Source organism: Setaria italica, chromosome VII, assembly GCF_000263155.2.
Source record: "Setaria italica strain Yugu1 chromosome VII, Setaria_italica_v2.0, whole genome shotgun sequence".
Classification (NCBI taxonomy): Eukaryota; Viridiplantae; Streptophyta; class Magnoliopsida; order Poales; family Poaceae; genus Setaria; species Setaria italica.
The window spans coordinates 35849614-35960895 of NC_028456.1; the positions used below are offsets into that span (position 1 = coordinate 35849614).

General features: G+C 44.3%; 17 protein-coding genes and 1 pseudogene across 28 annotated transcripts; 10 read left to right on the forward strand and 8 right to left on the reverse strand.

The window, feature by feature from the left end:
* Positions 1 to 12162: 12162 nt before the first annotated feature.
* On the forward strand, positions 12163 to 18096 carry LOC101779674 (probable LRR receptor-like serine/threonine-protein kinase At1g67720). The gene is made up of 15 exons (XM_004977594.4): positions 12163 to 12663; positions 12868 to 13405; positions 13508 to 14013; positions 14136 to 14268; positions 14358 to 14429; positions 14504 to 14572; positions 14648 to 14719; positions 14967 to 15035; positions 15225 to 15376; positions 15454 to 15695; positions 16048 to 16174; positions 16811 to 16876; positions 16979 to 17162; positions 17265 to 17400; positions 17503 to 18096. Exons 1-15 carry the CDS (start codon positions 12582 to 12584, stop codon positions 17827 to 17829), a joined length of 2775 nt encoding a protein of 924 aa, XP_004977651.1. The 5' UTR covers positions 12163 to 12581; the 3' UTR covers positions 17830 to 18096.
* A 207-nt stretch (positions 18097 to 18303) lies between these two features.
* LOC101780076 (protein TONNEAU 1a) lies at positions 18304 to 21968 on the reverse strand. Its single transcript, XM_004977595.3, has 8 exons — positions 21728 to 21968; positions 20973 to 21105; positions 20357 to 20445; positions 20147 to 20269; positions 19121 to 19251; positions 18997 to 19022; positions 18748 to 18904; positions 18304 to 18639 (listed from the first exon to the last, which is right to left on the reverse strand). Exons 1-8 carry the CDS (start codon positions 21812 to 21814, stop codon positions 18615 to 18617), a joined length of 771 nt encoding a protein of 256 aa, XP_004977652.1. The 5' UTR covers positions 21815 to 21968; the 3' UTR covers positions 18304 to 18614.
* Positions 21969 to 22739: 771 nt separating this feature from the next.
* Positions 22740 to 25648, reverse strand: LOC101781160 (enoyl-[acyl-carrier-protein] reductase, mitochondrial). Its single transcript, XM_004977598.3, has 8 exons — positions 24975 to 25648; positions 24736 to 24879; positions 24531 to 24633; positions 24275 to 24374; positions 23813 to 23889; positions 23665 to 23743; positions 23224 to 23342; positions 22740 to 23096 (listed from the first exon to the last, which is right to left on the reverse strand). Exons 1-8 carry the CDS (start codon positions 25357 to 25359, stop codon positions 23003 to 23005), a joined length of 1101 nt encoding a protein of 366 aa, XP_004977655.1. The 5' UTR covers positions 25360 to 25648; the 3' UTR covers positions 22740 to 23002.
* A 167-nt stretch (positions 25649 to 25815) lies between these two features.
* Positions 25816 to 34146, reverse strand: LOC101780476 (phototropin-1A). 2 transcript variants are annotated; one of them, XR_002678405.1, is made up of 22 exons: positions 33677 to 34146; positions 31637 to 32093; positions 31329 to 31511; positions 31108 to 31199; positions 30694 to 30967; positions 30377 to 30587; positions 30198 to 30268; positions 29897 to 30003; positions 29745 to 29794; positions 29563 to 29646; positions 28672 to 28731; positions 28501 to 28590; positions 28207 to 28283; positions 28028 to 28112; positions 27854 to 27934; positions 27612 to 27715; positions 27439 to 27488; positions 26988 to 27094; positions 26731 to 26856; positions 26580 to 26631; positions 26037 to 26442; positions 25816 to 25943 (listed from the first exon to the last, which is right to left on the reverse strand). XR_002678405.1 is itself a non-coding variant. In XM_004977597.3 (21 exons), exons 1-21 carry the CDS (start codon positions 33687 to 33689, stop codon positions 26093 to 26095), a joined length of 2724 nt encoding a protein of 907 aa, XP_004977654.1. In that variant the 5' UTR covers positions 33690 to 34146; the 3' UTR covers positions 25816 to 26092. The 2 variants fall into 2 exon arrangements, 1 of the variants encoding a protein (XP_004977654.1); XM_004977597.3 differs by having other exon boundaries at positions 25816 to 26442.
* Positions 34147 to 34646: 500 nt separating this feature from the next.
* Positions 34647 to 35811, reverse strand: LOC101781554 (WUSCHEL-related homeobox 3A). The gene is made up of 2 exons (XM_022828764.1): positions 35327 to 35811; positions 34647 to 35241 (listed from the first exon to the last, which is right to left on the reverse strand). Exons 1-2 carry the CDS (start codon positions 35696 to 35698, stop codon positions 34951 to 34953), a joined length of 663 nt encoding a protein of 220 aa, XP_022684499.1. The 5' UTR covers positions 35699 to 35811; the 3' UTR covers positions 34647 to 34950.
* Positions 35812 to 43157: 7346 nt separating this feature from the next.
* On the reverse strand, positions 43158 to 43848 carry LOC101756574 (two-component response regulator-like APRR3). The gene is made up of 3 exons (XM_004978335.2): positions 43687 to 43848; positions 43564 to 43620; positions 43158 to 43478 (listed from the first exon to the last, which is right to left on the reverse strand). Exons 1-3 carry the CDS (start codon positions 43846 to 43848, stop codon positions 43194 to 43196), a joined length of 504 nt encoding a protein of 167 aa, XP_004978392.1. The 3' UTR covers positions 43158 to 43193.
* A 5554-nt stretch (positions 43849 to 49402) lies between these two features.
* Positions 49403 to 52706, reverse strand: LOC101781962. The gene is made up of 4 exons (XM_004977600.2): positions 52054 to 52706; positions 51812 to 51969; positions 50263 to 51515; positions 49403 to 49864 (listed from the first exon to the last, which is right to left on the reverse strand). Exons 1-4 carry the CDS (start codon positions 52687 to 52689, stop codon positions 49749 to 49751), a joined length of 2163 nt encoding a protein of 720 aa, XP_004977657.1. The 5' UTR covers positions 52690 to 52706; the 3' UTR covers positions 49403 to 49748.
* A 1457-nt stretch (positions 52707 to 54163) lies between these two features.
* On the reverse strand, positions 54164 to 57582 carry LOC101783587 (glucuronokinase 1). Its single transcript, XM_004977605.4, has 6 exons — positions 57290 to 57582; positions 55567 to 55716; positions 55131 to 55319; positions 54908 to 55024; positions 54626 to 54786; positions 54164 to 54552 (listed from the first exon to the last, which is right to left on the reverse strand). The coding sequence occupies exons 1-6, from the start codon at positions 57560 to 57562 to the stop codon at positions 54306 to 54308; spliced, it is 1137 nt and encodes a 378-aa protein (XP_004977662.1). The 5' UTR covers positions 57563 to 57582; the 3' UTR covers positions 54164 to 54305.
* On the forward strand, positions 55750 to 60754 carry LOC101782364 (caffeoylshikimate esterase). 5 transcript variants are annotated; one of them, XM_022828262.1, is made up of 8 exons: positions 55750 to 57050; positions 58502 to 58595; positions 58715 to 58747; positions 59008 to 59154; positions 59434 to 59564; positions 59690 to 59827; positions 59928 to 60026; positions 60397 to 60754. In XM_022828262.1, exons 2-8 carry the CDS (start codon positions 58526 to 58528, stop codon positions 60613 to 60615), a joined length of 837 nt encoding a protein of 278 aa, XP_022683997.1. In that variant the 5' UTR covers positions 55750 to 57050; positions 58502 to 58525; the 3' UTR covers positions 60616 to 60754. The 5 variants fall into 5 exon arrangements, with proteins under 5 accessions (XP_022683997.1, XP_004977659.1, XP_004977661.1 ...); XM_004977602.4 differs by having other exon boundaries at positions 55751 to 57055; XM_004977601.3 differs by lacking the exon at positions 55750 to 57050 and adding an exon at positions 57532 to 57658.
* Positions 60755 to 60871: 117 nt separating this feature from the next.
* On the forward strand, positions 60872 to 62564 carry LOC101783985 (caffeoylshikimate esterase). Its single transcript, XM_004977607.4, has 3 exons — positions 60872 to 61037; positions 61144 to 61358; positions 61434 to 62564. The coding sequence occupies exons 2-3, from the start codon at positions 61290 to 61292 to the stop codon at positions 62394 to 62396; spliced, it is 1032 nt and encodes a 343-aa protein (XP_004977664.1). The 5' UTR covers positions 60872 to 61037; positions 61144 to 61289; the 3' UTR covers positions 62397 to 62564.
* A 5486-nt stretch (positions 62565 to 68050) lies between these two features.
* On the forward strand, positions 68051 to 70513 carry LOC101756990. Its single transcript, XM_014805512.2, has 2 exons — positions 68051 to 70207; positions 70256 to 70513. The coding sequence occupies exons 1-2, from the start codon at positions 68051 to 68053 to the stop codon at positions 70511 to 70513; spliced, it is 2415 nt and encodes an 804-aa protein (XP_014660998.1).
* A 487-nt stretch (positions 70514 to 71000) lies between these two features.
* Positions 71001 to 77893, forward strand: LOC101785049 (nuclear pore complex protein NUP98A). Of its 7 annotated transcripts, none has more exons than XM_004977612.3 (13): positions 71001 to 71102; positions 71813 to 71873; positions 72100 to 72256; positions 72820 to 73173; positions 73472 to 73972; positions 74201 to 74416; positions 74979 to 75496; positions 75607 to 75676; positions 75786 to 75846; positions 76221 to 76359; positions 76504 to 76617; positions 76712 to 76889; positions 76996 to 77893. In XM_004977612.3, exons 3-13 carry the CDS (start codon positions 72238 to 72240, stop codon positions 77586 to 77588), a joined length of 2763 nt encoding a protein of 920 aa, XP_004977669.1. In that variant the 5' UTR covers positions 71001 to 71102; positions 71813 to 71873; positions 72100 to 72237; the 3' UTR covers positions 77589 to 77893. The 7 variants fall into 7 exon arrangements, with proteins under 7 accessions (XP_004977669.1, XP_012703175.1, XP_004977670.1 ...); XM_012847721.2 differs by having other exon boundaries at positions 75619 to 75676; XM_004977613.3 differs by having other exon boundaries at positions 72142 to 72256.
* A 149-nt stretch (positions 77894 to 78042) lies between these two features.
* Positions 78043 to 79135, forward strand: LOC106804433 (annotated as a pseudogene).
* Positions 79136 to 79304: 169 nt separating this feature from the next.
* On the forward strand, positions 79305 to 80450 carry LOC101784655. Its single transcript, XM_004977608.3, has 2 exons — positions 79305 to 79535; positions 79635 to 80450. Exons 1-2 carry the CDS (start codon positions 79436 to 79438, stop codon positions 80321 to 80323), a joined length of 789 nt encoding a protein of 262 aa, XP_004977665.1. The 5' UTR covers positions 79305 to 79435; the 3' UTR covers positions 80324 to 80450.
* Positions 80451 to 80454: 4 nt separating this feature from the next.
* Positions 80455 to 82191, reverse strand: LOC101757792 (cathepsin B-like protease 2). Its single transcript, XM_022828586.1, has 6 exons — positions 82114 to 82191; positions 81933 to 82034; positions 81271 to 81516; positions 80837 to 80950; positions 80710 to 80745; positions 80455 to 80635 (listed from the first exon to the last, which is right to left on the reverse strand). Exons 1-6 carry the CDS (start codon positions 82189 to 82191, stop codon positions 80507 to 80509), a joined length of 705 nt encoding a protein of 234 aa, XP_022684321.1. The 3' UTR covers positions 80455 to 80506.
* An 8180-nt stretch (positions 82192 to 90371) lies between these two features.
* On the forward strand, positions 90372 to 91960 carry LOC101758206. The gene is made up of 2 exons (XM_012847653.1): positions 90372 to 91001; positions 91883 to 91960. Exons 1-2 carry the CDS (start codon positions 90372 to 90374, stop codon positions 91958 to 91960), a joined length of 708 nt encoding a protein of 235 aa, XP_012703107.1.
* Positions 91961 to 96005: 4045 nt separating this feature from the next.
* Positions 96006 to 97822, forward strand: LOC111257981. Its single transcript, XM_022828587.1, has 8 exons — positions 96006 to 96325; positions 96429 to 96513; positions 96595 to 96931; positions 97016 to 97070; positions 97169 to 97256; positions 97350 to 97433; positions 97521 to 97586; positions 97655 to 97822. Exons 1-8 carry the CDS (start codon positions 96006 to 96008, stop codon positions 97820 to 97822), a joined length of 1203 nt encoding a protein of 400 aa, XP_022684322.1.
* Positions 97823 to 103570: 5748 nt separating this feature from the next.
* On the forward strand, positions 103571 to 105688 carry LOC101758610 (pentatricopeptide repeat-containing protein At1g52620). The gene has a single exon (XM_004978340.1). The coding sequence runs from the start codon at positions 103571 to 103573 to the stop codon at positions 105686 to 105688; it is 2118 nt and encodes a 705-aa protein (XP_004978397.1).
* The last annotated feature ends 5594 nt before the right edge of the window (positions 105689 to 111282 follow it).

A 111282-nucleotide genomic window follows, 5' to 3' on the forward strand; every position in this document is an offset into this window, starting at 1 on the left:
ATAACCAATTATTATAACCTAGTCTTTCCCGAATATAATGAAAAAAAACTTGCATGTGTCTACTTACACAATAACACCAGTAAGAGATGCTGGATCTCTAACCAGTACTAGACTCTCCAATTTACCGCCAATTGGAAGGGTTAGGCTGACATAACCAATTATTATAACCTAGTCTTTCCCGAATACTTCATCAGTAGAGAACTCCAGACATTTAACTTCAGGCACTGACTCAACCGAAAATAACAAAAGGTCATGTTTTTCATTATGACTTCGCGCAAGTATCTTTGCAACTGGGTAATTTTTATCGTCTCTGTCATACAACCTAATCACCTCTCCACGTTTAATTTTTCCAAAATTATGGTCACAGGTCAGAAATAAACTCCTCCTGTTACCATTGTACACACGAAAAGCAGTGTCAACTGCAGCAACTTCACGCTGTTTGTTTACTCTGATGATCCTCACTACACATTCATGGAATGGAACTGTTGATTCCTCAAGTTTTTGATGTTCCTCTTGTGTCAATCCATAAAGAAAATCTACATACGAGGGGAAGTGATCTTTTAGGAGATATCATATCATTGTTTTCTCTAGAAAATATCACATCACTGCTTTTTCCCCAAGAAAGTATCACATTAATTAGCGTCAATAAATTCTGTTGGGAGAAAAAAAACACTATCCAAATTCTAGTCCGTGTAGCTCAGTTGCGCTGGACTGCCTTTAAAGTTTAACAAATAACAGTCTGGTTGTAGGTGGCATGAACACCATATATTGTTGAAGAGACGTACCACGTGACGAACCATTGGCAGCCATGGAAGCAGCTTCGGCACAACCAGCTTCCAATCTTCAGGTCTTCCTCTCCTCTCTTCTTGATTCCAACTGACTGAGATCTATCTTCACCAAGAAAGTTCCTGTAATTGCCAATAAAAATCCAAGAAGTCATATACTCTCCACGATCACAAATACATATTTAGGACATTGACATAGACTACAAGACACAACTTTGACCACGGATCTCTACAAAAGATATTGCTTTAAAAAATATTATTTTGTGAAACTGCTGTTCATGATAAACAATATCGACTTAAGGCAAACCTATTTGAGATCACCAGAGAGAGGACGACTATATTTAACTACTAGTAGCATCTTTGTTGCCATTAATTAAGCTACCTGTTTTAACTTTGTTTCCATTTAATTATGAGTTCTGGATTTACTAATTTAGCCTCTATAATATTATATTGGTGTCTATCTTCAGGGGTTGTACCTCAACATAAGTTCTTTTTCTAGCTCCTCTTACGTGGCAGATTGTACACAAGAACCTTGTAGTGAAGAAAGAACAAGGCTCTTGGTGATTATGGCTGCGTCTTTAAGTATAGAAGCCCTAAGCAGGCAATGTTACACCTATTTTTTGTCTATCCTTCCAGTCATATGTGTTGGGGGACTGATTGGTATTAATTGGGACTTTTGAAGCCCACAGATATGGTGATCAAAGCCACGAATAATTTTGGATTGAAGTCTTCCAGGGAAGCCATCGTTGTGGCTTGTTCGAGCACCTGGTGCTACTTCATCGTTTTTATACTGGATTTCTATATCTAGCTAGGTGGAATGTCCTTTTCAAAGAGGAATTTAAATGGTTTACTCATAGTCCTTGAAGCCCATTCTCGATGCCTGGTTATGTAATTTCTCCTAGCCTCTTTGCTAGTAGGGTCTATCTACTATTTGTAACAAAGAAAATATTACCTGTCATGCAAATAATGCAAAATGGTCAATTGCGTATATACATAGCATACATACATTTCGATAGAGGTCACTTCATCATGAAATAAAAGAATCAAGGTGTGCAGATTTTTGTGCACATATGGCCCACTGCCCATGCGATCATCCGACCGCATAAGCACCCAACTACCTCAAGATTCATGCCGATGTTACTAGATATGAGATGGATTATCTACTGACGCATCTGCTAATAAGGCCTCTGACCTAGCACTACTTAGTGACCCCGTCGATGGCGTATCTAACAACCCTGCTATTTCCATTGTATATGATAGCCAAAAGGCTGCACCTACATACAATATAGGTTCAGTGCTTGCTAAATGTGTTGATACCGGTTTTTGGACAAAATGTGCTTATCGTTTGTATTGTGTCGATTAATCTTTCACTTTATATAACCTAGAAATCATGCTGAGGTCCAGTGAGGAGTGTTGCCACAGCCCTATGCGCACAAAGGATTTTGAAAATCAAGAATAGAAACTCACTGCTGCAAAATTATTCCAACCTTGCAAAATTGCTTTCACATTAACTGGAAAACTAAGAGAGGATCCATGACTTTCATCTAGGACAACGACTCAGGGTAAAACTTACTTACTCCACATCATTATCTCAATGATATATGGTATGGCTAATGAATGTGATCAGAGCTAGAAATTAAATGATGCTAATTTGTTAAATTAAAGATAGCTTATGTATTTAACATATGTTTCATATAAAATCATTATGATTACACATGAAGCTAGTTTGTTAAAGAGTAGAAAAAAATGTTCGAATGAAAGGGTACTACCATTTGACAAGGGAAAGATGAGAACTGAAGAGCATTAATTAGAAACTGATTGTCAGATAAGTACAAGATGGGAAAATCTGAGCAAGATGGGAAAATCCCCTAAGGAAAATATGTCACGCAGGAGGGAAAACAAGGATCCTTAACGTATTCTTATTTATGCTTAAATTAAAGTCTCTAGCTAGCAAGCAAACAGCCAATTAGTTTAAGGAAATAGGAAGCGCGCCACCCAGAAGACAAACACAACCAGCAGATCTAGAAAAACAACACACCTCACATGCCACCGAGAAACCCCAAACTAATTCCATGAGAAATCCATCAAATTACTAACCCTCAAGAAAGCATCAGATCAGATCACCATCAGCTCAAAAAGGACGTTCTTTTGTAACACAGATCCACTCCGTCTCACCCATGTCCCCGCAAGACTTACGCCAAAAACGCCGAAGCTCTCACCAAGACGAACCCGGCGCCATCCTGAGGTCCCAGATCCGCGAAGATCTGAGCCCTTGGGATAGTGTTCGTGCATGCTAGCTAGTGTATATGCTCTGTGTTGGTTGTGCTTATACCTCTTTGCGTTGAAGAACTCGTAGAGCTTGCCGCGCGCGGTTGGAGAAGATGAGCGCCCCACGTCGCAGATCAGGACGGAGATCTGGTTGCCTTCTTCTTAAGGAGGCTGCTGTGGCGCTTGTCGAAGGTCGATTGATCTTGTTCTTGATCCGGCTCAGCTCCACCCGTCCCTCCCCCTTGGCGCCCAAACCTTCCAAGGCCAGCGGCGGCAAGCAACCTTCTACCCCGCCGTCGTTTACCACCCACCGGCACCCGCGCAAGTTCCTCACGCCCGATCGCCGACGGAGCGAAGCCAAGCCAGGCGTGTTGGATGGGGAGAGGAAGTGAGGCGAGAAAGTAAGTGGAAGAAGGGATCGGTTAAAAGGCGAAGCGAAAGGATTGAGTTATGAGGGCGCTCCGCTCTTTGCCATTTTGAACAAGGTGATGGGCGACGCAGAAATCCGGAACCCTAGGGGCAAAAAGGCTAACCCCAGCTTGTACGTACCTGCCACCTTTGCATTAATCAAATTCAACGCACCAACTATCCGGGCATGTGTCAGTGTCCCGTAGGACAAATGCAGCCATGGTTAAGCCGAATGGTTTAGCAGTTCTGGTTCTGCATGGGTAACAGTAATCCGAGAGTTCAGTTAAAAAAAATTTCCAACTTCATTTTATCCATATATAATGATGAGCACAACGACTAGTGGTTAATAGCGCTAGGGTGGTATCTACTGATTATAGATGGCTAGATGGGCCAGACCCACCGGGCGGGCCGAAGCATGACCCTAAAAAGCATGGCAATAACACAACCTGCCACTATGGCAATAGTGTCTGGGTCGGCACGGCCCTATGCGTAATGTAGTGCTGGGCAACCATATGTGCCGGCCCAGGCACGGCACGATTTTTGGCTAGGCACTAAGTGGCACGATTACCCTGACCAATAGTGTTGTAAAATAGATGTATATTATACTGTTTGATGAAATGTATATATCTCTATATGAGTTTATTGTGGAATTGGTCTATCTATATATGAGTTTATGATGAAATGGATGAATTGTTGTATGTTTGTATGAATTTGCGATGAAATTGATGAAGTTTTGAGTTGAATGAGTGGATGCATAGTGTTAGGGTCAGTTCGGGCACGATGGGACGTCAGGTCTATAGTGCTAGTACGACACTATGAAAGTGGCATAGTGTAGTATCTCGGTGTGATGACCTGACACGATTAGGCAATAGTGCCTAATAGTACAGTGATTAATAGTGCCGGACCGAATAGTGCCAGTGGTGGGTAGTGCCGGCCATCCATTTAGCCATCTATAGTAGTGATCATTGCATACTATACTGGTCAATGACATAGAAAAAATAGCTCGAGACAGTTACCGGTGGTTTTAAAATTTGAGGGCAAGCGGACGGTCAAGAGTTCCAACTCCCCTAGGCCTCACTGCTGCCTCGGATCTATTCCTAGCGTAGATACATACCGCGTTCCACGCGCATTGGGGGTTGTGGCTCCCCAATCTCTCTCATGGCGTGTGTATGGATGAGCACACATGCGCGCGCGTGTTGTGCATCCTAAATTACACCATCTAAAAAACTAATCACATCTTATACCATGTCTTAAAATGATAATTTCTCCTTATACTTTCTAACTGAGGCGCATAATTGATCAGCAACCATATGTAGAAAGAAGTCCATGTTGACCATCCAACTCTTACTTGAGTCCGATTTTGATCATCACATTGAACTATCAACGTCAGACAACTTTGGCCATCACATGGACCGCAAGTGATGGCGGGACCACTTATGTTGAGGTGGCACAAATTAGCAAGTTAAACAAATAAAATAGGAAAAAAATAATAGATCCTCTCTCTCTCACTCACTCACTCACTCACTCACTCACTGGATCAAGGCTCTTCCTCGCAAAATTCGTGCAACTGCCGCTCCTCCACGCCGTTTGAGTCATCAAGTTGGTCAGGCTGGAGTGGAGGCAAGTGGCATGGTGTTGTGGTTTCAGCCTGTGTGGTGCACAATGTGGCGGTGGCGTATGTGATGGCCTTAGCCTGGATTATACCTAATCATTTGTCGGGTTGGGTTTTTTCAGGTTGTCGGGTTGAAATTTTTGGCCCGCGCCTAACCCATCACATGGTTGGATCGGGTCAGTTTTAGGTTTTTGTGTGTAATTTTCGGGTTGGGTTGGGGGTTTTTTTGGGTTCTAGGTCAAAAATTTTGACCCACGCCCGACCCGTCACATGGTCGGGGCGGGTTTGTCGGGTCGGCGGCCCATGATCAGGTCTAGCCCGGATGGAGCCTGCTGAGCTTGTCAATTTATGATTCCTGTGGTTTGTGACAAATGTGCCCTACTTTGGCGCTACTCCTCCCATGGTCATTGAGGAGGTTGGATGCCGGCAAGCCACCTCCAACATTGGTGATTACCTCTTCTCACCATCCCCTCTATTTTCCTTCCACCCGCGACCTCAATCCACCACCATCGTGCTTGATTGCCATCACTCTGCCTCCACTCCGCCACCCCCCACCCCTATAATCCGCCATGCCAGCACCACCTCACCAAACTCACCAGGGGCGGATCCAGGGCCCGGGCTGCCCGGGCTGCAGCCCGGGGCGAGACCATGGAGTCCCTTTAACCTATGTGCTGTTTAGCCTAACAAAATGAAGCTTAGGAGACAAAATTAGACTATTTTAGGTGTGATTCAACAGCTCAGCCCGGGGCGCAGCCCCGTTCTGGATCCGCCCCTGAAACTCACCTCGCCCTCGCTATTGACTATGCATAAGAAGTGGAAAAGAGGAAAAGAATGGGTGAGGTGGACGCTAATGAATGGGTCGCACTCGACAAGGAGTGGCACATCATTTGAAGCCATCCACGGGTACTTTACCAAACGCGAACAATTTCAACGGTGGGATGGTCAATAATATCTGGCTTTGTATAGTTTTTTTTACATGCTTTTTCCCTTTCTATATTATAAAATAAAACGAGTAATGGTGCAAATGGTTTTTAAAATGGACACAGTATGAAATAGTAACGTGCAGTCAAATAAACATACTCAACTTTTTCTCACTAACATCATCATCAAGGCCACTTGAAAGCCACAGCCAATGCCAGCCTTACACTTTTACTAGATTGAAAACACGTGGCAGAGGTCGCACTACACCCGTCATGCCTTAACTCTATCTAATTAAACAAGCTACCACCTATAATAAAAGATGATATTGCAAGGGAGTAAATAAAAAAAGAGAAGAAAATCAGATCTTACATGAGACGTACTTTCTACACACCATCCAAGATATAACGGGAGATGAGTAATATTAAATTCAAATATGGAATAGTGGTGTTTGTATTAAAAAGTTAGTGTCTGTAAAAATGTTAGGCCAGGACTGCCCTAACCGTGCTCTTGGCCCTGTCTCCTCCCGAAAGTAACTGCTTGCACAATGCACGATAGCACCCCGACTGCCGGCCAATGCGGCGCGAGGCGGCCACGGCAAACCCCACTGCCGCCCCAGCACAGGCACGCAAGGCGCGCCCGCCCGACCCCAATCGCCATCACGTCCGCACGTACCAGAAGACAGGGAGGGATGGCGCGACCGCGCGCGAGTGACCGACCCTTGAGGTCTGACGGAGGCCCGTCACGTCCAATCCGACGGATATTTGGCTGACACGACCATTCCCATGCCATGATGCTCGCAAGTCCCGTCCCGTCCGCTGCTACTGGCTTCAATCGGCCAGGCGCGGGCGCTGTCATGCAGCAGCGAGCGAGGTCATGTGCTGTCGACTACAAGGCTACAAATGAAGTGACCGTAGCAGCCGCTCGCCGGAGGGTTTTCCGCGGAACCGGAAGGTAGTGGCGTGCTGCAGCCTGCAGGCCTGCAACGTGCGTGCTACCGGTAGACCGTAGCTCCGTGGATGTGAGCGAGCGAGTGACCTGCAGAAATGATACAACGCAGCAGGTTTCAGGGGTCGTCCTTATGCGCAATGACGAGTTGATGACGGTGTGTATTTGTGTGTATGCAATTTAATCTGCCGGCTTTGTTAAAAAAAGAGCTTTTTTCTGATGCCTTATACCACTATCCTCCATTAGTAAGTAAGGGTGATTTAGTAATTGTGGGTCTGTCCGGATGCTGTCCAAAGTCTAGCCCAACACTTGTACGGTGACGACTGACGAGGCCATGTGGGTATGGGTGTGCCAAGAGTTTGATGTCTTGGAAGAGACTAGGCCCTTGTTTACTTTGCGAATTTGGGAGGTGCCAAATTACTGTAGCAACACTGTAGCGTTTCGTTTGTATTTGTGAATTATTGTCCAAATATTGACTAATTAGGCTCAAAAGATTCGTCTCGCAAATATTTGTGATTTCGTCTACATTTAGTACTCCATGCATGTACCGCAAGTTTGATGTCATGGGGAATCTTCTTTTTGCATAGTGCTAAAGTTGGGAGTTTTGTAGGAAGTGAACAAGGGCTAGCTAGGGAGTCCCGTTGTGACTTTGCAGACATGAACCAGATGTCTTGATGATGTATGGGATGAGAGCCGAGACCGTTGGGCAAGCTTGCAGGTGCCTCTGCAATGCGCCGCATGGGGGAGCAAAATTGTAGCAGTCGGTAAATCTCCAGGCCTTGCGCTGCGCGGCTCATCTTTTTGAGGCCGGCTTCGATGGGCACACGCACGCGCTCGTCGCCGAGCAGCTCCGGCGTCAAGACTAGAGCCGCTTCCACCCTTCGTGCCACGCCATGGCCTCCGCCACGGTGGGTCTCGCTGCCCACAGCCACCGGCGCAGCGCATCCTGCCACTTGCCGAACAACTCCTCCTCCAGGAGCCGCGCCATGTCTGGCGCCAACACCACGAACGGCGGCCACCTCATCATCCCGCGGAACCCGCCGTCGTCCTGCTCCGGCGGCGTGACGCGTACCGCCAGCAGGCCCCGCCTCAGGTACGGCACGACGTGGCCGCCGATGAACTCCCCCCACGCCGCCGGGACATGGCACGTGACCGGGAGAGGAGCGAATGTAATTTCCAATTTCGAATTTCTAAATGAACTGCGTGTGATTCCAAAATCCAATGAAATAATTGTGATTCCAATTTACAAATAAGATTAGGCTCTAATTAAAAAAACATCCAAAATTCTTTCTCCATAACACACTTATACCACCAATACTACTCATCTACAACACCCATACGACTAGTAAAGATTTTAGTAGTATACAACTAATCTAAACCGTCGGATGCTTTTATACTGGTCCTTTTCCAATACTAGTATAAGACACCAAAAAAGATCTCTAAAAGAAATCATACTTTCTTTCTAGAACTCAACGTAGAGCTGTTAAGGTTCCCGTGGTGGAATCTACGCATCAGGATTCACGACTCGACATTGTTCCTCGTATTTTTTGAATTTATTTTGGAATTTAGCCGGCGATATTCTTTCGGTGGTAGGAATGTACCTATCGATATAGAGACAGGATTGGTAACCTTGTCAATCTCGAGGATGTGCCAGCTCAATTTCTCGAAGGTGCTCATAGAAGTAGAAGTAGAGTTGCATGGGTATATTCGTAGAATTGAATGTGCATGCGTTATGTGAGCGTATGCATCTATGTTTCGTAAAAATCATGCTTTCTTTCGGCAGTTCAAAGTATTAATTTCCCTGCACTAATTGAAAAATAAAAGGTTAACCTCCTACGTGAAAGGACCTCTAGCCGAGTTGGTCAGAGGAGTTGAGCAGTACGGGCTGGTTTTTTAAGAAAATACCCTCCCAGCGTAGCCGGGATTCGGAGGTTTTTCAAGACCCGGAGAAGGGTTACTTCTTCTTAATAAAAAGGGTTGGGAAATAGAACAATATTTTTCTTGTTTTATTTCTCAATACTAGCAGCACGTGTGGCACGCGCATGCCCTTAAAAAATTATACTTGTAAATAGAAATTTTAGATTCACATGAAATCTAGAACCTTGTAAGAGCAACCTCCAAAAATCTCCTTATATTACCCAAAATGTGATTTTATGAGAAAAACGAAAAAACAAGGTTCAACAACTCCCTTTTTCCTCCGCAAAGATGGAACAACGCGAAAAAACTCGCTCGTCACCCGCATATATCCGCATTGCCACTCCTCCCCCAATCAGCCCCAGATCTTCCTTTCCCGCGCGCAGAGCCAGTCCCGTCGATTTTTTCCCCGCGCGCGAGTCAGCAACCATAGGATAGAAGAGGAAAAGGATTAGAGAAGGAGCAGAAAGGAATCATGCCGCGTGCAGACCTCCACGCTTGCTTGGCCAGCCGCAGGCGCTGTTGCTGGCCTACACGGGTGCACCGCCGGCGCCATCGTTGGCCTACACGGCTGCACCCAATGGTGGTACCGGCTGGCTTGTCGCCGCCCCCCGGGCCCGGGGGCAGGACACGGACCCAACGACTCGTTGCACCCATCAACACGACCCTGCTCTTGCTCGTCACTACTGCTTTATTTATAGAGTGACCTCCTCCACGCTGCAGATCTTGGAGCACAGTAGTTGACATGATACTATATATAGCCACACCTCTGACCTCTCCCCATCTTTCACTTGATTACTTGAACTGACCTTTTCCTTTCGGTTGTAGCATATACACTACAAGCTGTTGTTATCTTCATCTGTAGCTCAGATTTGCTTTGATACATCTCCGCTTATTTTTTGCTGGCTGGAGTCTTCTTTTGCTCGATCGCTGTACCTAGTTCTGCAGCTCAGATTTGTTAGTATCGATCCTCGGTCCAACGACCGAGTCGGACTCCTCGATCCCTGATCGGGGACGCGCCAGCCATCCCTGGCAGTGGGCCCCTTCATGCAGCGTCAATATAAGGGAAAGGACATGCAACCCAAGGTTCGCCGAAGCAACAATACCAAACCCTACTCGATCCGATCTAGAGGGCGCTGAAGTGAAGGGATGAACCCACTGCAGCGTCGTCGTTGTCACCTCGTTGCCGGTGCTATCACCGCAGCAGCTTTTCTCAAGGTGCTTCTCTCTCAGTTAAGTATTTTATCCGCTAGATTTGCAGCTAGAGATCCTAGTAGTTCCTTCCATGGGTCCAAAGGCTATTTTCACGTCTTTGGTCCATCCCCACATTTTCAATCCCGGTGTCTGGTGTCGTAGTTTTCGGGCTCTCGTGACCTATAGCACACGTTTTCATGGCCGAAAACGGGTCCGGAGGCCTTTTTCACGTCTTTGATCCGTCCCCCACATTTTTTACCTTGGTGGACTGTGTGGTCGTTTTCGGGCTCCCGTGACCTATAGCACACGATTTCATGGCCGAAAACTGGTCCGGAGGCCATTTTCACGTGTTCGGTCCACCCCCACGTTTTCGACCCTTGTGGACGATGTGGCCGTTTTCGGCTCCTGTGACCTATAACACACGTTATCATGGCCGAAAACAGCTCTGGAGGTTATTTTCTCATCTTCGGTCAATCCCCACGTTTTCGACCACGGTGGCCGGTGCGGCCGTTTTCATGCTCTTGTGACCTATAGCACACGTTTTCATGGCAAAAAACGCGTTCGAAGGCTATTTTCACGTTTTCGGTCCATCCCTCACGTTTTCGACCCTTGTCGCCGGTATCGCTGTTTTTTGCGCTCCCGTGACCTATAGTACACGTTTTCATAGCCAAAATTGGGTTCGGAGGTTATTTTCACATCTTCGGTCCATCCCTCACGTCTTCGACCCTGATGGTCGGTGTCGCTGTTTTCAGCTCCCGTGACCTATTGCACACGATTTTATGGCTGAAAACGGGTCTGGAGGTTATTTTCACGTCTTCGGTCCATCCCTCACATTTTCGACCCCGTTGGACGGTGTAGCCGTTTTCAGGCACCCGTGATCTTAGCAAACATTTTCATGGACGAAAACGCGTCCAGAGGCCATTATACGTCTTCAACCCATCCCCACGTTTTCGACTCTATTGGTCGGTGTGGCCATTTTCGGACTCCCGTAACCTTTAACACACATTTTCATGGTCAAAAATGGCTCCGGAGGTTATTTTCACGTCTTCGACCCGTCCCCATATTTTCGACCCCGGTGACCGGTATCGCTGTAGTCATGCTCCCATGACTTATAAGAAAACCGCTGAACGGAAGAGCGGCGCCAAGCTCCGTGCGCTCTGCACCGGATCGAGGGGGAGAGTTCACCGCCAACAACTTCAACGTCTACTGCATGGAGCTCGGAATGCGACATGAGCTCACAACACCGCGCATGCCGCGGCAAAAAGGTGTCGTCGAGCACCGAAACCAATCGGTGGTGGGTAGCGTGCAGAGCACGATGAAAGCGGTAAATACTGTTGTCTATACTGCTCAATCGATCGTCCTCCAAGGGCATTGGCGGCAAGACATCTATACTGCTCAATCGATCCACCTCCGCACGTTTGGGTGTGTTGTGTTTCTTTTTTCTTTTTGATTCCTCTCGCTCTTGGCGTGTTTCTGCGCGGACAACATGGGTCGGGCCGGCCACCCCAACATAGCAGGCTTCCAAAATGCGCTAGGAAAAGTGGCCCATGGAAAGGACACACACCCCAACATATGCACGCGCACATGATGAGTATTATCAACTTTTGCAATGTAGTTCTTTAGCATCAACACACGTTATGCTTAAAAGAAGTAGAAGTGATGGGGACATTTGGATGGATGTGGCTCCTCTTATCTTTTTCTTATCCTTCATAGCAAGCAAAGCCAGTAGTACGTAGTCTTAGCTTGAAAGGAGGAACACTAGTCAATCATTACCAACATGCACAAGTGCGCATGCTGCCAGGCATATGCCATTGATTGATTATATTGTTAACGCATAACACAGCATCAGAGGCAGGGTTTGCGATTTTCCATTCCGATATAAAAGGATCGGTCACTTCACTTGCTTTTTGACGCAAATAAAGGCATGCAGATGCAGGTGCAATGATGCATGGATACCTGCTGATGCGTCTGTCAGGCCATTTGATCATGTCCAGGAGCCTGTGGGCAGCAAAAAGCATCTGGGTCCCATTCCATTCATGGCTTGCAAATAGAGATTGAAGAATTTGTTTCAAACCAAATTTGATAAGGGCAGCTGTTGGAATGGTTGGCAACAACAATTTGATTAGATTCGACGATCTGATTTGCCATCTGGAGCTGCATTTCGCACGGAATCCCACCCGCCACCCCGTCCGGTCGTCTTCTTCAGGCAGCAGTCGTCGTCTCCCCTCTGGAACTCTGGATTCTTTTTATTTATTTATTACAGCATGTCCTAATCGACCACTTTATTAGTTGTTAAAGACGAGCTTACTAATGAAGATGGAGCAGTAGAAAAGCTGGATTTCATCTCCTTCCTCCTGTTCGTCTTGTCCATTTCTTTTTCCGAGTACAAGTGGAGTGAGCAGGTGGAATCCAAACTCCTCAGGCAGAGGCAGGCGATAGATCCTCAGGCCTCTGGCTCTGGGGAAGGGAAAGGGAAGAAGCGCTCGCTGCTTTGGGGCGGGGAAGGGGAGCCCCATCCCCGTGCGGTTGCCTGTATGGCTTCCTCCTTCACCGCCGCCGCTCTCCTCCTCTTCTTCCACTTCCAGCTCCTTGCGCCGCCGTCCGCTGCGCAGCCTGGTGAGCGAGCCCCATTCTCATCTCCAAAGATTCCGTTTTTTGTTCACGGCCGCGCCGCCGCCACCTTTTTCCTGCCATGGATGAGGAGATTTGCGAAATCGCAGGAAGCGGCATGGCCACAGTGATTCCCTGCTTGATTTGCCCCGCAGCTTGCCCTGATTATACATCTAAACTTGTCCATTTCCATCCTGCGCCGCGCTGCAGGTTTCATTAGCTTGGACTGTGGGGGAGCTCGTGATCACACAGATGCCATCGGGATCCAGTGGACCTCCGATGCTTCCTTCGTCTCCGGTGGCCAGGCAGCACAATTGCTGGTCCAGAATGGCCTGCGGAGCCAGCAGTTCACTACCGTGCGCTATTTCCCAGCAGACAACAGGAAGTACTGCTACACCATGAACGTCAGGAACAGGACGCGCTACCTCGTCAGAGCCACTTTCCTCTATGGTAACTTCGACAATAGCAATGTCTACCCAAAGTTCGACATCTCCCTAGGAGCGTCTCCCTGGTCCACCATTGTCATCGATGACGCTACCACCCCCGTCGTTGAGGAAGCAACTATCCTGGCTGCTGCTCCCACGCTCAGCGTCTGCCTCTCCAATGCCAGCACAGGACAGCCCTTCATCTCCACTCTCGAACTCCGCCAATTCAACGGTTCACTCTACTACACCACTGATGAGACACGCTTCTTTCTTGCGCTGTCTGCAAGGATAAATTTTGGAGCCGAAAGCAATGATTCTGTCAGGTACTAAAAAAACAACACCATGCTTATATGCCTTTCACAAACAACTACATTTTGTTTCATTAAAACAGTTGACTGAAGAGCGCTCTTTTTCTTCTTCCACAGATACCCTGATGACCCGTTTGATAGAATCTGGGAATCTGATTCTGTGAGGAGAGCAAATTACCTTGTTGATGTTGCTCCGGGGACTGAAAGAATATCAACTACAAAGCCCGTATTTGTCGGTACCAATGAAGAACCACCTGAAAAGGTCATGCAAACAGCAGTAGTTGGCCAAGATGGGTCCTTGAACTACCGCCTTGATTTGGAAGGTTTCCCAGCAAATGCATGGGGAGTATCATATTTTGCAGAAATTGAAGATTTGGCACCAAATGAAACGAGAAAATTTAAGTTAGATGTCCCTGGCATGCCAGCACTCAGTAAACCAACTGTTGACGTGGAGGAGAATGCTCAGGGCAAATACCGTTTGTATGAACCGGGCTACACGAATTTGTCACTTCCGTTTGTTTTCTCCTTCGGGTTCAAGAAGACGGATGATTCTTCAAAGGGGCCTATTTTGAATGCCTTGGAGATATACAAATATGTCCAAATTACTATGGGATCTCAAGATGGTAAGCAATTGTCCGTGTTTCAGCTACCTTTTCTTTTTCCCTAGCTACAACAATTCCTTGTGTTTCACCATTGTACAATACAATCCAGTGTTTGATTAAATTGGTGCATGTATCATTGACAGCAAATATCATGGCCAGCATGGTATCACGGTATTCACAAGCAGGTTGGGCACAAGAGGGTGGCGATCCGTGCTTACCAGCATCATGGTCCTGGGTGCAATGCAGTTCAGAAGATGCTCCAAGGGTATTCTCAATGTATGATAACTGGCATATCATTCCGCCTTCATTATTTGTCTACCTCAATGAAATAGTATGTGACACCTGAGATTTTTTTTTCCTTGCAGCACATTGTCTGGGAAGAACATTACAGGAAGTATCCCAGTGGAACTGACAAAGCTATCAGGGCTGCTTGAGCTGTAAGGACTGAATACTTTATCCTGTCCAAGTATTTGGCATCTATTGTCTGATCTACTTATTTCTGTTAATGCAGAAGGCTTGATGGAAATTCATTTTCTGGCCAAATTCCTGATTTCAGCGAATGCCATAATTTGCAGTATATGTGAGTTTCCAGTTATTTTAATAACATGTTATTCCGAAATGATCTACTAATATATGGCACTTTTCTTCATTCCAGTCACCTTGAGAACAATCAGTTGACTGGTGAATTGCCGCCTTCTTTGGGAGACCTACCTAATTTGAAAGAACTGTAAGTTAAATTCTTTTGTCCACCTTGTCTTAATCTGTACTATACTTTGAAGATCATAGTACAGTATTTCTTCAATTTCATTTCCTTTCTATTTTACCTTTATTTATGTTCATTTCTGATTTTTTCCCTGCTCAAGAAACTCAAACGACTGTTGATGATAGTGATTTTGTATTTTTTTTCATGCAACTATATTTGTTCAAGGGTCTTTATGGAAAAGGACCCCTCTTATGAACTAAATCTTTTGCAGGTATATCCAAAACAACAAGCTGTCTGGACAGGTTCCAAAATCACTTTTCAAGAGAAGCATTATTTTGAAGTTAGTTTCACTTTCTTTCAAGCAGATTATTTATTTCAGATCATGCTTTTAAGCACTATTGTGGTTGTGGCTTGAGAACCTTCACTCTTTAGTGGCACCAAAATTCTTACATATGTAGATCAAATAGCTCTGTCGTTCTTTGGATGGTCGCATGACTCCCATCTGTTCTAATTTGCTATATGCCTGCAGCTTCTCAGGCAACAGTGGCCTTCACATCGTAAACAGTGGTATTAGCCACACCATAGTTATTATATGCGTGGTGATTGGGGCCATTGTGTTACTGGGTGCTGCTATTGGATGTTATTTCTTTACAAGTAGGAGAAAGAAGAAACATCATGAAGGTACACACTCTTCAGCTCAGTTGACACATCTAATATTATGCTAGGGCTCAATTGACACACTCTTTTGCCATCTCCAGACACAGTTGTTATTGCAGCACCAGCAAAAAAACTTGGCTCATATTTTAGTGAAGTAGCTACAGAATCAGCACACAGATTTTCTTTATCTGAAATTGAAGATGCTACTGACAAGTTTGAGAGAAGAATTGGCTCTGGAGGGTTTGGCATAGTATACTATGGAAAGTTGGCTGATGGGAGAGAAATTGCAGTCAAACTTCTCACAAATGACTCTTATCAAGGCATCCGAGAATTCTTGAATGAGGTCTGTTCCCATACTAGCCTTATTTGGTGTCTTCTACAGGTGCTTGGGAAAACGAATCCTGAGATGCTAGAGGCAGTTGCATAACTTATAGCCTCACTTTATTCTAAAATTAACCAGAGATAACACTTGTATATATTTTTATGCTACGTGCAATTACTGGCAGCCTGAATATGGAATTTGAAGTGCTCTTGCATATATATTTGTCTGCATCCCTTTCATTTTCCTGTGTCTGTCAACTGAATAGTTGCATAATGACAGGATTGCATGCACCATTTTTTTTTCATACTTGATTTTTCTTCTGCATGGTTGCTGTGATTAATTGATTAGTTATCTGGCTAACATCTCATTTCAGGTCACATTGCTTTCCAGAATACATCATAGACACCTGGTTACATTCCTTGGTTACAGTCAGCAAGATGGCAAGAACATACTAGTGTACGAGTTCATGCATAATGGGACACTGAAAGAGCACCTTCGTGGTAAGTCCACTTCCAACTGCTGGTAAATCTACATTGTAGGATTAAACTGTCAGTAGGTGGATAGTTATTCTTTTGCAAGCTAAATGTTTCTATTCTAATTTAATCAAAGGAATGTTCCTTGTGTCGGTGTTTTATACCTGACAACCTACCGAGGGGTATCCTGAGGTAGTAGATTGGTTGCTGGGGGATCGCCGAATATGTAACTTGAAGGTAAAATCGAGTAGTTAGCCTATTATGTTTAGGCTCTCAATCCCTGTTTAGCCATTGCCACTGCGTGCGAGATCTTTGTCTCGTGTACGCATACTAGCACTGCTGCTACGAAGATCTTTGTCTCGCATCCTAGCGTTTAGGCATGACAGAAGATTGGTTGGTGTTTTATACCTGCCTCGCGTCCTTGTGCTGCTGATTTTACATCTTTAGGAAATTACTTAATTAACTGAGCTCAAACATGTAGTTAGATCAGGTTCTCCTTAATGAAAGACAAGGTTTTGTTGTATGTCAGATATCTCTAGTTTTGCTCTCAATTGCGATTATTATTCAGTGAACAACCTCTGCAGCAACATGGAGTGTTAGATGGCTGAACCCATAGTGAAAAGATATACAGATGAGTGTAATATTTTGGTGGTGTTTCCTCAGGTACTGCTGATGAAAAAATAACTAGCTGGCTGAAGCGTCTTGAGATTGCAGAAGATGCTGCAAAAGGTATGTGCTCTGCTATGTCTTGCAATTCCCTCTTGTACATTGAATATGAACAATTAGCCGCCATGTTTTCTGAATGTGAAATGGCAAAAAAAAAAAAACCAGGTATAGAGTATCTCCACACAGGATGCTCCCCAACAATTATCCATAGAGACCTCAAGAGCAGCAACATTCTCCTTGACAAGAACATGAGAGCTAAAGTTGCGGACTTTGGGCTATCAAAACCTGCAGTGGATGGGTCTCATGTGTCAAGCATAGTTCGAGGAACAGTGGGATACCTGGATCCAGAGTAAGGCCAAGCTATCTGACTGAGAAGAACAGAACCTCCATTCTGTATGGTTCTCTAGCATTGTGTCTAAAAACCTTTTTATTTATGTTGTGTTTCGGATAGGTACTATATCTCGCAGCAGCTGACAGAGAAGAGCGACATCTACAGCTTTGGTGTGATTTTGCTGGAGCTCATCTCAGGCCACGAGCCAATCTCAAATGACAACTTTGGGCTCAACTGCCGTAACATTGTTGCGTGGGTAAGAAGAGAACAACAACTTTTGGTTTCCTGTTCTGCTAGTGAATTGCTGTTGATCGATGAATGAACCAAAAAACAAAATGAAAATGAATGAACTTGGCAGGCTCGATCGCACATCGAGAGCGGCAACATCCATGCCATCATTGATCAATCTATGGATAGAGGCTATGACCTGCAGTCGGTGTGGAAGATCGCGGAGGTGGCAATAATGTGTGTGAAGCCCAAGGGTGCACAGAGGCCACCCATCTCGGAGGTGCTCAAGGAGATCCAGGACGCCATTGCCATCGAGCGGGGACCCCAGCACTCTGTCCAAATCCAGCAGCAGCTGCTCCTGTCCAACAGCAACAGGTCCATGTCCATGGCTGATTCCTCGTCCGCCAACAACAACCTGGACTTGGACGAGTTGCTGATGCGCCCAGGTCTCAGATGAAATCCACACCCCCTGTATATGTATGTAATGGTATGGAGCTGGAGAGATGAAATGTGCAAGGATTTATTATGTTTAGGTAGCAAGGAAGGAGGAAATCAAGGAGAAGTTTTGGCTGTCAATCATGAAATTAGTAGGTTGCTAGTCTTTGTTTTTGATGTCAAATGGTTATTTGTGGAAACGAAATATTATACCTCCGCTGCAGGGAGGGAAGACGAGGCATAGTGGGTGGTAATGGATCATGGTCCTCGTGACTCATTGACAATCCAACTTAACCCTAGTTCAAAATCATATAAATTTATGATTCGACTTTTATTAAACCCGATCCTTAAATTTGCTAGACTAGACTAAATTAGAGGGCCTTTTAGGCACAGCTAATAGAGTAGGCACAGCTAATAGAGTATAGGGATATCATCATCAACCAAAATTCACCTTTTCTTCTTCTTAATATAATGATAACTAAAGCAGCGCAAGACATTGTCACAACACGTCAGCATACAATATCACTGCATGCATGTATGCCTTAATCTTTTTCCCCTTAATTTTGCAGCCAGGAGCACTAATATCTACCAACACCTACAGCCAGGCGCAGGTAGGCATCAATGAATAGTAATAATCTAATCAACCCTTAATTAAGCAGCAACATTTGTTTTGTTTGTTACAAGAGAACCATAACCAGTCAAGCATCATCTCTCTAACAGTAGCGATCTCACTCACACTCCAAGCACTGCAAACGAATGGTACAAATTACACGACCAACCAACCGACTCCAAAGCCTTCATTGTTTGTTACTCAGCAGCATCCCCCGAATGCCTGCAAAAGCACATAACACGATATCATCGCATGGCATTCTCCACCTAAAGTAATTGCATTGGACATACATTATAACTGAGGAGCAATCAATCAATCAATCCCACTTACCTCCAAGATGTCGGCAGATTCCTAGATTTCCGGTCTAACTGAATGTTTTCTAGAGCAGTCGATGTCCGCAGCACCTCTTCAGATATATCTTCTGGGTCATATCTCCAATTATACTCATCTTTTCTCGTGTTCGAAGCTGAAGAACCCCCTCGGCGGTCTGAACATAGGTACGAAGGGCACCCGTTTCAGAATTCACAACAATACAACCATATATGAAAAATTTAACGAATTACATATCAGGTCACAAACCTGATGTCTGCGATGATGAGACTGGCCTGGCAAATTCAAAGTAAAATGTTACCCTCACATCTAATGCCAAAACAAATAACTGACGCATAAGTACAGCGGCACAACAGTATGGCATCATGCTTACCTCCCCATAGGAGGCAGGCTCCCAACTGACGATGATGGTGGCCTCCTCAAGTTCCGATGTTCAGCATTTAGTGAAAGTTCAGACTCTGAACTCATCATCCTCCTACCACCCATCCTTGTTTGAGATAAATTCTGACAGATAGAACATATTTAGACAACCAAAGCATGCCGCGGAAAACCATAAATTTTAAGCTAAACTTTGACTATATTTGGAGGTCAATTGCAAAGACGTTATTGCTACTAACAGTGAAAGTATACAAAACAGCTTTAATTGCTCAAGGACAGTGCAAACCTAAGCTGATTTTTTTTAAAAAAAATAATCGTATACATAATGAACTGGAGTTCATAGATCAACAGATATATGCTGAAATCAACAAATCACAGGTAAACAGATCTCAGTACGACGGTAATGATAATTCATTGTAAAGATAATGAATGACATGCATTGTAACATAACTGACTGAACTCAAAAAGAATAGATCAATTTCCACCCATTCTGATTATGCTAAGAATCATTGTCTACGGGGGCAGACCCAGGTATTGGCTAGGAGGGGGCTGATCCAAGCTTAATACAAGATCAAGTGTTTTGCACCTCTATTATGTGTATAATTTTTCTATAATCTCCATTGTTTTTCTAGCCTTGGACCCAGGCTGCAGCCCGGGCAGCCTGGGTCCTGGATCCGCCACCGATTGTCTACATTCTCTGAATGCATCACCTTTTGTTTCTAGCAAACTTAAATAGTGAAGATTGTGTTTGATCTTGATTATGCGTATCGACATAAGTTGAGAATCCAGACTCACAACACCTATTTTTTGTTTAAGGCAACACTTTGATGGGTATCATAAATGTCACAACCTTCCTTGATACCGAACATAATGCATAGGAGGATGCATAAAGAACCATATGGTTTTCTAAGAAGAAATCCTGAGTACATTAGTTTTTTCCTTTTTTTCTATACTGGGAAACTTAAGGATATAAAATGATTCTAGATTCCACTATATGTTAATGATCGTGTGAGAGATAAACCTCATATTTCAGATAACCTTCGAGAACATCTAAAAGCATTGGACCGCTTTCAGCACTCCTGCTCCCTTCAGCTCCACTTTTGTTAGAGAAGTCCTTCAGTTCATTCTTCCAGAAGTCCTTGGGCTGATTAACAAATGAAACAGGAAACATTAGTGGATGTTGATTTCCGAAATGCACAAACAAAATATGACAAGAATGGTCACTACTTACCAGGTTACATTCTGGCAAGTAAACTTTCATTGTGTGACTTAGTTGCGCCCACTCCAAGTATTCGCATACAAGTGCTGTTAATAACCTACCTGCAAGCAAAAGAAATTCTAGAATGTAAAACCATTCCATGTTACGGGCAGCTTGCAAAACACAAGGCTAAACTTTATCCATTAAGTACTTAAGATCATCTTAGGCTAGCGTGACAACTTTAAACACTTGAGATATCTGTGATGAGACTAAAAACAACATAAACTAGTCATGGGCATGCTTCTTTGAACTAACACCGATACAGAAGCATTCAAAACCAAAGACCCACACTAGCCATCAATCAAGAGAAACAAAATATGCATCTTTCAGGTATAGTCTTAAATTGCTAGCTAAAATTACGATATTTCAAAAAATGTCAGAATTTCCAGCAGCAAATGGATTATCATGCTGCAGAATATCAACCTTTATCCTTGTGGAATGTTTGAGAACAGTAGTACAAGTTTCTAGAGGTCTGTATATGATAGAAAATAAAGTTGCATAAGCATAGCAGCATCGGAGATACGCTGCGGCTTCTGAGTAACAGACAAATTTGAAACAACTGATCAACCAGCACATGTGAAGTGCAAACCTGAAGGTGAAGCATGCAGTTGCTTAGCCCGGTCATTGCAGCTACCAAGCAAAGCAGAATTCCCACCATCTTCATTCTCTATCACCCGATCCTCCTCTTCTATGGCCTCAAACACACTTGCTCTTAGCTCAGCCTAGTCACCCAGCAAGGAATACCATGAGGAAACTAGTGAAAAATATGTGGATTTGATTAAGCACAATGTGCTTCAACATATAACAACTTTTTTCATCAGTAATCATATTTCTCTATGCATGACATATATTTATTAACTGAATAAACACCAAATAATTTGAGGTTTTCATGAGAAAACTGAAAGTTTGTTCTTTTCAAACTTCTAGAGGAACTGTAATTGCCTACAGCTGGAAACCAAGATTTGCTGACATCGCACCATTAGAATCAAACCCACCACCATGGAGTAATGTGGGCGCAGTCGTCACAACAGAGGAGCCAGAAAAAAGAAGTTTCCTAGTAACATGACACATTTCCTCCTAACTGGATTTGCCAACTGGACCAACAGAATATTAAGCGACGAAATTTTTCTTCAGCAATGTGCGAGCATTCCCAACCAGCAGCGTCAAGGCGCTCAAAATGTGCACACTAGAATTTGGAAAGTAAGAAAAAAAAGGGTGTGCGGATTTTGGGAACGAAATCGCGGAAGCGGAGGCGTAGATCCCCAAAGCGGAGGGGGAGGGCAAGCTAGATCCGTGGCAGCGGATCAAGGAAGGGACGGGGGAAATGGGGAAGGACGAACGAACCCTAATCTTGGCGAGGACGCCCTTCTTCTCGAGGGTGCGGGTGACGAGCGTCTTGAGCTCCATCATCTCCCGCGCGTAGTCGTCCATCCCTGCCTGCCGGGTGTGGTTGGAGGGGGTGGCGGAGCTCGAGCACGAGCAGGCAGCCTCTCGTCTCCTCTCTTGCTCCCAGACCGACCAGAGGGAGGGGAGACGGGGAATGGAGATCGAAGATGAACACAGCAGCAGCAGCAGACCAGAAGGTTGGGGGATACAAGCCAAAAGGATGACAGGTGGGCCCTTAAGGCGCCTTTGTCTGCTTTTCTCCTCTCGACTCTTGAAAAAAAACTAATTGATTGGGTAGCCGGAATTATTTTTTTCATACGATCAGTCACCCATTTAATGGACGGCATTTTCTTGTTTAATAGTAAATGTAGATTATTTATTTATATTCTTTGTATTGTAATAGTATATAATATTGCTTCTTTGTATTGTAATAGTATATAATATTGCTCAATGGTGTCGTTATAGATGATCGGCTACAAATTGTACGTTTAGTTTTTTTTTCCTCTAAAGCATGCAATGCACCACGTAGATGTTAATATACTCCCCCCTTCTTAAATATATTGACACCGACTATTTATTTTTTTCTACAAATATTTTTGCAAATAGATAAACCTACAAATTAAATCTAAAGTAAATTTGAGAATAGACATAATGATACACATTTCACTTTAGTTAAACTAACTTGTTCAATATCTTTCAATAGATATTGGTGGTTAAAATTGGAGTAAAAAGTCAAATGGTATAAGAACAAGAACGGAGGGAGTACATGCACACAGGTAGCTCTCCTAACCATACATGCAATGCTTCGTTCTCATATGTCTAGCTAATTATGGTATACGCAGTGATAATGAAAAATAAACTTGGTACAAAAAGATTAATAGAGTATTAAATACGAATATATTAACCATCCACTTAAAAAGCACATGGCGTAGAAGGAAAATATTTTTTTTAAACGAACGAGAGCTGCCGATTATATTAAAAAAGATAAGTTCTCTCCTGCCGATTATATTAAAAAAGATACGTTCCAGACTGGAAAGATACAAGAAAATGAAAAGGAAAGAAAAATAAAACAAACTCGTCCGGTTAGATTGTGACATCAACCTGGGTGTACAACTGGTATTTCATTGCAAGATGAACTCGATCGCACAGAAATCTAGCTAAGCTGCTGTGTCCAGAGTACATACAACTCCAAGTCGCTCTGCCTAAAACACTTGACAACACTCATCTTTCATCTCAGAACCTCACAACTTGCTTTGGCTGGCTTCCATGTTTGCCCAGGGCCTTCTCCAGAGCCAAGCTGAACTCACTGAATGGAATCGACTCCATCCTGCACGCAAATTAATGTTCCAGAATATCAATCATTTCTATCTTTATTATGCCTCCTCCAGATGAGAGAGAGCATGTCAAAAAGATCAACTGCAATCCAATAAGAGTAGAAGAATGGCATCACATACTCGTATTTGAGTTTGCCTTCGTGCACCAGGCCCAAGAGGTAGTCGATCATCGTTCTGCAATCCTCCGCCTTATCTGAGTTCATCCACTTCTGTAGCCAGAACCCTCGCATGGAAATATCCTTTCAAAGCATCGTGTCGTGTTAAGTATCCGAGACGTAAGGGGAGCAGTATACCATATAAAAAATCAGAAATCAATACAACCATCCTGGGAGAAATCATCTATCAAATAGTTTCGTTGTCTTAACATGCTCACAATTCTTTTCATTCTCATCTACTGAGAGATAGTGCCGTTATCCAGGTGTGACAATTTTGATGCAGAGACATTGCTCACATAAACTAGGGACTTTACTATTGCACTAAAGAATTTATAATGGCCTAATGGTATTATGTAGTGCAAAACTGGGAAGCACAAGATTCACAAGCCGGGTTTGATGTACAGACCTTAAAAATGAAATATGATGTAGGAGCAGTGACAGGTCGCTTGGACATTCCGCCATATGTCACCATGGTGCCTCCTTGCCTAAAGAACAAGGGATTGTGGCTATGGCATGAAATAAAAATTCTAACTTTGTCAAATTCAACACGTTACCTCAAAAACTTGAGTACCAGAGAAGCAGCATTTCCTCCGACACAGTTAAATCCTAATGCAGGTTCCGGCAAAGCACCCTAACATCACACAAAACAAAACATTTAAATAGATAAGGGCTTGGTTCAAACTCTAAGCAAACCTAATTCTTATAGAGGAATGAACTGGAAGCCGTATGCCGGTAACAGGCAGTAATAGCACAAGCAGCCAAAAAAAGAGAAGGAACTCATGGTTGTCACTGCATTTGAGCTTGGGCTTGCATAAATTAATCCAAACTGCATTTGTCAACCTCAGATCCTAACCTTCTTAAGTTTGGCAAATAGTCCGTTTTCACTTTTTCAGTTGTCTAAAGCAAATAATTTCAATTTTTACCAGGCCGCGCACAGATTTTTGTGAAGCAAATACTAGTAGTTGTCAAGGTCAAGGATGATGAGTGATTTGAAAAGGCAAGTAGTGAAGCAGTACCAGCAGGCTCTTGAGATTCTTCATGTCTAGCTGAGATTCCGTGAACACCTCATCTGCGCCAAGTTGTTTGAGCTTACCTTTTGCTTCCTCTGAGCCAGGCCTGCATCAATTCAGATACAGATTACTTAATAAAGTAAGGAAGTGAACACCTCAAGAGGGAAGCATATATATAAGAAAATTGCCACAATCATGTAGAAAGCCAAGACAGCAACATAATCCTTGATCCCAATTATTTTGGGGAAGAAAGGAGAGTAACCTGTCCCTTATAATGTTGATGGTGTGAATTCCATGTACCTTGGCGAGCTGAATCACGCACTGGCCGACAATGCTGGTAGCGCCATTCTGGACAATGGCATCACCTGACAGTGGAGATTGAAGGCCATGAGCCCATGAGCATTGTGGGGGAGTGGTGTGCCAACTGACAAGGGAAGGAAGTACTAGCAAGTAGCAAAAGTTGGCACCAGGATTGAGTTGCACAAAGTCTCGGAGCATCCTGAGCGCGGTCAAGGGGTTGACGGTGACGGTGGCCGCGTATTCCATGGGCACGTCGCTGCGGACCTTGTGCCACATGCTCTCGTTCTTGACGATGTACGTCTGCCATGTCCCTGCCAAATTTCAGTTGATCATCAAGGCATAAGAAGGTTCCCGAAGCGGGACGAGACAGGGAGAAGAAGGAAGGAAGAGGGGTGGGTCTCGTTACCGAATGAGGACGGGGATGGAATGACCCAATCGCCTGGGGAGAGCGGGGCGGTGACGGCGGGGCCGAGGGCGTGGACCTGCCCCACCCCCTCGCAACCCCCGACGGCGCCTGGGAGCGGCGGCCTGATGGGGTAGACGCCCTCGATGCGGTTGATGTCGGAGGGGTTGATGGGGGCGGCCAGCATCCGGACGCAGACGTCGCGGTCGCCGAGGTGGACGGGCGGCACGTCCGCCACCCGGAGCACCTGGTCGGGGGCGCCGTGCTCGTCGTAGAGAACGGCCTTGGACGGCGGGGAGACAATGGAGGAGGCGGTGGAGAAGCGGGAGGCGCAGCGGCGGCGGAGAATCTGCAAGGTCGCCGGAAGCAACCGGGACGGCGGCGCCATGTCGTCGGTTCGGTACCCTTGGCTTGGCTTGGCTTCTCTACTCTACTCTTCTTCTTCTTCCTTCCTCCCTCTTCTTCTTCCTTCCTTCCTCTTCTTCCTTTTAAAGCCCAGCCCAATCCAGCATTCCAGCCCAAGATGGTAGGTGGGTGGGTAGTTGGTTCCATATAAAAGTGCCGGCCTATACTTCATCGTGGTCAAATAATTCATTCTTAAAATGCCATTGATTTTTTTCATTTATTTGATTATTCATCTTTTCTACAAATATTTTTGCAAATAGATAAACCTACCGGTTAAATCTAAAATACATCTAATAGTGGATATAATGATACACATTTTACTTTAATTAACTAACTTGTTTAATGGATGTTGTAACTTGTTTAATAGATATTGTTGGTCAAAGCTGGAGTAAAAAATCAATGACGTTATATATTTAATAACGGAGGGAGCAGGCAGGAGTAGTAGCTACGGAGTAGCAACGTATGGGGTTGGTTTCCTCCTGTAAGCAAGCATCTATTCTATGAGTATCTTGTTCCTTCCCAATGGTTGGAGCATCACATCACATTACATTAGCAGACTTCCTACTCCTGCCCAACAACAACATAGTCAAGTTGACCATCAATATAACTCAATTGATTTCTTTGTGCCAACTTACCATACTTATTTGGTAATCTACTTACTTAGTGACACAATACTGACATGACGCACTACTAGCTTCATTTCATTCATCAGCCTTTCAGAACATATCAGTGAGAGCATCAGCAGCAGCAGCTGTCTCTTGCAGTTGCAGAGGAGGAGCCTCCACCTCCACCTGAGCGAGCTTGGGGGGCGCGGCGGCACGGACGAGAGCCCAGTTGATGCCGCGGAAGAAGGGGTGCCGCTTGATCTCCGAGGCGCCCTCGTACGACCCCAGCCTGTTGGCAGGGTCCCGGTGCAGCAACCGGTACATGAGCTGCCTCCCAGCCAGGCTCACCTCCACACTCGCTGGAAACCTCATGTCCTTGTGCAGGATGTTGGCAAAGGTCCTCTGCCTCGTCTTCCCTCTGAAGGGTGTGTAGCCATACAGCATCTCATACAGAAGGATCCCTGATGATACCAACAAGTATGCTCAGCATTGTCAAGCACATGTTTTGTTTTGTAATCATCAGCCGTACGCTTTCAGTTCGTGAATGCGGAGGCTGGAACTTTTCCATAATCTAAAAAAAAGAGATGAGATTGGCTACCTAGCGCCCACCAATCCACAGCACTTGTATGACCGGCTCCAGTAATGATCTCCTGCAACATGTACACCAGCTGATGATGACCCACTATCACCCATAAAAAAATACAGACATGAAATGCCAGCCAGAATGAAAATTAACGAAATATACATACAGGTGCAATGTACTCCTCTGTACCAACAAACGAATTCGATGCTCGCATTGGTTCAGCGAAGAATATGGGAGAACCCCTGCTCTTCCTCCTCCTTTTCTTCTTATCGCTCTCTTCTGAAAGGAACACCTGTCATATCAAGCAACAGGAGTAGTTAGCAACTGCTACTAACAAAAAAAGAGATTGACAAGTTAAAACAATGGCGGCATGGCGCTCCACTGTCCTGTTAGATGTATTGATAATCAAGTTATATATATTACCTGTGGTTGACAGGATGTCAAGCATGACAAATCAAAGTCTGTCAGGGACATGTGCCCGTCTCTATTAAGTAAAATGTTCTCCGGCTTTAAGTCTCGGTAGATTATACCTGAGGGGAGAAAGAATAAGAAGCGTGGCATGGGCCATAGACAATTACAAAATGTAAACATCTCAGCCCCCCCCCCCCCCCCCCCCCCCCCGCCCCCCCCCCCAACACACACACACACTTCCTGTCCGCTAAGGAAGCCCATCACTTTCATGAATGGTTAATTCCTTACCCAAAACATGCATTTGGGAGGTGGGCAAATAATTACTGTTGGCCACGAAAGACATAAGCAGATGCAAGTATGGTTATGGAATACTGATCCATGCTGACAGACGTGCTATTATCCACCACTATTCGGAATATTCGGAGAGAATTTCATATATAATTGGTATGGTGTATATGGCTACCTTGGCAATGCAGGTATTCAAGTGCTGTTACCACTTCTGCAGCATAGAACCTGCAACAATCATGGAGCAGTATATCAAGCAATGCTTCTTGTCTCCTACTGTAACAACCACCAAATTAAGAGCCAGAGCCACAAAATCTAAGCGAAAGAAACAGTTTCAAAGACCATGTTCACCTGACTGCATCTTCCTTTAGAACCTTCATAGGTTGCCTATCAAGGAGCATAAAAAGTTCCCCACCAGAGTAGTAGTCGGTAATAAGACATATATGTGTCTTGGTCTGCAACATATATATGGCAATATTGAGATGCTAGAAATCAGAATATCATCCACAAAAGCAGAATAAAGGCGAGGAGGATAAATATTAACAAGTCGAGTATCATGATAGCATACTAGACAATTTATTTCTGCAACGAACCTGAAATGATGCATACAATGTGGGAAGGAATGGGTGGTCCAACATATCAAGGATTTGTCGTTCAGCGGTAGCTCTATGGACCTAGAGGTATTAGAGAGACAGATACATGAAGCAAAGCAACAATTAAAGATAGCAGTAACAAAATTCATGTGTGATGAAATTTGTTACTCCTACCTTGTTTCGGTTAAGCATCACACTTTTATCCATAGCTTTCATGGCAAAGTATTCACCTGTGCCAAGCAACTCAACCAAGTGGACACTGCAATTCAAAAATAATGCACATGTGTACTGTTTAAAACCATAACTAGGAAACTGTTTTAATATTACTGAAACCAAAATAAAGAAATACTTACCTGCCAGTGTCACCAGATCCTAAAGGTTTTACTGGCCTGAAATGTTTCAAATCAATGCTTTCACCACTCTCAAGAACCTACAAGAAATAATAGCAGGATCCATCTGGGAGATTTCAAAAATGGTGTGCGTACTCCAATGATCTTTTGATTAGGCATATATACTGCAGAGACTACTAAATTCTACAGCAGAATGCATGCCAGTACCTCTCTCAAGTGTCTCTATGACTGTTCCCTTTCATCCAGTAGCCTTACAAATGGCAAGAAAGTAGCTATATGTATAGGCGTATAGCATACCTTTTGGATGGCCCTCCATGATGCAGTATCCTTCATATGTGGTTTCGGCAAGACTGGTTTTGAGTGATTAGCCCATAGATCCTCCGGTCTCTAATATGACCATAAAATGCCTTTAGAAGTGCCCAACCATACTTAGTTTTATTAACAAAATGAGTATTTATTTAGTCTGACCAAATTAGCATCAGGAAGTTCCTTTGCAGCCTCGTCAATATTGTCTGCAGTGTTCTTAATCTGGTAAATGAACAATTCAGGTTAATGTATAAGACAACTATGCTTTTGGACAAGGAAATTTAGAAATTAAGGTACCCAAAATTTAGTGGTGAAAATTATTTTCTACAAACTAAAACAAAAGGCAGGACATTTAAGGAGCGAGGGAAGTCACCAGAACATGAATTAACTGACCTAAAGGATGCCAACTATGAACATTTTGGGATGTCATAATACCACAAGTTTACTAGTACCAGTGTTGACCACCAGGGTTTAAGATATCTAAATACTTAATAGATGCTAGATGGTGCTAAATGCTTAATAAATATTGCAAGCACGCACTACAGAAGGCTTGCTTTGATAACATATTAGCTACCGCGGATATAGCTGATATTTTCATCATTTTTTCCTTTTCCTGGTACTTGTGATAGCTGTTAAATATATGTATGTGCTGTGTGCATGTAGGCCCATAGGCGTTGTCACGCCTGGGCTAAGGCCGTCTCCTTGCCATGGCCTGTTGATTAGGATAGGCACCGTATCCCTGAGATCTGTTCTGATTCTATAAACCGATCTCAGGGTTGCCTATATATACTTGTACCCTTGTTTAACCTAATCAATCTATTATCTCACGCAATCACAATTGCTCTCATGGTATCACGAGTCCGGGTCCTCCTGTTGATTAGGATAGGCACCAAATCCTTGAGATCTGTTCATCTGATTCTATAAACCGATCTTAGGGTTGCCTATATATACTTGTACCCTTGTTTAACCTAATCAATCTATTATCTCACGCAATCACAATTGCTCTCAATAGTGAGTACAGATATGCTAGTCTTAAGTAAAGTAGATACAAACCAGCATGGCGCCATCTTTTGCAGCAGCATCTCGAACACGTTCAGTTCCATCTAACTGAACCCCAATGAAGTACTGAACATCACCCTGTTCAACAATCAAATATGATACATCTCAAATCTCAAGTGAAAAAGTTGCAAACAAAAATCTGGAGGAAAGTATCCCCATGGCCCACATTGTAGTACCTTCTGATCACGCATTGGTTGCAAGTGAAAGAGGTTCCAGAATTTTTTGCCTGTTCAAGTGATAAATAAACACATGCAAATTTAGTTGAACTCATAACCATATAAAAAATATATTTGGGAATGAACATAAATTGCATCATGATCTTACACACCGCTCTTTGTATAATTTATTAACTGAACGGTGACCTCTGTTTGGTTATCTATGGCATCTCTTATTTTCTTTACTGTCCCACGGTCAGTTTCAGGTCCTTGAAGAAACCTGCAAGAGAAATATAGGTCAATGCATTCATTAGCCACTACAAATGCAGAACAAACAACAGTTTGGAGATTTTGCCACTGTGCCTAACTATGATTAAACAGTGCATGAAAAATTACAAGGGGAAGGGAGGTAGCATACAGGCCTCCTTACTTCCTAATATGTAGTTTCTAAACAGTTGAAAGGTCATCATTTACCTGCAGTTTCTTCCCAATATTTCTTCACGGCTATACTCTGTCAATTGCAAAAAGCTATCCGACGCAAATATCTGTAACATGGACCAAACAATGGATATAGTTTGATGGGAAGTTGATATATATGTCAATAGAAAGAAGAATGGTGTCAGCAGCAGAAGAGATCCGAGTTGTTGTCTTACAATTGGATTATCAGGTAACCTCGGATCGGTGATGACAAAATTCTTTTCAATACGTTCAAGTGTAGTAGCCAAGTCTATACCCCTTCTCATTTCTTTCCTCCTGAAATCGTCATCAAAGCTTTCAGGTCTTTCGTCATCACTGTCAACTAGCGGATCATCTCTTGGTTTCAGCATGTTCTTCTCTACATTTCCATGGCCCATACCAAGAAAACTGCACAGAAAAATTAAATGTGAACAAATGCAAGGAACACAAGGAAACTATGAAATCAAATGCTGTGACAGTGTGACTATGTCATATGAGTTATTTGTTATCATACCCCATAAATGAACGCAAGCCAGATTTTCTAGTTTTATTCCCTCCTTCAGGCACTTCACTAATTTTCTGCAGAGAGCTTCTGATTCCACTTTGAGAGTTGCGGCGAGATCCACTTTCAGAGCTTCTCTTGCCAGGAACTTGGGTTGAAAACACACCTTCTGATTCCTGCGATTTTCTTTTAAAGGTGCTATTTCTTGATTCTGACAAGGAGCGTGGATTCTTGAGGGCAAGAAGAAGCTCAGAGACAGAGCTGCGGGCCTGATCCTTCTGTCTTGCTGCAGTGAATATTATTATTCTTTTTCATTCAGCTTGATAGCAACTTGAATTTGTGAAAGATACATACATAGACTTACAGCTGGTATGGAAAAAACTTAAATTTGGAAATGTCAACTAACAAATTTACTAGTAGTAGTACCATCATATTTGATTAGTGATTCTGGCAATCCATTCGGGCGAACTGCTGTATCCTTGGTCCCTTCAGTGTACTTACTCACTTCCACTTGCATCCTGTGATATGGTGACGTTAGAGTGAGAAGATGATTTTTTTTCCTCCAATACAGTCAAGGGTACATTGGAGTACTGCTGGATGATGAAGTGGCATAATAATTGATAATGATATGATGAGAAAGCGCTGACCCGATGAACTTGAGGACCCTGCCATCCTCATCCTTGATGGGGGCAACGGTCAAGAGGTTCCAGAATGGCGTGCCGTCCTTCTTGTAGTTGAGAACACGGCCGCAGTAGTTTGAGCCAGCTGCGAGCGCGTGCCTGATCTTTGCGATCTCTGCAGGGTCCGTCCCGGAGCCCTGAAGGAAGCGGCTGTATGCAGATGCAGTTTCCTTATTAATTACTCCTCCTAATTGATAATAATAACAATAATAATAATGGGAAGGGAAATTAATGCAGGAGCGGGAGGCGAAGAAGAAGAAGAGGAGAAGACGGACCAGTTCCTTCCGACGACCTCGTTGGATGAGTAGCCGGTCATGTTGAAGAATCCGGCGCTGGCGTAAAGGATGGGGTGGTCGGGGCGGGTGGCGTCCGACACCACGAAGGTCTGCTGGAAGGCGGAGAGAGCGGCGCGGAGCTCCTCCGAAACCCGGGGGAGGGTCCTGGGGATGCCGTCGAGGGAGTCGCTGGTGCGGGTACTAGCAGAAGCAGAGCCGCCGGAGGGTCGGGCGGTGACGCCCTGGGGGCGGCCGGTGTGGTCGTCGGTCTGGAGGACGAGGCCCCACTCGGCGGCCCTCTGCGCGGCCCGGCCCACGGCAGCAGCATCATCCGCCGCTGGGGGCGGCAGGAGGAATGGGGAGGTGGGCTTCGCCGGCCGGATGGAAGCGGCGGCGGAGGCGGAGGCGGCGTTGGGATTGAAGACCTCGAGGGACCCACGGGAGTCGCGCGGAAGTCCTGCATCAGTTAGCCACGTCATCACTCGCTTCTTCAGTCCACGCAAAACTTGCTAAAATTAAGGAAAATACTCTGCTTGTTCACCGGATCCCAAACTTAAGACAGCTGCACTGACGCTGTCTCCTCCTCCACTGACACGTAATTTTCAGACAACCTATCAGATAACCACTACAATAATTTGTTTTTAGTTGTTTTGAGGTAATCCTCCGTTGACAACACGTAATTTTTTTCTTAGACAACCACTGCAATAGTTTTTTTCTTTGGTCTCGTTGTAAAATCATCTCCCTTGATTTGTGAATGAAATAAAGTAATAATGTTAGTTGCATGGCAACCCCAACTCATACAATATTAGGATACTGATCTTATAGTTTTAAAAAATCTAGCATATAAGTCGGTTGTTTCGCGAAACAATGACCTCCTTCTCCCTCCTCCCTCTCTTTCCTCCGCATTAGCAAAAATCATATGTGACATTTATATGAGATGACCTACGGCTACGAGACTGTTAGCTTATAGCAATGTACCAGCCTTTACGTCAAATGAACCACCTCCCCACCACCTTTGATCGTGTTTCCTTGTCAGGAAATGGTGCCACGTGGGATTTGGGGTCCTTTTTTCCCAAGGACCTTAAGTTATTTTAGTGCTTATTAAATATTTTATTGCTCACTGGTTTAGTAATCGTTAGCTTTCTTAAAAGAAGCAAAAAATTCTCTAACGGCTAAACACTAACAGGTAGTACAAATAAGAAACAGGAAATTTCAAATATCGTTTCCGTAACGGCAGGACTAGAACGACATGGAAAAATATAAGATGAAATGGATGGTAGGCATATTTTGTAAAGATGAAAAAAGATGCATGCATGTGATACGGATCAGGAAAAAAAAAGTTAAAGGCGTGGAATTGGATCCGGGCAGCTTCTGCATGTACGTATGTAGTAGTGAGTTTGGAGCCGACCTTTATACATGTGATGCTCCCTGTAACAGTGAGTATGTGTTACGTAGCTAAATTCGGTTTAAGCGTCTTTTAGAACACAAAATTCTCAAAATGTATCCTATGTGTTTGCAAAACGCAGGAAATATTGAAAATGAGTTTTTATCCGAATACACAGTACTGCATGGAAAATATAGGAAACAGGAGAGTCGTATTAATTTTTGTCCTAAATTTCTTTCTCAGTAGGAATTTGAAAAGAATTGTTGGTAAACATGAATTCATTAATTTGTTCCAACATGCCTTGGTAGCAAAATGAGCTAGGTGATGGCGATGGACGGTTGGACAGGGATGGGATGGCTGTCCAAATTAAATTGGCACATATCCATTGGACCATGGCATCGGATAAGGAAGAATTTGGTGGACCAATCAGAATAAAAGCAGGTAGTAGTAAAGGCTTGTATTTATTTATTTAAATAATCTGGGAAAAGGGAAATACTCCTATACAGCAGAAAAAGCAGCACGTGACCAGGGAAGGGGGATGGATAATGCTATGCTATATATGGATATGATCTAATTACTAACTAATTTTAATTATAGATGATTTAACTTCCATTATTATTATGCATGCATGCAACAAAAGCATACGTAGTACATACCTTTGGAAGCCATTGAATTGAATTGGTTGATGACCCGTTGCTGTTCAATTATCAAATCAACAGCAAAGGTAGCTGCTGCAGCTTCTTCAATTCAATTCCGAGGAGGCGGCGGTGTCGCCTGGCAGCGGCTAAGCTTCTTCAATTCAATTCTCCCCTGGGATATATAGTAGGCGGAGATCCTCCATGGATCTATCCTAGCAGCAGCTCTCTATCAGCAGGCCGTGCATGGTGGTATGGCCATGGCATGGAGGCTCATCATTGCTGATGATGGGATTGCAGCAGCAGCAGGACACATCGATCAGGACATCGGATCGGAGGAGAGGGTCTGTAATTGTACAGTACACTAGTACTGGCATCAGTACACCAGCTAGTAATTATTAGGAGATGACAGATAGATGCAAGTGGATCCCATCAGAGAGGAAGAGGAGGAAGACGACGAGCTGGGAGAGAGGCATCGTCGTCCATGACCACGACGCGCCACTACGTACTAGTCACACTAGCTAGAGGATCGATCGAGCAGCCAGCAGATGCATCAAGCTTGTAGCACGGCCGGCCCATGCTTATTGCTTCTAGCCCCTGTACGTCGGCCCATGATCCAGCCAGGACTCTTCCATTGGAATTGGCCTAAGCATTATGGCCGATTCTGTTTCATAACGAGAGCCCGTGGTGGCCACCACAGAGATAGAGCTGAGGAGCTCACCCTTCAGAGGTTCGGGATGTCACTTGGGTGCTGAGGGTAGATGTCACGCGCGTGGGACGGGGCGTAGGGCCGGGTTGGGTCACGAAGCGCAGGAATATTTGGAATTGAAGGAAGCTTGTATGGTGTCGGGCCGGGCCAGGAGTGACGGAGCAGGCTGGGTGAAAAAAGCAAAACTGGTAAACGAAACCAACTGGTGGGCTGGGCTGCATGTTGAGACGGTATCGGTGGCCCAACTGGTAAACGAAACCAATTATCAAGAATGATGATCATACAAGACGGCACTCGTTGTTTCTTCGAGTAAATGGATCATTATAGAATATATTGCAATGCAATGTGATAAAACAACCCAGGTAGATGGATGGAGGTACTTGAAGCTGACAATGGAAGCAGCTAGCTACTAGCTAGCGTTACACCAGCGTTAACTAACACAAGAATGCTGGAATAATGACCGGTACGATTAAGCTTGCAAATCGATGGAAGCACTACTAGCTCGTAGATCGATGAAGTAAGGTAGACATCAGAAGCTAATTAAATAATAATTAATTATGTGGAGTATATATAATTTAGATTATTATTAGTTGGTGGATGTAGAGCAGGAGGAGGACTTGGAGCTGCTGCACTCGTCCTTGAGGCCAGTGCTCTTGGTGGGGAAGAGGTCCAGGGTTTTCAGAGGGCGACGGCAGCATGGCGGCAGCTCGTCGGAGCTGCCGCCGGATGCGGTGGCGGCGTTGCAGTGCTCCATCGTCTCCCACTCCTCCGGCTGCTGATGGTTGCTCAGCATAGCCTTGCCTCCAGCTCCTGCAGCTGCCGGAACAGCTGGAAGGGTGGCTGCCTGCTGCTGGTGCTGCTGCCCCAAGTAGCCCCCCTGTCGATCGATCGATTAATTATTAGGTACATATGGTGGCCATGGTGAGAATAATTGATTTGACAAGTTAATACCACATACATACCAGGTGGTGCGGCATGAAGCTGCAGGTTGCGTATGGGTGGTGGTGGTGGTGCAGCTGCATCACAGCCGGGTGCACACCGGCGGCGCTGCTGCCGCCGGCCGGACCGGGACCGGGAGGAGGAGCCACGGCGGCGGTCTGCTGCTGGTGGCGGGCGCAGAGGCGTCGGCGGAGACGCTGGCGCTCGCGTGCCTTGTGGTTCTGGAACCAGTAGAAGACATTCTTGCCCTCGATGCGGCCGTAGTAGGCGAGGTGCGCCGTGATCTGCTGGATCTCCGCCGCGTTCGGCGTCCTCACGCCGCTGCGGTACATCTCCTCCAGGATCATCAGCTGCTCCGGCGTCGGGCACCAACGGGTCGACGGCGTCTGAGGCATTAGATATATATTGATTGATCTTCCTAGCTGCTAGCTACTAATGAATATATATAATTGATCGATCAAGGTGTGTGCTAGCTAGCTGCTGCTATATATGTAGCTGCTATGCCTGATGATCAACTGATGAAACTACCACTCCATCAGTTGGTTGGATGGAAGAAGGGTGATCCTCCGGCCATCAGTTATATAGGGAAAGCTAGCCAGCCAGCAGCTACTAATACTAGCTAGGGCATATGCGACAGGAGGAAGAAGAAGGCTAGCTGTCTAGGGCACAGGCAGCTGCAGAGGATCGAGAGATGAGACAGATTGGCGCAGCCCAGAGTTAGTAGCTTCTTTGACCAACAACTAACGCCCACAGGCCTGCTCTGCTTGCTACTACTGCCTGCCCCCGTGCGAAGTAAATTGGCGGTGCAGAGCCAAATTTACAAGCTCTGTTGCAAGTAATTAAAAGCTGCCTGCGCTTGCCTTCTTTAATTTATGTACAATTACATACATATAAGTGCTCTCGATCATATACATAATTATATGTTACTGCATGCATTAACATGGTCATCCTATCATAAAATTCAAATGAACATATATACATTTTTACCCTTACAAATTGATAAGGCCATACTCTCAGTTTCCTTTTTTTTTATAAATAAAGTTGAGCGATGCATCTTCATGGAGCTGTGGTATGTGCCCCCAAGTTCATCTCGGTTATTAACCGAGAAGATCATGTTAACAATATTTCCAACACTGAGGCCCTCCCATCTTCTCCAAATTTGGCTGACGTCGTCGCTGCCCTATGTGACTCTCCGGCCGCTCGAGTTCGTTGATGCATGGAGCTTTGATCTTTAGTATTTCCCTATGTCACACAAGACGAGCAAAGCCATGTTGGATGCCATGTGTGGTACCTTATTAGCCACATCAGGCAGTAAGCAGGATAAAATATAATGGCAATTGGCACATGCTGGGAAGTATGAAAACGCATAAAACTTACACGCATAATACCATTACATTACAAAGTGAGATGTATATATGTTGGTATTTGAAAATCCTTATTACTTGCATTGCAGATATCCCTTAAGAAGAAAGGGAGTAAACGACTGATCGGACCGAGCTGACATAAGTACTAACTTGGATGTGTAGAAGGGAATAGAAGAGGGAGGCAGACAAGAAGGGAGGATACGTTATTGCGCCCTGCTGTCCCTTCTACTGGCATGACATTCATGGGATACTTGAATGCATTATTCATGCCGGGCGGCGGCCCTTGAATTTCCTCTTCTTCAAACCTCTTTCCTTTTTACTATGGGCGACAGAAGCCTTTCAATGTTTGTCTGCATGAGTGAGTGAGTGAGAGAGAGAGAGAGAGAATGCCCTAGCTAACTTGTGTCTATGAAGGAAGACTTCTGATGGGGTATACCACATCATAAGGTGATGATGATAGAACTAGCTGAGGAACTATATAGGTCCCATTTGGTAGGGCTTATCTTAACTTTGGCTTCACTTGTTTTGTGCAAAACGGTGCACTTTAGCATGAAGTCGGTTTGTAAGCTGAGGCTAAAATGAACTAGAAGCCAGGTGAAGCCACTATTTTTAGCTTCACCGATGAAGCCATTTCAGGAGAAGTCCTCCCAAACAGGGGCACAGTATCTTCCTTTCCTTGTATTCTCTTCTTGTTCCTTTCCTCCTATGTGTATACGTGCGTTGGAATGAATCGAATTCTCGTGTCCAAAAATCCAACTCCATGTATCCTTGTGATAGTCCCATGCCCACCTGGTAGGCTCAAGGGCGATAGGATGGTGGTGCACTGGCGGGTCATTTCCGTGATGAGGTGACATAGTGCAGGCACAGTAGCAATGGCGGTGTAGGCGATCGGGGCACCAAGGGTGTCGGCTCTCCGGCATCTCGGGAAGCTCCGGCATTCCTCTTCCTCTCTAGCTCCTTCTTCCCCATCCTCTCCTTCAATTATCCTTCGCAAGGCAAGTAGTGGCGGCGGATTGGGAATAGCGGCGACCGAGAGCGGGGGAAGCACGGCTAGGTTTAGGGTGTAGCGTGGGCAACAAACGGTGGGCGATGTGGAGCAACGGCGTGGCATGAATCCGGGATGGCCAACACAAAAGTGACGGGGAAGGCGTTCGTGCTCGCGACGTGTGCCGCGCGCGTGTGGGGCTAGTAGGGGAAAGGGGAACACAGGGTGCGCGGCTGGCGAGCGGGGCCGCGTGTCATTGAGGCTGGTTGGAGGCGGTTTGTGCATTGGGCTGGGCCGGCTTGAACGGTTGGCAGGCCTCGGCCCGGGTTGTTAGCTGGCTGATTTAGGTTAGTTTGCCGGGTTCGTTAGGTGGGTTGGGTCCGGGCCGGGGTTAGCTAGGTTAGAGCCCAAGTTAGATTTAGGATAGGATATCTTTAGTTTCAAATCTGAAATTAAATTTCAAATTGGAAACACGCTCCATTAAATCCAAATCAAATATAATAATATTCAAATTTCACACTAACAATATTGAACCTAGCTCGAGTTCAAATTAATGTTAGATTAAATCTAAGAATTTGTGGATAATTCAAAGAAGACATCGTTATGGTTTCAAGCACTATCAAACTTTTCAATAAAAAAAATGGAATTCAGTTTTTTCACACATTAACGTCTCGTGAAAACCACGGGAATGTTACATGCATGCGTACTAGCTAGGCTGCAAACTTTAGCTTGCATTGGGTTTAATCTATGTGCTCCTGCAAGCTAAGATCGATCAGTGTGCTGCTAAAGTTTTGATTGATCAATAGATCAGATGACATATGTACTACAGTAGTTTCCTGCTGCAGACTAGCTAGTCTTTACACTTGTCATTTGATGCCACGAAGTAAACTTTCTAGCAGAGACTAGATCAAGTAGACCATGCAGGGGGCACTGTGCCGTGTCCGTCGCCGGCCAGCCTTGTACAGCAGTACAAGTACGTTGGCAAGCTGCAAGCAAGCTATCTCGCTATTGACCCGTCATGTTACAGATGCCGTCACTCATTCATTTCATTCATTCATGGAAGTTGGGGGCTCCCGGCCTCCGATCCATGCATTCCTGTGAGCCCTCTCTTTCTCCATCAATGCATGCATCAAAGAAGAAGAAGCAGCAGCAGCAACAGAAGGATGCATGGCTGCTCCGATCCATCGATTCAGATTATTCAAGAGCTAGCAATAAACTTTGTGCAGCTCCATTCATTGTCATTGGTGTGCATGCATGCATGTCTGCCTGACCAACAACGCTTTAACTTAATTTTCTTGGGTTCTGGAGCGACGACTTCATTTGGAATTGCGCCAGCCTTTGCTTCAATTCGCTAGCTAGGGAGACAAACTGTTACCCGGTCAGACAGGTGACAGACAGAATTGGCGCTCCATGATCTATCAAATATTTGTGCTTTAGGGATATACCTGACCAAGTATGGGAATGGTATGATTGGAATAAAGAAAAAACTCTAGAAACAAATTCTCCAGAATAAATATTTGGCCTCTTTCGCAAGTGTATTGAATAAAATGAGAATTAGTACTTCTAGGCGAGTCTCATAAAAAATTAAAAGTGATTTCCTCAACTTTCACGGTCAAAGATGGGTCAAAATTAGCAATTTCGATTGGTACCTTATTATTTGCACGACACAAACAAGCTATTGTTCCTAAAGTTTTGAGCACTCATTAAGTTAGTAGCATGGAACGAATCACTTCCACAAAATTGCTAACATTGTGTTGACCAGACCAGGATGAGTTTCGATGGAACTTAAACTCACAAGAGACCACTGACTAGATGACTTGAAGTTTTTGGCTGTCGGTAGAGTCCATATTTCATATATACTTATTTTATGCTAATGGTTCTAACTGTATGCGGTGTGCTGCATGAGTTGTGTTGTTGTGATGTGTCCGATTCGTGTAAAACATATTTTGTATGTTGTTAGTTGAGCCGAGATAGTTAGCACACTTAAACGAATGACTGTACTGGCTCATTTATACCTGCCACGGATGAGCCGATACGAATGTTTCTCTAGTAGCTCATGGAGGACCAACTACAAGATGCAAAGTTTTGCATAAGCATATAGAGGCTAGGTATGTAGGAATGTCGGTCACTGCATAAAGCGTAAGCAATGACTTGTCTATATAGTCTTGTTGCACTTGCAAGACAAGGAAAAAAAATGAAAATGTTAGTTTCAATGTGCGCTACTATACTCTATTTGCTCACATGTGTCTCCATAAGCGACGGTTGTATATCATGCTCCGCTTCCCCTCCCAAAACCTTGCATTTGTGATTTAGAAACATTGGCTCATTCAATTAGATCTAAAGCCAAGCATAGGCTGCATGCCGTAGAAGATGAAGTATCTAAATAAGATAGGCACCATGATTTGGAAACCTGACAAGCTCTACGACTCTAGTCATCCTAGCATCAAGTGTTTGAAATATGTGCCTAAAAACATTCCAGATTTTATTTGAAGAAAAAATACATTGATTAAAAATGATGCAAGCAAATAAAACAAGTAAGCAGGCAACATATTGTCTAGAACAAGATTGTGCAAGGAAATTACTCGAAACTGACACACCTTATTGCTGTTTAAAACGGCAGTTTCAATCACATTAAATCGCCATTAGTCTCAGCATAAAGAAAATAGTAATTGCACAAACAACAGCCTGCTGTTGATGTACGCAAGTCACAAGTCACAACATAAAAAATACACGCGAGCTGCGCGTGCGTGTAGCAACAGTCTCTTTCTCTTTCATTTGCACCTATTTTGCATTAACAGGAGACTCTCGTATTTAAGCAAGGCAACCTCTCCTTGAATTAGCAATATGGGACTAAAGGTTGTGCATGCTTTGGAATTTTCAGATTGGGCCACATATGGGCCTAAATCCAACAATGCCCCACCAATTCCAAAGATGCTGTACTGAACACTCTTTATATATACCATACTTTCAGTATAAGTCCCGTACGGGTTGGACTTACACCTAGATCAACAAGATCCATCTTCCAGCAGCTTGTGAATGGACTAAGCCTTAAATTCATAGCTTTTTGCTATCAGATTTCTTTTGAAGATGCAACTGGTACTAGGTTGCCAAAATGCTAAGTCCAAACGGAGCTTTTAAAGGTCTTACTCCCCGATCTTCTCATGAGCTTTCCAGAGATTACCCCACTCTCATGTATTACGACCTAACAGTTTAGCTCACATAGGCCTGTAGGACGATACCTTTTTCCTCGGTGGACACTAGAATATATTAAGGCATAATAGCCAGCCTTCCATACAGAAGAGAGTACAATATATGGAACATGGGTAATTTTAAATAATCTGTACTCCCCGTTACAACAGTAACTTGTTTTCCTCATTTTCCAAATCAAGGATCTCCTATCAAAGAAAATGAGTTACCATTACTTTGCAACCAAATGGGTCTCAACCCCATGTCCATGTTTGCAACAGAAATAGCTGTTCGTGCAAGCCCTTTAGTAAAGGGATCTGTTAGATTTTTCTCACTGCGAATATAATTCACAGCAATTACTCTGGAGTTTTTCAGCTTTCTAACAGATTTAAGCCTTCGCTTCACATGTCTCGAGGACTTCATATTATCCTTAGTACCTCTAACTTTGATCAATACCGTTTGGTTATCACAGTACATAAGGATTGCCGGAACTGGTTTCTCCACCAGTGGCAAGTCCATTAGTAGCTCTCTTAGCCACTAGGCCTCATCAAGTTCTGTAGATACTGGTGTGGGAAATCTTCTATGTCGTCAACAGCTAGGCCTTGGAGAAGCATCCAATCATGGTGCTATTTGTAGCAACGCGTACCTCAGACAAGAGCGATCAGCCGAGTTTTCCAGCTGCGATCGTCCTTCCAGCTAGCCCCTCATGTGTATTTGGGTGGATTTGATTTCCAAGATTGAAAGTTTAGTTTATGGGACGCCTTGAGTAACGGTGGCTTAAACTGAGCTATTTCCAGGATTGAAAGGATTTATGGGGTAGACATGTGCGGTCTACAAATTTTTTTAGTATTTTTGTACCCATTCCACTAATTCTTGAAGTTTTTTTTTGGCCTCAAAAACAAATTAGCTACAACATCTGTCTCGGACAGTTTCTTACAATAACCATGGCAGATTTGACGTGTATCGATTATCTATCGTGGCGATTTATCTACGGTGGGTAACAATCGCCTCCTTTTTAAGGTATATAATTAATTTTCATGGTAGAGAAATTGTGAGAAAGAGGATTATTTATTTTTTTCACGTCAGACTACATTGTAAGGTGGGTTATATAATAGGGGTTTGAAATATGTAACCTTAATGCTAAGAGCCTAAGATCCGGGCGTCCGGACGCGCATCCTCCCTCCGGATGACAACGTGACATGTTCCTGTCCATGTATTTTCGTGAAGCATTATCCTCCTCAGTTCACTATCTCGCTCCCCACCCCCCCTTCTCTCTCTCTGCACGCTGAGGATTGTTGTGCGTCGTTGTCACCTCGCGCCGCCGTCTTAAGGATTTCCGATCACTGGCTCCTGTAGCGCAGTGGCGCACTGGTCAATTGCGTAGGTTTGGGTGTGGCTCCGTCGATACGAGGGTGGAGGTGATGTCTCAACCTTGTACAGGTTGGTGCCATCTGCCCGCAGCTTGCTAGATCTTGTCATCACCCTCAGCCAGCAGAACCACCCCCGTGCATGAGAAGCCGGCGCCTGGCCATCCACCGTCGAGAGGAGGTAGCGAACCACACGCATGCAATTCATGCTTGTGTTGCGAAAGGTAAATCGTGTTGTTGCGGCAGAAATTGTTAGATGTTACATATGTCGTGGTGCCTTTTTGATTTGGATGTTGCAGTGGATTGAATTTGGATGTTGCAAATGTTTACTCAAGTTATTGCAATTGTATAATTGTACCAATTTGAGTACATGTCAATGTTTACAAATACGATTTTTGGTGTTGTTGCAATAGTCTGTATTGGGTGTTGCAACGGGTTGCATGAGGTGATTTGAGATGTTTCAGTAGGTGATTTTTCATATATTATGGTTTTATTTTCGAGCGGTTCCATATGAGGGTATAAGGTTGTGCTGTGGTCATTTTTTGTCTTGAATCTGTTGTGACTGTGTGTGATGATCTAGTTTTGATTCACACAGTCGATGTTGCAAAAGTCGATATCCAATGTTGCATACACTATTTTTCAATGTCGCGGATGTTTCTTTTTAGTACCTATCTTTTCCCCTCTATCTCTCTCATGTGTGGGCGCGTGATGCCGCAGGCACGCCCAGCACTTGGTGGCCCTACGCGACAGTGCTGCTGGTTTTTTGTGCGTGGGGACAGTTCACGCTGTGTATCGTGAGATGGGAGGGAGGCGCACAGACAGCACGTAGATTGGGGGTGCTGCCACAGAAGCGTCCGGCTCTGTCCGGACGTCCTGGGGATAGCAGGACCGAGGGCTAAGCCCTTTGAGATGATCTTTTTATGCATCACAGCATCAGAGCAATGGAACTTAATTAATGAGAAGTAATTAATCGTTGCAAATCGTCGATCTAGGGCTGGTAGCTGTAGTGATGGTGAGGCAGAGTAGTAGAGGCCGAGGGGGAGTAGAGGCTGATGGAGGAGACGCCAAGGTAAGCGGCAAGCATGTCCTCGTCTAGGTCCATGCCGGCCTCATGCTGCGCTGCCGGCCACCACTCCGACTCTGACTCTGACTGAGGTGGCGCTGCTGCTGCGGCGGCGGGTTGGAGATCCGCCTCCGTGCCATCGCCGGCGTTGCGCGCGAAGCGGCCCTTCACCCTGGGCCGGCTGTCGGCAAGAGTCTTCCGGCAAGCATACTGCATGCATGTGTATTTGTAAGTCAGGGGAAGCAGCTAACTGAAACTAATGCAACATATATAGTAGAAAGCATTAGTAGCAGACCGTGATCTTCTTTTGGAAGTTGCGCTGGTTGCGCTTGCTCCGGTACTTGTCGATGCGCTACTTGTCGATGCGCTCCCGCCGCTCCTCCGCGCTGTACCTCCCCGGCGCCGCCGCCGCCGCCACCCGTTGCTCTTCCTCCCTGTCGTCCCTGTCCTTGTCCCTGATGAGGAGGTCCCCCGTGCTCATGGCGCGGCGGAACGGAGACGTTGCAGCAGCCAGGCCGGACGACGCCGGGGACGACACCTGCAGCTGGCCGGCCGGTACAAGGGGAGGGAGAGGGAGCATGTAGCCCGACGGCGGCGGCGGCGATGGCAGGAACGACGCACCTCCGCCGGCAAGGTTGGCAAGCAAGGTGTCTGGTCGATAGGAGAGGATGGCATTGGAATCACAGTTGGCCTCATGATGACCATGGCTGCCTGCTAGCCCCCAGTGATGCTGCGGATGCATTCTCTCTATAGCTCTACCTCACTTCACTTCACTGGCTATTCAGCTTGTGCTTGTTGGTATCTACCAGCTAGTGACAGGCAGGCCCTCCCTGGCTCAGCTCCCTCTCGGGTTTTATATAGACTTGAACAAATTAAACACAGGAGGAGCCGAGCATCATCAGGTAGAGTAGAGGTAGGATGATGGAAGAAACAAACCGTGTGGCCTTGCACTGCAGCTGCCACAACCTAACCAATGTAAGCTGGTGCGCATACACTAAACGTATGCGCGCGGCAGCTTTACTGAATTTCCTTCCTGCCGGTGGACACTAGCTAGCTAGCTGCAGGCAGGAATTCTCCATGTAATGCAGCAGCAGCAGCAGGAATGGATCGACTCGGTGTATGCAGCAGCCACCAAGACCACAAATGATTCTATTCGATTCAACGAGACATGAACAAGTTGGCGATATCTCCTACTTTTTGGTATCAATCTTACACACGATCGATACCCCCCACATGCCCTGTGCTGTTGTACACCAGGACACCGCAACCGCAACAAAGGGAAACGACCTACCACTCACTACCACTAGCTAGATGTCTGGGGAATTGGCATGCCAGATCAAATATTTGTTGCCTGATTCTAACATTCCTCATCATTTCCGAATCACAGCAATGTGAATATGTGATATGCAAGGGCACAAAGGCAATGGTAAGCAATGCAATCGATATATAAGACAGTTTGTTCACTGACATCCAGATTTAGAAACAACAAAGACCATAGAAAGGAAGCTCACCGAATGATGATCGCGATTATATAAACGCAAAAGCAGCCCTTGACAAGACTCTGTCCCTCCAAAGTCCATCAGCGCATGCACTAGCTCCTATGATAAGCTTCCAAAATCAGAAGTGACATCTCCCAAGATTTCTGGTGATATGATGGCCCCTTTGAACAATGCAGCCTACAACAAGACGAGCCCCACAAGAATCAGTCTGGTTTCGAGCAACTATTGGACACAAGTATGCAGCTATAGACCCAGGACACGCTGTTTTCAGTTGGCAATTGGTTGGTAACATCAATGGAGCGTCCTTAAACCAATCACAGCACTCCCTGCTCCTATTGTGGCCACACCCTCTCGTGAATCCCTACAGTAGCCCACTCAAGAAATGTGTGTCTCGTTGACATAGCCTGATGCCCTGAAGACTCGAAGTGGCCTTAGCCAACCGACAAGATAAAGTCAAAGGGCACCATAGATCCATTAGCCTTTGACATGCGCCAAATTGCTTCTATTGTGTACACCACAGCACCTACGACTTCCTTCTAGACACAACCTGCAGCGATTTGAAGATGGCAAAACAGCCACACACAAGTTAAACAATTTGCGCTTCGCTGCACAGAGATGGGTGAAAAAAGGTATTTCACTGAGGCAATGCAACACATCAGTGCATCATTCATGTAAGATAATGAAAACAAGAGGGACTAACAGGATAGTGCGCAGTCTCCTAGATTTTCCTTTTGTTCTACTAGGTCAACTATAAAAATAGTCACACCACTATAGCTTGAGTGGCGATGCAATGATTGTTTAGTTGATGTGTATGAAGAACTTAACAAGACTACATAGACATGCAACTATGCAAATAATTGGCATTCAAGTACAAAGAAATCCATAATCTCCTAAATTAACTCAAATAGGATGCTTAGTGTAAAGTGTAAATCACTATTCATATTCAATGTGAAGTTCAGAATAACTGGTCAACTATCCCGTCATAAGCTTGACCACATAGATGAAGGATTTTCAACTGTCATAAGCTTCAGCTGGAGACCACATAGATGAAAGCTGATAAGACCTCTCATTCTGGTGGGATGCATGATATGGAGAAAAGATTTTGATTCTGCCATGTACATCTTCCTACATGTGCAATGGTGGGTTATGCCTTTTATCACAATTGTGGTCTCTAGAACCTTGTCACACAAAACCGTTAGAAATTTAGAACCATCCCATTTATGGTTGTTTATGTGCTGCGCTGTGAAATCAAATTCATTAAAGAGGATTCTTTTACCAATACTAGTAGGATTTTGCTGTCGCACCTCCCAAAATAATGCCCTGAACTAACCTATGCATCCAAAATCAACAAATGAGTGCTTTTGAAAAGCCACCGCAAACAGAGCCTTACTATACTTTCTCTATACTTGCTTCCAATAGTCAATCTGTAGCGGTAGCAACACAAACGGATAGACCGAAGAACACTGGAGACGCCCCCACCACAGTCGGAACGCTGGTGCAAATGCTACGACTAGAGTGAAAACCGACGAGTAGCTCATGCAGATGATAGACCCTTAGTACTGAAGTAGCCAAGATCGAGGTGGACGTGGTCGAAGCCGTGGAGGAGGGCGCAGGTCCGAAGCATCAACAGAGGCACATGAGTACATAAAATCAGCAGCTTGCCAACAGGTTCAGTAGGACGATGGGACAACTGCGATGGTAGATGGTGCAGCTAAAGAGCCCAAATGCATATTCCTTTAGCAACACAGATAGCGGTGTCTACGAGTGTGCGGCAATAGTCGCAGACTCGGACCGTGAGCTAGCGTGACGAGGACCAGCAGCATGGGTGGCGAACCGCCTGAAAAGGCGGTGACACCGGCGGTGATGGCTTGATCATGAGCCTTGCTGCTGCAGCCTAGAGGGCGCAACGACAACCTTGTCCTTGGGAGTGTCGACGATGAAGCGACGACGGGATAGCGGGGCGACTCAAACCCGATCTCTGATCGGGAGGGAAAAAACAGCAGCAAGAGGAACCGCGGGTACAATAGCTTGATGCCCCCACCCATAACCTTATCTCTTCCCGTTGGCAAAGGATAGAGAGAAGCAGAGCGGAGGGACGGCGCGAGGTGCAGCCTGAGCTGCGCATCCGCTCTCGCTGGGTGGCGGACGAGGGGCGTGGCGCTACGAGGAGGCCTTGATGAGGCCCATCCGACAATGGATCTCGACGAGGGCGCTACCTGTGACGACATCTGCAAGCAATGTGGTGACCCGGCCTGAACGCGGCGACTTCATGGTGCAGCAGCCTAGCGCCCCCTCATCCATCCTCCGCAGACACATGCTCGCGCTCAAGGCAGTGGTGGTGGCAGCGTAGGAGGAGAGGGGCGGTGCTGGACTAGATGCGCCGGAGAGGGCGATGAGGATGGTGGAGGTAGCCTGATGAGATTGAATCAACCATAGGAGAGGTAGGTCTGCTGCTGCTTGACTACGACGATGTGGCAGATCGGAGGGAACGACCGCGCATCCTACGAGGGCGCTGCCCCGGCGGAGATCGATCTCCCGGGGATGACGTGAGGGCAGCGGAAGCTGGAGGCTTAGGGTTAGACGTGGTAACATGTACTCTCTCCGTCTCATGAAAAGTGCAATCCTAACTTTTGAAAAAAAAATCCCACAAAAGAGTACAATCCTAGAAAATAGATCTAACTACCTACCTAATTAAGTGGTCAGATCTGATTTGCATGCCAAAATTTACTACATGTGGCCAACAAATGAGGGTATTAGAGTCTTTTCATGCCACCACTAATCTATCCTAGAAAAACTAGAATTGCATTCTTCATGGGACGGAGTAAGATTATGTATAATGCGTGGGTTGTATTGCAGTAAGCCTCGAGGGCAAATATATAAGGGTACAAGACTTGGTAGGCAAGAAGACTCCCGAGATATTACCTATACTATCAAATATAGTCTAACAGAATTGTTAGCAATTCAAGTTATCATGAACTATCAATGTTGCAAATCGCGCCTATAGAATTTAGCGGAGTGGTCTTGGAAAAGCTATATGAGCTATAGCGCACTATAGCGGCAGCTATGGCATTTAGTGTTATGCAAAAAACCAACAAAATTTAGACCCAAACATTAGTAATTTCACCAATTTCAGCTCATATTTCATAAGTACATGTCTAGGTGTAAGTGCACACATAAAAAAGTCACAACTTATAAGATAAGTCATAAGTCATCACTCACAATTCATAAATCACAAGTATATAAAGTATATAAGTTCGTAACTCAATCATAGCGGAGTTAGTGGCGCTAGGCTATTGAATTTAGCAGTGCTATTTCATGCAATAGCGGAGTTAGCGGCATTAGCAGTAATATTTGTAATATCGTCGCAGCACCTATCTAAAAAAGCTATAGTAGCGCTATAGCAGGCTATTTGCAACAGTGTGAACTATATCAATACAATACTAAGTAGAAAGCAAAGAAAACAAGAGATATACACATCCAACTTGATCTTCACAGAAGTCATTTGAGAACAGCATAACTGAGTCGTTACACTGTGGGCAACATTTTTTTTCTCGAACTATGCAGGAGAGCTGCGTGTCATTTCATTAAGAGAGAAAAGAGAATACAAAAGTCCGGTTGACTAAAACCCCAGCACAGAACACACACCCACAAACCTACAAAACACTGTGGGCAACATGGGATCACAGATATGATAGAATGTTTGTTTACACCAATTTATGATTTTGCAGGTTCCGAGTACTATAATGACACTAAGAGTTGTCCAAATGCAGTAAAAAAACTTGATAAATGTGACCGTGGCTTCATGGGATTCCAAGGCAAATCACTATACAGCATATGGCCATGAATACTTAAGAGGTTCCCGATGCTTTCTCTACTGAATCAGTATTCCTAGTTAAAGAGGATGAATAGAGATAACTTGAAGCTACTTCAAGAAGCCAACAAAGCCTAAGAGTATTGATATTGACAAAGCGGCTTTCTTCTAGTTAATAGAGGAAGAAGCTGCTCCAATTGAGGCACTACTACGTGGAAGCTGTTTCAAGGTTAGAGCTCTGGACATGGAAATGTTTTCCAGTGGGTTTTCTTTTAGTTACATATGCATAAACTAACATTCACAATTATAGACTTCATTAGTGTAAGTATCTTGTGATGAAGATCTAATAACAATACCTACTTCAATTTTCAACATGAATATATGAAACCACAGTTCACAGGCACTGAAGAATTGTCAGGCTGATAAAAGGATTGAGCTAATAGTTAGCATACACTGGATTCAGCACTAACATAAGCTAGCATTGTCCAGCTCCAGCACACTTAGCAAACATGCAACAAAAAGGTTTTTCTTACATGTACAGTAAACTCAATAATACTTGGTAGAAGCATAAAACCACCTAAGAATTGAATTACAGAATTACTAAGCCTGCTATGTGAAATAGATGATCAGATTGTTCACATAACCTTGGACATTGGCAGAATAGTAAGCAAACACCAACTTTTATTTGTTTTCTTACCTTTATTTCCTTTCAGTTAATGGACGAACTTATAACATATCTACTGCACCATTTACCAGATTTCATGAGGTTGTGTGTTAATCATAGTGGGCCAAGTGGAACTGCCAGCCTCATCAGTCGCTGATCAGATCAAATATATACCTTAATTTATGCAAGCATGGTTTGACTAAACATGAAAGTAGGAACCAAAAGGATAGTTTCCCTTCACAAAACATGAAAGTTGAGAGCTGTACTTTGTAGTGGCACTGAGAAAAGTTAAGACCTAGACCACAAATGCAGGAACCAAAAAGAAAATTTTCCCATCTTTCAGGTAAGTCTCAATTTTCCATAGGTACAATACAACTGCTGGTAAAAGTGAAACTGAGATTTCTTGCTGGGAAATTCTTCAATCTTCCCTTGTTACATAATGATTCAGGGATGGTAAGTGACAGCACGTTCCTGTCAAAGTGAAATAAATCCTCACGTGTGTTTGATCAGCCATTCAACCTTCTTACCTTGCATATTTTCTGCTTGAAATGCAGAGACCTAAGGAAGCCCAAGAAAGGAAGATAAGCTGGATGGTGTGGCCTTAGTTTACGTCTTCGCTTTTCTGCAGAATCAACAGTACTTTAGACTTGTTTGGAAGATAGACAATGAACTTATTTTTCGTTTGTACAAAATAAAACCATTTTCACAAAACAAGTTGAATATCACCAACAGAAACTTAGCTCACTTTGATTTAAACTGGAAAATATTAAGAACACAACGAACAAGAAATATCCTTCCAATTGCCTTTCCCTTACGAAAGAAGATAATGCAAAACCCATTGTATCATCTCACAGACTAGGTACTATAGAGCATAAATGAATTAACAGAAAAGAAATAGTGTTCATCACAAAAAAGACAGTATAACTGTAACTACTTGAAAGATTTTTGAATAGTAAAGAGTAGAAATATGTGGAAGTTTTGCAAATTCAAAGTACTAAACACTTGCACATCATATCTTACCTGATCTGATTGTGGACATCTCAACCTTACCACTTGGATAAGAAAATTTTGGTAGTAGCTCATGTGTTTTAGCAACACTTTTCTCCAAAGAAGCATTTGTTTCCTCAGAATTTTGTTCTTTCAGCTCATCACTTTCGCAACTTGCATCAGTGCTTCTTTTATAACTAGTTAAGCTGATCTCCTGACCATGGAATGCAGGTTCCATTGAAACAGATGTTCTTGTTATTTTGTCAATGGATTCTGTCTCATTTTCTGCAGTTCGTTCTACGTTTTCATCCATACTTTGCTCTATTTTCCCCTCCATAACTTCCCGTTGAATTATAACATTACTGTGTAATTTATGACTTGAGTAAAATGCAAGATCCAATGGAGCCTCGTCATCTATCCCACTTGGGGGCCACTCTACTAGTTCCGAAGTACCTCTGCAAGTCTCAGCATCAACTTGCATGGCAGTAGACTGGTCCAAATCCTTGTCCTCAGGGCAAACAACAGAACCAGAAGGAATTTCATGATCCACTATGGTTTTTTCCCTCTCACCACCAGCGCAATCAGTGTGATATTTTGTATAAGATTTATCATTAGCAAGGATTTCACTAGACTGGCATGGGCCCTGATCCTCAAGACTAGTGCCAGAAAGCTCTACACCATGGATAAGAGCAGAGCATGATAACTTGGCACTAATACCAGAAGTTGAAGGAATACTGTCACCCACAATGAGGTTCAGCCTGCGTGATTCTGTTGCATCTACTTCCATCGCATCCTGCACAAATTCAACATGCTTAGCAGAAGAACCTGGACCAGCCTGCATGAAAGGATTCGGAACAACTTTACTGTCTCCGGTCTTTGCAAGAACAGCATTTTGATAATATGAAGATGCAGGCAGGATAGACTGGCCACAATCTAATAGAACTTCAGTTCTGTCAATTTGTAATGTCTCTTCTTGGGTTTGGGATGGGATTTGTTCATGGTCACCAGACTGTTCTGACAGTTTAGCAAATACAGACACATCAAAATCGTGAGGTTCTTCGTGTAACCCTTCCATTACACCACATATGGGTGAACCAGGACGTTCATCAAAGTTGGAAGAAGATTCCAGCTGATTTAGCCCTCCTTCAGATGATACAGAAATCCCAGCAATCCAATCAACAAGCTTGAATTCTGTTGAAGTCAACTGTTCATTTGGTAAAAGTCTGTTGACTCTGATTGTTTCTTTGTAGAAATGTTTCTTCCTCAGAGCCTTCAAAACAAGTGACCTGGCGATGAGCAAACAGTATCACATTGCAATTCAAGGAGCATTTGCTTCCTTACTAAATAGAAAGTAGGTGACACAAATTGATAGAGCAGCTGGTTGCAGGTTGCAATCAGAAATCTGAAACTAAATAAAACAAAAGGCTGCTAAATATATACCAACACTACAAGATGCTCCTTTGCAAAGGGGTTATTGAAATACAATACGTATTCAAGCCGAAACTAACCGAATCAGTAAGTTATGCATGCAACGAGCTATCATGATTTCTGAAATAAGGTGATTGCCAAATGGAGAAGTGACCTGCAGTTTGTGGAGATAGCAGCTTTTGCTCGGTTGATGGGAAGGCCAAGCAAATAGGCAGATAGATTGATGACATCATATGGCCCTCTGATCTGGGAAGCAGTATGAGCAGCGCTTGAGATAATGAGATTCTTTCCTTTAGTCCAGTCCACCAGGAGCTGAAAATTAGTAGAATGCATTATTATGTAAGTACAAGTGCTGTATATGGTTGCAAAGTGTTCGGAAAAACAATACTGATTGACCTTGACTTCAGCTAGGAGGTTTCTCTTGGCATTGATGTCAGTAGAAATGAGTGGGGAGTAGGCAATCTCAAAATGCAGCCCCTTTTGCAGCGCAAGCTTTAGCATGGGGAGCTTGATGCGGAAGGGCAGCTTACTGTGGGAGGAGAAGTCGATGGAGATGAGATCAAGATGCTGAGCTGAGAGGGGAGTCTGGCAGAGATGGTCGAACGCGGCCTGAGTGAGGGGGCGGGCCGCGACGAGGTCGTAGGTGCGGAGGAGGCGGGCGGCGGAGGGCGCGAGGGCGGAAGCGGCGGCGGCAGCGGAGTCGAGGGAGAGGGTGATGCGGGTGTACTGGCGGAAGGGCTCGGAGGCGGGGGAGGCGAGGCGGCGGCGATGGAGAGCGGCGGAGGGCGGGAGCGGGAGAGAGGAGAGTGGCGGGAAAAGCTCGGTACGGCAGCGGTGGGAGTCGGCGAGGAGGCCGCGGTGGGTGCGGTCGAGAGCGACGGCGGCGTAGCCGAGCTCGAGAGCGCGGGCCGTGGCGGCTAAGAGTTGGAGGCGGGAGGAGGAGGGGTTTGAGCTGTCATCGCCGCCACCGCCAATGGACGAGGAGGAGGATGGGAGGAGGCTGAGATCGTAGAAGAGGAGCGGCGGCGCCATTCGTTGCAGCAACTGCGGCGGCGCGGCAAACAACGCGGGGAGAGGGAGGGAGGAGGAGGAAGGAAGAAGAGAAGGCTAGGAACAGGCCCGTAAATAACAACAGGAGGCAGCCCAGGCCCACGTTCTCGAACTCGGCCCGCGTAGGATGCAGCCCAGGCCCGGGTTAGAAATGATTCAGGCCACCCAGGGCCAGCTGGATGCCAAGGCCGGCAAGGTGAGCACACACGACCAGACACATCAGGCCAGGCCAACTTTTATATTTTTTAGCCATTTTTTCGAAAGACTCTCGCAAACAGATTTCCGGTGGAAACATCTCAAAATCTGCACCCTTAGCTTGGCACCACCATTACACGTCTCGGCGTCAGAGTGTTTGGCGCCTAGGTCGTTGCGCTATTGGCGACGTGGACGATGACATGGCCAAACTTGGCGCCGACTTGTTACCTTATAGCTCTGGACGTTTCAAATGAAACAAGTATAATGGTTCCGAAGAGCATGCAACAAACCACAATGTAGTTCAGTTGATTAGGACACGTGCATCTTATCCCAAAGATCTAGGTTCAATAAAGATCTAGGTTTGAACCCAGTGTTGAATCTTTTTTTTCTTCATTTTTAAGGGATTTTAATTTTTTTGCTTGGACCGGCGGCGGCCCCTTCACGGCTCCACTCCACGCTGGGAGAATGTTGCGCCCGCGCATGACAGGGAGAGGGGCGGGTGCTCGATGGGGGTGAGATTGTGAGCGTGTGGCCGCGGCCGCACGCTCGGGCTCGCCGGAGGCGTCGCTGTCCCTGCGCCGCGTTTCGCTCGCGCAAGGCACCGTCGCACCGGTGCCGTGAGCGTGCCGCGTGACGGATGCGCATGTTTACCTAAACAGATTAACGATGGCGGCGTTTGGTAAAAGGATTTTTTTGAACGGCGTGCTTGTTTGATAGTAAAAGGATTGGACAGGGCCTTTCTGGAATTGGCAACGATCAATCGTGCGAGAACAGTGTCGAGTCAAAGGACAACGTGAAGGGGCTGCCGCCCAGGGCCCAAGCAAAAAATATTTAAAATTCCTTAAAAAATTGTAGCAAAAAAAGATTCAACGCCAAACCCAAAATGCACGCATCCTAGCTGAACTGCACTGTCATTTGTTACATTATATGCTCTTCGAAACAATTATACTTTTCATTTGAAACATCAAGAGTTACAGTAACAGCTCGACGCCAAGCTCTACGGCGCTAAACTTAGCGCCTTAGATCTTGGCGCCATCCACACCAGACTTGGCGCCTTAGATCTTGGCGCCATCCACGCTGGCGTCAAACCACCTGCTATGTCAGCATCCACGTCACCAATAGCGCAACGACCTAGACGTCAAACACTCTGGCGTCGAGACATACAAACTTGACGCCACCAATAGTGATGCCAAGCTAAGGGTCGAGATTTTAAAATGTTTTCACCTATTCGTGAGAATCTTAAAAAAAAGGCTAAAAAATAAAAAAAATCGGTCATGCAAGGCATCCCACATATCAAAACACATAACCTGGCAAACCATACAGTTATATTGTTTTGTTTCCTTTTACCTCCGAAACAAATAAAACAGTAGCTTCAACTACTCAACAGCTCATCCATCGTTCCACTAGCAAGTTAACAAGCTTGTCAGCTCCTCGTCCGACAGCGCCGAGGGTGCAACTATGATCTGTTGTACCACAAAGCCAGCCTCCTGGCAAGCCCTGTGGAGAAGCTCCACCTGCGCTTCCCCATCTGGGCACAGCGCAACCACCGCGCCCCCGCTGCCTGTGAACTTGGATGACGCGCCCACGGAGCGTGCCACCTCCACCATCTTTATGTTCACTGAACCAAGTACATCATCTCCAAACATTTCTCTACAATTACCACATAAAACTCAATTCGCATTCCAAAACCATGCATGTGCTCAGGTAGGCGCATTAAACTTACCTTCGTAGATCGAAGTTCCTATTCATAAGCCTCGCAAGCTCAGTATAATCCTTCTGCAGCAAAGCCCTGTGGCCATCAAGCGCTAGCTGCGCTACTTCCTTCATACGTGATATTATGAACTCGTCACCATCAAACCATCTTTGCCTAACAGTGCTGTGGACCTACGATATAAAACATTGATGGCTGTTGATTTGGAGGACTGAAACATCTCAATCTTATTTTGTGGTGGCATGACAAAATTTAAGCATGAATTGTAGTGTATTGATTTAATTCAATAACAACCTTGCCAGAGTCACTGGGGTTCTCTGCATAGATGAGGTATAGAGGAGGAAGCAGATTGGCATCCAAACGCCTGTATATGCCATGACCCAGCTTGTCCATATGCTCCTTGCTAAAATCCTGAGTAAAAAAAATGAAACTTAAATAATAGAGTTCGCACTAGGTAGCAGTATGTATGCTGTATGCAGGCGCTTAACTGCCAATAACGAATGCTTGTATCGCGTACCATATAAACCAGTCCCCCATAAACCTGTGCCACTCGGTCCTGAAGTCCAGCAACAATTCCAAGCTCTTTCTCAGCATCGAGAATCAGATTAGGTCTCAATTCAACTTTTATTAAATGCCTGACATCATAGAAGTCAAGAAGGCAGCTTAGAGCAGCACAAACAATCGCGCTTGAACCAGATAGCCCAGCCTACAGAACAAAATTGTCAAGATAATATGTATTAATCTCCAACTCATAAACATATCAATAAAATGTTATAGCTAGGACTTATCTACAGTGCTTCAGGAAAACACAGCTAAAATCTTTTTATGTTGTTAGTTTTCAAGGATAATGGTATCTTTTCACCAGCTATCACACATAGCAATATGAATAGAAGCAGCCAATATGCAATGGGAGCAAAAGAGGCGAACAAAGGAAGAGGATTTCGAGTAGTTACCTGCCGAGGAATATTAGTATCATAGGATAAGGTGAAATTTTCAGCTTTTAGACTGATGTTATTTTGAATACAGTGATTGTAGAAAACTTTACAGATAGCCATCAGCAGCCGAACACCTCCATAATATCCTTCACTTTGCAAACGATTCACCTAAACAAAAAGGGAAAGGAATTAATACTTGACAAAAATTATTTGCTTAAATGATGGTAAAGGCATAGTTAAGTGCCTTCATGTTTCAGTAACTATTGAGTTGCATGCACCAACCAGTTCAACCTAAAAGCTTAAGCTGATAGGGAAAGGTGGGCAATTCACTTATACTTCAACACTCCCCCTCACGGGCAGGCTCGCTCAAACCGCATATGGAAATTGGAATGGGCTGCAATTATTTTATTTTAATCATGCCCGCTAGGATTCGAACTCGAGACCTCTGGCCCTGATACCATATTGATTTGCATGCACCAACCAGTTCAACCCAAAAGCTTAAGCTGATAGAGAAAGGTGGGCAATTCACTTATAATCCAACAGTAACACCTATCACCGAATATATTTCTTCTTAGCCAAATGAAACCTGATCCAAATGCTTTGCCCTTGTATGCATACCTCCAAAAATAGTAAACAGAAAAGTTGCCTTGATAACAATACCAGGCTCACTCCAGTCGGGTTAGGAAGATAAGGCCCATTTATATTGAAAATAGTTAAAGAAAAAATTGCCTTGCGCCAAAATTTCAGAAAGACACGCTTTTTCTGTATTGTAACTTCGTAAGATTTATTTTTTTAGCATACGAGGGATGGGTGTTCTGATGTTACAATTCAAATAGAAAAATAGATTTATCAGTTGTGTTCCTGTTCAGCAGAAAATGGATTCCATGAATTGAAAATGTGCACATAAGAGAGGTGTACAAATACATTCTATGATTGGGTTTGCTTGACAAAATTACAATGCTTGATCTGTTCCAATAATGTAACTCGAATCATGAAGAATGATCATCTTGCCCCTGGCTAAGGGTGAAGAAAAGAATAATAGATAAACTTATGATATGTCATCAGAGAGGATGACATGGCTGTACGATTTAAAACCAGCATAAGATTTGGCCAAAAGAGGCCTAGATAAGATAAAAGAAACACGAGAACATATTCTTTAATTGTGTTTTCTGGAATTGTATAAAATCAAATCCCACATTACAAGGAATTTTCTGACTCCAACCGTTCAATATAAAGCAATTCTGGAAAAAAAAAAGATCATTATCTTATCTTCAGAAAAAAAAAAGAGGATGGTGGGTGGAAAAGAAGAGGAAGCACTTATTCTCGAGCTAGTGCTCTGTCTGCAAGTCAGCTAGTATGCCGAGAAGCTTTAGAAGGGTCAGCTTGGCAATAAAGAGGACCATCCCTCCTTTCTAAGCGTCAAGAACGAAGTCAAGGCGACGAAAGAAACGAGTAATTAAGCTGAAGACTATTGTTCCTCCATCTGGATCAACTCCTCGGAGGTAAGGTAAGTACTGCTGCAGCTTCAGGTTATCAGATCAAATACTCTTGCTGTTTGCTCTGTTGTCTTGTTCTTTTGGTTGTAAATGACGTCTATTAGTGGTATGAATTGGCTATCCAAGTATCCATGTTTAGGGACCCTAGCAACAATAATCCTGCAGCTGAATGTAAATCTCTACTAGTGGAATGGAAGAATAGACATACAGATCGATTGAATTGATAGCAAGAAGGAGTCGCTTACGAGGTGGGGGAGGGAGGGGAAGGCGACGAGGTCGTGGTGCGGGTGAGGCTGGATGAGCAGCTCGGCCGAAGGGCGGAGGCGGACGGTGGCGGAGAAGTCGGCGATGGCGAAGGACAGAGCCCTGCCGCCGTATACGTCGCTGGGGTTGCCCAGGAGCCCCACCCGCGCGTACGCCCGCCGCTCCAACACCATCTCCGCCGCCGCCATCTCCTCCTCCTCTCGTGCTGAGCGGGTAGATCGAAGATTCAGAGCGAGAAGATAAATAAATATCATTATTGTTACACGATGCCGTTCGGTTTAGCCGGAATGGTCCGGAAGGAGGTCCGGATTGATAGTTTTGGATCCGGTCCACGGCAAAACTCACCTCAGGTAATCATGAAGATAACTCGTGTGTTCTAATAGGATTGGTTTGTCAAGCCACCTAATGATCATGCCATGGCCTGCCATAACATACTAAAATGACCATCCATTCCTTATTATTTAATACGGCAAACAATAAAAAGTTGCAATAGCATCCAAAGAGAGAACCTTTCACCTTATAATGCATTCGTCATTGGAAAACTAGGCTATAGTCCCTGTTGGGATGAGGAGTTACTAGTTGCTCTATCAAGGTGTCACACAACATTTGTGAATATTTATTTTAAGACCTAATGCAACCCAAAAATGAAAAAAATTATCCTTATGAGAACAATTAATTTCTTGTTATATAGAACATAATCATGTTCTAGCTATAAAAAAAACAAATTTCAATTGACTTGATCATGCTAGTACATAGAACCAATAGAAGTTTGGGATGAGCTTATCAATAAGTAGCTTGTTTGAGTTTGCTAAACTTAGCCTGCTTAAAGATAGCTATTTCTTAACCACACAATCTTGCCATGCATACATGCAAACAGTACCACACAAAAATGTGTGCCTTCAAATTAAGCTATCCACACAATGGGGCACCTGCTTATCTTTGACCATTTCTAAATATAAATTGCTTATGTACACAATGTTTTATGCCTTAGTGCTACTGCTTCATTTTCATAGCAAATGGCCGACATTGGTATCAAGTATGAAGAGGTCAAGTTATCTTGTCTATTCTTTTAATTAGAACTTAACTTATCTAGATAATTTTTATATTTTGTTGTGATGATATAAACAACCATTCAATAAATTTGCATACCAAGTTTCTTCTCAATATCATCTATTCGAATTTTTCTATTGTAGGAATATATTTTGAATTCACGAGGAATGAATTTGTTTACATGTCAATGGAGACCTTCAAACTATGAACCGAAAGCCCTCATATTTCTATGCCATGGTAACTAATAGGGGTTGTTGATATGATGTTGTTTTCAATTTCCAATGCAACTTTAATGAAGAGTGAAGTTGTCCTTTTTCACATTATTTGATTCGGTTCTTTTATTCTACGCTTTTTAGGATACGCTATGGAATGCAGCATTTCAATGAGAGGTAAATACCATAATGATGTGACTTTCATGCACTACTTTATTTCAAAAATTAATCATATCACTATGTCTTGGTCACAAATGAATGGTAATGGGTTTAGACCAAGTATGGTACAATTTATGATAGATATAAATCGCATCAACTACTCTCCGTGTATTCTTATTAGGGTATGGTATATAGAATCATTATAATTTTAATAAACCTAGCATAAATATATAAATTTTTCATAATTAGCTTATACATCTTGAGATTGTTGCTTTTAGGCACAGGTGCTAGGTTGGCGCATGCAGGATTTGCTGTGCATGGAATGGATTATGAAGGCCATGGAAAGTCCTCTGGACTTCAGGGTTATATTACAAGTTTCAATGACATTGTAGTTGATTGCTCGAAGTACTTTGCAAGTGTTTGTGGTATGCATAACTAATGTAATCACCTATTCTAAGCTCCATTAATACTTCCCATATGGTTAATTATGAAAGCTTTTGGTTATGACGCCACATGCTAACTGTATTTTATAAGAAGACACCTATACATTTTCTCTTATGACCACTTCAAATTCTTTTATGAAAAACATATCTCATATAGATATAATGGACATTAAATTTCTAGCACTCAACTACCGCACATAATATTTGTATATCTGCATTAACATTTTTCAAACATTAATACTATGATTCCCCCTTGTATAGAGAAAGTAGAGTACAAGAACCAAAAGAGATTCTTGCTTGGAGAATCCATGGGGGGAGCTGTTGTGCTTATGCTTCATAGGAAGGAACCTACTTATTGGGATGGGGCCATTTTAGTTGCTCCAATGTGCAAGGTTACTTTCCAACAATTTTGATTTGTTGCCAACAGCTGTTTTGTCATAGTGTCATTTATACATATTTAAGACTAAATATCTGATCATGATGAAATTTAATTGCCTATTGGTTACCATTCACACAGATTGTAGAAGATATGAAGCCTCACCCCATTGTGATTTCTATTCTAAGCAAGCTCAGCAATGTGATCCCTACATGGAGAATCATCCCCAATGAAGATATCATTGATAGGGCGATTAAAAGCGAGGAATGGCGTGAAGAGGTGTGAGGAAAAGATAGGAATGCTCAAACCTAAAAGATGATTTAATTTTTGAAATACTTTTTTTGTGGAACTGCTAGTTATTACCATTATTTATTATCAGGTAAGAAATAATCATTATTGCTACAAGGGAAAGCCTAGGCTAAAGACCGGTTATGAACTTTTCATGGCAAGCTTGGATATTGAAAACAATCTTGACAAGGTATGAGCAAGGCTTGGAATGGAACTTTTTATCAAAATATCACTGAGATTAATTGTGTTCTGGATACCATAAATGTCATACAAAACACCTTTTTTTTACCAAATCAGGTAGTTAACTCATATGTGGGCTACTTAAAGGTACTCCATTTAGCTCAATAATCATAATCTGTGCATACTAATTTTACGTGGAAATGTAATGCAATGCAAAGTATGCAATATTAACAGAAGTTTTTTCGAAGTATAAAAATCATATATGTTCGCACAACTGATCTGTCACCATGTTAATAAATTAGCATCCATCAGCCAATAAAACTACTTTTTATTATATGGTGCATTAATATTCTATTATTCTTGTAATTGTTCAAAAATAGGTTACTCTACCGTTCATCATAGTCCACGGTGGTGGTGATGCTGTGACCGACCCATCTGTAAGTGAGGCGCTGTATACATTAGCGGAGAGCAAGGATAAGACACTAAAGTTGTACCCAGGGATGTGCCATGCTTTGACTTCTGGTGAACCTAAGGAGAACATTGATATTGTGTTTTCAGACATCATCAAATGGCTGAATGAGAGGGTATCAACTTCGTAACTTAAGATGCTTACAGTTAACATTAGATCAGATAGTGACTTTAGTGAAAACAAACAAACACGTACTATACCGTCTTGTATGTAATGTCTTGTATACAGCAGCTGTAACGAAAATGTTGGATATCAAATTGTTGATGTGAGTGCTAGTTTGTAGTTGCATATACATAGTTGCGTGCAAAACATGTAGGAAGATGACACCCATCTGTGGATGTACGAATGGGGTAGCGCTGGCATATGTAAGATGCTCCTCGTCTCACAAGTCACCGTCATGGACGTTATTAATTCTTAGCTTATATAAAAAAAGCTAGTATCAGCAAGCTAACTAAGGAAAACAACATCCAACATTGCCTTGAAGTAAGAAGAATGGGCTCTAGTTGGTTGAGAGGTCCCCTTCATCGGCTGATGGAGACCCATTGCGTCAAGGTGTCTCTTTGAACTTTGAAAGAAAAAGATCTGGTTTATTTTGGTTCCATATCCCTGGGTCTCCTTCTCAATTATGGTTTCCTGCTTTTCCGGCCGGCCCTGCTAGCTAGCAGTTGAAGATGATCGATCGAGTTGAATAATCTTGTCCGTCGTTGATCGGAACATTCAACTCCGGTGGTCTTCTTCTCTTCATCAATAATTCCCCGGCCGCCGCAGCGTTTCTCCATCTCCCTCCCTGTGTCTCCGCGCGCGATGAGCAGCAGCAACGGCGGCGGAGATGATGGCGGCGAGGACGACGTCCTGGACCACGAGTACCAAGAGGTATGATGCGTGCATGTGATGGAGTTGGTTATTATGTCCATGGATCACGGATCTATCCATACATCTATATGCTAGGAGTACGTGAGGAACTCGCGGGGGATGAGCCTCTTCGCCTGCAGATGGCTGCCTGGGAAGAAGAGGAATAAGGATGCTCGTCCTCCCAAGGCGCTCGTCTTCCTCTGCCACGGCTACGCCGTTGAGTGCGGCGTGACCATGCGCGGCACCGGCGAGCGCCTGGCCCGTGCCGGGTACGCCGTGTACGGCCTAGACTACGAGGGCCACGGCCGCTCCGACGGCCTGCAGGGCTACGTCCCAGACTTCGAGGCCCTCGTCCAGGACTGCGACGACCACTTCGCCTCCGTCGTCCGCTCCCACGGCGCCACCGTCAGGCACCGCTTCCTGCTCGGCGAGTCCATGGGCGGCGCCGTCGCTCTCCTCCTCCACCGCGCACGCCCCGACTTCTGGACGGGCGCCGTGCTCGTGGCGCCCATGTGCAAGATCGCCGACGACATGCGACCTCACCCCGTGGTCGTCAGCATCCTGAGGGCCATGACCTCCATCATACCCACCTGGAAGGTCGTGCCCACCAACGACGTTATCGACGCCGCCTACAGGACGCAGGAGAAGAGGGACGAGATCCGGGGCAACCCCTACTGCTACAAGGACAAGCCGCGCCTCAAGACCGCGTCCGAGCTGCTCAAGGTCAGCCTGGACGTGGAGGCAAACATCCTGCACCAGGTGTCGTTGCCGTTCCTGATCGTGCACGGCGGCGCGGACAAGGTCACGGACCCTTCGGTGAGCGAGTTGCTGTATCGGTCGGCGGCGAGCCAGGACAAGACGCTCAAGCTCTACCCAGGCATGTGGCATGCCCTCACCTCCGGCGAGTCGCCCAACAATATCTCGACAGTTTTCCAAGACATCATTGCTTGGCTGGACCACAGATCATCCCATACAACGACGTCGATGGAGGAGTTGCCGGAGGTGGAGCAGAAGGCCAGGCATGACGACCAACATCACCAGCAGCATGGCAACAAATAGCTAGCTGCTTTATATATACGTGTAGGATCCAATATAATTGAAGATTTCAAATTAAATGAGATATTTTGTGGATATATACATGTATATCACTGTCAGTGATACCAGCTTAGCAACAGAAGACTCTAAAGACGACATTCGATGAAATCCATCAAATGTTCTATACATTAATGTTTGACACTCCAACCTGATCTTGTGTATGGATTAGTTCAGTGATCTAGTTATCTCCTTTCTACAATAAAATGAAAGCTTGCTCCAATATGATGGAACATGGCGAATAATTTGCCCGGAAAGAAGGAAAAAAGAAGAAATGTGTAATATAACACGAGCATGAAGTTAGAACAGCAGAACATGAATTTTTCACATGTGCATGAGACCACATGAGATATCTGAGCCATTCATTTTTGAATCAATGGTAAGATGGACCATGGATCATGGCAGTTATTCTTTTTTATTTGAAATCATATGAATATCAGATATCAGCTTGATACGCACGGTGTACATCTTTCTCTCTATTTTTTTTCTAAATATACATTATATATTTATCAGCCGTATTTGATATAGGCTTTTTAGATTAGTCTAAACCGTTAGATCATCATAAAATCCAACGATGGATATTCTTTTCTTTTTTTTGATTAACGTGAGAATTTCTAGATAAATACCTCCATGTCGTATGCATGAACATGTAAAACAGGGTTTTGCATGACTTGTATTTGTTGTTTCTTTTCATGCAGTTGGTACTTGGTAGGCTAGTAACTCATATTTTATCATATGATTTATGTGGTACTGCTAGGTTACTATTTCTATATGTGTATGTGTGTTGATAAATTGGTAGATGCATGATAAATTGAAGGATGCATGATTATTGATATTGTTATGATTGTGAATTGAATGAATTTTTTTTCTTTATTCAAGAATGATTGATAAAGTAGATTGGTGTGATGCCAATATGAGGCATTTCATTGACATATGCAAAGGAGAGATAGAAGCTGGGAATAGGTCCTTGGGAATGTTCACTAGAGCTGGTTGGAAAAATCTGGTAACTAAGTATGAAGAAAAAACTAGGCTGAAGCAAACAAAGAAATAATTGAAGAATAAGTTGGACAATATGAAAAAGGAATATACATGGTTTATGGAGTTCAAGAATTCTTCCACTGGTCTTGGATGGAATGAGGCAAAGTAAACTGGTGACTGCTCCAACGAATGGTGGGACGAACACCTACATGTAAGAACTGTGTATTGTCCTTTTTTCATTTATCATTTTGCATTTTGAGTATATGAGCTGACTTGTTAACTTTATCCATTTAGTTTCAGAGATGCAACAATCCAAATCAATAGGAAATCTTGCCCCTTTTAAAGGAAGCACATACCATATACTAGAGTTTTGACTTCGTAATAGGCATGCTCCTCAAGGGAAGTACGAGGTGTTCAATTTCTTGCATTCATCTCTTTGAAATGTCATTGAGCGGGCTTTCGGGATCTTGAAGCAGAAGTGGCATATTTTGAAGGACATTCCAAGTTTTCCTACTCATACTCAGAAGCATATAATTCTAGCTTGTATGGCATTGCATAATTTTATTCGCGGTAGCAATTTGCAAGACAAGTTGTTCAATAGATGTGATGGTGATGAGGAGTATCTGCTACAACACAGTGCCACGATAGAAACACAAGATGACAATCCAGATGGAGAGAATGAGGATATCATGAATACCATTGAAATGATCTAGAGTGTCGACTAGAGGGGGGTGAATAGTTGAATCTGGAAAATTTGACACTTGAAACGAACTTGTTAAAAAGTTCCGGAGATTGTTCCAAAAATTTCCGGAGAAATCTCCAGATTATCCCGGAACTCCCTGAAAACAACTACAGCCCTAAGAAGGGCTCGATGGAATTTAGATCGATGAATATAGGTTGTTTAACATGTTGTTTTATGTCTATTCAGAGAGATAAAATAGCTCCAAGTATACTAGAAAAGTAGATCGAGTACAAACCCTAAATAGCTGCTTTATGCAAGAATATGAGTGAAAATGAGAACATCAAGCAAGAGTGACATAAGGATTTGTTACCGGAGTTCAGCTTCACACCGCGAAGCCTACGTCTCCGTTGAGGATCCACAAAGGGTGGACTTATATCATCAAGTCACTTTTCTCCCTCTAGCGACCACAAAGATCAAGCTAGAGTTACTTACTCGATTGTAGGGATAATACAAACTTTCCGGGATAGCCACAAGTTTGGATGCTCGTCTGGGCAACACCTAGCCGGCTAGGAGCTTGAAGCTCCAAGAGTAATGAATACGTGTCACTGGCTTGACCTAAATAGTTGCTCTATGCAAGAATATGAGTGAAAAGAGAACAACAAGCAAGAGTGACACAAGGATTTGTTACCGGAGTTCAGCTTCACAGCCTACGTCTCCGTTGAGGATCCACAAAGTGTGGACTTATATCAAGTCATTTTTCTCCCTCTAGCGACCACAAAGATCAAGCTAGAGTTACTTACTCGATTGTAGGTATAATACAAACTTTCCGGGATAGCCACAAGCTTGGATGCTCGTCCGGGCGACGCCTAGCCGGCTAGGAGCTTGAAGCTCCAAGAGTAATGAATATGTGCCGCTAGCTTGACGAAGAACAAAGGTGCTCAACAGATGGAGTTGCAGCTCACTAGCACAAACCCTTGCCTACTCACCAATCTCTTCTCAAATCCCCAACAAATCTCACTAGAAAGTCAAAGAGGAGCAAAGGAGGAGCTCAAGGTGTTTCTCAAAGTCTGAATAGTGAAGTGGCTAAAAGTAGGCGCAGGAGAGGGGTGGAGGGGTATTTATACCCGTTCACATAGAATATAACCGTTGGGGCAAAAATTTTAGAAATTTCCGGAACCTTCGGAAAAACGTCCGGAAAATTCCGGATTTCCAGAGACTCTCGGGAAACAGTTAATTCCGGAATATTCTGGATAAACTTCCAAAAAATTTCGGACCTATTTGGTTAGCACTTATAAAAATCCCATGTGATGTGTAAGTGCAAACAGTGTCTCTCATATGTTTTTGTTAGGTCATCTTGAGCACCTTATTCATCACCAAGACCAGAGAACATGTATCCCCCTTAATAGTGCAACATTCCTAAACTCAAATTCAAACTAAAAATAAATTTAAATCACTAGAGATGTCGCTTATCATTTCATTTCCTTTTGAGAGGTCCATCACAAGTGCTACCTTAATTTGAACCTACTCGTGCACTTGAAACTTTGTTAGTTACTTAAGCTTTTATTATTAAATCACCAAAACCCACTTAGGGGGCCAAGATACTTTTCAATTTGCAGTAGGATAGCTGATGATTTGGTTAGTGGGAGAGGGAGATAGTTATGTCGAAGAAGGACATCATTACGTGAACCATATATCTTTTGTAATATTCTATAATTTTATTTACGTGGACCATATGTTTATGGTGAATGCAAATCTTTAAGAAAATTAAGTTTCCCTTTCTAAAATGATAATTTGCACGTGAATTAGTGAACAAAACAGTATTTTACAAAAAAATTTAAATATGAGCAGTCACCTAGCAGTTCAGGGGCATTATAGACATTTTTTACTAAACCTATAGCTTCACAGCTATTCTAACCAAATGGCTTTCAGGTTTCTCACAGCTCACAACATCTTTTCTCACAGCCCACAATAGCTTTTTTCACAGCCACGGTCCAACCAAACAGACCCTTACACTTCCGTTATGGCAAGAAGAGAGTCCTTCCATTTATAAGATTTAGACTGCATGTGTTTTTTTGTTGCATCGGATAGGTGGCGTGATCGAATTAAGACTTGTTTGGTGGTGCACCAGCTAGCTGACGTGATCGGATTAAAAAATGCTATTGAGTGACGGCTAAAATTCATTCACATGGTTAAAAAATGCTATTTTAGTTAACGTGGAAACATGGAAGTCAAGGTCAAGCGAGACACGCATTGACTTACGAAAAGGAAATTATATTTTTAAAATTCTCAATTTATATTTTTATATATTAATCGTATTTGATATGGACTCTTTGGATTAGTTTAGACGGTTAGATCTTCATAAAATCCAACGATTCATATTCTTCTCTTTTTTCGATTAACGTGTGAATTTCTAAACCTTCTCGACGACGAACGTGGTGGCTTCATTTAATTTAACATTGTTGTATTAAGATAATAGATAAATCGCTAGGCTTCATTTAATTTAACATTGTTGTATTAAGATAATAGATAAATCGCTAGTAAACTGCAAATTGGCAGGATGCATGTTCATCAACTGGAGTCCACCAAATAAAAGGCAAAAGAAAAAAGAAAGAAAGATGAAAATGTGGTGCGTGCGTGCTGAGTGGGTGCGTGATCGATCGAGCTCAGCTGGGTGTCTTTAACCAACTTTGTTCTAGGTATGCCGGCCATGAGGAGGAAGAATTTAGGTAGAGACGTCATCGTGTGTCTGTTCCATGCAGCCCAAAGGCCAAAGCGCAAAGCACATGCATGTTGATTCGCTGCTGCCTAGGGACGCCCCTGTCCTTGACGACCCGTACGCGTGCGCGTACGGTGCATCCATCCCACTGGATACTAGCTTGGAGAGGAAATCTTTTTTTGTTTTTACATCTAAATCTCATTTATATACCAATATTGTTGAGTCGGAATTCTCGAATGGACAAGTTTTGAACTCCAAACTATCCAATTATAAGATCAACTCCAAACTCTTTAGCCAAGTTCTGAAATCAGTTGGTTTGCGTCGATTCCTTTTGCTGATGAGATGTGCTGCAACTTTAACCTTTGACGCCCTTCTGCGGCCATAAGCATCGCATGCATACTAACTCATCCATCTTCTGCTTCGATTCGATTGCAAGCTCGCCGCCGCGTCCCAATATAATGCGGATGGAATGGACCCGACGTTGGACTTCATTACTTCAATTCTCTCTAGTAGTGGAATTGCAAATACTAGCTAGCGCAGCATCCACTTATTATGCATGCGCGCATGTCGTGGAAGGCATCACCAATTATATTCACACTACTAGAGAACCGACCTTCCATCCAACCCCTTTAGTGCCAGTTAACATTGGACCCGTGACTAAAGTGGCTTTAGTCCCGGATAAAAAAAATGCCACCGAAGGCCACCGCAGGGGAGCTTTAGTCCCGGTTGTAATACATGCTCTCTCTCTATATATATGTATACATGCATAATATTATTATATATGTTCTATACAACTATTAATTCTTAGCAAATAAATTAAACACCTAAGTAAGCAGGTTTCATATGCTCCACAACATATGTAAACATATACAGATAATATACGGCATAATTAACTTGAGCGAAGTTACCTTGTTTTGGACGTCCGTAAACAAATACGTTAAAGCAGCTTAATTTTGAATGAGGGGTTATGAATGAGGGGTTTGTTTGATCCGGCCAAAAGTAGTGGAGTAGCGAGAATGGCCAGTAAGGTATCAACAAGCTGCTACTTTTTAGAGCTACGAGCTATATAGTTAACAAGAAACCAGAAAGTTGTATAGATGCAGCACCACCAATTCAAAATATGCAAGTCAAGAATCTACCAAGAAAGCAGCACGCAATACCTAGTAGAGGTCACATATATATTGGTGAATCAATTCCTATCAGCCAATATAATTGAACCAAGGACGCAGCAGCAGCTAGCCGCCGATGGAGAAGAAGACGTGCCCCGTGCACCTCCCGCGGGCAGCTCATGATTCGGCCCGGCAGCTGCTTGTGGGCCGCTGGCGCTCCTCCCTGGCGTCGGGCCTCCGCGCCGCCCTGGCCTGCATCATCGTGGGCCTCGTCTCCCTCTACGCGCCGCCCGCCGTCCGCCGCCACATCACCTTCCCGGCCTTCTCCTACGTCGTCACCGTCATCATCGTCACCGACGCCACCCTCGGCACGGCCCTGCGCGGCGCCGTCAGCGCGCTCCAGGCCACCCTCATGGGCGCCGCGCCCTCCGTGCTGGCGCTCTGGCTCGCACACCGCACCGGCGCCGCCGAGTCCGTGCTCGCCACGTCGGCCGTCGTAGTGCTCACGACCTTCGCGGTGGCGCTGCCGGAGTCGGTGGACCCCATGGCCAAGCGGATCGCGCTGGGGCAGATCATCATCATCTACGTGGCCAGGTTCCACAAGGGGGACCACCCCACCCGCGCCTTTGCTGTGCTGCACCCGGCCAACGTGGTAGCGTGCACGGCGCTCGGGGTGGCAGCGGCGCTGCTGGCCGTGCTGCTGCCATGGCCGAGGCTGGCCACGCGGGAGGCCACCGACAAGGCAAGGGCGTACAGGGGGCTCGCGGCGGAGAGGGTCAGGGTCATGGTCGACGCCGCCATCATATTCATCGGCGGTGGGGAGGCGGCAGCGTGCACCCGCCAGCGGCGATGGCAGATGGCGGCGTGCATCTCGGAGGCCAACCGCCTGGCATCGGCGAGCGCCGCACTCCTCCGCCGCATGAACGCCATCAAGGAGGATGTGCAGTGGGAGCGACGACGAACAATAGCAGTGGATTACGACGGGGTGGAGACGCCACTCACGGGAATGCAGATGGCGCTCAGTATGATGGTGATCGACGGAACAACTAACGACAGCAAGTGCAATAACCTGCTGCAACTGCAAAAGCATCATGCCGGCATCATGGCCATGAGGGACCACATACGCCTCGCCCTCCTCACGACGCCTGCCAACAAGCAGACTGCAAGCTTCGCCTCGAAGCCACCCTACTTGCCATTGCAGACGCAGCAGGATCCTTGCTGGCTGTTCCTCTTCTCGCTCTACCAGCTCCGAGGAGCAGCGGGCGGCTTGTTGCTCGCAAGTGATAATGGCGATGCCAACGCCAACAAGAAGATCGCGCCGGCAGCCGACCATGGCCATGGCCACCAGCACAAGAGCAGAGCAGACGAACAAGAGAAGACGGCCACCAAAGGCAACAAGAAGCTCGTGGCTGCTGCCAAGTGCGGCTTCTCGCTGGGCCTTGCCGTCCTGCTGGGCCTGCTCTTCAACAACGACCACGGCTTCTGGTCGGGCCTGATCGTGGCCACCACCATCTCCACGAGCCGCGACTCCACCTGGGCCGTAGCGGCCGCGCGCGCCCACGGCACGGCCCTGGGCTCCGTCTACGGCGCGGTGGGCTGCCTGCTCATCTCGCAGCAGCAGCTGAGTGGCATGATGGACCTGCGGCTCCTGGCGCTGGTCCCCTGGATGGTGGTCGCCACCTTCCTCAAGCGCAGCCGCGCCTACGGCCCCGCCGGCGGCGTGTCGGCCGCGCTTTCCGTCGTCATCATCATGGGCCGCCGCTACGACGAGACTCCCATGGCATTCACCGTCGCGCGCCTCGTTGAGACCTTCATAGGAATCTCCTGCACCGTCATGGCGGACATCCTCTTTCAGCCAGGAGCGAGGCCGTCGGCGAAGGCGAGGGAACACCTCACCCGATGCATCGCTACCACGCTTCTTGCAGCCAGCTCTGCTGATGGCCCATCATCACAATCACAAGTGATCAGCAAGAGCCTGGCCCTGCTCAGGAGACACGCGGCGGAGGCCGGCGGCGAGCCCTCCTACCTGTGGCTGCCGCGGTTCCCGGCGGCCTGCTACGAGAGGATCCAGGGCAGCCTCGGCAGGATGGCGCGGCTGCTGCATCTCTACCGCCAGGCACGCGTGGCGGCAGGCGTGGAGGCTGATGAGGACATGATGAGGATCCACCGGTGTTTCAGCAGCATCGTCTCCACCTCCCTCAGGCACTGCCTCCGCATGCTGTCGTCATCACCACCGCCTGCTGATCATCCTCATCATCATCAGGATGTCATCATCAAGGACGACGACCTTGAGGCTGGGGATGACTCCTCCTCCTCCTCCTGCTGCTGCTGCTGCAACAAGGAGGAGGAGGACGACCAGCAAGAGGCAACGACCCCGGGGGAGGTGGTGGGCGCCTTCCTAGCGCACGCAGCAGAGGCGGCGGCAGCGTTGCTGGACCTGGACGATGACGACGCCGGCGAAGCCGAAGCAGAGGGGGACGACAGGGGGCTGCTGGTCTGCTGCCTGGGCTCCATGGGCCTCTGCATGGGAGAGATCATCAGGGAGGCCCAGCGGCTGGAGGCGCACATCATCGACCTCAACAACCTGCAACCTCACTGACTGATATGAGTGATCATGTTCATGAGTAGAATCAATCATCATTCTTCCAGACTAGTCAAACCAGCATATTATTATCCTCATGTAACAAAGGTGGTGTCAGGAATACTTGTGAATTCCGGTGGATAAGATGAGCTTTTAGAAGATTTTATTGATTCCGTGTAGTTTGCTTTCTCAGAACCAGCAAAATGGCATCTGGATGTTGCAAAATGGCATGGCAAAATGGAGTATAAACATAAACTAATTACAAAAACTAATTGCACAGATGGAGACTAATTAGTCCATGATTTGATAATGTGATGCAAAATTCGAAGAATCATTCCCCAACCTAATCAGCATCCTGTAACATCAAGCCGGCCGGATTCCCCAATAATGCTGGGTTATATTTGCTCACCATGTTCATACGATCTAGTTGGGCCGTGCAGTGGGCAAAGAGCCCAAGACCAATACGGCCCAACTTCCATAATCATCGTCCCAGCTCGGGCGTAGGGGTCAAGCAAGCCGTTCCTGACCCGACGGCAAATCACGACCGCCAAACCCAAGCCCCTTCTCCCCGGCGGCCTCCGGCCTCCGCTTCGCCGCGCTCCGGAAGGTAAGCGAGCTCGCTCCTCCTCTCCTTCCCGCGCCGCCTCGCCAGCTTCTTCGGTTCCCGTCTGCTGCGCGCGTAGATCCCGGTTCACGGGCGGTGGGGTGTCTCGGGTATTCGTTGGAAACCCTAGGGTTGTGTAGCACGAGGTCGTATCTCCCACTGCGTCTAGCCTCCCTGCGCGAAACCCTCGTCCACGGCCGCCGCCACGCATCACCCACGCCGCCGCCATGCCAATTCCGGCCTCCTCCACGACCGGTGGCGGCGGTCCAAGCTCTCCAAGAAGCAGGACGAATCATATGCGAACCCGGCGGCCGAGCTCTCCAAGAATACGGCAAGGCTTAGGTATGGCGGCCTTTCTCCCACCCTCCTCTAGTTTGATAGGCCCGATGGTTGGGACTCATGCTTAGGTTGAATTTTGTGTAGATCTGATAGGTTCTGCTGCTTAGATTGTGGTGTTCGTGCGATTTGTGGGGGATTCTAGGTCCTAGATCTGGGAATTGCAGTGGTGCTTTTGGGCTGTTCGTAGATGAGGCTGTTCTCATGATTTGCGTGTTCTGCTGCTGCTGCTGCTACTAAGCATGCATGCTTGCACTGCCACCTCAGATGAGCTCCTGCAACAATGAAAAGGAACATAGTTCTAGTCTTCTGGACTAGCACTAGCACTAGATGTACAAACTGTTAAACACCACTGAACATGAACATTTTTTCATCAGGTACAAATCGCTCAATTCCACATCAGGATCTCAGTCAAGGTGCTGCTGCATTCCTATAAAGGTATGTTTCTGCAACTAGCTAACTATGTTCCTGCACTGTACTCAACTGGTGTTATGAGCAATACCTTGCTTAGTTGCTAGGATAGTGTCATTCTTTTGGTTGTGAAGTTATGGTTCTCTAACCAAATTGAAGGAATGCTGCATTAAATTAGTTCTTGCTTTGGCATAATCTGAAATGTGCTATTATGTGTGATGACAGTTTGATTTTCCTCACTCTTCTTTGTTAGACACTACAAGTACCCTTGGTTGTTCTAACTTTCAAGAAATAGCCAGTTGTGCATATATAAACGAGAAGAGGGCACGCCGCCGCCGCCGCCTCCGGTGATCGAGGGGTGAGAAGAAGCATCATCAGCTCAGCAGCAGCCATGTTCGGCTCCACCAACCGTAAGCACCCCCGCCTTCCTCCCTCTCATCATCCCCTCCTATTCTCGTCGATTCCATCACATTGGTTGGATTCTGTCGGCTTGCTTTGCTCCTTCGCTTTTAAATCCTCTATATTCTCCTAGCATATGTACGTATTGCTTGCTCTATTGCGCATTCCACTCATCTCTGGTGGGTTGATGGATGCCTGCCCGCGCTAGGGTTTGGCTTGCTGCCCCGATTCCGATCAGGTAGTATCTTGGGTGGTTTGCAGTGCGTACTTGCAACGATCCATGTAAATTCCTAAGCTAATCCTTCCACTACTTCTACTTATACTGTGCTAAATATGGAACCGGATTTCGTCCACACCGGATTCTCCTTTTCCTTCTTTCTTCAGTGTATAAGCAAACAAATGGACCTTGCAAACAAGCCAATGCCTCAATGCTAGTCCTTTTTTTTGTTATTAATGTTAAAGCTTGCTCATACAATGCAATACCTTACATGTGGTTAGAGAGTATGTTTTTTGCAATGTTGTACCTCATGATTGTTTATCTTCTCATCTCTCATGTGTGCTATCTTCATTGCAGCATTTGGGCAGTCATCCACCAGCCCATTTGGACAGAACTCATTCGGAACCCAGCAGGGATTCGGCCAGGCTACACCTGCTGCTAACAACCCCTTTGCGCCAAAACCGTTTGGCAGCCCAACCACAGCTTTTGGGGCACAGACTGGAGGCTCGCCTTTTGGCACTGCATCCACTGGTGCCTTTGGCCAGCAGCAGTCCACTCCCACATTTGGCACTACATCCACTGGTGCCTTTGGTCAGCAGCAATCCACTCCCACGTTTGGCACCCCGTCCTCCTCTCCATTCGGGAGCACTCCGGCGTTCGGTGCATCGCCTGCCCCTGCCTTTGGTGCTACATCCTCTACCTTTGGCTCTGGTATGTATTATGCATTCGCTGATTGTCTCCATTCGTGCGGAGTCACCGTGCTTATTTTCCTACATTTTCAAAGCTATAAAGCCCTTACACTGGAAACATCACCTTCCATTATTGTGGTGTTTCCCATGCCTCGCAAGATTTCTTTATTTTGTTTCATTAGTTTCTGATACTGCATTCAACAATTTTTCTAGATAGCTATTCAAGCTAAATTATGTCAATTCATAGATATGTTATTCTTTAGATCAACAGTGCTGCATATATGATGTCTTTGTCACGCTTGGCTCTCCTCATGTTGTAGGATCTTTATTCGGACAAAAGCAAAGTTTTGGGGGTTTTGGATCATCACCTAGCCAGTCAAGTCCTTTTGGTAGCACGTTCCAGCAAACACAACCGACATTTGGCAGCAGCACTTTTGGCGCATCAACTACGCCGGCATTCGGTACCACAACTACGCCGGCATTTGGTGCAACCGCGCCAGCCTTTGGAACGAGTACACCAGCCTTTGGCACCGCAACTACCCCAGCATTTGGTTCGACATCAACATCAACATCTTTATTTGGTGCTTCTAGCACCCCGGCGTTTGGTTCATCTACTCCTGGTTTTGGAACTTCAGGGAGCACAGCATTTGGTGTGGGTGGTACTGCTCCAGGTTTTGGATCTTCGAGCACACCTTCATTCGGCACATCAACCAATGCATTCAGTTTTGGTTCTTCACCATCTTTTGCACAAACAGCAGTTTCCTCTGGTAGTTCTCCCTTTGGAACAACATCACCTTTTGGTGCGCAGACTCCAGCATTTGGTAGGTTTTCCCATTGGATATTCGTGTTGTTTCTTAGCTGTAATATATGATCAATCAATTGTTGTCTTTGATTCCATATGATGTAGCAATCGAGAATTTACTGATTATATGGTCTTTTATGACTTCAGCAGTCCTATTCGACTGCAGATCTTTCTTTTTCACTGTTTTTACTCTGGTCATGTCATCTTTTATCCTTCTTATCAATTGTTTGTCCACTTTGACTTTCAGGCTCACAGACAGCAGCAGCAGCTTTTGGGCAAGCACAATTTGGTAATCAAGCTGGAGGAACCAGAATAAAACCTTATGCTCAAACACCAGATGTTGACGGTGCTACCAGTGCTACTCAACCTGCTGCAAAACTTGATTCCATATCTGCGATGCCTGAATACAAAGACAAGAGTCATGAAGAATTGAGGTGGGAAGACTACCAGCGTGGAGACAAGGGTGAGGAATGATTTGAGAATTGAGGATTTTATTTGATTTGCAAACCTTCTTCTAAACCATATCTTTAATTCCATGTATTCTTTTAGGATGCTTGTTTTTGTATGAACTGTAGTAACCAAGTACTCCCTCCGTTTGGAATTAATGGAATTAATAAGCATATTAGGATTTTAAAAGTCAAACTTCATAAGTTTATTAGTCAAATTACGTGCATGCTTAGTGCATAGAAGTTATATGAATAAATTTCTATTTCAAAGATCTTTTACTATGACATTGATTTTGTTAATGATAAATTTTTAAGAGAATTTGATGGCCAAAGTATACCGGTAAAATACTTTTTAAAATCCTAATACACCTACTAAAAATGAATGGAGGCAGTAACCGTTTTGCCCTGGCTTATGCTACAGCTTGAAGCCTGAATAGAATCTACTAATGAAACATGCTTCTGTTCAGTACTCCATTTATTAATTGTTTCTTATATTGTTGCTAGATTTGTTTGGTCCATGACTCTATGTAACTTGTTCTTGTAAAATGTGTGTAACATTCTTAATATTTGGACTCGCAGGTGGACCAAACCCTTCTGGAACTCCAGCAGCGGCTCCTATCTTTCCATCATTAAGTACACAACAGAATGCTTTTGCTCCAACAAGCAATGTATTTAACCAGTCTACCCCAAGCGCAATTCCAACAAACAATCCATTTGCTCCTAAGCCTGTTTCAACTAGTGCTTCACCATTCAACTCGTTTAACAGTACAGTTGCAAGTTCGAGCCCATTCGCATCGTCCACTAGTACCACAATGTTCGGACAGACAGGTGTTTCCCCATTTCAAGCAAGTAGCTCACCATCTTTGTTTGCAAATACCACTCCTTTTGCTTCATCATCGTTGTTTGGCACATCAACTACGAATAATCCAAATCCATTCGGCACTGTCTCGTCATTGGCTAACACTCAATCGGCCCCACTATTTCAATCTGCCCCAACATTTGCACAACCGTCAAGTACACCAGCTTTCTCCTCTGGAAACCTATTTAGCACACCACCTGGCAGTCTGTTTGGCGGCGGACCTTCACTTTTTTCAACGGTGAGCATCTCTTGATTTTTTTCTTTTTCCATATAATTGACTATATAATTTTTTTTATCATATTTAGTTCTTTTTAATGTCTAACAAGTTCATTTTTGCTTCTTATCAAGCCAACATTTCAGACATCTGCACCTGTTCAAACGCCAAACACATTCTCCTTCCAACCTCCAACTCAACCAGGTCAGTATTTTGTATGCAAATTGTTCACTTCTGTTTATAATCCATATCTTCAAAAACTAATCTGGGCTTCTTAATTTTGCGGAAATGCATGCCTTCATGGATACTGCAGCTTCTACAGGTGGTTTCCCTGGTTTTTCCAACACTGCTAATCAGGCCCTCATTGGACAACAGTATGATCTTTTGCTACTTCTCAATGTGCATGATGTTCTTTTTCCTTTTTTTAATAACTTCGTCTTGATGGTTGAAAACACTTATTACATACAATAAGGGGAAGGAATTATGTTGCGATCAGTCTAATGTGGAGATGGATGGCGTAGGCAAAGAAGAAAAGTTCTTGAATGGTTCTTTGAGCAACTAGCTTATATGTGATTACTTGGAACTGCTATATTGTTATTTTATCTGTAGTCTAGGAACATGGTTTTAACTTGGACATAATTACCCTCAGAATTTGCAGATGAGTTTCTGCAACACAAATGACCGTTTTTCTCCTGACGTAATACATTATTTATTTTAACTCAGTGTATCCTGTTGCATTTTGAAACAGATCTCCTAGCCAGTCCAATATGGTCATGCAGCCTGCTCCTATTTCAAATCCATTTGGGACACTTCCAGCAATGCCTCAGATGTCCATTGGGAATGGCGGATCTTCTCCTTCAGTTCAATATGGAATATCAAGTCTGCCGGTTAGTCACCACCCCCCAGCTTTTATAATTGTTTTTGTAGAGCGGATGGAAGCTACAGTAGCAAGATGGTTGTTGTGCATTGGGAATGTTTGGTACTAAGGGTGCTATGAGTTTGTGTGATTGCAACATTTTGGTGGTTTGCAGGTTGCTGAGAAGCCTCTTCCGACTAGAACATTGTCCATGGCGGTTCCCAGGCATTTGTCACAGAGAAGGATAAAATTGCTGCCAAGAAAATATAATCCAATATCAGATGGCAAGGTAAAGATCTTTTATGTGATTTATTCATGGAGCTTGTGAATGCCATTAAGAACACATTGAGTGTGGTGCTGAGTTTCCTTTTTCACCCCTGTAGGTTCCATTCTTTGCTGACGATGAGGAATCTCCAGCAACACCAAAAGCGGATGCTTTTTTCATCCCTAGAGAGAACCCGAGGAATCTGATAATCCGTCCAATTGAGCAGTGGCCTTCGCGGAGTGCAATTAACAGGCAATCGGTTCCAAAGGATTCAACTGATTTGGACAAATATGAAGGTAAATTGCGTCATTACCATACTAGATTTTTTTATTCTGTATTAGATTTGTCCCTAGCAAGGGCAAATTTCAGGACATATTCAGCTGATTTGGTAAACTTGTGCAGATACGTCCACTGAAAGTGGGCGTGATAAGACTGTCAAGTCACCAAGGAGCAGTCCTCTGGTGGAAAATGGCCAGCAGCATGAACCCAGTCATCATGGGAATGGGAAGGGTACTTCAGTTGAGAGGCTGTTGCCTAAGCTCCCGCAGGAAGATTACTTCACGGAGCCTAGTCTGGAGGAGCTTGCTGCCAAAGAACGTGGTGAGCCAGGCTACTGCAGTCGGGTGAAAGACTTTGTTGTGGGGCGCCATGGCTATGGCAGCATCAAGTTCCTGGGGGAGACGGACGTGAGGGGCCTGGATCTGGAGTCAATCGTGGAGTTCAACAACCGGGAGGTGATCGTGTACAAGGACGACAGCAAGAAGCCCCCGGTGGGTGAGGGACTGAACAAGGCTGCGGAGGTGACTCTTCTGAACATCAAGTGCATGAACAAGAAGACCGGGGATCAGTACCGAGAGGGCCCGCGGGTGGAGAGGTACAGGGACATGCTGATGATGAAGGCAGAGGAGCAGGGCGCGGAGTTCGTGTCCTTTGACGCAGCCAAGGGAGAGTGGAAGTTCAGGGTGAAGCACTTCAGCACCTACGGGCTCTGGTGAAATCCTTCCTCCTGATGCTTTGGATAGATGGATGATGAAATGGTTTTTCTGGTTACTAGTTTTGTAACGTTTGGAGGTGCAGGAGCAAACTTGCACGCTTTGCATGGGTTTTGTTATGCTTGTTTTGTTCATGTTGTCGGTGCTGTAAAATGCTTGTTTTGTTCATGTCAAATTATTCAGCAGGCTTCTTATTATGTCTGTCTGTCTGTCTGTCTGTCGATCAATTACACAGCCTTGTTATTCAGTATGATGTGCTACATTATATCAATTCATGTTGGATTCACAACAACATGAGTTGCCATCAAGGCTAGTTTACCAATTTCATCAGCTATAAAAATACAAATCAAACTACAGCTGTTCCAAAGGAGCCGCCGTCCATATTCTTTCTCGATGGCATTCTAGCAACATCCTCGTATGATCTTCAAGTAGCCATCCTGCAAAGCATTACCGATTGCTCATCATTTGACAATGCGCATAATAATATGGTGATCCAACAGCATACCCAGTAATCTTCTCCAGCATCACTGGTTCCCCATCCAATCAACTTGACGGCATGGCCACCCATAATGCCACCGGTAATGTGCTTGTATACTCCAGATTTGTAGTGGGCAAAGTCCTGAGATTGTTCGCTCAATCGGTTCCAAAGGATTCAACTGATTTGGACAAATATGAAGGTAAACCGCGTTATTACCATACTAGATTTTTTTTTATTCTGTATTAGATTTGTCCTTGCTTGGGACTGAAAGGCTATTGTTGTTGTTGTTGTTGTTGTATTAGATTTGTCCTTAGCAAGGGCAAATTTCAGGACATATTCAGCTGAACTTGTGCAGATACATCCACTGAAAGTGGGTGTGATAAGACTGTCAAGTCACCAAGCAGCAGTCCTCTGGTGGAAAATGGCCAGCAGCATGAACCCAGTCATCATGGGAATGGGAAGGGTACTTCAGTTGAGAGGCTGTTGCCTAAGCTCCTGCAGGAAGATTACTTCATGGAGCCTAGTCTGGAGGAGTTTGCTGCCAAAGAATGTGGTGAGCCAGGCTACTGCAGTCGGGTGAAAGACTTTGTTGTGGGGCGCCATGGCTATGGCAGCATCAAGTTCCTGGGGGAGACGGACGTGAGGGGCCTGGATCTGGAGTCAATCGTGGAGTTCAACAACCGGGAGGTGATCGTGTACAAGGACGACAGCAAGAAGCCCCCGGTGGGTGAGGGACTGAACAAGGCTGCGGAGGTGACTCTTCTGAACATCAAGTGCATGAACAAGAAGACCGGGGATCAGTACCGAGAGGGCCCGCAGGTGGAGAGGTACAGGGACATGCTGATGATTAAGGCGCAGGAGCAGGGCGCGGAGTTCGTGTCCTTTGCGCAGCCAAGGGAGAGTGGAAGTTCAGGGTGAAATCCTCCTGATGCTTTGTAACGTTTGGAGGTGTAGGAACAAGCTTGCACGCTGTGCATGGGGTTTTGTTATGCTTTTTTTTTTGTTCATGCTGTCGGTGCTGTAGAATGCTTGTCAATTACCCTGATGAAAAAAAGAGAGTGCTGCCAATACCCCCTAAAAAGGAAAAAACGCTGTCAATTTTTTTTACATGAATTCAAAAACGAATGCAAAGTAATCTTGAGTTGGAATAGCGAGGGAAAACCAAACTTGAGGGGCCCTTCCTTGGGGGTGGGTCTTGGCCGGGTTGACCCCTTTCCCTGTACCTTGCTTGGCATCCATCATTGATTCCGCCTTCGCCGCTAAGCAAGAGCACGCAAGCGATTGCTTTCTTTGGGTTGCATTCAGATTCAGATTGCTTTCTTTGGCCAGTCACAATCAGATTGCTTGCATTCAGATTCAGCTCAGAGTTTCGATGGCGGCGGGGTTGCTGTCCAACCGCGTGGATCGGGAGGACCTCGCCGCCGGGGATCACATCTACTCATGGCGGGCCGCCTACCTCTACGCCCACCACGGTAATCATGCCTGCCTCCTTTCCTTCCAATCGCCTCTGCTGCTGCTGCTGCTTGAGGGATCTGATGGTGTTCCGGCGGCCAATCCTCCTCCACCACCAGGGATCTATGTTGGGGACGAGATGGTCATCCATTTCACCAGAGCTGCCGGCCACGAGATTGGCACGGGCACCTTCTTGGATTCCTTCCTCTTCAGCTCCTCCACCTCGTCGGCGGCGGCGGCGGCAGGGGGCCAGTGCCAGCGATGTGGCCACCTGGTCAGGCCTGACGACGGAGTCGTCATGTCCTGCCTCGACTGCTTCTTGCACGGCGGCGGCCTCTACCTCTTCCACTACGCCGTCTCGCCGGCCTTGTTCCTCGCCAAGGCGCGCGGGGGGACCTGCACCCTGGCCGCCTCCGACCCCGGCCACGTCGTCGTCCACCGCGCCCGCTACCTCCTCGACAAGGGCTTCGGCGCCTACTCCCTCTTCAAGAACAACTGCGAGGACTTCGCCATCTACTGCAAGACGGGGCTGCTCGTCGAAACCGCCTTCAGCGTTGGCCGCAGCGGCCAGCTCGCATCCCTCACCGCCGCCTTCAGCGCCGTCGCCTCGTCGCCGCTGCGCTTCCTCACCACCAGCGCCCCCGGCCTCGCCATTGTCACCACCGGCATGTACTGCGCCGGCCGGTATGTCTCGGACATGGGCGTTCGCCGGGATGTGGTCAAGGTCCCTGTCCAGACACTCGTTGCGCAGGCCACTCCTGCTGCAACGGAGGAGGCAGCCTGCTCGCTGACAAACCATCCACTGTAATGTCAAATTATTCAGCAGGCTTCTTATTATGTCTGTCTGTCTGTCTGTCTGTCGATCAATTACACAGCCTTGTTATTCAGTATGATGTGCTACATTATTATATCAATTCATGTTGGATTCACAACAACATATGAGTTGCCATCAAGGCTGGTTTACCAATTTCATCAGCTGTAAAAATACAAATCAAACTACAGCTGTTCCAGAGGAGCCGCCGTAGTTTCTAACCATGTTCTTTGTCGATGGCATTCCAGCAACAACATCCTCTTCGATGCCGCATTCGTTCACGCCTCGTATGATCTTGAAGTAGCCATCCTGCAAAGCATTACCGATTGCTCAACACATGATACTGCATTTCAAAGAGTCATTTTGATAAGCCAGAAACTTACATCACCCCAGCCTCTGTTCCACTGATTTGCAAGAAGCTGAAAAGCAGAGAGGATGAAACAAAACAACTTAGGGGCTGGCCTCATCGTTTGACAATGCGCATAATAATATGGTGATCCAACAGCATACCCAGTAATCTTCTCCAGCATCACTGGTTCCCCATCCAATCAACTTGACGGCATGGCCACCCATAATGCCACCGGTAATGTGCTTGTATACTCCAGATTTGTAGTGGGCAAAGTCCTGAGAGATTTTTGCATTGTCAAATCCGAAAAACAGAAGTGAATCTGAAAATGATATATTTTCAAAGACTAAAAATGATCTCAAATCACAGTACTGTCTATACTTGATTCGTTTGTTTGGTTTGTACTCTTTCCATGGCTCTGCTTTTGTCCTGTTCTTCCTCAGCTTTTATTTAGACAGCCTTTCTAAGATTTAGTATTTTTGTGTTTGTCCTTTCAAAGTAATATACCCCATAGTCCTTGGTAACTACTGCTAAACAAAATTTGTTGAGAACATCAGTACAATGCACGGAAAACTTGAGACAAGAAACTGGACATTACCTCATAAACTGTGAAAGCAACTTCTACGGGGCTATTTATGTAGACCTCTGGCATTATGTCATCTGGATCAGAATTTATGCTGTACACATTGACACTGAAATGCTTCTTTTCATCCCAAACTTGGTTCTGCACCTTGCATTTCTTTTCACATACTGGTGTAGGATAAGCAGGTTCGCATCCAGGATGATTGCAACCGACCTGATCGAAATATGGATCGCACTGCAAAAGAGTATAACTGTCGGTCTTCTCTGTGTATAACAGGAAAGTTTCGTGATCATTCATCCATTTCATACTGTGTGCTATACTATCAATACAAAAATGAAATCATTATGTTTTTGAACTCAAACGGAGTGACTGTCCTGGACTCAACAAAGAAATATGCTGTGTCTCTACCATGTTGGGAAATTTTTAGACTTAAGCATGGACAACGGATGATTACAATCTGCTTATATTTCTACTGCCTTGCTTTCCTGGGAGGAAAAAAGGTTATCGCAGTTCAAACTTACGCTATAAAATTTTAGCATGGTTTAGTCAAAGATTGCATTAGTAATTGATGTACCATCCACAGAAATTTCTTCAAAGAACTAGCTAGGATTACTGATGGAGCATGCAGAGGCAGTCAAGTTGTAGAGAGTAGGCTAATACCTCGTCTGTGCTGTGACAACACCATTTTGAACAAAGTAGCGCCATGCCATGATAGGATAGCCTCCATTACAACCATCACCGCAGCATGCCAGTAGGTCATTAACTGACAATGAAATGTTCTGCAAGGAAAAGAAACAATAGCTTATTCATGCAGGAAAAGGACCAATAATGCTACCCATCTCGGTTATATTTGCTCACCATGTTCATATGAATGCAAAAACGATCCTGGAGGCAACCAAATGCCACAATGACCCTGTCATCGTCTCCATATGGCATTTAACAATGTAAGTTATTGTGATGAACTTACTTGATCTGTTCATGAAGAACAGTGTCATACAGGATTGGTAAATTAATAAAGACGAAATGAGGTGTGTACTTGGCCTGTGAACAGCCCCGGCCCCCGGTGGTTATTTCGAGACTCGCGGCTCCCTGCCTGTGCGTACTTGCGCATGCATGCAGACAACGGATGACACGTCCGTACGTCCACGTGGACCAGGACCAGGACAAATTAAAATTAATCAGCACCACATTAAATTTGTCTCTTCAAAAAACAGCACTATAAACGTCCGAGAAACAATTTTGACTAAATATAATATTAATATTTATAATACATAATTAATATCATTGGATAGATATTTGAATCTAGTTTTTTAATAAATTTATTTAAAGATAGAAATGTTGCACGCATTTTCTATAAGTCAAAGTTATAGACACGCAAATCGTGGCGACAAACATTTAGGGACAGAAGGAGTATACATTAATGAAAAAAATCAATACCATCAGAATATCACAAAAAGGTATCAATAAACCTATTTCATGAGATTGTACACTAGTATAGAATAACTGAGCAAGCAATCACTGGCGGGGTCTAAACCTGGCATCATTGTGGGAATTGTGTCGATAGAGGGCAATCGATGGTGATGGGACTCATTGTTGTTTACGGACCTAACATTGACATATGAGATAATTAGCGTACAATAGATGTATACACTATACAATCTGATCAAATTATTTGGTTCTCTAACTGATAATATCTCTACACCTGTCTCAAATAACCATGTTGTGTATTCAATACAGCTTAGCTAAAACATTGTTGATGTATAGTTGTTCGAAAGATGAAGTGTTCTAAGCTAGAGAACCATCATCTGCGCCGAAGTGTTTTAGGAGTTCTGACAATAACCTCACGTGGCCTTTGAGATAAGGTACTATTGATGTGTATATCCAGGTCCATTTGCAGTCACAATCATCATTTTTTGTGCATAAGAAACTAACTTGACACTGGACCCTTACCGAATTCTACTCTCTGTGTCTGTGTTCATGCATGGTTTTGTTTGATCTTACCTTTCTTTTCTCACAAATTTAGTTGACAACCAAATTAGTCCTTCAACAAAACATTACTTCAAATACCATTTTTCCAACAATAATTGTCCCCAGTTGTTCGTCTGTTAGAGGACTCTGAAAACTAATAGGAGCAAATGTATTTTTGGTGTCCAGTGTATGTAGTCGCTGGCCTGATATGTCATTGTTTTTTACTGCAGTGACATTCCAACCTTAATTATCTCGCCTCTAGTTTCTGTTAATACTGAATTTTTTGGGGCTTGCACTCATGAGCAGTCTGCCTTTGATGTTTCTATTTTACGAGTCTACTATTAATTCGATGTGCAAGTGTATGCTACTATCAATTCATTATGGAAGATTCACGATTTATATCAGTAATATTTGTTGCAATATCTCTTAACAGATATGAAGGCTGAGCTGCTGCATTACCCACCCTTCCATCAAGAGAACCAGGCGCACAAGATACCGACAAATTTCTTTAATTCTGCCTTGAAGGAGTCTCATTTTAAAAAGTTGTGATCAGCAAGGTCACTTTAGAAGGTTGTGATCAGCATCTTACGATGGTGCTACTCATGACCAACACCGTCATGTTGTGGTTTGGATAATGAATTTTTATAGTTGACAGTAATTTGTTGAGTACTTGATCTTGCTGAAAATTTGTCCTAATTATAAGTTTAACTGATTCAAATAGCAGATTTGTGTCGATCAAAAGGAAAGTCTGTTTTCATTATCATGGATCAGTTGAAGCGACTATAGAAAGTATATAGTTTCACCAATCTTTGGCAAAAAGAAGATAATAAATAATCTTAATCACAAAACAAGAAGACTTAAAAAAACCTTAAACTAAGTTAAACAGAAGGTCAATCTTGCCTTTTGATATTTGCAAATCCTGTTCGCGTGAAAAAATAAAGAAAACAGTTGCCAAACTATTTGTGTTAAAAAAAGCAAGAAAAAACAGGGAAAATAAAAAAATAGAGACAAAAAAATCAGTTACAAATCCTGTTTGCGTGAAAAAAGGAGAAAAAACAGAGAAAAAATCAGTTACAAGATCCAGCTGATGGGAGGCGTCTAGGAATAGGAAAGCACCAAGCAAGTGCCACAGCCACACTCTAGCGAACCTGTCGATCTGAGCCTCATCAGCCTATGGGTCCAAGTAATCAAAGCACTCTGTGATCCACGACGATGAAACACCGGAACTTTTCCTGAAATTCACCAAAGAAAAGCAATGCAAGTATTAAATAGGCTTGAATTGCTCACTTATTTTTCTTGGAAACCTCGTCGTCCGGTGGAAGAAAGCCAGTGATCGTTGTCAACTATACCTGTCACTGGAAGTCCCCCCAACCGAAGGCCAAAGATAGCCTTCACGTCCTGCATATCTCGCCGCAAGATAGGTGGAACGTGTGGGTCTCACCTGCTATAAGAATAGACCTTTACGTACAATGAATGAAGGCACTCGCACCTGTCTACAGCTGCTGCTGGGTCAAGGGGCGGAAGACCATATTTGACAACACGGACAAGCTCAAGGAAGTATGTACGGCGCGTAATGCTCGTCCCACTGGTGTGCGTGCAGGGCCTCAAAGGTGGCAAGCTAAGGGCACCTCTGCGTCGGTGTCAGTCAACAAGTGTGCTCGGTGCGGGTCGTCGTACTCTACCTCAAGGATACAACTGGTGCTGCGTGGGAGGGCCGGGGGCCATCCTGTTACAAATTGATAAACAAAAGGTTAGAGTATTCAAATTAACATTATGTAGCATTGCAAAATTTAAACTACTTGTTAACAATATATAGGAACACAATATGAAAGCAAATGTATATATTCAAAGTAACATTAACAGACATATTAACACAACTTCACTAGGAAAATAAGCAACTTCTATGTATGGACCTGCTGCCCTCGTCTTCTATGTCTGCTAGCCTTGTGACCAGGTTCTTTGCAAATGGAGCAAAGACTCGTTGAAGTCTCCCCCTCCGTACATGTCTTCGCCGTATCCTCTCATAACGTCTATGTCCCCCTTGAGTCGCTTCTTCCTCCTCCTACCCTTCACTACCTTCATTTGGTCTGGATGCGGCAAGTAGTCATAACCATGATAAGAGGGCCACTGTGTCAGGTCAAGGTAAGGCTCGAACCTCTTCTCCCATATACTAAGGGTGACATGTATGGCAGAGCCTCAAAGTCATATCCGCGGACCCTACAGACGGTGATCATATGAGAGTAAGGGGCATGCATATATGATCTGAGGGACATTGCAACTGCACTCTACTTTCTCAAGATCAACTCGGTAGTTCCGTCCACCATAAGATTTGCCGCCCAATCTTGTGCCACCCTTCCCCCGCACACTAAAGACATGCCGGCGAGGTCCATATGGCTTGGCGGTATGCTACTTGGCCAATTCCTCGACCTCCTTCAAATGTTCTGTTTCGGCCTTTCCAAATCGGCCATGCTCAGCTAGATTCCTCTGCGCAAATTTCCATCTCTTGACAAAATATTTGTTGCACTTTTAAAATGAGAACTCAACAATTCCAGACACAGGCAATGACCGAACTCCGGTGAACACACGGTTCAAAGACTCTGACAAGTTGGTGGTCATGATGCCGTACCTGAATCCACCCTCATCATATGCTAACGCCCACTTAGCCTTATGTTCCATCTGCGCCTCAAACCATGCCTTGCCAGCTTCATTAACCATCTTGTCTAGTTCTCTCTTTATCTCCTTGAATTGGTGCTCTATATGTACACAACATAGAGCCTTTACCTTGTCGCAAACCTCCTTCTTCCTCTGACGCTGCCAGAAATTAGCGGCAAAATGTCGCATGCACCATCTGTGCACTATAGGCGGGGGGAACCCATCGATATGTTCATCTACAGCATTAAGAATCCCAGGGTGATGGTCCGAGATCAAACATACAGTGCGAGATGGGCCAAGCACTTGAACACATAGAAGCCGCATGAACCATGACCATGATTCATTGTTCTCTCCCTCTGCCAAAGCAAAAGCCATGGGTACTATCTGGTCCTCCGGATCAACAACAGCAGCCATCATCAATGTACCCCTATACTTTCCAGTTAGGAAAGTGCCATCAACAAGTACAATTGGCTGACAAAACTGGAATGCATGTTGTGTCTGCGCGAACGACCAGAACACATGATACAGGACATGACTCAACGAGTCCCGGAAATACATCCCTCTGGTGTCTACAAACCATTTCAAGCCAGGGTCGTAGTAATGCATTGCACATAATATACGGGGAACCCTGTTGTATGCTTCCTCCCAGCTATCCCAACGAATAGCCAGGGCAACTTGCTTAGCACGCCAAGCCTTTCCGTACTTCACATCATACTTAACGAATCCGGATATGGACAGTTGTAGCGAAGACACTGAAATGTCGTTATTCTCATCAACGAGCCCCAATATACGACGTGCAAGGTAATGTGCAGTGGGCTGCTGATGATTTTCCTTCCCCTTATTTGATAGGCAAGTGTGGGGTTGGACCACTTTACTTATCCTCCACTTGCCATCACTCTGTCTCTTTCATGCATTTAACCTCCACATACAACCATTTTTTCATATCACATGGTACCTTAACCCTTGGTCTGAATGAGTGACGGTGTACAGCCTATGGTGATACACAACATAGTCCTGAAGGAACAGCTTCATCTCTGACATTGTATTGAATATCATCCCCTTGCTAAGGATTTCATTCTCATGGCCACACAATGATTTCCTACACATCTACACACCAGTGTCGCAGACTACCATATCCTTCATGCTCGCATCCCTATAGTTCGGAACGCCACTGAAAGGTATGTTCATCTCCCTCAGTTGGATAAGCTTTGTCTCTATGTAAGGTGGTGGTGGAACGTACTGTTGTGCTTGGCTAATTCTTCCCCATGAATCATAGGGGGTACTACCCTCTGCCAAATCTGTGACTAGCCTACCCTGAGCCGGCATAGCATGAAGTACCTCAGCTGGTAATGGTAATGCCATAGCATGAACCGGTACTGGCATGGCATGAACCGGTTGTGGCATACCATCCGTACCTCCTTCGTCATCATCAGATTCCTCTGAATCACTGGCAACTACATCACCGATCCTGTCCTCCTCCTCCTGCTCCTCCTCTTCCTGTTCGAACTTGTTCACATCGAAGTCATTATTTATACATCCTACTGGGGTTGAATGAAGCTGCTCCTATGTCAACTGATCCTCCAAATCCATGTTACCCTGAGTTGGTTGCCCTTCTACCCACAAATCTTGTTCATTGCCTCCAAAACCGTCATTGGACGGCCCTTAATGATCACCATGCATCCTGTACCCATTCTCCACCACCACCTCAGGCATGGGCACATTGAAACCTTGGAGCACCCTATTGTAGCGGGACTAGTGAGCAGGGTCGCGCAAGGGCATCAGCACATAGTGTGCCCTAGTCTTCCCACTATCAAACCTCCCTTTCAGTGTGAAATCACCGCCAAACTTTGCATTCAAACGGACACAAACGTCATTGAAGCTAGGAGGTTCATCAAACCATTCCAATTCTTCTTCCATATCCTGAAACGTACCATCTTCTTTCCTAACACTTCCTCCATAAAAAACTCGAACACAACAATCCATCTACAAAAGCATTTGACGAAACTTTATCAAGTCATCCAAATCATCGTATCATGCACTACTAAGCATCGGCACTTGAAAACTAGTATCTCTACTGATAACCTTTAGTACTATAAACTAACTAAATAATAAATACCTAATCAATCCCTAAACCCAAAGTCCTAACTAACAGTAACCTAAACCCTAACTACCTAACCAAACCTTAACTATACTACAACACACAACCTAAACCCTAAAAACTACCTACCTAAATAAACAAATTCACTAACCTAACTATACTAAATCACTAACCCTAACTAAAATAACATTCATAATAATAAGAAATCGAGAGAGGGAGCTACCTTGATATGAGCGGGGACCTTTTGGGGTCACCCAAGCTGAAGGAGATGGCCGCTGGAGGCCTCGCCGGGCGGCGGCGATTGGCGGTCGGCTGCCAGGCGGCGGCAGCGCTGGGCGGAGCCAATGGCGGTGGTGCAGGCGGTGGCGGCGTGCGCTGGGGTCGAGGGCGAGGGCAGGCGCAGTGGGGACGTCGCGGGCTTTTACTGGACCTTACCGCGCCACGACCACGCCACATCATCCTCCCGCCGCGCCACCATGCATGGCACGGCACAGGCATTTCGCCGCGCCATGGCAATAGATGCGGCCAAAAGTGTTAGTTTTGGGGGGAAAAAAATAAAACAATGTTAGATTTAAAATTAGTTTACAAAAAGTGTTAAAAAAAATTGTAGCTCCTTCCTAAGCTCAGTAATAAAACTTTCTTTTTCCTAAGACGGTGCATTCAAATATTTAGGCTTTGCTTAGATGCACATGTATTCATTTCAATCCATATGTGTTGAAATGAATTGGAGTGGAATTAAACTAAGTTCTATTCCATTTCACTCCAACACATGTGAATTGAAGTAGATACACATGTATCCAAACAAGGCTTTATGAGGTTCCATGAAATCGGGCGAACCAGAGTAAATAAATACAGTAACTCATAGACAAATAACATGAAGAGACAAGAGTGTACAGTATACCCATGTGAACTGAACAATATGCTTCTTGCTCAAGCTGATGTTCCATTACCAGTGGTACGTCCTATGTCTTTCATGCCTCTGCTGTTCTAATACAATGGTGGAAGATAAAACTTGACATGCAGGGGTTAAGACTGCCCCATAACATTCCAAATAAGAAGAAGACCTTCTCACCAGACCGAGAAAACCTCCGAACCCCCACCCCACCCTTACACGGTGTGTTTGTGTTGCCTAAGTGAGAATTGGGCTGGTGTCCCACAGTGCTTTGGAAATGGGACGGATGAGGGAATTTTTAACCTCAACCTGAGATTCGCTCCCACAGAGAGTTGAACCCAGGATCTGAGGAGTGCTGCTAGGTACTCTGACCAGCTGGAACAGTGTAACCAATACCAAATTTTTTAGTATAGCATTTCATGATGGATATCTACAATGTTGTTACCTGGTTCAAATCGATGGGTAGGTACCAATTGCCAGCCGGTCACTGACAGGAACCTGTGCGAAACCATTCCAAAATATACTTTGAACACACATATGAAAATTCTATTCATAAAGATGGCCATTTTAAATCTATACCTAATATTAAAGAGATGATGTTTCTTCCAACCGTCGTGGTTGTTTTGCAAAAAAGAACTCCTCAACTTTCCTAGAATCAACCCGCGATCCATGGAACAGGGCTCGATAATTTTGTAAAAAAATCCCTCCGTATATCCACCCACCCTATCCGCCCGGCTTACCCGTGGGCATACACGGATGAGGAGCGAGAAATTGCGGCGGGTGAAGCGGCCAGCCCAACAATTGAGCACGTCGTCGACGGTTCGTGCGTCGGCGTGGGGCAACGCGAGCACGCGCGGTGGCCTCCAACACCTTCCAGTCTCACTGCCACTGGGTGCCCTCCACATGGAGGTGGTGCCGCCCGGGGAGCGACGAGGCGCCGACGCCGTCCATCTCGACGCGGGCCCTGCGGCGGCTGCAGTCGAGGTCGACGGACACGATGGGCCGCCGCTCTGCCCACGGCGGCGGGCCGGGCGCGCGGGGCGGGGGCCGTTGAGGCGGCGCGCGGACGACGCCAGCCCTCTCAGCATCGCGGTGCAACAAAGCGCAAAGCCCAGCCCGTTTAGTGTCGAGGCCCGCAGCCCACCACCAGTGATCTAGGGGGTGTTTGGGAACACCAGGCTAAACTTTAGCACCTGTCACATTGGATGTTTGGATACTAATTAGGAGTATTAAACATAGTCTAATTATAAAACTAATTGCACAGATGGAGTCTAATTCGCGAGACGAATCTATTAAATGTAATTAGTCCATGATTTGACAATATGGTGCTACAGTAACCATTTGCTAATGATGAATTAATTAGCTTTAATAGATTCGTCTCACGAATTAGATTCCATCTATGCAATTAGTTTTGTAATTAGCTCATGTTTAGTCCTTCTAATTAGCATCCAACACCACCTGGTCTACCCATCACCCTACCGGCCCACCGTCGTCGACAGGAACAGGATGGGGCGGGGCTGCGCGGTTGCTCTCGCGGCGGCGGCGGCGGCGCTGCTGGTGTCGCTGCCTATGCTGCTGGTGTTGCCGCCGGACGCGGACACGTACGAGCAGGAGAGCCGCCGGATGTTCATGGAGTGGAAGGCCAGGTTCAAGAAGACCTATAAATACGCCGGCGAAGAGGAGTGCCGCTACGCGGTGTTCAAGGAGAGCCGCTGCCGCGTCGCCTGGGCCAGGGCCGCCGGGGTGACCACATCTGGCCTCAACGGTCTCGCCGCCCGCTCCAATGAGGAGATCTACCGCGGGCACGGGGTCGAGAAGGGGGAGGGATCGTACGAGCAGGAGACCCGCCGGATGTTCGTGGGGTGGAAGGCCAAGTACGGCAAGACCTACAGAGACGTCGGTGAGGAGGAATGCCGGTACCGGTTGTTCAAGGGCAACCGCCGCGCCGTCGTCTGGCTCAACGCCGCCGCCGCCGCCGGGCAAAACGCGTATGACATCAACCAATTCGGTGACCTAACCAACGAGGAGGTACGCCAAAGCTGCTACCCGGAGATGGTAGACCAAGAGCTGAGCGCCAGGTGCCAAGCCGCCGCCCCCTACCCGGACCCCGAGCATGGGAGGCGGATTTGGTACCAGGTAATCATCTTCTTTTTTTTAATGAAACTGTTGCTAGCTGTTTTTAGTTTCTTTATTATCATTGTTGTTTCTTTACATGTGGTTGATTACCATTCGCATGAAATGGGGATTATGGATTTTGTTTCCCGCTCCCACGAACTAGTCCTCTGATTATTGATTTTGTTTGGTCAACTGCACTAGTTTCTTTCGGTATCCATATGAACACAAGTAGGGGGATGCCTTCTGCCTGCAGATCATGAGACCAAACGCCTATTTCAACGGTGTACCAGTTTGTAATGGCTTCGTATGTGCAAAGAACTCATGAGATTTTGAGTAGTGCCTTGGTCGGTAGACAAGGGAACAATATTCCAGAGCTAACCACAAGTATGTGGAGATTTTTGTTAACCTCTCTTTGGATATGATTTGATTAACCTAGCAGTTCAATTTGTATTATTACTACTAGTATATGGTAACTGGGAATTCCTACATGGTTTTACCCAAAGTTGTATAATTGTGTGATTCTATTACCGACTGGAGTACAGCATGGAAGAGAATCGAGGGTTTGGTTTTATGATCAATGAGTGTTATAGAAAAACATATTCCTTTGATCAAACATGGACATTAAAGTTTCTCAGCATTTGGACTGAGATAAGCTTAGCTGAAGAGGGGGGAAATTATATAGTGTGCTAATGCTTGATATGCTGGTGTGGTGGATCCATGTCGTTTTTCTCTAATAATGGATGATCTCTCCATCTGCTATCATTTGACATGATGCTAAATAGCCTGTTGGTCTTGGAAACATCTTAAGTCTGAATCTCGTGTGGATGTTTCTTAATCCTATTGGTACCAGTGTTTAATCATATATATAATTCTCATTCACTACTATTTACTTTTTTTTATAGGTTTGCCGGTGCATTGCTACGGAAGCGGAGTCTGGAGGTAGCGCCGTTCCTGGAGATGAAGCACACATGTGGATCTGAACATCACTTGTGTGTGTTGCTGGATAATTTTAGAATAAAGATGTTGCTAATGTAATATGGTAAATTGGAGATGAAAATGTATGTATGCATTTCGAAGCTATGATTAAGAAAGATTGTTGTTTCTCATGGGTGGGGTGTTTTCGGCTATTTGCTATGTCAAACTGGCGGGCCTCCTAGGACAACCGTTCCATCGTAATATATGACTCTTAAAAAGGCCTCTCGCAGAAATGCAACAAGAGGGTTACCCTCGCAGCAAGCTCTACAGCTAACCTCGCAACAAGCAGGTCTTCAAGAACCTTACCTCACAGCAGGCTCTACATCACAGCAAGCTCTACCTTCGCAGCAAAAGCTTTACCCTCGAGGCAAGAATCCATGCAACGAGCAAAGCGAAGCTAGAGATCTACGCTGGTCAATCCTGTTGACGGTTTCGTCCGCCTCTTGGTGGCGATTTTTTCAGTCAAGTGATCGAAGCTGGTACGTGAAAAATGATAACACATGCTCAAAATGAACGCTTCGGCGGCGGCTTCGGAGCTCATTTTCAATGCAATGTCTTGTCCCCCTTGAGACTAAGTTCAAATTGATAGTCGAAGCAACCAAGAGTTGCGATATCGACTAGAGCTTGATGCTTGAAGTAAGTCCATAAAAGCTTGAACACGAGCAAACTTTTGTCGACTTATCTGCTTACTTGTATTATAACTATCTCACGGACCTTAGTCCTGCAGGTTACAACTCATATATTGATGTTTCCTTTCCCTAACATGCAGATTCTCACCATTGTAAGTCGTACCCATGTATACCTATGACTTATACCCTCGCACATACAAAACATTTCATTCATATGCATCAAAGCATGCATCGAATCATCACAATGCAGGACGCATTACTTTTATGCATGAATCGCATCAACAACAAGTTGCGTAACCTCGCGTCAGTACGCGGAGGAGAGTATGATTTTCCATGATCAAGTGCAACAACAAGTTGCGTCATCTCGCGTCAGTATGCGGAGGAGAGTATGATTTTCCATGATTAAGTGCAACAACAAGTTGCGCAACCTCGCGTCAGTACACGGAGGAGAGTGATTTTCCATGATCAAGTGCAACAACAAGTTGCGCAACCTCGTGTCAGTATGCGGAGGAGAGTATGATTTTCCATGATCAAGTGCAACAATAAGTTGCGTAACCTCACATCAGTAGACAAAAGGAGTTGATAGAGGCTGGCTGATTGGGAGTCAGGATGGTTTGGCCGGTATGGGCCTGAGGTGGGCCAGATGAAGATTAGATGAAGAAGGGAATTGGCCCGTGGGGAGATAGTAACCAACTCCGATACAAGTTGTGTTTCTAAATATTTGTTGTCGTTTAAAATTAGAGATAGATCCTAGTCGGTTAAGAAATTGGTTGTAAAAAGGGTATCAATAGCTGCCTCGTGAGGCTTGTAAACAACAACATCAATCAATACAATAAATCTACTTTTTTCCCATACTTTACTTTCAAGTCGGCGACTTCGCCAAAACCTTTTCTTTTCATGAGTTCGTACGAGTTGGCGGGGCTGCATCGACACGATCTCCAGCCGATTGGTAAGTTCCGCTTATCGAGTAATATCTAAGTTTTAACTTTGGGTGCATCGCTGTTGTTTCGTTTAGATTTATTCACCAGTTATCGATATTAACTAGAATTATAGGTTTTACCTGTTGTTTTAGTTTTATCACAGTTATCCAGCTTGAGACATGAACTGTCAACTTTTCATTATTATTTTTTTATTATCATATAGCCGATTAGATTTGTTCGAAGTGTTGCCTTTGTAGTGTTGTTTAGGTTGCTCTAGTAATTTTCTTTACAGTTGCTACGTGGTTATCAGCTGTTTATAGCCTGTCATCTCTACAGTAAATCGGCCGATTTGCTGATACGCTTTTCAAGACAGATCGAAACTTTAGCCGATCGAAATCCCTGGAATTTAATACTTTTCTTCCCTTATCAATCAATAGGTCAGATTGACTGGCACGCCGTGCGAACCGCACCAGGGCAATAACCCGAACAGGAGTTAAGCAGATTCTCCCAGGTCGTGTGTCCGACGCTGAGGGTCATCGGCTGATTTTCAGCGCCAACACATGGAGGTAACGGCTATTTCATGGAAGTTTTCTAAGCAGACTATGACAACGACCTCTACTAATCATTCTAAAATTATTGCTCTATACGAGGCATTACGAGAATGTGTATGGCTTCGCAGAATGATTAACCACATACAACAGTCATGTGGTATTGGTTCAATTGAATCACCTACAATTATCTATGAAGATAATTCCGCTTGTGTTACACAAATGCAAACAAGTTACATAAAGAGCAATATCACTAAGCATTTTGTTCCTAAACTGCTTTATCCCGATGAATTACAAGAAAGCGGGGAAATAAACATCTTGAAAATCAAATCATGTGATAATCTTGCTGATCTATTTACTAAGTCCTTACCTTCTGTATTTCAAAATTTGGTACATGGAATTGGTATGTAGAGACTTCAAGATTTGCCAGAATCAGGGGTAGATATCTCCTAAATATTAACGTGTACCAACATCATATTAAACTCTTTTCTTTCACAAGTTTTACTCATAAGGTTTCTTGTTAAAGTTTTTAATGAGGTAATATTAACATAAGCACGTGTCATATTTCCTATTTTCCCCACTAGGTTTTTTTTTGGAAAATATCAAAGATACATATTGCCCTCACAACTCATCCATAGTTTTTCCCTTAAAAGGTTTTTCATGTGAGTTATTAAGAGGCAATGCCAATAATATGTTGTCATATTTTCTCCTAATTTTCCCACTAGGTTTTTACAGGAGTTTTAGCAACATATCAATTTATATTGCTCCTCATATTTTTCCTGAAATGTTTTGGGGGGAATATATATGTCGTATCTCCAATATTTTTCTCACTGGATTTTTAAGGGGATACCAATAACATAGTGATTTATTTAATCACACTCATATATGCTATTTTCTCCTTATTTTCCTATAAGGTTTAAAGAAGTTTTTATAGCGTATTTGTACATACATATTCCTCGGATTTTTCCCACAAGATTTTTCTGGAGGAATCCAAGATACAACTACATTGATCTCAAAGAAAATTCGATCAAGGGGGAGTGTTACAAACAGTGCGTCTAACCGACGCCTCTTCACGAAGTGATCTGATCCATCAAGTACAAGTTTAGTGAATAGGATTAGACAGTTAGTTTTCTCCCAAAGGGCATGCCCTTTGGGAACAGTCGTGTCCCTTCGTGACACCCCTTCACATGTATATATTCAAGATATCAATGAAACAAGACAGTTCTTTTTCCAAAATTCTCTGTTCATTTACATTCCAGTTTAACACATCTAAACAGGCCCTAATAAACGGGTACTGCTGTACGTACTAGACTTGGGATTGGGGGCAAAAGAGGCAGATCATCAAATTTCCTTTTCATCAGAGATTCAAACCCTCTTCCTCCGAAAAAGTGGAAAACCCACGCGTTGCCTTCGCTAGCTGTCCCTCGTCGCGACTCCCGCGCCGCCGCCGCCGCCTCACTCCGTCGCCACCATGGCGCTTGTCGGTCCCGCTCTTGTCACCTGACCGGACCGCCACCGCCACCAAACTCTAGTCCGCTTCGAGCTTTTCGCGTACGCCGCCGGTCCGTCCCCACCCTAACCCAAGGCTAAACCCTACCCGCCGCCCCTGCATTCTCCCCAGACCCCAGCAGGAAGCTGAGAGCGACCGCGAGCGGCGCCACCGGAGGGAGCGGACGCGAGCCGCGATGAAGAAGGGGGAAGTGGGTGCACGCGCCGGCTTCCGCCCTGCCTAGTGACTGGCGCCCGTCGGGGAAGGCGGCAGGTTTTCATCGTACTTTTTTACCTCCTTTCTTGCATTTGATGATGTGTTTCTAGATGTTCTACTTGTGGGTATATACAACTGTTACTACCAATTTCGTTGGATTGCTATAATATCTGATTTTGTCAAATTTGTTGCATTTACGTTGAACGATATGATTTTGTAGCTGTCACGTCCACCATCAGAACGTGATCATGTTTCTCTACAAGTTAGTGGAGATCAGTTATGGTGGCCGCAACAGATACATTGTATGCCAAGCAAAAAATGGACCTGCTTGTCCTCTCATTGCTGTGGCTAATTTTCTCATTCTGAGCCGAGGTGCCAATATCAGGCCTAACAGTAATGGATATGTATCCCAACAACATCTTTTCAATTTAGTCACCATCTATCTGAACCTTGAACTTGGAAGGAAATTCAAACATGACAAAGTGAAGATTTCTGAGGTTAAGGCGGAGCTTCTGGCAGCATTACCAAACTTTGCAAATGGACTCTTTATCAATCCACATTTCAACAGGTGTGTTAAGGTTACTGTTTGCTAATCACTAGTTGTGTCTGTGCATGCCTAGTGTTGTAGTTAATTAATTATATTGTTGTGTTTTGCAATATCATAATTGCAGCATGAGCCACTTTGATAAGACCCCTGAACTGAGTTTGATGGAATGTCTTGGTATTCCTCTCCTTCATAGCTGGATAGACAATGAGGTATGTTTGTTTGAGTTTTGTGTGTTAAGATCAATGCTGCCTCTGCAATTGGGTATCAACATTGTTCTTACTCTGTGTTAGGACTCCAAAACTGCGAGTGTACTTGATCTGATTGATCTGGATATTCCCCGCAAATCAATGGAGTCTATTCAGAAAGAAAATTCTGCAGAGTGTACTGCATCATTAACAACCAAAGTTGAGGTTGTGAGAAACAACACCAATGAGGATGCTCAAGAGTCCAGCCATGACATTGCCGCGAGGGTACTTGATCTGTTTGATCCGGATATTTTCCACAAATTAATGGAGTCTATTCAGAAAGAAAGTTCTGCAGAGTGTACTGCATCATTAACATCCGAAGTTGAGGTTGTGAGAAACACCACCGATGAGGACGCTCAAGAGTCCAGCCATGACATTAGAAGTGAGATGTTTTCTCTCAGATTATTTGGCATTTTAAATCCCATCATTATTGCTATGTGATGTATACTATTGATATTATTTGTAGGCAAGCTGATTAAAGACTCTACGGAGAATATGAAGGCACAACTGACATCATATGGGTATGGATGGGTTTATTATGTACATTTAAGCTTAAGAAAACTTAAATTGTTGACATTAGTTCCTAATGTTGGGACCTTTTTTTCCCCAAAATTTGTAGAGTATCATGCCTGTGTGACCACATGCTTCAAGAAAAGCAGGAACTGGCAGTTTTATACAGGAATGGACATTTTCTTCTTATTCACGTGGTATATCCTCTTCTCCTTTCTATTAAACTATTGATGATCGTCAAGAGCTGTTCATATGTTCATTGCTTATTATGTTGTTCATTCTTTTTTTAGCACGAGGACACATTGCATACTTTGCAGACAGACTTAGATCTGAGGACCATCCATCCTAATGCTCAATGGCAAATATTGGATGATGTGAGTCATGCAATTCCACAACTTCTTTCTTCTGAGATGATGCGATTTTGTTTTTTAGTTTTTTCTTTGCCAATCAACAACATTTAGGTGCACGGAGACAATTTCTTTGTGACGGGCAATTTCCGTCCTATCAAGGATGAAGATGAGGATAAAGTGAGTTTGGCTGCTCTAAATTTTCTTGCTTCTGTTTTCTTATCTGATTATAAACAAAATGACAACAGGTGAGGGCACTTTATCTTCAAAATCGGTATCAGTGTAGAATTCGAAGATATGAGAGGGCATCTGAAAAACCCTTAGAAAACCTTGCCAAAAAGGCGGCAGAAGCAAGTAAACACGAGGATGAGCTTTTAAAGATTCTTGAAAAGGAAAAGCTCAACAAAGAAAGGTAAATACATTTACAGTTTACTGTATTGATATTCAACTCTTCTTTAAAATAGAAAAAAAAATTCAAAAGTATTACTATTTGACTTCCTTTCAGAAAAGCCAAGAAAAAGGCGAAACACAAGCTAAGGTGCAAAGCTAATCAGGTTGATGGTACTCCTGAAGCCACATCACTTCAAAAGCAGCAGAACATTGTGGTTATCACAGACAGTGCTCATGAAACAATACCACCTCAACAAGAGCAGGATGTTGAGGTTATCCAAGATGTTACTCCAGGAGTCTCACCACTTCAACATGAGCAGAATACTGTGGTTATCCCAGACAGTGCTCCTGAAACCATACCACCTCAACAAGAGCAGAATATTGAGGTTACCCAAGATGGTACTACTGGAGCCGCACCCCTTCAACAAGATCAGAAAGCTGAGGTTATCCCGGACAGTACTGCTGCAGCCACAGCACATCAAGAAGAAGAAAATACTGTGATTCTCTCTTATGATACTAAGTGGGTTGCTGGAAGATTTCTGAAGTTCCTCACTGAGTAAGCACATTCATTGTGTACTATTCTTTTGATTCTTTGTGAGTTGATTCCTTGAACATGTGATTTTTTGTTAGTTGATTCCTTGTACATTTCATTCTCCAGCTTCAATTATTATGGAAAGAGTGCAACGCCCTATTTTGAAGCAGAAATAAAAGCGATGAAGATTCGGAATCTTTATGAGATGTCCATCCACTACAATGACATTCACCATGACTGTGAAGAACTTGCTATAGTTATTCGTGATCATTATGATAGGTACTACACTTTCGCTTTAATGCTATTTTAGATTCCATGAAACTTGCAGTATTAGAGCTTGAGTTCTTTTACATTTTATTTTCCAGTGTTTTGGAAGATTTAAGAGGTTCACTTGTCAAATATCTGGTAGCACATGCTGTTGAGGTAAAGATGGCTGAGGAAGCTGTACTTAAAATCCATGGCAGGCCTATTAGGTAGGTTTGTTCTTTATTTTCTTCTTTTGTGTAATATAAAAAGCATTCTGATCCTTTTATATATTTATATAAATTGTTTTCCTGTCTTCTTTCCTTGTTGGATCAAGTTATGTTTCACCTTTAGCCTACCCAACTTGCTTGGGACTAAAAGGTTATGCTGTTGTTGTAGAATTATTCTGATTGCAATCTTCTTTTGCATACAGCTACCGATCTTTTGTTGATTTCGCTGAAGAAAACCGTAGTGCCTTGACAGAATTTCATGAGATTTATATGAAGACTGTTGCCAAATGTACAAGTGAACTTGGACGGAGAATGGCAAGAGGATACCTAAGATATATAATTGATATGCACAAGAAAGGCCTTTGCTGGCAAGGAGATTGGAAGGACAGTGATATGAAAGTTCGAAGTGATGGCAGAGAATTTACCATAACAAAAGTGCCAGAGTACAATATATCCAAGGATGGCATGAAGGAGGACTTCAAGAAATTCTTTGAAATTCTGTTCCCATACTATATGCACGAGAGTGAAGAAACCAATTCAGTTTCTGGTAAAATTGAAAAGAAGAAAGTGCTTCCCTATTATTTTCTGCAATTTCAGCAAGATTGTGCAGAAGTACCTCATCCACAAAGAGAGTCAGTAAAGTTTGAGAATTTCCAGAAATTTTTGGGTTCTCATCCGGCATTTATGTCCCCATTAGCAATGACCACCTTCATTGGCGATCTTTTTATCAGTTGTGACAATCTGCGTCACCATAATGCTGAGTTCTTGCCATTGCAAGATAAAACAGCTAAAATGGTTGATTGGATAGACCATGCAAAAAACTTGTGCAAGCCCTTTAGAGATATATACTACCTTGTTACTTCAGCAGCTTATGAGCCTGGCTACTGGTATTTCTTGAATTTCCTTAGAAATTTTATTCAGCATATGCGTATGGACAAACCGGTACGTCCATGTTTTCATTTAATATTTTGTTTTAGTTTCTTGTATTCCCTCTACCCACAAGCCTTGCAAGATTTCACATGACAAAATTGGTAAATCATAGTCCTCCTAGGCTATTATTGTTAAATAGAGCACACCAGTTTGAATGGATATGGCAGCATAGCCCTTTATGTTCTTGTTAAGCAGGATCCAAGACAATGTGATGCTTTAGCATGCATGTACTTTTGAAACCATATGATGAACGGTGTCCTAATAAGAATGAGTATGCTTGTAAAGTGTTCTGAGCAGATAAGATTTATCTAGGATAATAGCCTACTAATTAAAGTGAGTAATCTCACTACTGTCAAGCCTAGTCGTCAGTTGTCCTGCTGCTGTTGCTCCACCAATGTTGGAAAGTGCGGTAAATACTGCAACATAAGGTCAGCCATGTAGGAGAAGGCTTCTCCAATCTCCATTTTTGCAGCATAAGCAACTAGCTGATGTTATACTCCCTCTGCTCATAAATATGACGCTTTAACCAAGTCCTGGTCAAACTTTTAAAACTTCGACCACTGATAGCTCTCAAAATACTTTCTTTAGATTTTAGAAACATAGAAATCACATGTAGGTTTGTCAGGGTAAACATACATTTATTAGATATTACATATTCTTATACAACATGGTACCTCGAAGACTGTAAAAAGTCAACAACGCAAGTATTTGACAGGAGTAGTACCTTTTGCATCCACTTTGTTTCCAATCATCACTTGATAAGATGATAATCTTGGGATTTCAGATAATGGCGTCAAAAACACATCATTTGCTTGTCCTTTATTTCAATTAATCATTAGGGAAAATAAACATGTGTAATGCGAACATCCTTACAATTCATGAAGACTTTGTGAAGTTTGATGCCAGGGTAAGATAATTGGAAATAGGATGGGTAGGCAGCTGATGAAATGCTTGGCACTACATGCACAAATTTGTGAGTCTGTCAAACTACTTCACTCCAGCAAAAAAGGCTGGCTGATTTGGTGGGGACGAGGGGCCTGATTGAGACTTGAGAGTTGAGAGGTAGTTTTTGGTCTCAGAGAATCGGAAGTTAGGGAGGACTATTATCCAAGTGTATCATGCTTTTCAGTTCACTCTTTGTTAAGCTTTTTCATGGCCCAATTTGTTTTGTATGTGTCGCAGTTATGTTACATTCTTACTTCACTATCATACTGATCCTGTTCTCCTATCTCATCCTGGAAACACTTTGTATTATATCTCATTATGGAATCTCACATGCCTGTATCAAATAGCATGTATTGATTCATTTTTGTGTTATGTAGGACCAGGATATAGCTGTCAGTGGTATAATGATTGGATATCATTTAGAAATATATGTGCCACCTTTTATTTTATTTGTATTGAACAACTGCGACATGAATAGCCTGTAAGTATTTTTTTTGCTACTCTTTTTTTGTATTGCATGTATGTTAGGTATTTGAGATTGCATTTATTAAAGTTAATTTTCTTTATGTAGGTTCCTCTCCTCATCATGGAATAGGTTTGAAGAATCTCAGTAAGCTTTGAACCCAATGAAAAATGAAGTGAGTCTCATTTGATTGACTGCTTTTCTGTTGTATGAAATTCGGTACTCATAGGGATGTTGATATATCAAATAGTGGGTTTTCCCTATTCATATTCATATTTAATATGAATAAAATTGATATTCAACATTGTCAATTCGAATTAACATCTTCGTAATTTGTGTGATGTGAAGACATCATAGTTGAAGTTAATCATCTCTTTATATAATTGTCTTTTTCAAACAGTGAACCATAGAATTCCTCACTTGTCCGAGGGTTCAGCTCCTCTGCTCTGCTGCAGCTTATAGCTATAGCTGTTATGGACAAGCATCACAAGCTGGCTAGTAGATATGATCCTTTTATCTATTTTGGTTAACTAATATCTAATTGTATCAGTCTTTCTCAAGTTTCTTGCATGCTATTCAAATCCTCATTTGCTGCCCTTTAATTTTTGCTGCAGTTTCATATATATGCGCATCTCCATACGACTCTTTTTCTGTTGTTTGAGTGTCATTTGAGTTTGGGTTTTTTTATAGGTTAACTAAATTTTTCTGAAAACAAATGTCAACGCACATTTATAATCACTATTTTCCCTTTGCAGTTCATTAACAATGGATACATATCCTGATCCTGCCACTCTAGCGAAAGCAATGGGTGCAAGAAAGAGTGTTGTGACAGTCTTGGTTGAGAAAAAATGAACTGATGGTATTGTACTTGATAGGTATGGCTTCAATTTTATCATCAAATCAAGAGGTGGCAAAGCTCTTGTTTTCACTTGCGAGCATGTGCTTCATGGATCCAAAAGCCTTGGCTTTGATATAAAAAAGGAAGATATTTTTTAGGGAATGGTTGAGGAGAAGGAAGATATTTTTTAGGGAATAGGTGAGGAGAAGGAAGATATTTTTTAGGGAACGGGTGAGGAGAAGTCTGGAATAAGGTCACTTAAAAAAGCATTCATTTGTTAACTTGACTATAATTAAAGTGACTGGATTGGCTAAGAAAGTGCAGGTAGTTTGTTGCTTGAGATGACTTACCAGTTGGGACGTGTGCTATTAGGTATGTTTCTTTAGGCCTGGTTTGATTTCTCCTGCTTATTTTTAGCACACGTCAAATCAAATGTTTAGATACTAATTAGAAGTATTAAACGTAGACTATTTACAAAACCCATTACATAAGTGGAGGCTAAACGGCGAGATGAATCTATTAAGTCTAATTAGTCCATGATTTGACAATGTGTTGCTACAGTAAATATTTGACAATGTGTTGCTACCCTAAACCCTTAACTGTTATAACGTTAGACCATGTTGGCATGTAATCAGACTACGTGATTTCCACACATGTCCATGTGTTTGTTGTTATTGTACTGTAGTTTTACTCGCCTTTGCTGCACCAAGCACATTCACCGTCCTTGTGTGAGCATGGTTAACTCAAATGGTGAGTTATTGTCTCATAATAATAAACAAACACCTCCTGAATTGGAAAGAGTATCCCTCATCTATATACTAAACTGGGAGAGCGCTTGGCTCTGTTCTCGGACAATCTGTTGTTTCCATGTACGCTCTTTCCGGTTCCCAGATTATTTCGAGTGGAAGAAAAAATTCATCAGCCGTCCTAGTTATTCATCTCGTAAAAGAAAACTCACCGCGTTTATTATTGACATTGTTCTACTTAAATTAATCATGTTGCTCAATCTGTGATCAATCTTAGCTCAGACATTTCTTGCATTTTTTCTCGAGATGCGAAAAACTTGAGTTATATCGACTTTGATAAATCGTAAAATGATATATATTCTGGGACGAAAGGAGCATATTTCAAAAAGAAGACTAGAAGCTTGATATGTCCGAGTGGTTAAAGACAGACTTGAAATTGGCGCCTTTGTTCCAGTTCTTCGCACTTGCCGCCGCCCAACGCATCGTTTGATTTGATGTCAAGAAGGCTCCTGCCCCGTATCACCCCGCTCCCGCGCCGCCGCCGCAACCCGAGCTCACCTCCGATCACCCCGGCCCTCGCGGCCTCCGTCGAGCACATCCTCACCACCCGCTCCACTAACCCGGCCTGGCCACGCTCCTACCCTCCCCGCTCTCGGACGCGCGCCTCGCCGCCGCCGTCTCCTCCCTCGCCGACCCCGACCTCGCGCTCGCGCTCCTCGCCTGGTCCCAGACCCACCACCATGACTCGCTCCCAGGCCTCGCCGCCACCCCTCTCGCCCACTCCGCGCTGCTCCGCTTCCTCGCCCGCGCCGGCCGCTTCGACGCCGCGGAGGCCACGCTCCAGTCCATGTCGTCCCGCGCGGGCGACGGCGTCGTGGCGGCCGCGCCAACGCTCGCCTGCCTCGGCGAGCTCGCAGCCGCCTACGCCGACGCCGGAATGGACGGGAAGGCCGCCGAGATGTGCCAGCGCTCCAGGGAGCTGTACGGCGCTCTTCCCAGGGCGGCAGACTGCAACCGCCTCCTCAGGCTCCTCGTGCAGCGCCGGCGCTGGGAGGACGCCCGGAAGCTGTACGACGAAATGCTTGCCGAGGAGGGCGGCGCGGATGACTACAGCACCTGCGTGATGTTGCGAGGGATGTGCTTGGAAGGGCGGGTGGAGGAAGGGAGGAAGCTGATTGAGGCTAGGTGGGGAGCGGGGTGCATTCCGCATCCCGTGTTCTACAATGTACTGATCGATGGGTATTGCCAGCGCGGGGAAATTCGGAGGGGAATGTTGCTGTTGGGTGATATGGAGATGAAGGGATTCTTGCCGACCGAGGTGACATATGGAGTTATCATTACCTGGCTCGGGCAGAAAGGTGATTTGGAGAGGATTGGGGGTTTGCTTGGCGAGATGAAGGTGAGAGGATTGTCCCCCAATGTGCAGATTTACAGCACTGTCATTGATGCTGTGTGCAAACGCCACTCAGCATCGCAGGCAATGGTTGTTCTGAAGCAAATGTTTGCGAGCGGTTGTGATCCAGATGTTGTCACGTTTAATACTTTGATATCAGCTTTTTGCCGAGAAGGTCGTGCTCACGAGGCTGAGAAACTTTTGAGAGAGGCCATTAGGAGAGAGTTGGAGCCAAATCAAAATAGCTACACTCCTTTGATTCATGCCTTCTGCATCGGAGGAGATGTGACGGTTGCATCAGATTTTCTCGTGGAAATGATGGAAGGAGGGCATACTCCTGATGTCATCACGTTTGGAGCACTAATTCATGGCCTTGTTGTTTCTGGGAAGGTAACTGAGGCCCTGAGTGTCAGGGATAAGATGATGGAGAGACAGGTGATGCCTGATGTCAACATATATAATGTATTGATTAGTGGTTTATGCAAGAAACAAATGCTTCCCGCAGCTAAGAACCTTCTTGCAGAGATGCTTGAGCATAATGTCCAGCCTGATAAATATGTATATACCACGTTGATTGATGGTTTCATCAGGAGTGGGAATATTAGTGACGCAAAGAAAATATTTGAATTCATGGAACAAAAGGGAGTCTGCCCTGATGTTGTTGGCTACAATGCTATGGTAAAAGGATATTGTCAGTTTGGAATGACGGATGAGGCAATTCTATGCATGAGCAGCATGAAAAAGGTTGGCTGCATTCCAGATGAGTTTACATATACTACGCTTATTGATGGCTGTGCTAAACAAGGCAACATAAGTGGAGCTCTGAGTTTGCTTTGCGATATGATGAAGCGGAGATGCAAACCAAATGTTGTTACATACTCATCATTAATAAGTGGATATTGCAAGATTAGCGATACAGACACTGCAGAATTTGTTTTTGAAAATATGCAATCTGGAGGTCTCCTTCCTAATGTTTTACACTATACAATCCTAATTGGTAGTTTATTCAAGAAAGATAAAGTAAGCAAAGCTGCTGCATACTTTGAACGTATGTTGCTTAACCGTTGCTCTCCTAATGATGTCACATCAAATTATTTAGTTAATGGGCTCACAAACAGTGTGACCTGGATCATCAACTCAAACTGTAGCAACAGTGTTAAGTTGCATGACAAGAATGCTCTGCTAGATGTGTTCAAGGGATTGGTTTCTGATGGATGGGACCCAAGGATTTCAGCATACAATGCTATTATCTTCAGCCTCTGTAGGCATAATATGCTTGGGAAGGCACTGGACTTGAAAGATAAGATGGTTAGTAAAGGATACTCGTCAGACCCTATTACTTTCCTTTCACTTCCTTATGGCTTCTGTTTTGTTGGAAAACCGAGGAACTGGGGGAGCATCCTTCCTAATGAATTTCAGAAGAATGAATTTGAGACAATCTTTAGGTGCAAGATGTTATTAGACCAGCATGCCGTTGACACAGTTAGCTGCGAAGTCTCGAGGATTATACAGTTATATGCTGAGGAGTTTCTGTCTATACAGAAACTGGAGAAGAGATTTGCTGGTTCTTGACTACGGAACTATGCTTTGCCTTGATTTTGGAAAAAGGTCTAGCTGTGATTTGAATTTTGACTCCAGAAACTGGGTACTGAGAGGAACATAGCAATCTATTCTATTGCTAAGAGACAATTTCCTTGAGCACTGAATTACAAGACTGGTTGCTGTATTACCAACTAGCAAGACAATATATTTAGTTGAGCTCTTACCTGGAGGTTCTAATCTTGATATTCGTAGATTTATTCAGTTTTGACTTTTGACAATGCTTGTCACAAATTCATTGCTTATTGCCAAACATTTCATGACAACTGACAACCAAAGTAATGCTGCTTTATGCATAATTTTCCCGGTCTTCCAGCAAATAATGTTTTCCATTCTGCAAGTATATTATATCAACTAGTATTTTGCTATTAGTGAAAGTCTGTTTCATAAAGGCAAAAAGTACTGCCAGATGCTGCCTCATAGTTTAGATAGTGACCATTTGAATCAATCTAAAGTTCTAGTGTGCATTTGTTTTTCTTTTGATGCCTGGTAAAATGTATGGATATTTGATCAGCCTTCCAGACCAAATCTTGAACTTAAGCATGTATAGATATTTTCTAGAATATTTGCATATGAATTAATAGTCTTATGTTAGTAGCTTGGAACTATTCCTTCATTTACTGAGATGCACTATTTATAGTATAAGCTATTAACTTTTTACTTGTCCAATTGCCCAATGTCTTCTAGCCGTTGCTATTTCTCTAATTCATTGATTCTGCTAGTCTATAGATATCTCTTTACTGTGGTCTGCTTATCACTCACATAGCAACAACATTGTTTTATACAACATTGTCGTATAGAAACTGCCTATATGTTAATAGATACAATATCTGGAGATATATGAGAATTTTTTTCTTGGCCCTGTTGGGACAGCTTTTTTATGAGGAACTTTTCTCCTTCTCATGCTATTGTTTCCGTATTATCTGTTTGTCATCAATTCTCAATAGTGGTTTCTTATCAATTCAATCCTACAATTTTCTTATTATATAGCTGCACATTGATCTACTGCTAAACTTATTTTCAAGGTAAAAGTGGCTTGATTTTAATAATATTTACATCTGTTCCATAATAATACAGGGAAAGGCTGTGTACAAAAGACCCAAGTGGTCAGACCCTTCCCCGGACCCTGCGCAAGTGGGAGCTACGTGCACCGGCTGCCCCCATAATAACACAGGGATATGACATAGTGATCGATTGCTAGGGAATTATGATTGCAACTGTTAGATCTCAAGAACATTGAAATGCCTTGCTGAGCCAAATCCAAGCATCTATACTGCTGTTGATCTGGACACATTTGCTTCCTGCTTATGTTTCTCTCTAAGATACCATCGTACTCTTGGATTGTCTTGCAGGTAAGCAAATTGAGCTGCTTGCACATATCACTCAGAACTAGGTATTTCTCCCTGTAGGATATTAGCTTAGACATAATTTATACTTTGCTCATACTTGTGTACATAGTTGCTGACCAAGTGACCATACTGAGTTATACTGGCCATGCTGAACTACTGACTGTATCCCTCACTATTAAGATGTGCTATGGCAAACAGTTCAACCCTATACCATCACTAGACTAGAAGTACAAACCTTATGTGTCCAATATCGCTCTTTTTGTCCAGAAGGAAAACTTGATGGAAGGCAGCTGAAATGGTCAGTTGCTTCACTGAAACGATTGGTTGATTCATTGTTAATTGTACAGAATTTCTGACTGATTCCTTCATTGCCTATGACTCGGATATCTATTGATGATCTACGACTGCACCATTTTTTTTTATTATACGGTAATGGAATTTCACCGGGTCGAACTCAGTAGTAGATGTGTCACATATAGAGAGCTGGAACAAGCCCGCGGCCACTGATCGGGCATAGAGCCATCGTAGGCGTAACTGACCATATGTATAGAAACAAAATAGAAATGACTTGGCAATAATTACTAGCTGGCTGCCTTGTGATATCAAGAACTTTCCTTGTACCTATCTGGGCCTCCCACTATCAGCTCGCAAGCCTACTAAAACAGATCTGCTACCTTTGGTTGACAAGATAGCTGATTATTTGCCAGGGTGGAAGGCTTCGTTGATGAATAGGGCTGGGAGACTCACGATGGGCAAGGTGGTGCTCACCGCATCACCTATCTACCACATGATTGTACTTGACTTGCCCAAATGGACTATCAAGGCTATTGACAAAATCATGAGGGGTTATCTTTGGAAAGGCCAAGACAAGGCAAATGGGGGTAATTGTTTGGTATCATGGCAGCGAGTGCAGCACCCACTCCAGTATGGAGGTCTGGGCGTGCACAATTTGGAACTGTGGGTTGGTCCCTGCACATCCGATGGCTATGGCTTGAAAAAACAGAGGGTTCTCGGCCATGGGCTGGTTTAGATATCCAAGTGTCACAATGTGCTCGTGCCATGCTTGAGATGGCTGTGCGCTCGGAGGTTGGTAACGGGAAATCTACTAAGTTCTGGTTGGATAGGTGGCTGGATGGCAAAACTATTCGTGAATTGGCTCCTGCTCCTTTTGCCATTATTCCACCAAAAGTCAGGAAACAAAGGACAGTGGCTCAAGCCTTGGCTAATCGAACATGGATCTCAGATATCACGGGGACCCTCACAGTGCAAGTCATTGTGGAATACTTGCAGATATGGCACTTGGTAGATGGGATGGTGCTGCAACAAGACATTGATGACCACCATATTTGGAAGCTCTCTAACACTGGTGTTTACTCAAGCAAGTCGGCCTGTGAAGCTTTCTTCACCGGTGCTGTTTGCTTTGCCCCTTGGAAGCGCATCTGGAAGTCTTGGGCGCCTTTGAGGTGCAAATTCTTCTTGTGGCTGGCAATACTCTAGCGATGCTGGACAGCAGACCGGTTGGCAAAAAGAGGACTACCTCATCCTGCCACTTGCCTGTTCTGTGATCAAGCTGAGGAGAATATCAACCACATATTGATCTCTTGTGCCTTTGCAAGACAAGTATGGTGTTCTATACTGCAGATCCTAGATCTTGCAGCAGCCTCCCCTCAGCCTGATTCCACGACCTTCTCAGGTTGGTGGTCACGGGCTGTCAAGGTCGTCCCGAAGGAATTAAAGAAAGGTTTTAATTCCTTGGTGACGCTGGTAGCCTGGGAGTTGTGGAAGATCGATGCGAGTGTGTCTTCAACGGCATTTCTCCTAGTTTGACTCAGGTGGCATGGAATGTATCTCAAGAAGGCTATGTTTGGTGTTTAGCAGGAGCTTCAGGCCTCCGAGAACTGTTGGCGCGTTCGCAAGCCCCGGGTGCGTTTCAATAGGGTCGCTGTGGCTTCCGTGAATACCAGCTTCCGTTTCTGTTTCTGTTTTTGTTTGTAGTTTCTGGTGGGAGCGATTCCCCCTATTTTTTCTTTTATTTGTTGTGTTCTGTATTCGATTTTTCTTCTCCTATTAATGAAATGACGCGCGGTTCTCCTGCGTTGATCGAGGGAAAAATGCCTTAAAAACAAACCAATATTGTATGTATCGAAATTATTTAACTAATACATATATTGCATTGCGCATCCTTGCACTCTTAGGATCATGCACCTCTATCTTTCTATTGTGTGGTAGAGTTGATTATTGCACGTGAAAGCCAACCTTCGGCGTCACTATGGAAGGAGATGGTTGTGGTGGGGCACACGGGGTTGCTCTTGGGGCAGTGCGAGAGACAAGCCTCCTTGGTTAGGTAGCAGTAGGGCCGTGGGTTTTGGTTGTCACAATAGTAGATAATACCAAATAAATATCCATCAGATATTTATTGATATGATCTACGGGAAGATAAATATGCTATACTTACCAAGAAATGCTGGTTATCCCACAAGCACAATTAACAATATGGACATAACATGCGCTAGGCTGTCTTTTCTGGTCCTCATATTGGATCAATTTGCATTCTAAAATGGACTGGACCGTAAGTTAGAGAGAATGAATCTAGCACAAAAAATATTAGGGAAATTAGAACTGTGAAAAAAGTCTCTCACAACAGATATGAACACTCAAATCAAGGAGCAAAGAAGAAGAAAAATAAAAAAGGAGTGGCCCGTGTAGCCTTGATTTTTCATTTTAATGAATGGTTGGGAAAACCCTAATTTACTGTTCCCTAAAAAAACCTAATTTACCATCACCTATTCTTTTTATGCGAGAGCAATATTATTTATCAAATGGTAAATCTAGCAAGGCGAACTGCCATGGAGATGATGAGGTATCGATGATCTGCCATTTCAGTCGTGTTGCGCATCATTTCTTCAGGCCACAATAATCGGTGCCTAATATAATGTTGGGATGGGTTTATATACTGCCAGGCTCAAGCACCACGCAAAAATTGCTCAGATCGAGCTTACAGCCAACAAAATGTTAACTGTTTATAAAAGCAAATAAAAAGTACGCCTATGTTTCAAAATCAAGAGGGATTCGAGGGAGGCCATAGAGAGCGCATAGAAAAAAAACCCAAATCGTATATTGTAATGGATAAAGAAAATCATCAAATCACAACTTCTATTCTCAAGATTTATTTTTCATGCTTCTTTTCTTCTTCCCGTGAACTTTACCTTCAATAAGGGATGTGGCAAAACATATCCAGATCTATGTACCCCTCTACCCCATAGAGAGTGAGTGTGAGAGAAGGCTCTCATACCTTTAGAGGAAGTCCTAGATCTAGCGACAATAAAGAAGAATGTTATGCGCCACAAGATCTTTGGTTGAGATTAATGAGGTGGGTTATGACCTAATTGCTCCTATATATCTTTGTATGGAATTAAATCTCTTTACTCCCTCAATATTTCTTTTTCCGATATCCAAATAAAAAATTTAATGCAAATTAGTTCATCATAGCTGCCCGAACGTCAACATAATAGTAGTTGCGCATTGTTCTACTGCTAGATTTACTTTGAAATTAAAGATGACTTTATTTTAAAAATATTTACATTTTGTTTTATAAATAACACACACATATCACATAGTGATCGACTGCCAGGGAACTATGATTGCAATTGTTAAATCTCGAGTAAATTTCAGAAAGCTACAACTACTTGTACCCTTGTTACACAAAACTATAATTTTTAAAGTCTACTTCAGAAAACTACAACTTTCATGGCACATATATGGATGACAAGTGGGACCGGAGCATGTAGCATTTGTGTGATTGACAAGTGGGGCCAGGCCACAAAAGTTGTAGGTTTTTTATACTTAACGATGAAATGATTGTAATTTTGTGAAATGAACTTTAAAGGTTGTAGTTTTGTGATAAAGAGCGTAAATAGTTGTAGTTTTGTAAAATTTACTCTATAAGAAAACCTCAGGAACATTGAAATTCCTTGATGAGCCAAATCCAAGCAACTCTATACTCAAGTATGAAACCGATGCTCTGGTAACTCGGTACTTCCAGTTGCAGCCACCGCCCTTCTCCGTACCTGCATAGGCAAGCCTCGCTTCATTCTGAGCGTCACGGAGAGCACGTGCTCGGGAACACTGGCATCCTTCCCGACGACGTCGACCACAAATTCTACAAACACGCTCGTGACAATGGACTTGATCTGCACGTAGTTCTCCTTTTCCAGGCAC

Bases quoted from the DNA above. Each gene is read 5' to 3' on its own strand.
- LOC101779674 (XM_004977594.4), top strand. From the start codon at position 12,582: ATGGCTTCCTCCTTCACCGCCGCCGCTCTCCTCCTCTTCTTCCACTTC. The intron at 15,696-16,047 runs GTCTGTTCCCAT...ATCTCATTTCAG, and splicing joins TCCGAGAATTCTTGAATGAG to GTCACATTGCTTTCCAGAAT. The intron at 16,877-16,978 runs GTATGTGCTCTG...AAAAAAAACCAG, and splicing joins TGCAGAAGATGCTGCAAAAG to GTATAGAGTATCTCCACACA.
- LOC101780076 (XM_004977595.3), bottom strand. From the start codon at position 21,814: ATGGACGACTACGCGCGGGAGATGATGGAGCTCAAGACGCTCGTCACC. The intron at 20,446-20,972 runs GTTTGCACTTCA...TTTTGCTTGCAG, and splicing joins ACTGCATGCTTCACCTTCAG to GTAGGTTATTAACAGCACTT. The intron at 19,252-20,146 runs GTTTATCTCTCA...TCTATCTGTCAG, and splicing joins AAGGTTATCTGAAATATGAG to AATTTATCTCAAACAAGGAT.
- LOC101781160 (XM_004977598.3), bottom strand. From the start codon at position 25,359: ATGGCGCCGCCGTCCCGGTTGCTTCCGGCGACCTTGCAGATTCTCCGC. The intron at 24,375-24,530 runs GTTACTCTCCTT...GAATTGATGCAG, and splicing joins ATCAACATTATAAGGGACAG to GCCTGGCTCAGAGGAAGCAA. The intron at 23,744-23,812 runs GTAACGTGTTGA...CTTGTTCTTTAG, and splicing joins CTGGTACTCAAGTTTTTGAG to GCAAGGAGGCACCATGGTGA.
- LOC101780476 (XM_004977597.3), bottom strand. The intron at 31,200-31,328 runs GTCAGCGCTTTC...ACCATATCACAG, and splicing joins AGGGTCCTCAAGTTCATCGG to GATGCAAGTGGAAGTGAGTA. The intron at 30,968-31,107 runs GTACTACTACTA...TATTCACTGCAG, and splicing joins ATCACTAATCAAATATGATG to CAAGACAGAAGGATCAGGCC.
- LOC101781554 (XM_022828764.1), bottom strand. From the start codon at position 35,698: ATGCCTCAGACGCCGTCGACCCGTTGGTGCCCGACGCCGGAGCAGCTG. The intron at 35,242-35,326 runs GTATGTATGTGG...ATCGATCGACAG, and splicing joins GCTTCATGCCGCACCACCTG to GGGGGCTACTTGGGGCAGCA.
- LOC101756574 (XM_004978335.2), bottom strand. From the start codon at position 43,848: ATGCTCCCTCTCCCTCCCCTTGTACCGGCCGGCCAGCTGCAGGTGTCG. The intron at 43,621-43,686 runs GTGGCGGCGGCG...ATCGACAAGTAG, and splicing joins ACAGGGAGGAAGAGCAACGG to CGCATCGACAAGTACCGGAG. The intron at 43,479-43,563 runs GTCTGCTACTAA...ACATGCATGCAG, and splicing joins ACTTCCAAAAGAAGATCACG to TATGCTTGCCGGAAGACTCT.
- LOC101781962 (XM_004977600.2), bottom strand. From the start codon at position 52,689: ATGGCGCCGCCGCTCCTCTTCTACGATCTCAGCCTCCTCCCATCCTCC. The intron at 51,970-52,053 runs GTCAATCAGTAT...ACTAATTTTCAG, and splicing joins ACCTCCTAGCTGAAGTCAAG to CTCCTGGTGGACTGGACTAA. The intron at 51,516-51,811 runs GTCACTTCTCCA...GCTCATCGCCAG, and splicing joins GCTATCTCCACAAACTGCAG to GTCACTTGTTTTGAAGGCTC.
- LOC101783587 (XM_004977605.4), bottom strand. From the start codon at position 57,562: ATGATATTTATTTATCTTCTCGCTCTGAATCTTCGATCTACCCGCTCA. The intron at 54,787-54,907 runs GTTGTTATTGAA...TTTATATCGTAG, and splicing joins ACCCCAGTGACTCTGGCAAG to GTCCACAGCACTGTTAGGCA. The intron at 54,553-54,625 runs GTAAGTTTAATG...TGGTAATTGTAG, and splicing joins AGGAACTTCGATCTACGAAG to AGAAATGTTTGGAGATGATG.
- LOC101782364 (XM_004977601.3), top strand. From the start codon at position 57,575: ATGCCGTTCGGTTTAGCCGGAATGGTCCGGAAGGAGGTCCGGATTGAT. The intron at 58,748-59,007 runs GTAAATACCATA...TGTTGCTTTTAG, and splicing joins ATGCAGCATTTCAATGAGAG to GCACAGGTGCTAGGTTGGCG. The intron at 59,828-59,927 runs GTGTGAGGAAAA...ATTTATTATCAG, and splicing joins GCGAGGAATGGCGTGAAGAG to GTAAGAAATAATCATTATTG.
- LOC101783985 (XM_004977607.4), top strand. From the start codon at position 61,290: ATGAGCAGCAGCAACGGCGGCGGAGATGATGGCGGCGAGGACGACGTC. The intron at 61,359-61,433 runs GTATGATGCGTG...TCTATATGCTAG, and splicing joins TGGACCACGAGTACCAAGAG to GAGTACGTGAGGAACTCGCG.
- LOC101756990 (XM_014805512.2), top strand. From the start codon at position 68,051: ATGGAGAAGAAGACGTGCCCCGTGCACCTCCCGCGGGCAGCTCATGAT. The intron at 70,208-70,255 runs GCTGGGGATGAC...TGCTGCAACAAG, and splicing joins TCAAGGACGACGACCTTGAG to GAGGAGGAGGACGACCAGCA.
- LOC101785049 (XM_004977612.3), top strand. The intron at 75,497-75,606 runs GTGAGCATCTCT...CTTCTTATCAAG, and splicing joins GACCTTCACTTTTTTCAACG to CCAACATTTCAGACATCTGC. The intron at 75,847-76,220 runs GTATGATCTTTT...ATTTTGAAACAG, and splicing joins CAGGCCCTCATTGGACAACA to ATCTCCTAGCCAGTCCAATA.
- LOC101784655 (XM_004977608.3), top strand. From the start codon at position 79,436: ATGGCGGCGGGGTTGCTGTCCAACCGCGTGGATCGGGAGGACCTCGCC. The intron at 79,536-79,634 runs GTAATCATGCCT...CTCCACCACCAG, and splicing joins CTACCTCTACGCCCACCACG to GGATCTATGTTGGGGACGAG.
- LOC101757792 (XM_022828586.1), bottom strand. From the start codon at position 82,191: ATGCCATATGGAGACGATGACAGGGTCATTGTGGCATTTGGTTGCCTC. The intron at 81,517-81,932 runs GTCACAGCACAG...TTATACACAGAG, and splicing joins ACTTTGTTCAAAATGGTGTT to AAGACCGACAGTTATACTCT. The intron at 80,951-81,270 runs GTAATGTCCAGT...AAAATCTCTCAG, and splicing joins TTGCTTTCACAGTTTATGAG to GACTTTGCCCACTACAAATC.
- LOC101758206 (XM_012847653.1), top strand. From the start codon at position 90,372: ATGGGGCGGGGCTGCGCGGTTGCTCTCGCGGCGGCGGCGGCGGCGCTG. The intron at 91,002-91,882 runs GTAATCATCTTC...TTTTTTTTATAG, and splicing joins GGAGGCGGATTTGGTACCAG to GTTTGCCGGTGCATTGCTAC.
- LOC111257981 (XM_022828587.1), top strand. From the start codon at position 96,006: ATGTTTCTCTACAAGTTAGTGGAGATCAGTTATGGTGGCCGCAACAGA. The intron at 96,932-97,015 runs GTGAGATGTTTT...TATTATTTGTAG, and splicing joins GTCCAGCCATGACATTAGAA to GCAAGCTGATTAAAGACTCT. The intron at 97,434-97,520 runs GTGAGTCATGCA...AACAACATTTAG, and splicing joins AATGGCAAATATTGGATGAT to GTGCACGGAGACAATTTCTT.
- LOC101758610 (XM_004978340.1), top strand. From the start codon at position 103,571: ATGTCGTCCCGCGCGGGCGACGGCGTCGTGGCGGCCGCGCCAACGCTC.